This window comes from Eubalaena glacialis, chromosome 19, assembly GCF_028564815.1.
Source record: "Eubalaena glacialis isolate mEubGla1 chromosome 19, mEubGla1.1.hap2.+ XY, whole genome shotgun sequence".
In the NCBI taxonomy this organism is placed as follows: domain Eukaryota; kingdom Metazoa; phylum Chordata; class Mammalia; order Artiodactyla; family Balaenidae; genus Eubalaena; species Eubalaena glacialis.
Genome location: NC_083734.1, coordinates 10,864,788 through 11,001,527, shown reverse-complemented (window position 1 = coordinate 11,001,527; position 136,740 = coordinate 10,864,788). Strand labels below are relative to the sequence as shown.

The following is a 136,740-nucleotide window of genomic DNA, read 5'->3' as shown; positions in this document are numbered from 1 at the left end:
TCATCTGGGTCAATGATACTCTGAGGAAGTTTGCTGGGAACTTCTGGGAATAGTTCCTGCCATCCTGAGAGAACCACAGAAGAGACTTCTACATATTGTTGCGTGGAACCGCTGCTGCCACTTCACTACCAGCTGTGGATGAAGGCAGGACGAGCTGAGAAAATCGAGGGGAAATGGAGCCAGCAGGGCCACTAGATTCAGTCATTCCTGAAACCACTTCACTTCTTGTCTTCCAATTATGAGAGCTTATGCACTTTAGTATTTTTTAGGCCAGCTTGAATTGTATCCTGTGACTTATAGACAAAAGCATCTTAATTCATAAAAATACTTTCCCTTAACTTCTGAAAGGTCAGATCCTACTAAATACTGAGTATCCAGTACAAGGATCACCTCCCCCCCAAAGTCTTCACTTACACCTGCAGGAAGGAGGTTCTCTCTTGGTCCTCTGAATCAGCATTTCACTCACCTCTTTCTTTGTACTACAGTTATCATGTCGCTTCCTGTTCACTGCTCTCCAATGGCTACAGAATAAAAACTTCTTAACATGGCTCTTCATGCCTTCCTGGTCAGGCCCCTGTCTCCCTTCCCATCTCCTGTCCCATGCTCTCCAATGACGGGTGGGAGCTGCAGTCATGCTCAGGGTGCTGCAGTTCAAACACTTCTTATTCTTTAAAGCTTCTCTGCCTTTGAGAACAGGTTATTCCCACTTCCTGGAATACTACTGCCCACCTTTTACACTTAACAAACATCTACAAGACTCAGCTCAGACACAGCCAGTCCCCTCTGTCTTCTTCTCTGTCCCTAAGACTCCTTCACCTTGTTGCAGCTACCTCATTGTACTGTTACTCTATTTTCATCTCTGCTTCCTTCTTCAGACCATGAACAAGGATGATGTTCTATTCATCTTGATATTCCCAGCGCCAAGCACATTTCGGGTACCTGCTAAATATCTGTTAAATGAATCTGTGTAAATATCTTATTTACATAACTAATCTGTGACACCCTTGAGGACGAACTGGATATTTCATTCATTTTGTATCTAAAGAGCCTAGATCGGTGTCTGACACATAGCTGACATCAATAACTATTTGTAAAAATAAGTTCCTTCTCCCAATCTGGATGACATTTAATTTAAAGCACTGTTATCCTCTTTTCCTCTGTCCTCCTGGTTCCCACAATCAAGAAGGCTCTATTAACTCTGCACTGAAACCTGTCTCCTTTCCGTAACTAACCCTCTTAAACCAATATCCGGCCCTGGGCACAGTCTGCCAGGAGGCCTGAAGTTTATGACACTGCCCGCCATTCCGTCCTCGCAGTTTACTTGGGGATGGAATGTCAGAGGAAACCACAGCTCCCATCATCCCCCACGTAAGGACCGCGGAAGGGGGTGTCCCTGCTGCTCCCGTGCTCGCGGCTGACAGGCAGGGAACCAGGGCGGAGACGGGCCCTGGCCGCGTCCAGGGTATGTGCCGGTGGGGACCCGGTGGGGGGTGGGGAGACCATAAAGTCCAAGGTCACAGAGCGAACCCGGGTCAGGCACGGGCCTAAACGTCGGGTTTCCGCAGGGCTAGTGGGCCAGGGGTTCGGGAGCGCAGCACCCTCCACCCCCCGCCGAGACAGAATGAGGTCTCACCTCAGGCAGCTACCGCCCCACACGCGCTCCTCTCGGGCTCCCCGCGCTGCTCCGCCCGCTGCCTCAGAACCCACAGCTGTTGTCTGGGTTTCACTGGCTACGGGCATCGGCCACTTCCGGTACCCGGGCTGCACTCCAGCCAATCAACGCGCGCCGCACTCCCAGGAGGAACAGGTGGTCGGCAGGCCGGGGTCTCCTCACCCTTTCCAGGCTTGTTTTGCGCCGGTTCTCGCGCTCACCCGAGCCCCATCTCGCCGGTGCCTGCCACACCAGCTCTCTGAAGTGGCCCTGTGCGCCTGGCGATGCCCACTTCAGCCCCAGGATCACTGACGAGCTAGGTCCTCCGAGTTTCCTAGAAAGGCTCCAGGGATGCACTTCCGCCCTGGGATCGGCCGCTCTGCGCGCTGCTGTCGCTCCCCAAGCATTGATCTGGAGTTGAGAAATTGGAAGTTGGCTTCGCTTTCTCACCGGGCAGAGATCACGCGACCCCCTTAACGCCCCCACCGGCATCCCTTATCCCGTCACTCCCTCCCTTGAACTACACGAGTCTGGTAAACACAGACCCCTACATCCTAGGAACAGGCCAGTCAGCTGCTGGGGGCGAAGGGAGACCCGCTCTTGAAGTCAAGGAGGGATTACTGGAGGGAGTGATGTTTGGGCTGAAATCTGAAGGTTCAGCGGGAATTACCCGGGTCAAGAGTGAAGGGGACAGCGGTTCCGGCAATGGGAACAGCATTCTCCCCTAGCCTCCTTATTTCTTGAACAGCTTGACCCTTCTCAACTCAGCACCTTTGTGCTTGTTACTTCCTCTGCCTTTCTTTTGCGCAACAAGCTTCTTGTTATTCGGGCCTCACTTCAAAGGTAACTGCATAGGAGAAGCCTTCCATCCTATCTAATGTTGCCTCAAACTATGATACCCCTCCCAAATATCAGTTACAGGGAAGGACTATGATTGGCCTTGTTTAGGTCTGGTGCTCACCCCTGGACTAATCATTGTATTCAGGGGAAAGGGATAGTAGGTTTAGCCAAATCTGGGTCACCTGTCTGCCCCAATTGTGGGGGCAGGCTTCTGTGTTTGCCTCACCATAATCCTATGGAATAGGGAAGGGAGTGACTATTCACAGAAAGTGATAATATGTATATATCTAGTACACAACCTATCAGAAAAAAAAAAGAAAAAAGAAAGAAAAGGGAAAAAAAAGCTTTTGCTTGAGTTCATGGGATTAGGCCCTAGACTATAGGGTCCATCACTTTAGCCATTCTCACACCAATATCCTTAACTCCTTTGCCCTACTGTCTGCAACTGCCTTGGAAGTTTGTTAACCCTGGATCAGTTGAAATGTCCACTTTCCTTGCCCAGGCTGCTGACAGCTAGTGGGGAAAATCATACATTTTGGAGAAGAACCCCAAAATAAATTTATGGTCTCCCAGAGGTCTTTCACTTCTGCCTAGAAATCATCTTCTGTTTCCCTAGTCAGCTTGTCTACCATTTTCATGATTGCTATTTCAACCTTCTTCATTCTGCTTGAACCTCTGTCCAAGCCATGACCCACCATCACAATCACTGCCACCTGCATTCATCCCAAGGAAAGATGTCCATACTACGAGAGTATCCTGCTGCAGACCAAGAATGGGAGACATTTGGTTCTACTGTCTTTATCTAGTACACCTACATTAACAGTCTTCTGTCTCAAGAACCTAGATCAGTAATTCTCAATCTTGGCTGCACATTGGAATCACCTGGGGAGCTTTTTTTTTAAGTATATGTTTTTATTAGTGAGCTGTATTCAATTATTTGAATACACCACATTTTTTAATCTATTCACTTATTAATTGTCAGGTGGTTTCTTGTTTATGGCTATTACAAAGTTGCTAAGAACATTTGTGTACACTTCTTTATATGCACAGATACATAAGCTTTTATTTCTCCTGGATAGCTGCCTAGGAGTGGAATGGCTGTATCATATGGTAAGCACATATTTAACTCTTAAAGAATCCAGCAAACCATTTTCTAAAGTGGATGCACATTTTACATTTTCACCAGCCGCGTATGAGTCTTTTTCCTCCACATCCTCGCCAACACTTGATCTGATCAGTTCTTTTTTTCTTTTTCTTTTTATTATTATTATTATTTTTTTTAAATAAATTTATTTATTTATTTTTGGCTGTGTTGGGTCTTCGTTTCTGTGCAAGGGCTTTCTCCAGTTGTGGTGAGCGGGGGCCACTCTTCATCGCGGTGCGCGGGCCTTTTACTGTCGCGGCCTCTCTTGTTGCGGAGCACAGGCTCCAGACGCGCAGGCTCAGTAGTTGTGGCTCACGGGCGTAGCTGCTCCGCGGCATGTGGGATCTTCCCGGACCGGGGCACAAACCCGTGTCCCCTGCATTGGCAGGCGGATTCCTAACCACTGCGCCACCAGGGAAGCCCTCTTTTTCTTTTTAAATTGAGCATTACAATAGAGATCTAGTGGCCTCTTATAGTGGTTTTGCTTTGTGTTTCCTTACTGACTAATTCACCTGGGGATCTTTAAAAATATTGATGTCTGGTGCCACCCACATAGATTCTGTTGAAAATGATCTGAGATATAGTCTGGGCTTTATTGTTTTGTTTATTTTCCAAGCAATTCCAATATGCAGCCAGCAAGGTTGAAAACCAATAGCTTAGGTCAGTGATTCAAAAAGTGTGGTGTCTGAATCAGCAGCATCTGGAATGATGGTTAGAAATGCAAATTCTCAGGCCCCACCCACAGATCTCCTGAATGAGAAACTCTGGAATTAGAGCTGAACAATCTGTGTTTTAACAAGCATTTCAGGAGTTCTAATGCACTCTAAAGTTTGGCTATCACTGGTCCAGACATTAACAGTGCTTCATTTGATCAGCCACTGTACGTGGGTTAAACAGGAAAAAGATAGGCTGTATCCTCCTGGATGCTCCCCTGCCCACCATCTGCTTCATTACACTAGCCAATTTAGGGGCCATCTGGAGTAACAGGGACCTACCAAGGGAAGGAGGCCAAGGCATATGGTCCACAAATACCATTCTCATGCCCAGTGTGTATGAGGATGTGTATGACTAGGTAGGGGCTTATGTTTCACTGTCTCCTAACAGGTTCAGGACTTCCATCAAATTGAGTCTTATTACAGGTAAGTATGAGAAGTTTTGCTCCTTTTGAAAAAACTGGCAGGTAGGAACGTTGGCCACCCTCTTGAATTCACACAGAGACAGGTACATGGAAAATAAAAGCCATACTGCTCTTGCTCGACCTTGTCCCTTCTAGCTGTGGAAGATGTGGGAAGGAGGGCTACCAGTACTGGCTACTCTCCTATCTTATACTTCAAAACCGTGTCATTTCTCAGATTAGTTTACAACTCTGATTTGGACCTAGTGCTGATCATAATTATATTTTCTGTTGTCTATGGACCATATTCCAAGCTACTACCAAACTATTAGTAACAGCACTCAGTGTCCCCTGAGATTTAAATAACATTATGAATGTAAGTCATTGTTAGGATTCTGGAAGAAATGACCAAAAGCACCAACCCTGCAAACCTTCAGGTCTTTCAAAACCCTTCTCTCCCAGGTGAATAACCCTGGGCCAGGACACAAGGACACTGGCTTGGATAGCTTTCTCTTCCTGTAAACTTCTCTCCTCTTCCCAGCTCCCCACATCCACTTCTTTTATCACTATCACCTCTCTCCTTGATCCTGCCTTCCTTTCCTTTCAACTGCACCAACCTCATAGTACATCCTACAGACCAAAGTCTCACTCAGCATGACACAAATGCATCTAGCCTTATGTGACTTAACCATTTCCTACAAACATACCTTTCCCCCCATATAGACAGAGCGTTCCTTGAGAGCCAGCACTGTGTTACATGTCCCAGAGAGGTGCTGGCCGTGCTGGGCCCATGTTTAGTAGAAACAGTCTGATCTGAAATATTCATATCTCACCTCCACACACTAAAGCAACTGGCTGAAGCTGAGTCAAGGCTCAATTAAGTCTTCAGGGAATTCCCTGGCGGTCCAGCGGTTCGGACTCCACGCTTCCACTGCAGGAGGCACAGGTTAGATCCCTGGTGAGGGAACTAAGATCCCACAAGCTTTGCAGCGAGACAAAAAAAAAAAAGTCTTCAGTGTTCCCCTTGCACCTCCAGCTATGAAGATGCAAGGAAGTAAAACAAAAAGGTAACCTCCTTTTCTAGAGTTACCAATTACCCCAAGGAGCTCAGAGCAACCAGTTCTGAGCCTGATCCAGCAAGGTCATGTTACCACTGAGCCAAGATAGCAGATCCTTCTTGGGCAAGTTCTAAACCTAAGAGGTGCCTCCAGGGTCCTCGTAAGGTCCACGTCTCTCTCTCAGGTGAAACCATGGCCCCTTTCACATGGGATAAAATGCAGCAACACCTGAAAACCTTACTCTCCCAGTAACTGCTCCATGGTTCAGTGCCAGGTGGAGAGCCAGAGAAGAGAAGGCTGCCCTGGCAGAGGGGTCAGTGCTGGGCTTTGAGGAGGGCAAGCCGGAGGTGGTGGGAGGGGATGCACTGGAAATAGACAACAGCAGAATGTACAAGGGAGCAAGTGATCAGAGGACAAACCAGGAGCCCCAGGGTACAAGGCTCCGCCCCAGGGCTCTGGAGTCTTCACAAGGTCAGCAAAATAATGAGCCCACCTGCCACCAGGGCTAAGACATCACTGAGCTGTGACAGCGCCCCTGCCCACCAAGCCCTGAATCTGCCTTAGAGCCTGCTCACCACAACACTTCAGGAAACTGCTGCGAAGTAGTCTGAATTCCCATATGAGTAGAAATTATTTGCCATCCAGGCCAAGGCAGTCCCACATGAATATTTCTGAGGCTCTATTTTGAGAAACAATATGGGAGGAAAATCAAGTCCAAGTGTCTCCCACCATCACAGGGACATATAAGTTTCCAATGTGACTAGTGAACCTGAAGGAGGCCAGAATGACTCCTCACTCTGTCTTCATGGTGCTGTTTTCCCAGCTCAAGATACAACCCCTAAAAATCATGGATGATATTCGGAAAAGATGAAAACTCTAACTCGAAAAGATACATGCACCCCAACGTTCATAGCAACACTATTTGCAATAGCCAAGGCATGGAAGCAACCTAAATGTCCATCAACAGATGAATGGATAAAGAAGATGTGGTATATAAGAGACAATGGAATACTACTCAGTCATAAAAAAGAATGAAATAATGCCATTTGCAGCAACATGGATGGACCTCGAGATTATCATTCTAAGTGAAGTAAGTCAGACAGAGAAAGACAAATATCATATGATATCACTTATATGTGGAATCTAAAAAATGATATAAATGAACTTATTTACAAAACAGAAAGACTCACAGACACAGAAAACAACTTATGATTACCAAAGGGGGAAGGTGGGGGGGAGGGATAAATTAGGAGTTTAGGATTGACAGATACACACTGCTATATATAAAATAAACAAAAAGGACCTACTGTATAGCACAGGGAACTATATTTAATATCTTGTCATAACCTATAATGGAAAAGAATTTGAAAAAGAATATATATATATATATATATATATATATATATATATATATATATATCTGAATCACTTTGCTGTACACTGGAAACTAACACAACACTGTAAACCAACTATACGTCAATTTTAACAAAATCTTAGATGAACTATTCAGTCCTTCAGCAAGATCCCTTCTCTATGATGCAACCTTTCTCTCAGGCTAATGCGATCCATTTGCCATCTCCCACACTGTTTACTTGCTCTTCATAGTGTATTTTCTCTTATGCCACACGCCTGCCCACAATGCTGTCCTTGGGTCCACTGCCACTGAAATCCATAGCTGTGATGACACCTCAGGGTCCTTCTCAAGCAAAAGGATCCCTTTGTCTCTGAGGCTTAATTCTGCTGCCAACACCCACACATCTTCTCTCTAGATTTATCTTGGGCTTGTTGCCTTCCTCCCTCGTTCAAACTCTCTCTGCAGTGGTGAGTCATTCAAATGATCCTTAACCTCACTACATTAATGCCATCCATATACGATATCATGATGTATAGATCTTATTCAAGTGGGCAAAATACAAGCTTTGAGGCATGGTTTAAAAGAACAATAAATCCAAACCTTACAAATACCTAACATAGTTTACAAAGACCTCTCATATAAACTAGCCATGATCAGGGTCTCTGGAAGCTTAGGCTATCTATGGCAACTGTAGAAAAGTCTTTCACAGGTGATGGTGACCCAAGGGATTCAGCGACTTGTCCAGGTTTACTCAGGTCAGAAGAGGGGAGGGGGCTTCCCTGGTGGCACAGTGGTTATGAATCCGCCTGCCAATGCAGGGGACGCGGGTTTGAGCCCTGGTCTGGGAAGATCCCACATGCCGCGGAGCAACTAAGCCCGTGCGCCACAACTACTGAGCCTGCGCTCTAGAGCCCGTGAGCCACAACTACTGAGCCCACGTGCCTAGAGCCCCTACTCCGCAACGAGAAGCCACCGCAATGAGAAGCCCGCGCACTGCAACGAAGAGTAGCCCTGCTGGCCGCGCAACTAGAGAAAGCCCGCACGCACTCAGCAAACAAAGACCCAATGCAGCCAAAAATAAAATAAATTAAAAAAAAAAAAAAAAAAAAGACGAGGGGAGACTAGATTAGCACCCACATCTTCAGACTCTCCTCACTCCAATCTGGCTGCCTTCCTAAAGTCCCACTGAATACACATCTACCTCCATCTCTTAATGGGACTCTGTTTTGTCCAGGCCTGTTTTGCCACTATTTTGACCAAAAGTCAGCTGCAGAGAGGAAATTTCAAATGTGACATCCAGAAAAATCCACACCTGCCTTACATGTACATAAAGTATCCCCCATCTACTGGAATAAAATCCTGCACGATGAGGGTGTTCGGGTTACTTATCTGGCTTCCCTACTCAAGACCCGGTTCCAAAAAATCACATCCACAAAGACTTCCCTGATTCCTCTCTTCTCATTTCAGTCGCTCCTCCACTGTCCCCCTGACCCCTAGCATTTGGGCTAATTTGACCTTTTGTATCTTGTATTCTCTTGTAAGACTATTTGTCATCTCCCCACCTAGTGATAAAAACCCAACCTGCCCTCTGAGATTTTTCCCAGAGCACAGCGCTGACCAGAGACAGTCTGTACATGTTGACTGAGAAATGTTTACCTGGAAAAGTCTTCTGTGATTAAACTGAATTTTAACAATGGCCTCAAGGAGCAGTACCTTAACCCAGAAGAGTAATGGCAGGAATTTGGGGCACAGGATAAAGCTGGTTAAAAGAGCAAATATAGCCAGCTGGCTTTGCAAAGCTCCTTATATCCCATTAGATCAGCAGTTATCATGGGATTGGTAACTTTTTCACAGGGTGGATAAGGAACATTAGCCGACCCTAGCGTCCACAAGTTCTGCCTAACATAGGAGGGTCAGTGAACCAAAACGTAGCAACCAGATGGATCAACCATCAAGCTTGGTTAATTTCATTCTTTAATTTTGGATAGGGCCACCCCTGGATAAGCAACAATCAATCTTATAAAATTATACATTCTAGATAGTCAAACTAGACCTTTCCTTAATCATGATTGAGTATGTAATTTGACCTACCATGCTGGACCCCAAGGGAGGACACACTGATTCAGGCAGTATCTTTGGTGCCAAGATGTTGTAAGAATCTGGGACTGTTTCCAGCACTAGAGGGCAACTGTTGAAAGTCTCCAGAGCCCAGAGGGAAAAGCAGCATCCCTGGAGGAGATGGACAAACAACCTTAAATTAGGCAAATACGTCACACCTCCCATCATCCTAACAAATACTGCTTAATATGAGATGTGGGTTGTTAGGATGAGAGAAGAAAGGGGCTGAACCTGGAGGAGACTGGGATTCATGGAGAGGGACATAAATGATTATATTAGGGCTTGTCAAAATCGGGGGATTCCCTTCCCTTGACAAGGCCTAAGTGTTAAATTACGTGAGACAATGGACATTTCAACCCCCTCAGAGACCAGTCAAAGGACTATCCTGCCCCTTTAGAATAGCGCGCTCAACAACAGTGCACAATGTCCAGGTATGACTAGATTTGTTTCAGCCCTCAGCTTGTGGGACTAGCCTTCCACCCTAACACCATCCAACAGATGAATTCTGTTTTATATCCTGAGATATAGAATGTCTACCTTGTGGGGAGGAGAGCCAAAGAGCTTTGCCTAAAGCCAGGCATTTGCTTCAAAGGGGGAGGTGTTCTGACTTCTGAGATGATCAGCAGAAACCACATCCATGCAGAACTCCATGACCTCCTTTGAAGCAGGTTTAATGAGCAGATCCTTTTCTGTTCTTTGGTAGCAACATTAAACCACAAAATGTCATAATTTTAGGGGAAAAAAAAAATCCCAGGCTGCTCTGTAGACCAAGTATTTCAGAATTTCTGGAGGTGAGGTGGAAACGTCAGCAAAGCTCCCCGGGGGAATTCCAAAGTGCCCCCAGGTTAAGAATCCCTGGTTAGGCTATTGGGGAGCCACTTGGATATGGGACCCAGTTGGCTTCTCTGGAGTTCAGGTGCTCCAGGCAGGTGTAGATACCTGAGTGAAAGTGGCCTCCTGACAGGAAAGAGGAAGAGGGGCAGGCGTATCCTTTAAAGGGTTAGGTCCCAGCTCCTGCTTTGGAGAGGCGAAAAGACTGTTGGATTAAGCATCACAAGACCTGGATTCCGGTCCTGGCTCTGCCATTTAGTATTTCTGGGACCTTAATAAGTGACTTAACCTCTTGGCTTCCTTATCAGAAAAGGAATGATATGCCTGATGAGAAAACCACCAAGTACAGAGCTGACAGTTTTAGGCAAGAAATTAGTTTCTGGAGACATCACATAATTTAAGGCAATTTCCCCAAAAGGAATAAAGTGAGCTGGTGTCATCACGTAGCTCATAAACCTATAATCAATGAATATGTTTTGCTTTAAGGCTATGTTTATGATGTATACAATTTCACAAGGTACTCTCTCCTAAACGTATAGGATCAAGTGGCATAGCAGTTCTTGAAACTTTTCTAGGGAGTTTTATTACATCTCACTTTCATTTTTCAGTGCTAACATTAGCACCATTACACAAGTACAAGGGTGAGGTTATAGAATGTAAAAACATTTAAAATTATAACAGCGCATTTTTGCCACCTTTGTAATTCTTTGTTTTACCTTTTTTTTTTTTGGCCGCACCGCGTGGCTTGCGGGGATCTTACTTCCCTGACCAAGGATCGAACCCAGGCCCCCGCAGTGAAAGCACCAAGTCCTAACCACTGGACCACCAGGGAATTTCCTTGCTTTATATATTTTAAATAAACTTTTTTAATATAAATTTATTTATTTTATTTATTTATTTTTGGCTGTGTTGGATCTTTGTTGCTGTGCGCGGGTTTTCTCTAGTTGCGACGAGCGGGGGCTACTCTGTTGCAGTGCGCGGGCTTCTCATTGCGGTGGCTTCTCTTGTTGTGGAGCACGGTCTCTAGGCGCACGGGCTTCAGTAGTCGTGGCGTGTGGGCTCAGTAGTTGTGGCGCACGGGCTTAGTTGCTCCGCAGCATATGGGATATTCCCGGACCAGGGCTCCAACCGGTGTCCCCTGCATTGGCAGGCGGATTCTTTTTTTTTTTTTTTTAAAGAAACAGTTGAATTTATTTATTTATTTATTTATTTTTGGCTGTGTTGGGTCTTCGTTTCTGTGCGAGGGCTTTCTCTAGTTGTGGCGAGCGGGGGCCACTCTTCATCGCGGTGCACGGGCCTCTCACTGTTGTGGCCTCTCTTGTTGCAGAGCACAGGCTCCAGACGTGCAGGCTCAGCAGCTGTGGCGCATGGGCTTAGTTGCTCCGCGGCACGTGGGATCCTCCCAGACCAGGGCTCGAACCCGCGTCCCCTGCATTGACAGGCAGATTCTTAACCACTGCGCCACCAGGGAAGCCCTTAAATAAACTTTTAACTTTAGAACAGTTTTAGATTTATAGAAAAATTGCAGAGGTATCACAGAGAGTCCCATATACCCCACACCCTATTTCCCATATTAACATCTTTTTATGTATTATTTATTTATTTATTTATTTATTTTTGGCTGTGTTGGGTCTTCGTTGCTGCGTGCGGCCTTTCTCTAGTTGCGGCAGGCAGGGACTACTCTTCGTTGCGGTGCTCGGGCTTCTCACTGCTGTGGCTTCTCTTGTTGCGGAGCACGGGCTCTAGGCACGTGGGCTCAGTAGTTGTGGTGCACGGGCTTAGTTGCTCCACAGCATGTGGGATCTTCCTGGACCAGGGCTTGAACCCATGTCCCCGCATTGGCAGGCAGATTCTTAACCAGTGCACCACCAGGGAAGTCCTCCCACATTAACATCTTACCTGAGAATGGTACATATCTTACAATTAAGGAACCAGTTGATCCACTGTTATTAACTAACATCCACATCTTATTCAGATTTCCCTAGTTTTTACCTAACGTCCTTTTCCCATGCCAGGATCCCATCCAGAACGCCACATTGCTTTTATTTGTCATGCCTCTGTAGGCTCCTCCTGGCTGTGCAGTATATTTAAAAATAACAGCTCAATCCACATCACCACAGGAGGCGCAGAAGCAAATCAAAACAACTGCCAAGTTCTCATGATACTCACAAAGCAGGCGGTCATTTGTTTACCGGTTCATTAGCGTGAACGGTATCCAATTTCCTTCATGAGCTTTCAAATTGTGAATCTTGAAATTTTGTTTTAATTGGCGGGGATTGGCTTTATTTTGCTTTTTGTGTATTAAATGGATTTCATATCACATGCTTTCAAATTACTCAACATCTCATAAAATGCATCCAATAACACCACACAGATATAAGGCAGTTCCCTTATTGAGCAGAAGACAGATTCCAGACTGTGGGGCCCACCTCAGCAGACTGTGCTTTTGAAGGTCTAGGACAGGGTCAGAGCTATCTGTATTTTAATTCCGAGGTGGTTAAGTCTCCACGCTCCCAATGTAGGGGGCTCGGGTTCAATCCCTAGTTAGGGAACTAAGATCGCACATGCCGCATGGCCAAAAAAAAAAAAAAGAAAAAAAAAAGTCACCTTAATCCTAAGGAACAATCCTTTCGGTTTTTGTTTTTTTTTTGGCCGCATCGCGCGCTTGTGGGATCTTGGTTCCCCGACCAGGGATCAAACCCGTGCCAGGGAATTCCCAGCCTTTCAATTTAAATTCAGTATCCAAGTAACACAGCCAGCCTGGACGCTAAAATTCACACTCAAGAGAATGAATGATGAATATTTCAGTGAACATGTGCCAAGACACATAAGTATACAGGCATCCTTCAGCCTACGTGCAGGAGCTGCTCCTAAATTTCATTTTTAGATTAGTTATTGAAACCAGAAATACATTTATTTACCTTCAGAACATTGTTATGACTATTGGATAAGTTTTCCTAACAACCCACAAAACTGTATTTATCCATTAACACAATGATACATTTAAAAGTGCTCTCCAGGGACTTCCCTGGTGGCTCAGTGGATAAGACTCCACACTCCCAGTGCAGGGGGCCTGGGTTCAATTGCTGGTCAGGGAACTAGACCCCACATGCCACAACTAAGGAGCCCACATGCCGCAACTAAGGAGCCCACGAGCCACAACTAAAGAGTCAGCCTGCCGAAACTAGGACCCAGCACAACCAAATAAATTAAATAAATAAATATTAAAAGTGCTTTCCAGGGTTGAGAACGACTGGTAAAGCATGGACTTAGAGACAGCCCTGCACTCCACTTACTAGCTCTGCATACTTGGGGAAATGACCTCAGCTTTGTGCCTCAGTGTCCTCACCTGTAAAATGGGATAATATTAGTACATAGGGCTCTTGTGAGAATTAAGTGAGATAATGCACAAAAAGCACTTAGCATATGCCAGGCACTAGAATGTATGCAATGGCAGTTACCACTGCAGCAACTGCTGGTGCAAATAAGGAGAGGAGAGATTTTCGGGGATGAAGACGCAGTGTCCTCAATGGGCGTCAGGTGGCGCAACAAGCCTAAAAACCAAGTCCAGCTGTGCCTGGGAAAGTAGACGAGGAGTGAAAAAGTTGAATCTCAGAGCACTTGTCAACCTGACACAGCTGCCACTTTGAATAGATGTGGTGTCTTAAGTCAGGTGTTTACATTTTAATGGACCCATAAAATTCAATATATAGACCGTTCCCCTCATCCAGATTCTTTCTAGTTATTCCTATATCAAGGGACATGTTGAAACATGCATTACTGTATGTATGTGTATTACTTAATATAAAAATAATATCATAACCGGCATCCCAAACAAGACAAGCCATTTCTGTTGGCAAATACGGCATTGAAACAATGGCCCTGGTGGAGAAAGAAAAGAGGAAAATGTAACGAAGATTCGTGACAACTGTGGCGGAGATGGGAGGTTGCCTATCCCAATATCACCCACCCCTCCTAGAATCCCACAGATTTAGCGGGGCGCATAGCTTCTTGCAATAAAGAGTACAATTCCCAGTTCTCCTTGAGCTGGTGTGGACGTGTGGCTAAGCCCTGGCCTGTGGGACGTGAATGGAAAGGGCAGCTTGTAGGAAATTTCCTTGAGAGACAGATGGCAAGTACCTTCCTCCATTCCCTGCCTGCAACATGGTTTTGATGCCAGCAGCTCCACCTTGTACCTGAAGCCTGGGGCTGCACCCTACGGATGATCCCAAGAGACTATGAGGGCTCCATAGGAACTCTGAATTGTCTACCTCTGGCCTTTTATGTGAGAGAAAAATAAATTTAAATCACAAGTAAGCCATTTTATTTGGGGTCTTTGGTACTCATAGCCAAACACCATCCAACTGATACTCCATGTAAGAACCCTGGTTTTGTTTTTAAAGAATACTTTTTGTATTTTAAAAATATATGGATAAGGGACTTCCCTGGTGGCGCAGTGGTTAAGAATCCGCCTGCCAATGTAGCGGACACAGGTTCGATCTCTGGTCTGGGAAGATCCCACATGCCGCGGAGCAACTAAGCCCGTGTGCCACAACTACTAAGCCTGTGCTCTAGAGCCCATGAGTCACAACTACTGAAGCCCGCGTGCCCTAGAGCCCACACTCTGCAACAAGAGAAGCCACCGCAAGGAGAAGCCTGCGCACCTCAACGAAGAGTAGCCCCCACTCACCACAACTAGAGAAAAGCCTGCGCGCAGCAACGAAGACCCAACGCAGCCATAAATAAATAAATAAATAAATAAATAAACAAACAAACAAAAGATGGGGGGAAAACCTAGCATAAAAAAAAATATATGGATAAAAAGAATGGAAGATGAATAGAGAAGACGGTGACAGAGATGTGAAGACAACTCTCAAAAGACTGAGAAGAGAAGGGGAAATGTGGACAATAATACAGTAACAAATATCACTAATTTGAGCCTTCTTTCAGTGCAGTCTGAGAAGGAGAAGGGAAAATCCAGAGTGGGAAGACTAAGTGAAGACCCGCAAAGCTCCTGCTGTTGAAACAGCTGGGCTCTCCCACTAGCTGTTTGAATTAGTCACCAAACTAGTAACCAGTGGGGCTTAATCAAGGCCAAAGGTTTCTGAGATGAGAGAGTAACAAGTAGAGGTGAAGTTTAAGGTATTAATCATTCAATAAATCCTTATTGAGTCACCATGGACAGGCACTTTTCCAACAAGTAGTTCGCTTTTATATTTACAGATACTTTCTGGGATGGTAGTAAGGACTAGTAGATAATACACTGTACTTACGTATTTAGTAGTAGTCATTTCCCCTGGGAAAAGGGATGCTTTGAGAGTAAAGATCAGAGGCCCATTAAATGGGCAAGTCACAGATGGGTTCCTCCCAGACAGCCAGAAACAAACAAGGCCCTTTGCCTTGCCTCTAGTCCAGAGACGTCTTTTGTTTGATATTAGGTGGAATTCTTCTTGGGCTGCTAGATTTAGCAACATATAGACAACTATAGCTGTTCGTGCTCTTTTTTTTTTTAAACATCTTTATTGAAGTATAATTGCTTTACAATGGTGTGTCAGCTTCTGCTCCATAACAAAGTGAATCAGTTATACATATACATATGTTCCCATATCTCATCCCTCTTGCATCTCCCTCCCTCCCACCCTCCCTATCCCACCCCTCTAGGTGGTCACAAAGCACCGAGCTGATCTCCCTGTGCTATGCGGCTGCTTCCCACTAGCTATCTATTTCACATTTGGTAGTGTATATATGTCCATGACACTCTCTCACCCTGTCACATCTCACCCCTCCCCCTCCCCATATCCTCAAGTCCATTCTCTAGTAGGTCTGTGTCTTTATTCCCATCTTGCCACTAGGTTCTTCATGACCTTTTTTTTTAATTTTTTTTCCTTTAGATTCCATATATATGTGTTAGCATACTGTATTTCTTTTTCTCTTTCTGACTTACTTCACTCTGTATGACAGACTCTAACTCCATCCACCTCATTACAAATACCTCCATTTCATTTCTTTTTATGGCTGAGTAATATTCCATTGAATATGTGCCACATCTTCTTTATCCATTCATCCGATGATGGACACCTAGGTTGCTTCCATGTCCTGGCTATTGTAAACAGTCGTGCTCTTTTTGATTCGTTTTTTTTGGGGAACCTTTATCTTTGGGTACTTATAATTGGTTTAAAAATAAAGTTCTGTGACTGAGTTGTTTTTGTTTTTTTGGCAACGCCACGCGGCATGCGGGATCTTATTTCCCAGACCAGGGATCGAACCTGTGCCCCCTGCAGTGGAAGCATGGAGTCTTAACCACTGAACCACCGGGGAAGTCCTTGAGAATTTTTTTTGAAAAAATAGAACTCCTTCAAGCTGCCTTGGATCCAAAACAATCTGAAGTCTTCCTGTTCTGCTCTTCCTGGGTTCTCCTACAAGAATATCTATGTTGGGAGTCCCCAAGACCACCCTCAGATTTGATGATTTGCTAGAAGGACTCACCAAACTCAGAAAGCTGGTTTATTACAGTGAAAGGATGCAGATTAAAATTAGCAAAGAGGAAAAGGGCATAGGGTGGAGTTCAGGAGAGAGCGGACACAAACTTCTGGTTCTCCTTTTCCTGGGGAATCACATGGACAGTGCTTAATTCTCCCAGCAACAATGTGTGACAACCCATACAAAGTGTTGCCAACCAGGGAAGCTCACCCAAGCACTGGAGTTCAGGATTTCTGTTGGGGGTCAGTCATGTAAGCATGGAAAGCCTGTGTGACTGACCTTAGCTGTTCAGTCTCCAGCCCAGATGTGGCCCAAAGCCCCTAGGCATACAAAAACAGGTGTTCACCATGCATCACATTGTTAGCATAAACTATCTGGTATGGCCCAAGGCCTCAGATATACAAACATACTTTTAGCAGGCAAGATATTCCGGGCTCAAAGGTTATCCCCCCAGGAGCTGGTTAAGGGCCAGTCTTGAAAATCTTGGGAATGTGCAGAGTTTGTGCAGCCCAGACCTGCTGAGTTCTCCCTCTATTTTTACAATAAAGCCATAAAAATTAATAATAATAATAAACCTAACATCTTTATAATAAAGAACCATTACCTGAGCTAGCTTCTGAAGACCTCCTTGGAAAGAGACCAATCAAAGCATATTTCCAACAGCAATGTGTCTAGCGTGGCAGCACTCAGTAAATGAGTCAATGAATATAGGGAGGGCCAATACTGGTGCCTCTGGAGATGTGAGATCTGTGTCTTAGAGCTGCCCAGTTTTTCCAGCTATGGCTCTGTGACTAAGCCCAATCCTACAGCTCTTTCCCTTGGCTAGCTTCCTCCCAAGTGTTTCCTTCATTTTTCCTTCCATCCCTTTCTCTCTCCTCCAGCTGTTCCAAGACCCCCAAGATCCAGGTTTCCATTTAGTCCCCTCCAAGCAAGGCATTCAGGCTCTAGGGCTTCCCTCCAGGGCCAGGAGTAGGCTGAGGCAAGTGAGGCACAAGGCCACAATATTTAAGGTGGCGTCACTCTTAGGGTCATGCAAGAGAGCGAGTGCCTCTGTAAATTCTGTACCCCAGGCACTCACTCTCATCCTGGCACCACATTTTGTCTTGAAAGAGTCTCTGCACGGGAACCTGTATCCCTCAGTTTTGCGTGGGCAGGTATGAGAAGAAACACAGAGGCCAGGTCCTGGGAAAGAGTCAACCATTAATTCATATGAGCATGAATGCATCTTCATTTCCTCCTCTTTAATATACACCATCCCAATGGGTAATTCAATCAACATTAAATACCAGAAAATAACTTTAATGCCAGCATCCACTTCTCTCATTTTTACCAGGGCCCCTCTACCCTTCAACAGTTTCAAAGGCATAAGGGCTCTTTTACCACAGCACCGTGGAATCTTTCTTCCCAGTATAAACTACTTGGCAGGAGAAAATTTGCCAGGACCCTTCAATTCAAGGCCTTCTTGCATTTCCCTGATTCCAGGTAGGAAATTACTACAAGAGCTATCAGGAGCTTTGACCCTTATTGACAAGGACGTCTGAGCTACTTACATGGCATGACAAGTCAGAATGTTTCCATTAATTTCCAAGAATTGCAACCAGTGCTTATCCAACTGATGTGGCACTTCTGATGATATAGAAAGAGGAACTGTAGACAAACTTACTTCCAGGTTTACCATTTGATCCATTATTCGCATAAGAAATACATGAACCAAGGCAGTGCATACAGAAATCAGCTAGCAGCTTCGCGTCACAAAATAAATACACAGAGACATTCCAATTGCTCAAGTTTTTATCATCTTTTTTTCACAAAGCAGATTCGCAGGCACAGGTCTAGCTGAGGGTATCCTCACGTTCATTACATTCATAGGATTCTTCCCTGAAATGAATTCTTTGATGTTGCTGTAAAGCTTGACCTAGGTCAGAGAACATTTCCACATATATTACAGCCAGTTTCTCTCCCATATGAATTCTCCAGGTTTCAACTATAACCGAAGGCCTTCCAGCACTTATGATGTTATTCACAGGGTTTCTCTCCAGAATGAATTCTTTGATGTTGAATAAGACTCAAGAGCTGATTAAAGGTTTTACCACATTCAATAAATTATAGGGTTTCTCTCATGAGTAGACTCAGTGATGCAGAATGAGATGCGGGCTCTGAGGAACGGCTTTCCTGCAGTCATTACATTTACAAGGTTTCTCTCCTAACATGAAGTCTCTGAACTGGTAAGGCTGAATTATATCTAAATGTTTCCCCAAACTCCTTACATTCATAAGATTTTTTTCCAGTGTGAATTCATTGATGTTCAATGAGACCTAAGCTGTAGCTGAGGGTTCTTCCACACTCAATGTACTCATAGAGGTTTCTCTCAAATGAATTTTCTGATGTTGAACAATGTACGAACCCTTCCAGAAATTTTTCCCACACTCATTACATTCCTATGGCGTATTTCCACTGTGAATTCTCTTGATGTTGAGCAAGTCAAGATTGCCACCTAAAAAAGTTTCCCCACATTCCTTACATTCCTAAGGTTTCTTCCACTATGAATTCAATAATACCTAACAAATTCCATTTTCCCTTTGAAAACTCTGGTATTCATTAGGTTTATATGATTTTTCTCCAGTATGAATTACTCTATATGGAGTATGGTGTACATTTTTCGGCCACTCATGTCATATTTTCACCTAACTCATTGGTAAAGATTAAAAACAAAAACCTCATAAAACTTTGTTGGTGAGGCAGGGTGGGGACGTGAGCCCTTGTTCATTGCTGGAAGAATGCCAACTGGTACAAATTCCAGGGAGAGCAAATTTTCCCAAATGAAAAATGCATGCACCTTTGACTGAGCAATTCTACTTCTAAGAATGTGTTCTACAGACAGGCTTTATTGTGTGTAAAATCACAATTGTACAAAGTTATTTACTGCAACATTGTTCATAACAGCAAATGGTTTGAAACAGTCTAAATGGATCCACAGGGAAGTGGTTAGATAAATTATGATACATGCATAAAATGGGATACCTTGTAGCCATGACTAAGAATGAGGAAGCTCTTTATAAACCAATATGAAACTATCTTAAAAATAAAAATAAGGTTCAGAATAGTCTTTACTGAACACTACCATTTGTGTAACCAAAAACACACAAACAAAAACAGAGGAAGGAAAACCCCACAAATCTGATTGTATATGCACAGCCTATCTCTAAAAGGATGGAGATCCTTATTCTAGGGAGAAAAACTTCGTTCTGATGCCCTTTTGTTTTGTTTTCTGTACCACACAAATGTACTGGTTATTTTAAAAATTAAATTGAAAAAATCCTGGAATCTAGAAAAGAGACAGATGAAGAGATGTGAATTCAGGCGGGCGATAAGGTTATGATAGAGCAAGGAAGTCAAGAGAGTTCATTACTTAAAACTGTAATCTGTTGCAGTTTCTAGTTCCACGTGTACAAAGCTTGGAAATTGCCACTCCATCCTAACAAGTAAAAAGCTAAACAAGCTGAAAAATCAAAAACTCTCCTAAGATCCATAAGAGAAGTGAGGTCACAGGGCAAACGACTGCCCCCCAAAATTGGAGAGACAGGCAAATACAGAGAATCACAACATACTGGAGCAGAAACCTCCACTGGAACCAGTGCTGGGCTAGGGAAGCCTGAACTGAAATTGATGAATTACTGGAGGCAATTCTGAGAGTGTGAACAAGTCTAAGAGTTAAAAACTCTAGGGGTGGGACTTCCCTGGTGGCGCAGTGGTTAAGAATCCGCTTGCCTATGCAGGGGACACGGGTTCAAGCCCTGGTCCAGGAAGATCCCACATGCCGCGGAGCACACAGCTACTGAGCCTGCACCACAACTACTGAAGCCCACGCGTCTAGAGCCCATGCTCTGCAACAAGAGAAGCCACTGCAATGAGAAGCCCACGCACTGCAACAAAGAGTAGCCCCTGCTCACCGCAACTAGAGAAAGCCTGCATGCAGCAACGAAAACCCAACACAGCCAAAAGTAAATAAATTAAATAAATAAATTTAAAAAAAAAGAAAGAAAAAATCTCAAGAGAATTTTAAAAATATTTTGAACTGAATGAAAATTAAAACACAACTTATCAAAATTTATAGGATGCAGTGAAAGCAGTGCTTAGAGGGAAATTTATAGCATTGAACGAATATATTAGAAAAGAAGATCTAAAATCAATCATCTAAGCTTCCACCTTAGGAAACTAGAAAAAGAAGAGCAAATTAAATCTAAAGTAAGAGAAGAAATGAACTAATAAAAATTAGAGCGGAGGGACTTCCTTGGTGGTCCGGTGGTTAAGAATCTGCCTTCCAATGCAGGGGACACGGGTTCAATCCCTGGTCGGGGAACTAAGATCCCACATACCTTGGGACAACTAAGCCCGCGTGCCACAAACTACAGAGCCCACATGCTCTGGAGCCCGTGCACCACAACTAGACAGAAGCCTGCACACCACAACAAAGAGCCTGCCTGCTGAACGAAGATCCCGAGTGACGCAACTAAGACCTGACGCAGCCATAAATAAATTAATTAATTAAATATTTTTCTAAAAATTAGAGCAGAGGGACTTCCCTGGTGGTGCAGTGTTTAAGAATCCACCTGCCAGTGCAGGAGACATGGGTTCGATCCCTGATCCGGGAAGATCCCACATGCCATGGAGCAACTAAGCCTGTGCACCACAGCTACTGAGACCCATGCCTAGAGCCCATGCTCCGCAACAAGAGAAGTCACCACAATGAGAAGCCCACACACCACAACGAAGAGTAGCCCCCGCTGGCCACAACTAGAGAGAGCCCACGTGCAGCAACGAAGACCCAACACAGTCAAAAAAAAATAATAATAATTAGAGCAGAAATCAATAAAATTGAAAACAGGAAATCAATAGAGAAAATCAATGAAACAAAGGCTGATTCTTTTTTTTTTTTTAATTTAATTAATTTATTTATTTATTTATTTTGGCTGCTTTGCATCTTCATTGCTGCGCCCGGGCTTTTCTCTAGTTGTGGCAAGCGGGGGCTACTCTTCATTGTGGTGCAAAGGCTCTAGGTACGCGGGCTTCAGTAGTTGTGGCATAAGGGCTCAGTAGTTGTGGCTCACGGGCTCTAGAGCGCAGACTCAGTAGTTGTTGCACATAGGCTTAGTTGCTCCGTGGCATGTGGGATCTTCCTGGACCAGGGATCGAACCCATGTCCCCTGCATTGGCAGGTGGATTCTTAACCACTGTGCCACCAGGGAAGCCCCTGATTCTTTAAAAAGATTAATAAAGGGAAATCCCTGGTTGTCCAGTGGTTAGGGCTCTGCACTTCCACTGCAGAGGGCATAGGTTCTACCTCTGGTCAGGGTACTATGATTCTGCATGCCACGTGGCACAGCCAAAAAAAATTAAAAAGTAAAAACTAAAAAACAGTAAAAAGATCAATAAAATTGACAAGCCTCTAGCCAGGCTGACTAAGAAAATAAGAGTGTTCTGCTAATAACAGAAGTAAAAGAGGGGACATCACTACAAAGCTCATGGACATTAAAAGGATAAGAAAGGAGTACTATGTACAACCCTATTCCCACAAATTTGATAACTCAGATAAAATGAATCAATTTCTTGAAAGACACAATACGCCAAAACTCACCCAAGAAGAATAGAAATAGGCCTGTTTCTATTAAAGAAATTGAATCAATAATTAATAACCTTCCAAAACAGAAAGTAGTTTGGGTTCATTGGTGAATTCTACCAAATATTTAAGGAAGAAATTATACCAGTTCTCCACAATTTCTTTCAAAAGATAGAAGCAGAGGGAATACTTCCAATCTCATTCTATGAGGCCAGAATCACATTAACAGCAAAACCAGACAAAGAAAAGAGAACTACAGACCAATTTTTCTCATAAACATAGATGCAAAAATCCTCAACAAAATATTAGCAAATAGAATCCAACAATGTATAAAAAGAATCATATGCCATGACTAAGTGGGTTTATTCCAGGTATGCAAATCTGGTTCAACATTTGCAAATCAATTAATATAATCCATCACATGAGCAGGTTAAGGAAGAAAAATCACATGATCATATTAATATCAAATTCAGAAAAAGCATTTGACAAAATCCAACATGCATTCATGATAAAAAAAAACCCTCAGCAAACTAGAAAGAGAGGGAACTTCCTCTACTTAATAAAGAATACCTGGGACTTCCCTGGTGGTGCAGTGGTTAAGAATCCAACTGCCAGTGCAGGGGACAGGGGTTTGAGCCCTGGTCTGGGAAGATCCCACATGCCGCAGAGCAACTAAGCCCGTGCACCACAACTACTGAGCCTGCACTCTAGAGCCCGTGAGCCACAACTACTGAAGCCCACGTGCCACAACTACTGAAGCCCGCACGCCTAGAGCCCATGCTCTGCAACAAGAGAAGCCACCGCAGTGAGAAGCCCATGCACCACAACAAAGAGTAGTCCCCGTTCACCGCAACTAGAGAAAGCCCGTGCACAGCAAGGAGAACCCAGTGCAGCCAAAAATTTAATAATTAATTAATTAATTAATTAATTTAAAAAATATATATCTAAACAACAACGACAACAACAACAACCCTGCAGCTAACATCATACTTAATGGTGAGAAACTTGAAGCTTTCCCACTAAGATCGGGAACAAGGCAAAGATGTCCTCTCTCACTACTCCTTTTCAACATTGTAATGGAAATCTAATGCAATAAGACAAGAAAAGGAAATAAAAGATATACCACTTGGGAAGGAAGAAATAAAACTGTCCTTATTCACAGACGACATGATTGTTTAATGTAGAAAAATCTGAAAGAATTGACAACAAAAGCTCCTGGAACTAATAAGCTATTATTGCAAGGTTGCAAGATACAAGGTTAACATACAAAAGTCAATCACTTTCCTATATACCAGCAATGAACAAGCAGAATTTGAAATTAAAAGCACAATACCATTTACATTAGCACCTCAAAAATTAAATACTTAGATATAAATCTAAAAATATACATACAAGATCTGTATGAGGAAAACTGCATACATACTGTTCAAAGAAATCAAGGAAAAACTAAATAATCAGAGAGGTATTCCATGATCCTGGATAGGAAGACAATATAGTCAAGATGTCAGTTCTTCTCAACTTGATCTATAGATTCAATGCAAACCCAATCAAAATCCCAGCAAGTTATTATATAAAGATTGACAAGCTGATTCTAAAGAGGCAAAAGGCCCAGAAGAGCCAATAAATATTGAAGGAGAAGAAAAAAGTTGGAGGACCGACACCATGTGACTTCAAGACTTACTATAATGCTAAGTAATCAAGACATTGTGGCATTGATAAATGAATAGACAAATAGATCAATGGAACAGAATAGAGTGCCCAGATAGAACCATATAAATATAGTCAACCAATCTTTGACAAAGAAGCAAAGGAATACAATGGAGAAAATATAGTTTTTTTCAAGTGATGCTCGAACAACTGGATATTCACATGTAAAAAAAAATGAATCTAGAATCTACAAACCTTACACTCTTCACAAAAATTAACTCAAAATCGATCACAGACCTAAATATAAAATGCAAAACTATAAAATTTCTAGAAGATAACATAGGAGAAAATCTAGATGACCTTGGCTTTGGTGATGATTTTAAAGATATGACACTGAAGGCATGAGCCATGAAAGAAAGTATTGATTATCTGGACTTTACTAAAATTAAGATCTTCTGCTCTGTGAAAGGTACTGTCAAGAGAATGAAAGAACAAGTGACAGAATGTGAGAAAATCAAAAGATATATGTGATAAAGGACTGTTAAAATATACAAAGAACTCCTGGGCTTCCCTGATGGCGCAGTGGTTGAGAATCTGCCTGCCAGTGCAGGGGACACGGGTTCGAGCCCTGGTCTGGGAAGATCCCACATGCCGCAGAGCAACTGGGCCCGTGAGCCACAATTACTGAGCCTGCGCGTCTGGAGCCTGTGCTCCGTAAGAAGAGAGGCCGCGATAGTGAGAGGCCCACGCACCGCGATGAAGAGTGGCCCCCGCTTGCCACAACTAGAGAAAGCCTTCGCACAGAAACGAAGACCCAGCACAGCCATAAATAAATAAAATAAACTTAAAAAATATATATATATATACAAAGAACTCTTAAAACTCAAGAATAAGACAACAAACCACCTGATTAAAAAATGGGCTAAAGAGCTTAGCAGACACCTCACCAAAGAACATACACAAGTGACAAACATATGAAAAGATGCTCCATGTCATATGTCATCAGAGAAATGCAAATTAAAGCAACAATGAGATACCACTAACATACCTATTAGAATGTCCCAAATCCAGAACACTGACAACACCAAATGCTGGCAAGAATGTGGAGCAAAAGGAACTCTCACTCACTGTTGATAGGAATGCAAAATGGTACAGCCACTTTGGAAGACAGTTGGCAGTTGACAGTTCTTACAAAACTAAACCTACCCTTACCATATGATCCATCAATCATGTTCTCAGTATTTACCCAAAGGAGTTGAAAACTTATGTCCACATAAAAACTTGCACATGGGTGCTTAAAGCAAATTTATCAACAATTGCCAAAACTTGGAAGCAACCAAGGTGTCCTCCAGTAGGTGAATGGATAAACTGTGGCACATCCAGACAATGGAATATTATTTATTGCTCGGAAGAAACGAGCTATCAAGCCATGAAAAGACATGAGGAAAACTTAAATGCATATTATTAAGTGAAAGAAGCCAATCTGAAAAGGCTACATACCATATGACTCTAACTCTGTGACAGGCTGGAAAAGGCAAAACTATGGAGGCAGTAAAAATATCAGCGGTTGCCAGAGGTTAGGAGGAAGGGTGGGATGAATAAGCAGAGCACAGAGGATTTTTCCGGCAGTGAAAATGCTCTTGTGTGGCTGAACCACACCACACTGACTCCATTCTGTCAGCTCCATCTTAGGACCACAGTTCTATTCCCTCGCCTTTGTGTGTTCACAAAGAATGCGCCCAAGCCAGATAAGTTTCCTATCAACTTTTACCCTTACCTTCATCTGATATGAAAGCTGGAAGAATGTCTTTTGCTGGTGCAGATAGTTAATGGTCATGATACCCCCCGGGGGGGAGGAAAAACCCAGGTTCTAGTCTGTGCAGCCATGCTTCTCACTTGGTAGTCAGATTCTATTATTAGCTTTGGCCACTTTACATCCCCTTGTACCCTCTGGATTGTCCACCTGCCCAAGTCTTCCTGCCCATATGTAAGTTCCCCACAATAAACTTCATAATTGTACTTTGGAGTTGCCTGCTTCGTTTTTCTGTCTCAAAGTTCCTTCTCAGTTTGGAGGATATTATTCAATACCTCCTCCTCCCTGTATCAAGTCGGTATGATACTATGGTGGATACATGTCATCATACATTTGTCCAAATGCACAGAATGTACAACACCAAGAGTGAACCCTCATGTAAACTATGGACTTTGGAACATGTTGATGATGTGTCAATGTAGGTTCATTAATTGTAACAAACGTACCAAGCTGATGGGGGATGCTGTTAATGTGGGAGGCTTGGCATGGGATATCTCTGTACCTTCTTCTCAACTTTGCTGTTAACCTATAACTGCTCTAAAAAATTTAAAAATTGTGTACTTGCCTGGTGGCACAGTGGTTAAGAATCCACCTGCCGGGCTTCCCTGGTGGCGCAGTGGTTGAGAATCCACCTGCCAACGCAGGGGGCACGGGTTCGAGCCCTGGTCGGGGAAGATCCCACATGCCACGGAGGAACTAAGCCCGCACGCCACAACTACTGAGCCTGCACTCTACAGCCCGTGAGCCACAGCTACTGAGCCCGTGAGCCACAACTACTGAAGCCCGCGCGCCTAGAGCCCGTGCGCAGCAACAAAGACCCAACGCGGCCAAAAATAAATTAATTAATTAATTAAAAAATAAAAAAAAAAAAAAAGAATCCACCTGCCAATGCAGGGGACACGGGTTGGAGCCCTGGTCCAGGAAGATCCCACATGCTGCGGAGCAACTAAGCCTGTGTGCCATAACTACTGAGCCTGCGTGCCACAACTACTGAAGCCCGTGTGCCTAGAGCCCGTGCTCCGCAACAAGAGAAGCCACCGGAATGAGAAGCCCGTGCACCGCAACGAAGAGTAGCCCCCACTCGCCGCAACTAGAGAAAGCCCACGTGCAGCAACAAAGACCCAACGCAGCCAAAAATAAATTAATTTTAAAAAATAAAATTAAAATTAAAAAAATAAAAATTGTGATCTTTCCCACAGCTCCCTCATTCTCTTTCTTTGCTTTATTTTTCTCTATAGAATTTGTCACCATCTGACATACTATTTATTTCACTTATTTGCTTTCTTTATTGCTTTTTCCTTCCATGAGAATGTTCATTGAGGGAAAGGTTTTTTTTCTTACTGCTAAATATTTAGAGCCTAGGACAGTGCCTGGCACAGAACAAGTGTTCTATAAATAACTGTTGACTAAAAGTACAGTTACGACATACCTAATCAATATGCGTGCTCTTCTGTCTTCAGTAGCAGATCTTGCCTCTACCTCACAATGTGGACCCACAAATCCAGGCAAAGTGCTCCCCCAGGTAATTGTAGGGGTCCCCAAAGGAGGTCTTACATGTACCAACGAACAAGGCTGGTCATCCACAGGCTGACACCAGACATTTCATGCACTTCTCCTGCTCAGGACTCCTTCCACTGGGTATCAACTTGTCCTGGCTCCTAGAAACAAACAATGTCAGCTATTATTCCTCTGTTAAATGCTCCAAACCTCTGAAAGCTGTATAGAAACTGCTATTATAGAGTTATAAAATTTTTTTAAAGATTTTTTTTGATGTGGACCATTTTTAAAGTCTTTATTGAATTTGTTACAACATTGCTTCTATTTTATGTCCTGGTGTTTTGGCCACGAGGAATGTGGGATCTTAGCTCCCCAACCAGGGATCAAACCCACATCCCCTGCATTGGAAAGTGAAGTCTTAACCACTGGACTGCCAGGGAAGTCCCTAGAGTTATAAAATATTAATGCTGCAAGAGACTTTTAAAATCAGCTAGTCTGGGCTTCCCTAGTGGCGCAGTGGTTGAGAATCTGCCTGCCGATGCAGGGGACACGGGTTCGAGCCCCGGTCTGGGAAGATCCCACATGCCGCGGGGCGGCTAGGCCCGTGAGCCACAACTACTGAGCCTGCGCATCTGGAGCCTGTGCTCCGCAACAAGAGAGGCCACAATAGTGAGAGGCCCGCGCACCGCGATGAAGAGTGGCCCCCGCTTGCCGCAACTGGAGAAAGCCCTCGCACAGAAACAAAGACCCAACACAGCCAAAAATAAATAAATAATAAATAAATAAATTAATTAAAAAAAAAAAATTTAAAATCAGCTAGTCCAAGACTCTCTTTTAGTACTTGTACAAGATGAGACACAAAAAGCAGGAGTTTTGCTCACAGCTCAGTTTGGTGTCCAAGCCAAGCCCAGAACCCAGAGCCAGGGCTAGACTCCCTGAGATTCCCAAGCACTCAACGGTTTGCTTAGATATAGTCATAGTTCTGTTATACTTTTTCACTTGGTTCATAGGTTATTTTATCTTTAATTTTCAAAGCTTGGTTTTCTCCTGTACTAATGGGAGGATAAATCAGCATCATTTGGGAAAGAAAAAAGAGCCTTAAATGTGTCCATACCCTTTCACCCAATAATTGTATTTCTGGGAATTTATCCAGAAAAAAAAAAAAAAAGACCAGAATTTGAAAACTTTTGCAATGGGCCCTTGCTGTTTTTACCTACCCAGTGTTTCTTTTCCTTTTGTTGGTAACTAGATCCTTCTTTCATCTCCCAATTTATGCCAGCAGGGTTTGAGACTTTCCCTGAATTCTAACCAACCAAAAATATTGATAGAATATGTTTTCCTTTGTCTTTCTTTGATACCTATTCAGAGAAAGCACTTTTTCCATATGCTTACTGGTCACTTGTACTTCCCATTTATTTATTGAATAATCCTTCCACTCTCCCCCTTCCCACAATTTTGTAATATGACCTTCGTCATTCTCATACTACTAGGGGATATCTCTGAGGTATGCCTCTTCTCTTATTAACCTCTCTGTGCTTGCAGGCGTGGCATTCTGAGCTGAGCCTGGATGATGAGAATTTCCACGAACAGGAATGGGGCAAGGAGAGCAGTCTGTAGCAACAGGGTGGACAGGCTGTGTTGACAAAGGGGCTCACTGTATGACAACATGGTGCTTCCCAACATTTTTATTCTCAATTTTACTACCCGGGGAATCTAAACTGTGGATCCCAACATATATTTTAGAACATTTTTCTAATACAAATACTTGTCTTTTAATTTTGTCAATAAAGATATTTGGCAAGGGGAACACTATCAACATCATTTTATTTTAAAAAAAAAAGAAAGAAAGAAAAAGAAGAAAACAAGGAAGGAAATAATTTCAGAATGAAGGAAAAGCCTTCCCAACAAAGGTAACCTTCTCACACATGTTGCACACACACCGTCCGGGGTACCCAAGCACTTCCTTCGGGTCCAGGGCAAACCCCAGCGTGCAGGTTGTGTTTAGAAACTCCTGCAGTAATAGAGGAGAAGTAGGGTCTACAACACTCAGAAATGGATCGGGACTTTTCCCCACGGGTTCAAAGGTGCCTGGGCGGGGCGAACAACAAGGCTGTGGACAGTCAGACTAAGAGCGCGCAGCCTGACTCAGGTCTGACTGCCCCACGCTCCTTGATGTCTTTCCTTCTTTCTTCTCCCAGTCCTGCCTCCAGACCTGATTTCAGACCTACTGGGGACCTATGATTCTTTCATGAAAGGCAAAGGGAGAATTGTCCTTTGCCTGACTTAGAGATTTATTTTGCTGTAGGGCTGAGACTTCTCTTTGGTCATTGAAAATCACCATCTAACTTGTGGGGGGCAAGGGGGACATTTAGTGATATTTTAAAAGTGACCAGGGACTTCCCTGGCGGCCCAGTGGTGAAGATTCTGCGCTTCCACTGCAGGGGGCGCGGGTTTGATACCTGGTTGGGGAAGTTCCGCATGCCACGTGGTGCAGCCAAAAAAAAAAAAAAAATGTGACCATTAAGTTTCCTTTAAGATAAACTAAGTGAAAAAAAAGCAAGGTGCAAAAGAATACACACACACACACACACACACACACACACAGATGTACCTCATTTTATTGTGCTTCTCTTTATTGTGCTTGCATTTTTTACAAATTGAAGACTTGCAGCAACCCTGCTTCGAGCAAGTTTATTGGCACCATTTTCCAAGAGCATTTGCTTGCTTTGTGTCTCCGAGCTACATTTTGGTAATTCTCCCTATATTTTAAACCTTCCACCAGCAAAATGATTATGACTCACTGAAAGTTCAGATGATGGTTACTATTTTTTAGCAATAAAGTATTTTTTAATTAAGATATGCATATTCTCTTTTTTTAGTCATAATGCTATTGCACATTAAATAAACTACAGTATAGTGTAAACACAACTTTTATATGCACTGGGAAATCAAAAAATTCATGTGACTCGCTTTATTGTGATATTCGCTTTACTGCTGTGTTCTGGAACTGAACGCTCAGTATCTCCGAGGTATGCCTTATATATACATATACTCATATATATAAGAAAAAAGGTAAGTGTGTATGTGTATACCTGTATGCGCATGTGCACAAGCGCACACACAAACACACACATTCTGCATTTATAAGAACTGCTGGTAGTTTTGGCGATTGTCTCTGGGGAATAAAACTTGAGGCCCTACATCAACTATACTTCAATAAAAAAAGATTGAAAAACAAAAACAAAAACTTGAGGTCCACCATAGGAAGGAGACCTACTTTTCCTTATACATATCCTTTCATATTCACATGAATTTTTTTTTTTTTTTACCATGCTGTTTTCAGAGTGATTGTTTTAAAATCTTTATTTCGTCTCAAAAAAGGTAACAGATTATTTTCGCTTTGGCATTCTCTTGTCCAGCCATTCTCTCGCCCATTTTTTGGTATCTATAAAATAAAACTTGAATAAAGATAAGAAAAACTAGTGACGATGCAAATTACCAGCTATGGACCTTCTAGATTTCTTTGTTGGTCGGCCAGATTCTCAATGCCTACAACAGAACCTGCTCTCTTCACGTTTCCCTGACACGTGAGATAACCCTTCTTTAGGTGGTAACTGCAGGATTCAGCTTTTACCATCGCCCATTTTCTGTCCTTTCATTTCTCACAGCATTTTAGGTGGTCTGTGTGTGTTTTAGTTTTTAAAAATTCATTTGACTCGTTACTATTGAAATTTTCAAACACATACCAAAGTCGAGAGAATAACACAAGGAACCTCCAAGTACTCATCACCCTCATTCAGCAACTATCAGCTCACAGTCAATCTTATTTCATCTATAACCCCATCCTCAGTGGGGACATTTGCCTCCTTAACTACAGTTAGATTTGGAATTTGCTTTTCTTGGGGGACAGGGTAGGGGAAGCTTTTATTTAATAGCTTTATTGAGATATAATTCACATACCGTAAATTTCACTCCTTAAAGTGTACAATTCACTGGTTTTACAGAGTTGTGCAATCACCACCATAACCTGATTTTGGAACATTTTTGTCATCCCCAAAAGAAACTCTGTATGTACCCATTAGCAGTCACTCTCCATCCTAGACCTCACCCCAGCCCTAGGCATCCACTGGTCTACTTTGTCTCTAGAAATTTACCTCTCCTGAATAGTCCATACAAATGGGACCAGAGAGGGCTTCCCTGGTGGCGCAGTGGTTAAGAGTCTGCCTGCCGATGCAGGGGACACGGGTTCGAGCCCTGGTCTGGGAAGATCCCACATGCCACAGAGCAACTAGGCCCGTGAGCCACAACTACTGAGCCTGCGCGTCTGGAGCCTGTGCTCCGCAACAAGAGAGGCCGCGACAGTGAGAGGCCCGCGCACCGCGATGAAGAGTGGTCCCCGCTCGCCGCAACTGGAGAAAGCCCTCGCACAGAAACGAAGGCCCAACACAGCCATAAATAAATAAATACATTTTAAAAAATGGGATCAGAGAATATGTTGGGATTGCTTCTTTATGTCTCTCATAACCTCAGTGACTCAACGATTTAGTCCAGTGTCTAAAGCTCAAAGAAGTCTAACCTCCGAACCTCCTCAGGCTGTTAGTCTTCTTCAATCTGGATGCAGCATTCCAACACCAGAACGCTGCTTTTGGGAGTGCCATGTCTCCATGGTTACTGTCCTGAACTCCCTCTCAGCTGCAGTGGAGCACTCAGTGCGTGATGATGGTAAACTGCAGTGTTCTTTTAATGGAAACATAAAACCTGCTCAGGATGCACAGTTAAGCTTTCTAAGGTCTCTTCCCCCTTCTCCTTCCGTTCCCCCTTGCAAAGCTGTACAGAAGCAGGAACAGGCCCCCTGCCTCGAAGTTCCTCTGATTGTCCAGTCCTCCATGGAAAATCTTATTATTTGTTTGTCAGAACAGAGACAAAATAAATGTCCTTAAAAGGAAACAAGCAACTGCAGAGGATGACGATGCTCGCCCAGGCAGCCTCCTCCTTAGCCCACTCCAGCCTGTACGGAGCAGGGGACAGGCAGACAAGCTTGGGTCCGTGTCGGGGAAGATCCCAAAGAAGGGTGTCTGTAGTCTGTCCCCTCCTTGAAAGAAAGCAGGGCTTGAAAAGGCTCCCTTTCCCTGCAGGCCTCCCCCTGGTGCCAGATGCAGGTACTGTGAAAAGCACCGCTCCAACCCAGGCCTTACAACAGGAAAAGCTTCTGAAACAAGTTGTTTGTGGTGGAGGGCAGCAAAACAGGCCGAGGGCCAGCAGAACCCAACTTCGCCGTGCTTAACAGCAGAGAATCACAATCAGAGCAGCATGTTTCTTTTCCCTTTCACTCCACTAGTTACGTTATCTCACCTCTTCTCCCTGTAGCATCTCAACCTCTTTCATCTGATAATCCAACCTTAGCAGGTGGAATTTAAAAACCTATAACACCAAATACTTTTGGTGTAGATAGAAGTGCTTAAGAAAGGCAAGCCCTGGGCTAGCCATTAACCTTGGTTTTCCAGAAAGATAAGAAATAGGTGAGGAAATATTTACACATACTAGGGACCACAAAATGTAAGTTAAATCTTTACTTGTTCTGTATCCTGTCCTGCAAAAACCGGGGTTCAGGATCTTTTAGTTTTCTTTTTCTTTTTAACCTTCCCATTTTATTTATTTACTTATTTTTTAAATTGAAGTACAGTTGATTTACAACGTTTCAGGTGTACAGCAAAGTGACTCAGTTATCAGGACTTCCCTGGTAGGACAGTGGTTAAGACTCTGCGCTCCCAATGCAGGGGGCCTGGGTTCGATCCCTGGTCAGGGAACTAGATCCCACATGCATGCTGCAACTAAGGAGCCCGCCTGCCACAACTAAGACCAGGCACAACCTAATTATTTTTTTAAAAAGTGATTCAGTTATTTTTATATATATATATATATATATATATATATATATATATTCTTTTTCAGATTCTTTTCCCTTATATGTTATTACAAAATACTGAGTATAGTTCCCTGTACTATACAGTAGGTCCTTCCTTTAGTTTTTCTAAAGGGTCGAAGAGCTTTTTCCATCAATATTAGAAGGGCTGTTTTCATGATTCTAAGAATCATTTGTCTGTAGCCTCGAGCCTGTGAATGTTACAGGTATCTTCATTTGTTTGAGTGTTTGGTATAGAAAGCTGTCTTTGTTCACTTAAGTTGTAAACTGTGTTAATCATCACAAGACATTGACTTTACTGGGGGACCTGGTCACTATTAACCCTCTGGGACATCACTGCTCTATCTCTAATTAACTCCACTAATAGAAAAACCTCTGTGTTCTCAGGAACCTATCTAAAGGCATTCCTTCTTATAAAAACAAAACAAATGCAAATTAACAAATAAATCTATAAGATTAACTGGAAAACACAATGCAGAATCTTACTTTTCCAAACTCACTTGTATACCCAAACCAAGGAATCCATACAAATATCTAGAACAATGTAAAGCCGTCTGGGAGGATTTTACAGCTCACCAGTGGTTCGGTCACAGCAGATTTGGGGATGGGGGAAGAAGTCACTAAGTCAGGGAGGGAAAAATTCGAATTACCTGTTGGTGTTTCCATACTAATGACAGCATTTCCTGCTGACACTCTTCGAAGGAGGACTGGACTAATGGTTAACACAGTATTCCAGGCTAAGTGCTCACTGACTCCTTAACGCAGCCTTGTGAAGTAGGTACTACTATTCCCATTTACTGTCGGGGAAGCTGATGCACAGAAAGCTTAAGTAACTTGCTCAGAGTCACACAGCTTGTGAGTGGCTCAGAGTCCATGCCACTGGCCATGACTCTTTACTGAATAAAAGAGAATCTTTCTCTCAGTCGACAAAGATTTGAGCATCTACCATAAATTAGGTAATAAAATAAGGGAGCTCCACAAATATGATCTTTGCTCTCAAGGAGGGGAAAATTAATGGGGGTAATTTAGTAGGAGAAACAAGAGAAGTTCATAAGTAAATAGTGAAGCAGAACAAGATTAAGTTTCCTAAAAGAGGTATATACATTTTTCCGTAGGGGTTCAGAGCAAAGAGGAGACACCCTTACCTCATATCTGGTTTGGAAGATGAAGGCTTCACTCAGGAGATGGGATTTGAGCTGGATCTTAAAGGAGAGCAGTATTCTGACCAGAAGACAGTTGGGGAAGGACAGAAGTTGTTCTAGGCCGAGGAAAAGATATGACATGTTGGGGAGTCCCATTTGGCCAATGGGTTCTCATGTGGACCAAAGTGGACCAGATGGAAAAAGTATGAACTAGAACCAGGTCTCCTGACACCCCGTCTTGGGCTCCTTCCCCTACTCTTCACCGCCTTGTCAATCAGAACATTCACCTGTTGATGACTCGGGCTTCTACGCTTGATAGAACCTCCCCAGGACTCAAGGTCTTTAGTTTAGAAGGAAGTGACTGCTTCCCGGGCTACTTCCTTCAGCTGGAGGTGGACTTCTAGCTCTAGCCTACTGCCAAGAAGCCGAGAGTGACTTAATGCTACTCTTTTACTGTTCTCGTGATATCTGCCATGCCTACCTTGATATACTCCTTTTATAAGCCTCATGATGGCTTCTCTCTCCTGCTAGTCTTTGCTCGAGGAGAATCTCGGTCTGACTCAAAGATAAACAGGTTCAGTCCCCTAACCTCAAAGAGTCCACAGTCAAGGGGAGATGACAAAATTCACAATTGCATCATCACATGGTACATGTAGTGACAGAGATGTGTCCAGGATAAGCTGGAAAGGAAAAGGGTCCCCAACCCAGACTGAGGGAATTGAGGTTTCCTGAGATGACAGCAGCTAAGCTGAGACTCCTGGGTGACAGGAGGAAGCCAGTCGAAGGGGGCTGTCAGGTGTGGAGGACCTTCTAGGAAAAACACAGAGGCAGAAAAGTGTGGGGTCTGTAAAGAACTATTTGGTGGGAGGCAGAGAGCTCTCCAGAAAGAAGGCAGGAGAGGAAGATAGAGATATTTAATATGACTTTTGTGTCATCCAAAACACATAGGAGAATGCGTCCTAAGCAGTAGACCCTCCATAGATTTTTTAAAAAAATAAATACAATAAGATGACGGATTAAATGTTCTCTAAAGTTCCTTGCAGTCCCCCAAAGTCAGTGCTGCTGCTCAAGGCCTCTTTGAGATTTAAGTTCCAAAGATTGCGAGTTTCTAATGGGAGATATCAAACCTCATCTATGGGCTTATTTTCCAGAAAGTGTGCTCCATAGAAGTATCTATTTGGGTGAGGGGGAAGATGTTAAACCTACCTTAAAGGTAAACTATACTGTTTGCTGGGTTTGCTCTGCCCTTGGGTGAGTTGTCAAAACAAGGCCCTGGGCTGGGGACAATCACACGGGAGGGGTAAGAACTGTGACCCTTTAAAACCAACACGTTGGGCTTCCCTGGTGGCACAGTGGTTGAGAATCTGCCTGCCAATGCAGGGGACATGGGTTCGAGCCCTGGTCTGGGAAGATCCCACATGCCGCAGAGCAGCTGGGCCCGTGAGCCACAACTACTGAACTTGCGCGTCTGGAGCCTGTGCTCCGCAACAATAGAGGCCGTGATAGTGAGAGGCCTGCACACCGCGATGAAGAGTGGCCTCCGCTTGCCACAACTAGAGAAAGCCCTCGCACAGAAACGAAGACCCAACACAGCCATAAATAAATAAATTAAAAAAAAAAAATCTTCCAACAAATAAAAGCCCAGGACCAGATGGCTTCACAGGCGAATTCTATCAAACATTAAAAAAAAAACAAAAACCAACACGTTGAAGCAGAGATAATAAGCAAGATAAGGATCAGGCTGATTTGGGCTTATCTCCTCTGACCTCTGAGGCCAGTGCTCCTGAGATAGAGGGGAGGGGACAGGGGCGCTGTGCTGTCGGAGCAGAAGGCAAACAGCAGGAAGGTGGCAGCACTCACCTGTGATCTCCTTCTTAGGCGACTCAGACGTGGGATAAGTCACTAAAATCAGTACGAAGGGTTTACCTCACGCACAATGGTTCACGAATTAAGGGCCCCTTCACAGTGCCCACCCCAAGGCCAGTTTTCACAAGGCGATGAGGATTTTGTGTCCACCCTTCCTACCCACCCACAATATTAGAATGTTAAATGCTGCTGTGAGGTCTTCACAATAGAAACCCTAGCAATTGTCTAGGATTCCAGGTACAGTAAGTCCCCTACATACGAACCTTCAAGTTGTGAACTTTCAAAGATGCGAACGTGCGTTCAGGTATGAGTGAAACTGCAGCTTGCCCTCCATCTCCTATTGCTGACGATTCTTCAGCTCTACCATCTCCCACCTCCTCTCCCTCCTCCAGTCAGTAACTCTTCTTGCCTGTTCACTCGATGCCAGCCCCTGTATGCCAGCTCTTGTACTGTACTACTGTACTTTTCAAGGTACTGCACTGTAAGATTAAAAATGCTTTATTTTTGGGGGACTTCCCTGGTGGCGCAGTAGTTAAGAATCCACCTGCCAATGCAGGGGACACGGGTTCGAGCGCTGGTCCGGGAAGATCCCACATGCCATGGAGCTACTGAGCCTGCGCTCTAGAGCCCGCAAGCGACAACTACTGAAGCCCATGCGCCTAGAGCCCGTGCTCCACGACAAGCGAGGCCACTGCAATGAGAAGCCCGCACACCGCAACAAAGAGTAGCCCCTGATCTCTGCAACTAGAGAAAGCCCGCGAGCAGCAACGAAGACCCAACACAGCCAAAAATAAATAAATTAAATAAATAAATAAATAAAAAAGAAATAGCACATTGTAACTACCACCCACATTCCACTGTCGAAAGCAAGTCACATAGCTAAGATTAAAATGAGTAAGGTGGGGAAATAGCTTAGCTACTTTCAACTTAAATCTAAAAAAAAAAAAAAAAAAAGTTTTATTTTTTGTGTTTGTTTTTTATGTATTATTTGTGTGAAAAGTATTATAAACCTATTACAGTACAGTCCTAGATAGCCGATTGTGTTAGCTGGGTACCTAGGCTAACTTTGTTGGACTTACGAATAAATTGGACTTACAAACACACTCTTGGAACGGAACTCGTTTGTATGTAGGGGACTTACTGTACTTTGTGGCTAATAGGTAAGGAAATTACAGGAAGGGAAAAGGCAGGGGATGGAGAATCCTTACCACTTGCCCCTCCCAGCCATCTGGACTGGATATTATGAGGGACCACGAGGAACCATCATCTTTCTTGGTTGCAGAATGAAAACAGTGTTAGGTCCCCCTAACTCACTGACTCCCTAAGAAGTGTAATTCAAAAAAAAAAAAAAAAAAATCTTTCAAACTAGAAAAAAAAGAAAGAAGAAGTGCTATTCCCCCTGGCAGGTAAGAGCCTTAGGGCTGTTTAGGCACCGTGAGGCCGTCCACCAAGAAGAACAGGGATTCTCCAGGTGAGATGGGCATGTTAGACCCCTGCTCCCCTTGGTCATTCCCCCGCCCCCATCCCGTCCCCAGGGCCACCACTCCTATGCCTTGTCCTCCAGCTTCTACTCTTTTGTGAAAATTCATGGTGAATCCCAGGTTTGAGGCACTTCCCACTGAGACCTACGGTGACCTTCCTTCCATTTACGTCCACTCTCTCACCCGAGACGTGAACAAGTGAAACCGAGGGTGGTTTTCAGTCAGATCCATGAAACTCTAACTTCCTTAATAAATAATACACTGTAACCTACCTTCACTGATCAGGCTCACCTTAATTGTTTTTACAAAACTTGCATGTCCTCTAAGCTTCACGAAGCCTAAACGATAAGAAGTTTGGGGGCTTCCCTGGTGGCGCAGTGGTTGAGAATCTGCCTGCCAATGCAGGGGACACGGGTTCGAGCCCTGGTCTGGGAAGATCCCACATGCCGGGGAGCAGCTGGGCCCGTGAGCCACAACTACTGAGCCTGCGCGTCTGGAGCCTGTGCTCCGCAACAAGAGAGGCCGCGATAGTGAGAGGCCCGCGCACCGCGATGAAGAGTGGCCCCCGCTCGCCGCAACTAGAGAAAGCCCTCGCACAGAAACGAAGACCCAACACAGCCATAAATAAATAAATAAATAAATAAAAATTTAAAACTCCTCACCGCATCTCAGTGTTCACAGGATAAAATCCAAACACTTAGAATAACATTCAAAACAATTTACAGACTCACAGGCCCCCAACTTGCTTTAAAAAAAAAAAAAAAAAGAAGTTTGCCTGAGTTGTCGTCCAGTCAGCTGTGTCCAGTTTGAGCTCTAGCCGGTTAAGACTGGTTGAGACCGCGGGCCTTCCATCTGGGCATGCGCAAGTGTCCCCGCGGTGACCTTTTGACGTCAGCGGGCCCCGAACTCCACCCTCAGAAGGTGCTAATGGCGCCATTTTCTCAACACCCGGCCCATGAAGAACCCTGTAGCTTAGTTGCACCTGCGCAGAACAGAACGTGGATTACCTCGCCTTTTCTTATTCCCATCACCTTTCCCCACGCTCCCCAGGCCTCAGACGGCCTTGCTTCTTCATCCCATAAACACCCCAACCCCTCTCATTCCTGGAGGCGGATCTGAGATTTGTTCCCCTGTCTCCTCGCCTGCCTCGTGAATAAACACTTTGCTGTAAACCTCGGGGTCTCAGCGTTTGGCTCACTGCAGGTGCCCACTGATATTCCTCCTTAAGGAATATTCCACTTCCTACTTCAAGTATCCATTCCTCCCTGGGCCCCAAACAAGAGGTGCTCTTACAATCCTACAAGCCATGAGCACCCCAGGCACACTTAATTTCTTTTTTTTCTTTCTTTTATTTTTTTGGCTGCATTGGGTCTTCGTTGCTGACCACGGGCTTTCTCTCTAGTTGCGGCGAGCGGGGCAACTCTTCGTTGTGGTGCCCAGGCTTATTGCAGTGACTTCTCTTGTTGCGGAGCACAGGCTCTAGGCGCGTGAGCTTCAGTAGTTGCAGCACATGGGCTCAGTAGTTGTGGCTCACGGGCTTAGTTGCTCCATGGCATGTGGGATCTTCCTGGACCAGGGGTCGAACCCATGTCCCCTGCATTGGCAGGCGGATTCTTAACCACTGCGCCACAAGGGAAGTCCCCAGGCACACTTATTTCTGATGATACCTGTTCAAAGCCCACTCCTTGACCCCCGTCTTGTGGGTCTTGCCTCTCCTGTAGTCTTTCTAGCATCTGCTTCTCTTCAGTTACAGAGCTTCATTTCTAAGACACAGAGGTTTCTTTAGTCTCAAACTCATTCCCAGAAAAGCATCTGCACTTAATTATTTTCATTTCCCCGCTCTGCAAGGCCCCTATCACATAGGCGACTTTGTCTATACATTGTCGTGATTCTTCTCATTTTTTCCAGCCATTTAAAAATGTAAAAACTGCCCTTAGCTCTCAGGCCATACAAAAACAGGCGGCGGGGACTTCCCTGGTGGCGCAGTGGTTAAGAATGCGCCTGCCAATGCAGGGGACACGGGTTCGAGCCCTGGTCCAGGAAGATCCCACAACTAAGCCCATGCACCTCAACTACTGAGCCTGCGCTCTAGAGCGCATGAGCCACAACTACTGGGCCCACCTGCCGCAACTACTGAAGCCCGCGTGCCGCAACTACTGAAGCCCGTGTGCTGCAACTACTGAAGCCCGTGTGCCTAGAGCCCGCGCTCCGCAACAAGAGAAGCCACCGCAATAAGAAGCCTGCGCACCGCAACGAAGAGTAGCCCCCGCTCACAGCAGCTAGAGATAGCCCGCGCGCAGCAAGGAAGACCCAATGCAGCCAAAAATTAAATAAATTAAAAAAAAAAAAAAGGCGGCAGGCCAGAGAGATCCCTGAGATGGACAATAAACAAGTGAAGAAGTACAAAGTAGCCTTTCAAAGAGAGAGGAAGGCTATGTGGAAAATAAAACAGGGTGAAATACGCTAGAGAGTGTGGGTGTCTCTGGGTAACATGATGGGAAATCAAAGAAGGTTCTCTGAGGAAACACGATTCAGTTGAGACATAAATGATACACAAAGATGGGGAAAGAAAGTGCTTAGACACTCAGAGATAAAGTGAGAAAGGTGGGTGAAGACCAGATCCTCTGGGCCTCGTGAGCCATGGTAAGGAGACTGGCTCTCAATCTACGTGTCCTGGGAACCACAGATTTGAAAGAGGAGAGAGGCTGTGAGGTTGGGCCCTGGAAGCTTTATTTCTAAGAAGCTTCATATGTGATTCTGATGTACAACCAAATTAAGAACTCTATAGCATCCTAATCATTTCCCCTCAAAGGTCTGACTCTGGATCTTCTGTCTAGAATCTTCTCAAAAGGATATTTCCAAAGGCCTTCTTTCCCCTACCATGTAGTGTGCAGTAAGGGCTTCTAGCTGGGTCCTGGTCTCACAGTCCCACATCCTGCCCATTTCATGACTGAAGAATGATCAAGACGTTCTGAATCATAGAGAAAGCAAGCTGGGTGGTTCCTCCATCACGGGAGTGACAGCCACCCGCCCGGTTCTGCATAAACTTTCACAGGAGCTAATTCAAGTGTGGATGCCCTGGAATTTAACAAGGATAAGAATCCATCTGACTTTTTACCATATTTATTAAATGTATTTAGTTACTCTCCAATATAGCTCCTGCTGTCTACTACAAGTTATGATATAGCCAAAAGCTATTCATTATGTTTACAGACTATCTCCTTAGTAAGAATTATCCAAGAACTAATTATTATCTGAGAACTCAAGTTTTGATTAAATTTGTAGACTTTTTCCCTCCAGGATGAATTCTCTGAAACTCAATAATGTGAGAAATTCATTTAAAGCCTGAACCACATTTGCCTATTATGATACAACAGAAACAGTACCAGCCTGGAAATCTGAGATCTGGTCCCAGACTTAACTGGATTCTAAGCAAGTTACTTAGCATTTCTGGGCCTCATTTTCCTCATGAGTATTAAAATTCTGATAGTGTTTACAATTTTGTATACAATTAACATGCATTATTTTGTGACTTAAAGTCAAATAAAAAACGTACAAGAAAAAAATCAGAGAATTCGGCTAAATAATTTTCCCATATATATTCTCTCATGTGCAATTCAATTCAAATACAGGTAATGCCTTTATCATTTTCACAGCTTCTCTCTTCTGTGGGTTTTCTTGTGTGTGTGTGTGTGTGTGTGTGTGGTTTGGTTTTGTTTGTTTTGTTGCTGTTTTGTTTTGGTTTTGTCCCCCCCTCCCCCGCCCCTCCCTTCAGGGCTTGCAGAATCTCAGTTCCCAGATCGGTGGATAGAACCCGTGCCCTCAGCAGTTAAAGCAGGTAGTCCTAACCACTGGACCACCAGGGAATTCCCTCTGTGGGTTTTCTTCTCTGAAATCTTCCTAAGGTGATTGTCTCGCTTTTGCTATGGGAATTTCCCTTTAAGACACTAACATGCACTCATTTGCAGATTTCTGAAAATCCTGTTTCCTGGTCATCATTCTTTTTCCTCTGCAGTCCCACACAACCTAACATGCTAAGCACATAGTTGGTGGGTGTTCAATAAATACTTGTTGAACAAACATTTTAGGGTACCTTTATAGGAGACAACAAGAGATCCTTTGTGGTGAGGAAATGTGGATTATTTCCATTTTCTCCCTTCTACTTTTCTGTATTTACCAAATTTCGAACAAAGCAAACCCCAATCCAAAAGCTCCTCTAGTATAGGGGCATCGTTGCCCCTAAGGTTGGTCCACTTCCCCTTGCACCGTCCCTATGTCAGAGGGTGCCCAGTGAATGTCCCTTCTCTTCCCTTTCTCTGGAATTCCTGATCATGCATGATGGGGAAGAAAATACTAACTCTGAAGGGAGTCAGGTCGTTCCCTCTGGAAAACGAAGATGATAGCTGGTCTCGGAAGAAGAAATGCCCGCAGAGCTCCAGGCCCTACACTCCACACCCGTGCCGCTCTCCTCGGGCCCCCGAGTCCCCCAGCCTCAACCTTGGGCAGCTCCAAGCACGCGGGAAAGGGAAGCCCAGCCTACCGCCGCGTCACGCCCAGCCTCCTGCGCGTGCACGCCCCCCGGAGACTCAGGAGCGCGCAAGGCCGCGCTCTCTCAAGGCTCTGTGAACGCGCTAGCGAAAGCTACCCGCAAGCGAACGCGCGCCCTTTCTCCCCCTCGCGGACAACAGTGGAACAACAGGGCTTGGGGGCGACGCTTTGGTGGATACGCGGTACCAGGCATCGTGGAGGGTTGAGCTGAAGAACACCTTTGACATTTTGGGGGACCCGATCTCATTTTGCGACACCTCCCGTCTTTTTCCAGTCTTCATTTCCAGTTCATAACAAGGGAAAAGGGAAGGCACCAACCTTGAGCTCCCAATATGTGCCAGGCCCTTTTCATATATTATCTCATTAAATCTTCCCATTGGATTATTAGTCCTATTTACAAAGAAGGAAACTGAGGCCCAGAGGGGGTGACTTACCCAGACTAACACAGCTAACTAGTGATGAGTCTGGAACCCAGGTCTGTGTGCTCCAAAGTTTGACTGCAGCCCTAACCTTTTGGAGATGGGGCCCTGGGCTTAAAGAACGAGACCCTGCTTCTCCTCTCTGGCTGAGAAGTCTCTGTAAGAACAGCCAGAACCGTTTCCATGGTCATTTTAAAGAAGCTTAGCTCATTAGGCATGAGAACTTTTCAGGCTGGTCCATGTGCCTGGGGCATCAGGCAGGACCCCAGCTGCAGCCTAAGAGCTACGGGAGCTCAGGGCAAGAACTTCCCAGGTATCGGAACACACAGTCCTTCTCCAGGTTTGGGGGCAGAGGGAGCATAAGAAAGGACCTGGAGGAGTCGAGATGGAAATCCTCATTGATGAGGCTATCGGGGCACTGCAGGTTAATGTCAGCTCCTATAACTGTGGGATTGTTTAGGGATGAGAGAAGCAGCTTCTACAACATCCATCTGGTGACCAGATCTTTAGGAGAGACATACTATCCAGATGATGCCACAGTCTCCTCTTGCCTTTCAAGAGAGACAGAAGTGGGTGGGAGGAGTGAGAATGTGTATAATGAGGCAGAGGCTGCTGGCCTGAATTTCCAAGGAAACCAAGGGTAAAATTGAGGGAGCTAGAAAGCTGGCAGGTTGTCTGCGTGACTTTTGTCCATGATCCTGGAGGAGGCTTACAAATAGTGGTTCTCATTTCTTCTCAGGGCAGCTTTGGAAGAGACCAGAAACTAGAGGCAGACTCATGTGAGGAGAAGGCAATGTGGTTTCTAGAAGGAAAGATGATCGTCCTAGAGGCATGAAACAGTCTGAGCTTCAGTCAAGTTGACCTGAGCTGGAATCCTAACTTTGCCTCTTAGGAACTGTATCACATTGGGCAACTCATTAATCTATTCAAACCTCAGTCTTCCCATCTGAAAAATGGAGACAAAAAGAGTCCTTTACAGTTTTAAGGCTGATATGCATAAGGGATGCTAGCATGTGTAGAACAGGTAAGAGATTAGTGGGCAATTCTCTGAATAAAATCTAAAATTCATCACATTTTAAAAGACTGAGCTGAGGGCTTCCCTGGTAGCAGAGTGGTTGAGAATCCGCCTGCCAATGCAGGGGACATGGGTTCGATCCCTGGTCCGGGAAGATCCCACATGCCGCGGAGCAACTAAGCCCGTGCGCCACAACTACTGAGCCTGCGCTCTAGAGCTCGCGAGCCACAACTACTGAGCCTGCATGCCACAATTACTGAAGCCTGCACGCCTAGAGCCCGTGCTCTGCAATAAGAGAAGCCACCACAATGAGAAGCCCGCGCACCACAACGAAGAGTAGTTAGTCCCCGCTTGCCACAACTAGAGAAAGCCCACGCACAGCAACGAAGACCCAATGCAGCCAAAAAAAAAGATTGAGCTGGAAGAGAGAAATGGATAAAAATGGTAGAAAACATTTATACAAGGTATTTTTTTTTTACAAGGTAGTCTTGAGGTGAAAATAATCCCACTGTATTTTAAATTAGTGAGCTATCTTTCCCATCTCAAATCCCACAAACTGCCTGTACCACTCAGCTTGCTCTGACGTGCAGAGAACTTTGTAGTCTATCATTTTCTTGCTCACATTTAGTCTCCTTGACCAGATTATAAACTGCTCAAATAAACACAGTCGACAAACCATCCATTACATTCCAAATCTTGGGTCACTGTCAACAGATCCCTGAAGACCTGGCATTCAAAGTTGCCAAAATAAACGTAGCCAGCATCAGGGTGCAGAAACCAAGAGTAAACAATTGTAGCCTTGCCCAGGGCTGCGGTTTGGCTGCAACTGGGATAATGTCTATGGTTTTGGCTGCTTGCACCTCAAGACTGACATCAGGAAGCTGTGGGCAAGCAGCTCAAATTTTCAAATGGGTGGAAGTGTTTTCCTGAGGTTGAAACCATGGGGATTCTGGGGTTTGGCCTGGTGCAGGCAGAGCAGGGTTGCAATTTAACCTGCAAAACACGTACAATACGGCACTGCCACAGACATGCTCCTCCAAGCCAGAACGTTAAAACAAGCAGGCAGCATCCTCCTTGAAAGCAATCTTAAGACAAAATACTATTTGGAATACTGAATGCGCCCTGATAAAAGGCAGGAAACACGAACGGGATGAAATAATCAGGCGGGTGCAGTAAGCTTGATCAACACGTTCATGTAAAACACGCCCAAGACAGAACAGAACCTGGGGAAGTTGTGGCTGCTTGGGAGACCTTTCAAATAGCTAAGTGATTCAAAGAGGCAGAACCCCCTCCCTCCCGCCCTGTCCCCCAAATCCCTCTATTTCCTGTTAGGAACGGCCAGTTGGGCGTTGCCAGGCTGAGACTCCCTCTTCCTCCCCTCTCATCCCTCCCTCACCTCCCTCCAGGACGATGACAGCAGTTTTGGGGGCAGAGATGGAGACACTGGGTAAGCAAAAATGAAAGGGATATAAGGAATGGGTTACACACTCAAGAGGAGAAGTGATGCTGAACATTCCAGAAACCATGATGGAAACATTCTTCTACCTTAACCTGAGTGGTGACCTACGCAAAAATTCACTGAGCCGCACTTAAGATCTGCGCACTTTACTTTTATATAATCTAAACCTCCATTGAAAACCAAAACCAAATGACCACCAGCCACAAGCTCCCTCTGTTTTCCATCCTTTATTGAAAGGTCCCACATCCTCAGGGACCCCAGGCAAACCAGACGCCAGACAGGTCCCCCAAATATAGCAGGAGGCCTGAAAGGGGAGAGGAATGACTTATGATCCCACAACACCTCCCTGGAAACAGAAACCCACCACAGACGGACAGACAGACAGGGCCAGGAGCGGGGGAGAACTTACCTCCCTCTAGGTTCTCTCCCCTTTGCCCCCACTTGAAAAGAAAGTCAAACACCGACTACGCGGCACCCCAGCCCCCCACCCACCCTAGCAGCGTTTGTGGGACCCCCTCCCCCGCAAGGGGCAGCCCCGAGACAGCTTCCCGTCGCTCTCCTTCACTTTGGTTCGGTCCTGGCAGCTCCGTGCCCTCTTCCTCCCTCAGCCTCCGGCCCAGTTACCCCTACATCTTCTATCACCTACTCGGACCTTCTCTCTGGTCTCTAGGGCCTCCTGCCCCAGGGCTTCTGGGGAAGCAGCATCTCCTCCCAGCGAGGGGCTCCGCCAGGCCCTCTCTGCCCAAGACGCGGGGCTCACACAGCCGCCCCTCTCCCCTTGAGGTCAGGGGCTGAGCGCTGCCGTCTCATCCGCGGGGGCGTAGTGTATGGGGGATAGCGGGGCCCTGGGGGCCTCTGGGCTGGGTATGGTTGGGGCTGCTGGGGATAATAGTTGTGCTTTTTGGGCTGGAAGTGCTGGGGTTCGGGCTGTGCAGAACCCCCTCCCCGGGATCGGCCCCCTCCGTCCAGGGAATTCCTGCGGGGACGGTGGGACCTGCGGGGACTTGGGGGCCTGCGGGCAGGGGTGACCAGAGAGGGGGTGAGCTCCTCGGGGGGCTGCGGAGGCGCTGGGGACTCCCCGGCCCCCGCCCCCGGCCAGGACTCGCGGTGCTGGGGGTTGCTCTTGAAGGGGAAGCGCAGCTTGCAGTCGTGAGGGGGCACGAAGCGGGCGGGGGGTCTGCGCAGCCCCCCACCCCGGCCCCCGGAGCCCTGCAGTCCCTGCAGCCGCAGCTGCTCCTGCTTGAGCCAGCGAAGGCGCCCCCGACGGAAGGCGGGGTCCTCCTCCATCAGCCTCGACACCCGCTCCCAGCTCGACAGGGGCGGCGAGGAGGGCCGCGCGGGAGGTGCTTGGTCACTGGGGGCTTCCTGCTCCGCGACCTCAGACCCTTGGGGCTGGGCCCACGTGGCCTCACCGGCTTCTTCATTCTCATCCTCGTGATCCTGGGAGGGAGAGGGGGTGAGAGAAGAGGCGGCACATGAGGAGAGTGGAGTCCTGAGGACGTGCAGCTTCGGGAGGACAAGCTGGAAGGCCCTGGAGCAGCTGGACGTCCAGGGGTCCTGAGAGAGAGGGGCATGGGGACGAGGAAGCTGGAGGGACACTGGTTTAGGAGCCCGGACCCAGAGTCAGGTGGCCGACTCAGTCCAGGTCTGCCACCTCCTAGCTGTGGGTCTGGGTCTCCGGCTTGTAGCCTCTGTGCCTCAGTGTCCTCACATGTAAGATGACATCAACAGTGACAGTACCTATCACATAGGGCTGTTGTAAGATTACCTGAGAAATTCAACCATGCATCACCTAGTGGGCACTCAGCAAATACTGCTGAATAAACAACATGCCCTGGGGATACAGCAGTCAACAAAGAGGAAAGAAAAATACCTGCCATCATTTTAGTGGACGGACACAGTTGATAAATAAATAAGAAAAATATATAGTATGGTACATATGCTGTACTTCCATAACAAGTTAAATATAAATATATGTATTTAAGTTATTTAATATATATTATTTACATTATATATAAGTACCATGTTATATATTTTATCTATATTTTATATAAATGTATATATATATATATTTTTTATACACATGTAAAAATATATATTCACATGGAAAAGACCAGAGCAAGGAAAAGGACAGGAGGCCAGGGTGGGGGTAGATGCAGTGAAAGGACAGGAAGAGATTCACGGAGAAGTTCCCATTTTAGGGAACACCCGAAGGAACTGAGGGACGAGCTCTATGGCTCTCAGGGGGAAGGGCGTTCTGGGCAGAGGGAACAGCAGGTGCAAAGGCCTTGAAGCAGGAGTGCACCCAGCAAGTTCAAGGAACAGCAAGGAAGCCCAAGGGTCTGGAGAGGGGAGAGTGAGGAGAGGGGTAAGAGCTGCATTTGGAGCCGTAAGCCTTCAACAACCATGACTGCTGTTATGACTGGCTGCCTGTCATCCCCCTTTAGAAGGCAAGCGGGAACACGGCAGAAATTCCGTCTGTTGTGAGTAACCCCAGTAGCTAGCACGATGCCTGGCACACAGTAAACACTCAACTATTTACTTGTTGGGTGAATACATGGAAAACGGGTAGGTGAGAACACTCCCACTCGCAGGGCCATTGTGAAGATTTACACGGTGACACAGGAGAAGTGCTCAGCACAGCGGCTACCAGAGTAAAGAAAGGGTCACCCAGGAGAGGGGTGGTTCTAAGAGTGGACACCTATGGGAACACTCATTAAGTGGTAACTTAAGGACTGTACCCTTTATATCAGTGGTTCTCAAACTTCATTGTATTTCAGAACCACCCGGGGTACTTATTATAAATGCAGATTTGTCCCCAAAGATGCTGATTCAGTAGGTCTGGGGCAGAACCCAGGAATCTGCATTTTCAGTTAGTGCCCTGGTGATTGTGAGGCAGGTGATTCACAAACTATGCTGTGTTAAACTTCGATAAGATTTTTTAAAGGAAGAGGAGGAAGGAGGCTGGACTCTGAGGTGGGAGGTTCAGGTTCCTACAGGGGAGAGATGCAGGCGGGGAAAAGCCGGGCAGGGCCCGTCCTACCTGGGTCAGGGGGATGACCCTCTCCATGCGAAGCATGCGGTCCCTCAGGGCCTGCAGCTCGCGGTCCTTGCTGCTGTTCTGCAGCTTCACCTCCTGCAAGATCCCCGTCAGCTTGTCGATGTGAGCCCGGAGGTCCTCCACCTCTGCGCCACGGGCTCCCTCCTCACTGCCGCCACCTCCACCTCCGCTGCCTTCCTCCTCGCCCACCGTGTCCCAGACATCCCGGGCCACGGCCCTCCAGGCGTCCCCGGGCCCCTCAGGCTTGCCGTAGGTGCGGCACAGCTCCCGCATCTTGAGGGCAGCCAGGGCCTCGATCTCGGCCCGCCCGTGGCGGAAGTCGGCCAGGGCCACCTCGTAGCAGATCTCCTTCACTGCCTGCATCTTCAGGTCGGCCATGGTGGCCCAGCGGGGGTCTTTGCCCTGCAGCCGCCGTCGCTGGGGGATCTGGTACACCCTGCGGGGGGCCCTGCGCTTGCCGCTGCTGGGCAGGCCGCAGCGCTTGACGATGGTCTGGACCGTGGTGGGCGGCAGCTGCTCGCGCAAGGACGAGATGAGCCGCCAGCTCTCTTCGCAGGAGCGCTTGTCGGAGTCGTCCCCGCTGTCAGAGTCCGCGTACTGGGGCCACAGAGAGGGAAGACAGACGGGGAGAGGGCTAAGGGCACCCCAGAGCCATGTGCCCCAGCGACATGGAAACACCGTGGTCAGAGCGGCTCGGTGCTGGGTGCACGGCTTAACCTCTGCTCGTCTGCACAGCGGAGGTAATGACGGCACCTCCTCACAGATACGTTTTGAGGATTAACATGCTCGGAGCGTGTGGCACAGAGAAAGTGAGTATTAGCTGTAGCCGTACCAAGTATGGGTTTCGTGTGTATATATCGCTCAGGATGCGGTTAAAGATTTAAAAGTAAGTCCATTCAAAGAACAATCTTTTTTTTTTTTTAAATATTTATTTATTGATTTATTTGGCTGCGCCGGGTCTTAGTTGCGGCATGCGGGATCTAGTTCCCTGATCAGGGATCGAACCCAGGCCCCCTGCATTGGGAGCATGGAGTCTTAACCACTGGACCACCAGGGAAGTCCCCAAAGAACAATCTTAAGTAAATAACAACACGGGCGGTACTTGGATTTGGTAAAAATCATAAAGGTGGCACAGGATCAGCTAGAGTCCAGGAAGCCCCAGTCACCTGGGAGGAACCCTAGTTCCCTGCATGGGTTCCTCCCTGGGTCACATTTCTCTCCTGTCTCCTCCTAGATGCCACCTCTACCCCCGAGCCCCGGGCCCACTCCCCACTCTGGCTCAGGCAGTGTGACCAAAATCAGAGTCAGGCTGAAGCTCTGCCAGGCCGGCTGCTCCAGTGCCCACCAGCCCACCTCCTGCCTCTGCCTGCCCCACCGCACCCCTGGCCAGCCCCTCACCAGCCGTTGCTGCTCCAACAGAAGATCAGCCTCCTCCTTTTCTTTTCGGTACTGGTTCTCCAGATCCTGCAGCCTGGGATTGGGTGAGGAGGGGAGGAAGAGCTGTGAGGCTCTGGAGCCACCTCAGTAGGGCGCCTGACAACAGGAGGGCGCTGGGGGCTGGGCACCTGGGGGGGGACGGTCAGCAGGGCCCTGGGGCGCAAGCACCCTCCCCACGCACCTCTTCTCCATCTCCAGCTTGATGTCAATGCCTTGCTGCTCCAGCAGTTCCTTCTGGGCAAAGTTCCAGTCGACGGGCTCGAAGGGCGGTCCTGGGGGTGGGGGGACCCCTCGCTCCCGCTCTAGCCGCGCCTGCTCCGGGTGGTTGAAGCGGAAAACGTGGTTCTTGCCCATCACAATCCTATTCCCTGGAGATAGGAGGATGGAGAAGTGGACTCACTCGCCCACGGCAGCACACCCCTCCCCATGCCCGAGGTGCACAGGGGCTTGCCCACAAATCCCAGGAGCCCCCACACAATCTCTTCCATCACCCCAAATCCAAGAGCGGTTGGAGCCGAGGCTCCCCTAGCTGACCCCAGGAACCGCCCTATCCCTGACAGCCAAAGGAAATCAGGAGCTTGGCATCCTCTTCCTGTTGCCCTGAGGCAGTGAGACAAACCAAAACCTGACTCCCTCTCTCTTCCCTTCCCAGTTCCGTCTTCACATTCCCACGCAGTTTCCTATTTGTTTCTGGGTCTTGCCCAGGAGTCACCCAAGAAGCTCTTTCTTGCACAGCCAGGGCCCAGGACCCTCACTGCCCCCTCCTCTACCTGACTTCAGCACCACGGGCTCAGTCACAAGCTTCCCGTTGACGTAGGTCTCGGCTCCTTCACAAGGCTCCAGGGTGACCACCACTGAGGCAGGGAGAGAGAAGAGGGAGCGATCAGACCCTGGGGGAGGAGGGGTATGGTCACAGATTCCCACCCTGCATTCCCCCCAAAACACACATACACCCCCAGTCCCACCACCCAGTACCTGTCAGGGGTGCCATGGCCCCTCTGGTGGCAGGCAGCACGGGAAAGGAAGAGCAGAAGGAGGGTTAGAGCCCCAGCTACAGTTCCCAGGAGCCTCTGCGGGGGCTCCCTTCTCACCCTCTGCCATCCTCCCCAGCAGCGGCTTAGCAAGCCCGGAATTCTCAGAGGGCGTGGTCTCTCAGGTCCAGCTGGTCGGCAAGCCCTGTCATTTCTGCCTTCCAGATGACCACTCCTTCCTTCCCAAACAACACTGCTACTGGCCAGGTCTGGATTCCTCCAGCAGGCTCCTAGCCCCACTTCTGTCTGATGCATCTTGCACACTGCTACCTAACGGATCTTCTTAAGCCACAGTCAACTATCTTCAGTCAAGATCACTATCTTCACGGGAGAAGATAAAGTCAACCCAACCCAAACATCTCTCAAGGTGCTCCTTGTACAAATCACCAAGCCTGCTGCTTGCTGGGACACGAGGATGCCTGAGGCACTTCCCTGTCCTTGAGGACCAGTGCCCCGTTGTCACAGAGGGGCCCCCGTATTCCAAAGACCCAAACTCTATGACTCCTTAGCTGAGGGACATTAAGCAAGTCACCCGATTTCTGTGAGCTATAAAATGGGATAACAAAATCTTTCTTTACAGAGTGGCTGAAAGGCTCAAATAAAGTGATGTAGGAAAGAGAGTTCTTATTTACCTTACAAGGAACAGAGAAACCAGAATGAATGGTAACGTAAGGCAGAGACGAGCCTACGGACGCTGTAGGAGTACAAAAATAGCAAAGAGTAACTCGGCTTAGGGGCAGAGGACTGGAAATGATTATGGGAAAGTGGTAACTCCTGAGCTGATGCTCAAAGGGAAACTTGGATGAAGGGGCAGAAACGATGGAGAAGAAGATGTCAGAAAGAGCTAAAGCATCACCACGTCGGTGACCAGCAATGGAAGAAGGTGGCAGAGAAGAGGATGAGGTGGCTATAAGGGTACCAGTCTATCCCTGCCCCTATTTCCCACCACGCCCCAAATTCATCCATCCATTCCACAAATATATTGCACCCCTATAATATGCCAGGCACTATTTTAGGTCCTGGAAATACAGGAGAGATAAAAACCAAAATGCCTGCTCTTACAGAGATCACTTCCACTTGATAAGAAAGATGATAAACAAGTAATTGAGCAAGTAATCTAAAGTCAGGGTTGGGCGGGGATAGTTGTTATGGAGGGAAATGGGGCCAGGTGAGAACCCACACGAACCCACAGCGATCTGAACCGAGGCAGCCCAGGACTCACAGCACAGGCCCTAGAGCCTGCCATGCTGCGTCCCAATCCAGTTCTGCTATCTTCTAGCTGTGTAGTCTCGGGCAAATTCCCTAACCCCTGGGAACCTCAGCTCCCTCACCTGTGAGCTGCGTGCGAAAATGCAAAGGCACAAAGTAGCTGGTAAGTAATAACTATTCTTCTGTGTTCACACCTCTATCCGTGCTGCCTGCTCTTCTAGGCGTCTTTGGTCAAGTATTAAATCTTAAAGGCCCAAATGGACTAACCCTTTATAGAGCCCCCATCATTTGGGGCACAGACCCATCTGCTGCTTTCACTGTGACGTAACCTATTGGGGCCTGTCACCTCCCCAAACACACCCTGAGCTCCCGAGGGTGGGCTGCCTCCACAGGCCTTGTGTGGTTTTGGTATCACCCCAGCACGTGGCTTGAGGGAACCGCAGAACAGGAACTCGGCAATAACTCACTGGGCTGAACAGATTCAATAGCTCGCAGCCCACAGGGCCGGAAGCATTTGCTGCCACTAAGGACTTGAACGAGACCAGAACAACTGTGTTAATCCACTGACCAGAAACTGGAAATGAAGTCCACTGGGCAGGTCTTCAACCTGAGCTGCAGGCCACACGAGAGCATCTTTTCTTATTTTAAAACACACGCTGACCACGGGTGCCCTGTCTCCTGTCCCCCAGAAGCATCAGACCTGAGGCACATAGCACGGGCTCCAGGTGAGGGAGACCTCAGGTGTGACACGGCCAGCCTCCCTGCCCGACTCACTTCCCAGAGCTTGACTTCACTTGGGCACAACTGAACCCAAATCAGTCCATTAAAAAAAAAAATGACCTGGACTTCCCTGGTGGCGCAGTGGTTAAGACTCCACGCTCCCAATGCAGTGGACCCGGGTTCGATCCCTGGTCCAGGAACTAGATCCCACATGCCGCAACTAAGAGTTCGCATGCCACAACTAAGGAGCTGGCGAGCCACAACTAAAGGAGCGCTTGAGCCACAACTAAGAAGCTTGCCTGCCACAACTAAGGAGCCCATGTGCCGCAACTAAGGAGCCGGCGAGCCACAACTAAAGGAGCCCTCGAGCCGCAACTAAGGAGCCCACCTGCCACAACTAAGACCTGACGCAACCAAATAAATAAATAAATATTAAAAAAAAAAAAAAAGACTGAACCAGAACAAAACAGTGACCTCAGAATATGCCCTAAGTGGTACTTAACCACGGGCATTGTTTTGTTACCTGTCAGACAGACTACTACCTACACCCTGAGGGCTTGTGATTCCTAAAAGCTTTTGCTGCTGTGGCCAAAAACAGCTAAAAACCTCTGAAAGTCCTGGAACCAAAGGGAGACATGGGCTGACTAACTGCCTGAAACTTTTGTAGTCATAGCTACGTAGATAATCAGGTTTTCAGAGATAAATTCAGATATCCCACTGAAAAACCTACAGGTTTTCATAAAAAATGACCAGGGTGCTATTTGAGGCTAAAAAATTAAGGAAGAGGGCAGGATCTCCTCTTCCCAAAACCTCACCCTCTGAAGCCACAGTCTTCTGTTTCTGCCTTGGGGACCCTCACCACTCCCAGCTCATAATAAGTGTCTGCGCCCTGAGGGCAGGTGCAGATAGCAGGGCCCGCACTGCTGACCAGGAGTTCAAAGCCCCTCTCAGGGTGAGGACACATCCTCTCACGCGGCGGCTGCACTCCCAGCGCCCGAGCCAGGGCTCTGTATTCAGTGAGGGACCTGTCTCTCTCCTTGTCGAGTCACCCCAGTCTCGCCCCCTTAGCCATTACCTTCTCCGTCCGGCTGAGGGATGCTCCGGAACAGACAGTGTTGCTCCCTAATGAACTGCCCGGTCAGCTTGATGTCCACATCGACCTGGCCGACCCTGGGGACGCAACAGCCAACATGTTCTGAGCATGTGCCAGTCATACATACACCAAGCCCCTTCTGAACACAAGTTCAACCAACTCAGTAAGCTGAGTATACTTATTCCCATTTCACACATGAGGAAGCTGAGGCTCAGAGAGGCAAGTAATTTGCCCAAGGTCATGCAGCCCGGCAGTGGTGAAGCTGGGATGTGAGCCCAGATCTGCCTGGCTCCAAAGCCCACATCCTCACTGCAAAGGGGAAAGGGAACCTGGAGTGGGGTGGGTGCCCTCAGCCTGGGTTCCTGCATCCTTCCCGTGATGATCACCAAGGACAGCTGAACAGCCTGTGCCGGGAGAGGAAGGAGCACCCTCACCCCTTTAACTCCAGGAGGTGACCTTGGAGGCGCTGAGCCCCAGGGGTTCATTAGCATTAGCCAGTGAAGTTACCTGTCACGTGGGCACTGCCCTCAACAGCATGGGGCCAGGGTTATGTTTCCCTTCTCTCTCCCACCCCAAGGGAAGGTCCCACTAAGCGATGCCCAGGCAGTGGTGCTGGGGGCCAAGAACGCAGCAGTCCAAGCTCCCACCCACTCTCTGCCCCAGTAGATCAGGACCTATCCCTGCCAGCGCTGGGTTGGTTTGGTCCCAGGAGGGGTGTCACCCACACCAAAGCGGTGGGTGGAGGCAGGCTCAGCAAGTTCTCAGGAAGCCTGGAGCTAACAGGGCTGCAGTGGAGCTGTCCTGAGACCTGGGGCGTCCCCAGGAGATCACTAGAGAAGGGAGTCGCCAGCGTGGCCCTCCCTCTGCAACCACACCCTAAAAGGAGAGGCTGCCCCAGGGGCCCCGAGCAAACGCTACCTGGTGACACCATCTTTGATGTGGTAGAGCAGACATTCAGACATCAGGGGGTCTTCGTTCAGGTTCACCAGGTGTGGAGTCTGGTGGGGAGGGGGCGGCAGTCAGGGGAGAGCCGCCAGGGGTGCAGCCAAGAGGGAGGGAAGGCGCTTCGCAGACATCCCTGCAGGCTCCCCGCTGCGCCCCTCCCCCTCCCTCGGAGGGCGAGCTCTCCCACCTCCTGCTCCCACTTACCCCAATGCCTTCGGGGCAGCCTGACCCACCCTCTCCTCGCACACAAGATGCCCTCACCCTTCTAGCCCCTCCCCAGGCCCCATTTCTTCAGAGGTACCTGGACACACCAGTCTCCCTGACCCGAAACCTTAGAAGCTTCCTGCCCTCTCTCTGCTTTCCCTGTACTCCCTCTGGCCCCAGGCCTCATCACTTCTTCCCTCAAAATGTATCTTGCCACTTTGGGAGGGTACGAGAGGGGACTGCTCAGACCTCTCGAGCCCATGCACCGCATGCCTGCCTGACCTGAGTCTGCTTTTTATGCCGGTACTCCTGGGCCTCCTCCACAGCAGGGCCCCAGCCCACTTATCCAAGCCCCTTTCCGGGGCCCCCTCTCCCCTTCTGTGCTCGCACCCAGTGTACTCTGAGCACTCACTCCAAAAAGCCGGGCTCATCCCTGCCCATCCTCTCGCCTGGAACAGCCTCCCTCCTGGCCCCACCCCCATCCCCACCTGTCAAAATCATTCACTTCCCGTCCCTCACGGTGCGTCTCAAATGCCACTTCTTCCACAAAGCTTTCCCAAGCCTTCCACCCGAACACAAGATCCCCTGCCTCTGTTCTGCAAGGATATACCGTGGCCTTTCTATGTGCAAGACCCCACTGAGGTGCCCGGCAGGACACAGAGATGAGTCACACCCAGAGGCTGCTGCCCCATCAGTCAGGAAATCAGAGTCAACTTGGGGAGATAAGACTTGGCATGGAAACACCATTGCAGGTGAGAGACACATGCCTCATAACAGACTTCCTGAACTTTTCACGCCCTCACTTAGCTCATTCATTCATTCATTCATTCATCCCACTGTATCCTGGGAGGGGCTCATACACAAAAATGAATAAAATGAAGACCAATGGGAGCTCATGGGGGTCAGGGGAGCTTCATGGAAAAGGCAGTGTGGGAGCTGGTCTCTGATGATGAGGAGGACGTGGACATGAAGAAGGAAGAGGGTTCCAGGTGAAAGAGGAGTCTGAGCAAAGGCATGGAGGCAGGGGAGCACAGGGTGTAGGGGAAGACAGCCAGCAGTCAAGGCCCCATAGTTCTCTGGGAGCCCCCTGAACAGGAAGCCCAAGGCTATGTCCACGGTGGATGCGTGGTATATCTGTGTCGGCCCCTCCAACGACGACTCTGCAACACTTCCTCTTCTCCTGAGGGATGACCACGCCCCTCCCGACACTGCAGTGTCAGGCCTGCTTGGGAATGGCAAACATGGATGGGTCCTGGAAGCAGAAAGCGATCTATCCCTCGGGAGAGGGGACATGATTTAGGGCAGTGCTTTTCAATCTTTATTCAGCCCTGGAACCCTTTGTTCACAGGAAACCTTACCTAGAAGCCTTAGAAGCCTAACACGTCAAGCAGATAAGCAGAGAGCCGCTCAGGCCGAGGTGGGGGCAGGGGACCCGTAGTCCAGTCCTGCTCCCCCCTCCCCATTCCCTGTGAAGGAAGCTCCGGGCCAGGTTTGAAAATTACTGACTTAGGAAGTCCTTAGGCCTGGTGGTGAGGTCTCAGAAAAGAAGGGGCTTTCCCTAAGGCCCTTGGCTCTCTCTGGGACAAACTGGAGCTTTTGCCCCAAGGACCCAATTCTCCACTCGACCTTTCCTAGGTTGGAGTCACCCCCACCAAACCCGCTTCTCCTGTGAGTCTAACAGCTTTCTCTCTGAAATCCACATGACTTTTAAACTTATCAGAATGGGTTCATTCTCGCCATCTGGAGAAAATGCAGAAGTTACCTCCCCTAAGACACTTTTTTTTTACCAATCAGATGGGCAAAGATGAAAAAGTTGAAGAGGATGAGGGAACACGGGCTCTCTTGTATGCTGCTCTTGGGAGTATAAGTGGGCATGGTTACAATCTCTGGAGGCACGCTGGCAAAAGAGATCAAAGTTTCACCTGGCTACTGGTGGACCCCAAATCTCCACTTCTAGGAATCTGTTCTACAGACAGCAGACTATTAGTAAGACTATCTTCTGTAACATTGTTTATAGTATCAAAGAATGGGAAACGACCTAAATGTCCATCAGTTAGAAGCTGGTTAAAAAAAATTATCCTACGTCTATACAATAGAATATTCTGACACTGTGGGGAAAAAAAAAAACGGACAGAACTGCGATACACTGTTATGTGAAAAAGTAACATGTCAAGTATGGAACCAGCACCATGGCAAAGAGGGGCGATGTGTGCGTGCGTACATGGATGATTATAACACACGCCTGTATGTGCAGAGACTACCTCTAGAAGAACACATCAGGAGCCAGCAACAGGACTCGCTTCTGGGAGGGGAACCCAAGGGTGGGAAGGAAAGAGATTTCCTTTTCACCTCACTGTAAGAAGTAAACGTTCCCTGTGGGGCGTGCCACCTTTACAAGAACAACTAAGAACAAAACAAAACAAAAGCCCCTCCTGTTGGTCCCAAGCTCTAGCAGGTGGCACCCTGCACAGTGTGAACCTCTCCAGGAAAGAAAAACCCATCCATCAGTCTGTCCATCCCTTTCTACCTTTCCCTAGCCCTGCAGCTGTGGCAGAAGCTCCACAGGTACCTGGCACCCCCAGGTGGCTGGCAAGCCACGCTGAGAGCCCCCTGCAGTCCCTCCTCCCAGATGTGCGCCTCTGGGGGATCCCAAAGCCCTGGGTGCCCAGCCCCGGACCTGACCCCTCAGCCCTGCCTGCCACCCTCAATCACCCACCGACAGCTCTCTCGCCCCTGGCTGTGCCTCAGGCCAGGCAAACCCCTCTCCTCTGTCTGGATCCCTGTTCAATGGTCCCTGCTTGCTCAGTCACCCAGACGCCTTGTCCGTATGAAAATCGGAGGGGTCTCCTTCCAGTAACCCACTGCCTGGAAGAGGTGTATCTCACTTAGAGCCTGATCCTATGATGCTTCGTACCACGGCCCTGACAGGCGTGGCTGGCTCCATTCCAGGGCTGGGACTGGAAGTTCCTGCTTTGCCCAAACTGGCCTCTGCATCACCGCTTCACCAGTGTGCACCGCTACAGCTGTGCTGGCCGTCGGAAGCCAGCGTCCACTCTGACTGGTTGGTCCCTGTGCTGTGCTGGTTGCTAAAGGTTTTGAATACCATTCCTGCCTCCAACTGAGCCTGATCATTCCTGCCCTGCTTCTTTCCTTCCTTCCTCTCCACAAAGCCTTACTGAGCACCTACTACACAGCGGGCACATGACAGGTGCTGGTGCGCCCCACTCAGCCGACAATACCCCACATTTGCTCGGCCCGATGTTCTCTCTGCTCCTCTCTACCACCCCCACCCCCCTGTCCATCTTTTAGGCTCCACTTTCCAAACCACCTTCTCCAGGAAACCAGTTTCCATACATCTCCAGGCTGCACTGACGCTTCCATCTTTAAACCTCTCGCTGGGGCTTCCCTGGTGGCGCAGTGGTTGAGAATCTGCCTGCCAATGCAGGGAACACGGGTTCGAGCCCTGGTCTGGGAAGATCACACATGCCGCGGAGCAACTAGGCCCGTGAGCCACAACTACTGAGCCTGCGCGTCTGGAGCCTGTGCTCCGCAACAAGAGAGGCCGCGATAATGAGAGGCCCGCGCACCGCGATGAAGAGTGGCCCCCACTTGCCGCAACTGGAGAAAGCCCTCGCACAGAAACAAAGACCCAACACAGCCAAAAATAATAAATAAAATAAATAAACAGATAGTCACTCACCAATTAAAAAAAAAAAAAAAAGAATTCTGAAGAGCTTAACAGTTTAAAAAAAAAAAAAAAAAAAAAAAACCTCTCACTGCGTTTACAATCAACATCCTACAGGTTAGTGCTTACTCTTCTCCTATTCCTTTTACAGTCTTGTCTTCCCAAGTTATCCTTTCGAAACGTACTTTTCAGGTTTTTTTGTTTTTGTTTGTTTTTGAATAGCTAACACATACACAGGTTACAAAATCCAAAGGATACAAAAGAGCACACGGTGGACAAGTCGCTATCCCAACCAACCTGCCATCTCCCAGGTCCTCTCCCTTCCCCCTGGGGTAACCGCCATAACCAGTTTCTTATGAATCCAGAGATACATTCTACGCATGAACTCATACACACACGTGTGTGGGCTTCTGTTTATAAATACCTAGATTCTAAGCAGCTCTTGAAATCCCCCTAAGGGCAGGGACCCTGGCATCCTGTGGTCCCTAGATGGAGGGAGAAGACAGAGATGGCCGGACAACACAGAGAAGAGGGAGCAGGAGTGGGGACAGAGATGATGGAGGGACAATTCAGAGACCCGAGATCAGAGTTAGAACTCATGACCCTGCTACCCCAACCCTCTTCTTTCAGCATCCAGAGTCTCCGAGGCCTCCTCACTCACCTTCTTCGGAGAGAAGACGCCCACGGTTCCCCCATCTTCCCGGACAGCCACCCCCATCTCAGCCAGCAACGCTTCTCTGTAGGCAAAGGAGAGGCAAATATTGGTCTTGTCATCGGTACCCATGAACCCATTCCCTGCAGGGCCTGACCTTTCCTCCCCACCCCGCTCCCTCCAGGGCTCCAGCTGTCGGCCCCATCCTCACACCTCTCCATCCTCAAGGCCTCCGTCTTACGTAGCTTCTCCTCCCAGGTCTCATTCAGCTCAGCTATAATCTTCTCTGTCTCCTGGGGGCACAAGACAGGCAGGGATCAGGACAGTCTGGGACAAGCACCTCCCAAGGGGTGCTTCCCAGCAGCCCCCAGAGTCCCACCCCTTGCCAGCTCCAGCTTCCCACCTGCAGTCTCTCCATGGCCTCCTCAGGCCCAATCTGGGGCTCAGCATTGGGGGAGAACGATGGCTCCAGCTCCCCGTTGTGTGCTGCAGGGGACGAGGGCGAAGCTGGGGCAGAGGGAGACGATACAGCTGGCAGAGCACCTCCGGGACTCCCCTCATCCACCTTCAGGCCTAGGAGGGAGAAGAAGGTAAAAGAAGGAGGCCAAGGAAAGATGGAACTGATCGGAAACAGGGAAGGTCTCACAGGGGACCAGCCTGGAAGGACTGCAGAAGACCCATGGTCCACCTCCACAAAGTAGAGAGCCCTTCTACTGCAGCCTTGACAAATGGACACCAAGTCTCTGCTTGTTCCCCTCCAGGGATGGAAAGCTCACTACTGAAAAAGGTAGCCAGTTCCTTCCATTGTAGGATGACTCGTACCATCAGAAAGTTCTTAGCTGTGTTGAACTGAAATCTGCCCCATGTTACATGTAGCTCTGTTTCTAGTTCTGCCCTCTGGGATGAGAAAGACTACACTGCTTTTTCTTTTGCAAGACTACCCTTCAAATGTGCAGAGGCAAACATCGTGTCTACCTTCTCTTCCCAAGAACTCTTATTCTCCCCACCGTGCCCCTTAGCACCCTAACTCCTCAATGGGATGGACCCCAAGACTGAATGCAGAGTCCACACCAGACACAGGCAACACGGATCAGAGATTCTCTAATACAGACGCCATTTCACAGTAAGGAGGCTGAGCCTTACGTTTCAGAAATTAGTCTGCTGTTGACTATTATTAAGCTTACGGTCAATTTAATTCCCAGCGTTTCACAAGAACTTCTGTCAAGGCAGGTGCCCAGCAGCCTATTCTTAATGACTTACTGTTTAAACCATAAACGCATGACTTGCCATTTACTCCTGCTCCTGTCGTTTCAGTAGTTCCAGGAGCCTGTCAAGGTCCCTCTGAATCCTGCCTGCCTCTCCCCAGGAGGATCAGTCCCTCCCAGCTCTGTAACACCTAAAGGCGTGACCTGTCCCCTCTCCACATCTGCATCTAAGTCAAGGGGCACTTGCTGGGCTTTCTTGGCAGTGGTCCCTCCCTGGTCCCAGGCCTGGGCAAAGGCAAATGAGGAGGGATGAGCTGGGCCAAGGAGCCTCCCTGAGCTGCCCCTCCCGGAGTCCCACCTCCCAGGGCAGAGGTGGAGAGCCCCTGGGCCATCAGCAGTTCCCGCAGCCGGGCCACCTCCTCCTGCAGCTCCCGGATCAGCCGGGCATTAGGGTCCTCGTTGATGATGGCATTGCAGCGAATCTGCTTGGTGCGGTCAGCGTACCTGGATGAGGAGGGAGGAGCGGGACCGGTGAGGCCTAGACACGGGTGACATTGGTCTGCTGCCCGATTCCCTCTCCCTCCCAGGTTTCATCATAGTGCAGTAGAGCTGAGGGTCAACCCTAACTCATGGGGAGGGTCCTGAGCTACCAGCCGCTGAGCTCCTGGCACTTTTCATGTCCCGCCCCACCCCTACTAGAGCCCCACCTGAGGGTGCTAAGAGTCTCCTCGTAATTGATATCCGCGGGGCTCAGGGCCGCAATCATTGCTGTGCGTGAATTCCCACCTATGAATGGAAAGGAGGAGAAAGCTTGAGCTGGGCAGGGTCCTAAGAAAAGTCAGACTGGGTCACAGGGTCAGGGGGGCCTCATTGCTCAGGCAGGGGTCCAATAAGGTCACTGTCCAAGGTAGGGTAAAGCTAAGAGTTGTGGAGCTAATCGTGAAATCTGGTGGTCAGAGGAAGTGGGCGTGAGGTCAGGGAGACATCAGACATCTGTGGGACAGTCAGAGATCAGTGGGAGGAGGATGAAGTCAAAGGTGGGTGTGAGTCAGAGAGCAGTCATGGGTAGCCAAGTCAGTGAGGCCCTTGGCTTGGCAGGGAGGGTGTGGCCTTGATCTCAGCATAGGACACCTTCAAAGGATGCCCCTTGGGATCAGAGGGAGAGTCAATGGACCACTGGAGGATTTGAGGTTCCAGGGGTGTCAATGGGACTGGTATCAAAAGGAGGTTGGCAGGACTGGTGGCAGGGTCGGCAGAGAGAGACAGAGAGGAGAAGCCCCTCACCCAGATTCTCCTTGAGCAGCCAGGTGAGCACAGAGTCCCTGTAAGGGATAAAATCCGACTTCCGCTTCTTTGATTGCTGAGGGACGGAAGGGGGAAGGGGGTTACGGTGGGCCACCCGCTTTGTCCGCTTTCCCAGAGCCCCTTCTCTTCCCACGCCCAGGTCTTACCATATCCGCAAGGGCCGAGATCACCTTCCCTAGAGTAGTCAGGGACTTATTGATGTTGGCGCCTTCCTGGCAAGAGGAACGTGGGGAATGAGGCCTTCTTCTCCCACTCCGACCCCCTTCCCCCGCTCCCCCCACAGCCAGAGTCCCAGGTTATGATTTGAGACCACTGCACACAGCCCCCAACACTGCCCTGTCCGACCCTCCCAAGTGCCTCACCTTCAGGCGCATGCCCCGGGCCCCTGAGGAGTCAGCCCGCTCACTGCCAGCAAGGTCCACCAAGCTGATCTTACTGACCTGGGTCAGAGGAAAGAGACAGGAGGTGACTGGGTCAGTGCGGGGCAGGCATATCAAGGGAACACCCAGCAAGGGGGCTAGGCAGTTGGCAAGGGATGGAGAAAGCCAGGAGTGGGGGACAGAAGGGGGATACATAAAATGACAATGAGGGTTTGGTTACTTGTCCGTTTCTTCATTTATTCAATCACGGATATTCACATGCCCACTGTGTGCCGGGACAAGGCACAGAGTGGGCTCCAAGACCTGCCCCAAGGAGCCTAGCTAGAAGAACAAACATGCAAAAGGAGACTATCCCACTGATCTGATAGGGGAAGCACTGGGGGCTGTGGAAGCTCAGAGGAGGCACTCAACCAAGCCTGGACAGGGAGGGAGGATGCAAGGCCCGCGGATCACATCTCTGTCTCTGTTACCAGGTGGGATGGGGTTGCAGCGGCAGGGGCGGGGGGGGGGTCCTACTTTCTCTGAGTCCAGTCCAGTGAGCTGATCGTGGCAGCGCTGTGTGAAGACAATGGTGAAGACGGCGTGGGAACGGCTGCTGGTCTCATTCATGTTGGTGGCGGCCACAGTCCTGGGGGTGGGGCGGGGGGGGAAGGAATGGTCAGTGGGTCCGGCCCCTCATCTTCCTAACCCCGGCTCCCTTGCTCTCCGCCCCATCAGCCTGCCTCACCGCGCTTTATTTCCACAGTCCATGAGGTCAGCAATGTCTGCGTAAGAAGTCACAGCCAATTTAGACAGGTCCTGCACGTAGGGGCCCAGGATGGGGTGCTCTCGGACCCTCAGAGAGCCCCGACTCTTGGGGTTCAAGAGGTCTCGTACCCTCTCACAGTAGATTTCCATGTAGCTCACCTGAGTGGGAGAAGCAAATAAAAAGTAATAAAGCTGGGCTTCCCTGGCGGCGCAGTGGTTAAGAATCCGCCTGCCAATGCAGGGGACACAGGTTCTAAGCCCGGGTCCAGGAAGATCCCACATGCCGCGGAGCAACTAAGCCCGTGTGCCACAACTACTGAGCCTGCGCTCTGGAGCCCATGAGCCACAACTACTGAAGCCCGCATGCCTAGAGCCCGAGCTCCTCAACAAGAGAAGCCACCGCAACGAGAAGCCCGTGCACCGCAACGAAGAATAGCTCCCGCTCGATGCAACTAGAGAAAGCCACGCTCAGCAACAAAGACCCAATACAGCCAAAGATAAATAATAAATAAATAAATTTTTTTAAAAAGTAAAAAAGCTAACAACCATACCCAATGTGAAACTTAACCTGGACTCCACTGGATACAATACAGGTAACCTCCACTGAGTGTTTACTATGTGTTGCTAAGCATTTTACACGTGCAAGCTCACTGAGCCTTCCAACAACCCTAGGAGGGGACCCCTGATCATTATCATTTCAGATAAACACACTCAGGAGCCGAGAGAGAAATCGTTTGCCCAAAGCCACAGTTACTAACTGGTAAAGCCTAGAGTAGATCCCAGGCTGCCTGACTCCAGAGACTGCACTTGTCTTAATCGCCCTGCTCACCTCCTCCCTACCCAGGGGACACTGTGGCTCCCCTCCCAGCCCCCTCCCAAGACCTGGGCTTACCTCCACAGAATAGGATAGCTGAGCGCTCTGGTTCTTACTAACACGAGAGAAGAGGTCCTCACAGAGCTGGAGGGGGACACAGAGAAGCACAAAGATGCTGCTGTTCATGGCACACCTGTGGCGCCCAGCACCCAGGCCAGGCCAGGTCTCAAGTGACCCTGTTTAACCCTTACCACAGCCTCAAGGGAGGGATGGGATCGTTCCCATTTTACAGATGGGAAAGCAACCTCTGAGAGGTTCACACTTGCCCAGGGTCACAGGCTAGTATTCAGTGAGCCAAAACGCAAACCCGGAGCCTGTATGCAAGGTCACTATGCTGCAGTCAGGGAGATTGTGGTCAACTCTCAGTTATCCACAACTGGCTTTTCCTACAGTAAACACCTTGACTACGGTACACAAGCCTACATGGGAACTACACTCACAAGTAATTACGAGACAAGGTAAGATAGCAGTAAGTGGTAGAAACAAGGTTCCAACCCTGGGCGCTCTGCCGCCAAAGGTGTGGCTGTTCTCACTGAGCCTTCTTGGCCCTGATGTCCAGGTTGGACCCAACCTCATCCCCCATCACCTTCCCTACTACTAACAACCTCAGAGAGCCAGGTCTCTGCTCCACAACGCTTAGAACCCAGCCTACTCCCCTAGGGTCAGCTGAAGATGCTTCAGCCCTGGCCACCCTGCCAGGCCCCGAGTGTACCTGGGGCACAATGCCCTGCTGCCCTGGCTCCTGCCGCCCCATCATAGTGTAGGATTTCCCAGCTCCCGTCTGCCCATAGGCAAAGATGCACACGTTGTAGCCTTCAAAGGCATGGAGCAGCATCTCTTCTCCAATATCCCGATACACCTGTTGCTGAGATGCAAACTGGGGGTCCTCGGCCTAGGTGGAAGGGGGGCAAGAAAGACAGCAGGAACCCTAGATGACTTTGTCCTTGGTATCTAGGTGCCCAAAGATCTTGTGTGCCCCCACCCCCATCACGGTCCTAATCATCCCTGAGGATCCTATCTAGTCTCCTGCCAGCCCTAAATTATCCCAGCGATTCTGCCTCCCCCATCTTGGTCCTAGTCACAAGTTCAGGGTCCTACCCACCCCCACCCAAGTGTCCTGGTCCTCCCAACCAATTCCCTGGAAGTCCTATTTCCCAGCAATGCCCCCTCCCCAGAACCTGAATCCCCCATCCCTCTTTGCTTAGCTCTTCCCCCAACCTAACAACCTCACCGAAGTGTGTGACCAGTAGGAGTAATCGAAAGTGAAGCTTTTGGGGGCATCCTTGCTCTGTTTGGGATTGATGATGGCTGAGAAAGCAAAGGGACGAAGGCCAAGGTCAGGTACTCCCAACCGCTGCCAACTCCCCACAAGCCCTCAGAAGCCGGGCATCCCACTCCCCACCTCTATCCTAGTTCATCTCTCCCCTTTAATACTCCCCACCCCCTCCAGCCACCAAGGCTAATTTTGGCTTCCCAGGACCCGCCCCCCTCCCGGCTGCCTCCCTGGATTGGGCAATGGAGGGCTCCAGGCCAACATTCCCCCTCCCAGGGACTGGGAGCACGGAAAGGCCAGCCTGTCCCAGCCTCCTTCCTTACAATTAGCACCTGCTCCGTGCCCGGCACAGCCCTCCTCCTGGTTCGGCCCGGCAGGACTGGCCCGTACAGTGGGCCCGGGCTGCCCTGCCTGTGCCCAGACGGGCCCCTGGGACTCACTCACAGGTGGTGCTGCCCTGCATGCTGACTACACACTTGGCATCCTGGCTGGTCTCACGGGCGTTGAAGGGCCGAACCCTCACTGCCACTTTCACCGAGGCGCCAGCCATGGCTCCAGATACTACCACCCTCCTCAGCTGGAGGACAGAGACAGAAGAGGAGGTCAGAGCTATTGGGAGGCAATGTCTGGGGGACCCAGACATTGCCTCCCAACTTCTCCCAGGAACCAGTCTCTCCACACCCCCTTCCCCGGCTACCCAGCCCCTCAAGGACCCAGTTTCTGTTTCCTTGGCCTTCCTCCCCAATGTCACTCTCCTCAGGGACTCCCGGAGGTGTTCCTGCCTCTCTCCCCAGCCTTTTCCCAGCAGGCAGGGACCTGGGATGTCACCCCAGAGTTACCTGGTGTCCTGGCCCCAGACCAGGGGGGCTGTATCAGTTCTGGCTGTCACCGGCCCTCGTAGGAGGAGCCCCATCCTACACTGGGGGCCTGGCCACGCCAGCTGGGGCTGTAGGGGAAACCCTGGTTGCGGGGGAAGAGTGGTTAGGAGGCACCCGTGGCTCCAGAGCTGTGTCTGGGGTTCCAGGGTTGGAGGACAAGGGGTGGGAGTAATGTTAGGAAAGGTGAGGATGGCTGTTCCTCTGGAATGGTCGAATGCAATGTGAATCCAAGGGCAGGGACGGTGATATTTTTATTCCTCGTCACTCACAAGTGCACTAAACGTTCAGAGAGAGAAGAGAGGAAGAAGCTGGACAGAGAGCAATTCAGAGAGAGGGACACATGGGCAGAGACACTGAGAGTGGTGGGAAGCGGGGAGAGGAGAGGCAGAAAGTCCCAAACACCAAAAAAAATGAGAGAGACAAGAAGACTGAGCTCATGCTACTTAGGAAATAATGGAAGAAAAGGAAGGGGACACACAAGAGGACAGCAAACACAGAAATGTTGAACAGGTAGGGGAAGAGCACAAATTGGAAGCCCAGAAGAGAAACAAGATGCGAGAAAATCCCAAACATAAGACCTGCCCTAAAATTCCCCCACAGGGTCAGCCAGGGACAAGTAGAAACCAGCTCCCACCTAGGGTCCATAACCTCCACACAGAGGGAGGGACTGCTGATGGGCAAAGTCCAATGGCTGGAGATACAGCCCAGAACTGGGATCCACAGGGCCTGCCTATAAGCCCCGAACCCCTTGACCAGCCCCCAGCACTTCCTCCTTAGGATCCAGGACAATGGGCAGGAGAGGGTGGGGTCATCCTGTAACCATCCTACCAACCACCAGGGTCCTCTGTTGGAGGATCTAGAATACCTGTGTTTATGGGAAGGGAGGATAGCAGTAGGGTCTCCCTGAAGAGGGAGAGAAGGGAAAGGAAGCCGGTAGGTCCCAGCTCCAGCCTGGGGCTAGTGCTATGGCATCCACTGCCCTGGGGAAAGTGCCAGGCTGGAGCCCAGGAATGTGGGTGATCCGGTGCCCACACCCTTGGAGGAGAGGCTGAGCAGCCCACACCCACGGACAACAGGGTGGGAGGGTTGTGAAGAGAGATCAGAGATGTTGAGCCCCCTTCTGTGGCCCCAAAGGGCCTCAAACCCCTGTCCTGCTGGGCCTCACCTCACCAGCCTTTCTGGCCAGGGCATGGGAGGGGTGAGAGGGCTGGTCTGTCCCAGGACAGGAAGGGAGTAGCTGAAACCACAGAGGCTGTCTCAGGAAGAACAGCCCTGACCCCCAGACCCTGACCACGGGAGGGAAAGGACACTGATGGAGACACGCAATTGTAACGCCGTTGTGGCTAACGGGGCAGGGAATGAGGTGGCACTGCTGGTGGATGGCGGGGTAATGGACCAGGAGAGAGGTACAGGGGTCGGCTGATGCAGCGTAATGGGTCAGTGGGGTACAGGGAGGAGCCGCGGCTGGGGCGAGGCCGAGCGACCCGAAAGGGGGCCTAGGGCCACCTGCACCTTGCTCACCCAGCAGTTTTCACACAGGCCCCCGTCCCGGCCTTTCTGGGCGGCCATGCGGACAGTGTCCTCCGGTCCAGCCAACCGACGGCCGCCCCGGGCCTGGCACCTCTCTGCGCCTCCGCGGGACAAATAGCACATGATCCCGGCTCCCGCGGCCAGCCGGCCCCCGCCGGGTGGTGCAAACCGGGACCCCGGCTCCCCGCCCCCCAGCCCGGCACATTCCTCCGCGGGCGTCCCCTCCCTCACCCCCCCTCTCCCACAGCTCTCACCTCGTCGCGGCGGGGCTCCCGGAGCGGCGGGGCAGAGTGCAAAGGGACAAACTTTCCGGGAAGCGTGAGACGGGAGCGGGGGCGATCCGGGGCCGGTTCGGGGCTGCCCCCGCCCCTCGCCGGGTCCCCGGGCGGCGGGCGGCGGACTCGCGCCCCGGGGGCGGCAGCAGTAGCGGCGCCAGCGGCCGGCGCCCGCCCGGGCAGCACGAGCTGGGGCGGGAGCGAGGGGCGGGGGAATCGGCGGGCGCGCGCGCGCGGATGGGCGGGCGGGCGCGCGCCGTCCCGAGAAGGGCTAGGCAGCGACCCGGACAGCTGTTAAAGGGGCAATGTCCCCAGGACTGCGGGGCCCACCGGGCGGAGACGGGAGAACCGAGCTGCGGACACGGGAGGGCGAGCAGGACGCAGGCACTCGGGAGAGTGGCCAGCGCCCAAAGAGCCGGGAAAAGCGGAGGCCAACCCCGCTAGGGGACCCAGGACCCGGACCCGCGCACGTCACCGCCGTCGGAGGCGCGCTTAGGGGGCGGACCCGCCTGCAGGGCCCCGCCCAGGAGGTGGCTCGGCGCAGGCCCCGCCCCCAGGCGCGCGGCGCCGGCCGGCTCCACCCTCAGCTCCCGACGCCGCCTCACTCCTCCTCCGCGCCCGGCGTATAGTTCTAGAACTCGCCGCGCAGCTGCCTCAGGTGCCGTGGCCAAGGGCAGTGGGCGGCGGCACGGCCACCCGAGCGCTGGGTCCCTGCCTGGCCCTCACGTTCGACAGGCCCCGCAGGCCCGGGTCGTCCCCTCAGGCTTGGGTGCCTTCTCAGGCCCAGGCCACCCCTGCCTACCCAGCCTGGCCCCCCGCGGGCCTCAGGCAGTCCTTCAGGCGCGGGCCCACCACCTGGGGGCCACATCGACTCCTCAGGCCCCCAATTGTGCCTTCAGGCTTCGCTGTTCCCCACGCCCCAGTCCACCTGCCAAGGGTCCCCTGATCCCACTAAGGCCTGGCCTTCCCTCTGGGCAGGGACCCACCCCCCCCAAGACCCCCAGGCTCTGGCCAACTCCTCAGACCAGCCGGACCCCTCAGGTCCTCAGCTGCCTTGTCAGGCTCAGGTTGCCCTCCCAGCCTTGGCTGCCCCCGGGCCAAGTGTCCAGTCCTCTGTCTAGCTTCCTTAGGCCCATTCTCCTCATAGATATGGGTCACCCACCTAGACCCAATTACCTGAGGTCTGAATGCCCCTCAGCTCCCACCTGCCCCCTAGTCCAGCTTCCCCTGCTCTGGCCCAAGACATCCAATTTGACCCCATCTGCCCTTTCAGCCAGATTTTAACTACGGCATTTGCCACCTCTGCTCTAAATACTCCTCTCTCCATTCTTCACTTTGCCTAACTCCTTTCTCAGCCCATCCTTAGTTGCTTTTGGATAAATACTTATTCACCTGCAACAGTTTCCAATTTTCTGATATTTATGCTGCCTACAGTCACTCTCCTAACTCATCAAACATTCTTATCTGCCTTTTCTGCCAACCCCCCAGTGGCTGTCAGGTCACCTTTGGCTGTCCCGAATTCTGGCTCTGTGTAACTGACCTCTCTGCTCACCTTCTTCACCTATAGACTTTCCCAACTGCCGCCTCCTTCCTTGTCACCAACTGACCACTCTGTCCACACTTAACCTTTTATTAACCCCTCATACCTGGTTTATTTACCAACCCTGAATTCTCTAACTGACCCCAGCCACCAGTTCTGTACCAACTATCCCCAAATGCCTCTGCCCTATCTAGTCCCCCTGTCACCCTTTTTCGTTTCATTATCCCATGTTGCCAGTTAATTCACTCCACTGCCATCTGTAAATTTCACTTACTCTGTATGTTTGGCTTCAGAACATTTATTTTCTCTTTTCTCTTTTACCACATCCACATTTCCTGTGTCTGCCATCTTGAACTTGTATATTCAGCTAATAGAAATGTTCAGTACTTGAAATACCTTTTCAGCTCTCTTTCTTTTTTTCTGGCCCCATACATCCTCTTTCCAATTTCTAGACCTGCTACAGGTTCATTCCTACAGCCATTATATGAGTGAATGATTCATTTTCCATTATCCCCCCAGCACCAGTGAGGAGACTCAGTCCAGCCGCCCAGCCCAGTCCAGTCCAGTCATGCAAGCGCAGGAAGATGGAGACAACCTTATCCCTTTTGCCAAGTGAGTCCTCCCCCCCAGTGGGGAGGAGGAAGATTGCATGCCTGGGTTCTTCTCTAAGAGGAGTAGGAAATAAGGAACAAGAAGCTCGGTGCCTGGTCTCAGGGGATTGGTGATTTATTAATTTATTCAGCAAATTGATTTTGAACACTACAATGTTTTAGGCACTGTATATTAGGCATTGGGAATTCAGCAATTAGAACATAGGGGTCCTGCTCATAGAGCTTACATTCTAGGGGGAGGAGATAGAATGTGCATACAAATAAATATAATTTCAAATAGTAATAAGTACACAAGAAAAATAAAATAGACGTACAACATAATGTAAAACAGACTGTCTTGGAGACACAAGTTTATATAGGGTGATTGTGGAAGAGGAGGAGGAAGTGAGTTTGAATTGAGATCTGAAAAATGAGAAGGAGCCAGTCTGATAAGAACCAGGGAGCAAAAGAAGGAATAGTAGGTTTAAAAAAAAAAAAAAGCCCAAGAAAGAAACTAGCTTGCTACCTTCTAGGACCAGGAAGCAGGTTAGCGTAACTGAAACTTAATGATTAAGGGAAAAGTGGAGTAAAGTCAGACAGGCAGAGGCCAGATCATATAGGATCTATAGGATCTTATAGGCCATTGAAAAGAGTTTGAATTTTATTCTAAGGACAGTAGAAAGGTTCTAAGCAAGGTAATGACATAAGCAGACTTTTTTTTTTTTCTTCAACTTTTTTATTATGGAAAATTTCAAACAACTGCGGAAGTAGAGAAAATAGTAATCATGAACCTGGAGTATCCTTTTTAGTCAGCTGCAGTAATTATCATTACATAGATAATCTTTTTATTGATACACCCATTCAGCCTCCTGCTACTCAGACTATATTGAAGCAAATCTTAAACCATGTATCATTTCACATAAGCATTTTAAAGATTATTCTTGGGACTTCCCTGGTGGTCCAGTGGGTAAGACTCCGTGCTCCCAATGCAGGGGGCCCGGTTTCGATCCCTGGTGGGGGAACTAGATCCTGCATGCATGCCGCAACTAAAGATCCCACATGCTGCAACTAAGACCTGGTGCAGCCAATATAAATAAATTTTTAAAAAAAAGATTATTCTGTGCAGAATAGATTATTGAGGGATTCAGATGGAAGGAGGGAATGGAGGAGGAGGCTATCTCTGTAGTCCAGAGAGGAGAAGATGAGCTGGAATATGATGGTGGGAGTGGAAATAGTGAGGAGTAGTCTAATTTGAGTGTATTTTATGGGGGAATTCCTGGGCAGTCCAGTGGTTAGGACTCCGTGCTTTCACTGCCAAGGGCCTGGGTTTGATCCCTGGTTGGGCAACTGAGATCCCACAAGCTGTGTGGGGCAGCCAAAAGAAAAAATGATTTTTTTTTAAATTTATTTTTGGCTGTGTTGGGTCTTCGTTGCTGTGCACGGGCTTTCTCTAGTTGTGGCGAGCGGGGGCTACTCTTCGTTGCGGTACGCAGGCTTCTCATTGCAGTGGCTTCTCTCATTGTGGAGCACGGGCTCTAGGCACGGGCTCTAGGCTCACGAGCTTAGTTTCTCCGGGGCATGTGGGATCTTCCCGGACCAGGGATCGAACCCGTGTCCCCTGCATTGGCAGGCGGATTCTCAACCACTGCGCCATCGGGTTTTTTTTCTTTTTTTTAGTGTATTTTAGATGTAGAACTCACAGAACTTGCTGATAGATTGGATATGGGAGGTGAGGGAAGTAAGGCATACCAGATTTTTGGCTCTAGCAACTGGGCATTTGGGGTGCCTTTCAGCGAGATGGGGAAGGCGAGGGAGGAGATGTTGAGTAGGCAGTTGAACCTGCAAGTCTGGAGTCCAGGGGAGGAGCCAGAGCAAGAAATACAGATTTGGGAGTCATCAGCACATTGGTGGTTTAAAATCATGGCCTGAAACAACAAGGTCCTACTGTGTAGCACAGAGAACTATATTCAATATCCTGTGATAAACCATAATGGAAAAGAATATTTAAAAAAGAGAATGTGTATAACTGAGTCACTTTGCTGTGCAGCAGAGATTGGCACAGCATTGTAAATCAATTATACTTCAATTAAAAAAGATGATAATAAATAAAGTCATGGCCTGGGTGAGATCACCTAAGGAGGAATGGAGATAAAGAAGATAAAGTGCCGAAGACGAAGCCCTAGGACACTCTTCTAGAGAGCAGGAGAGCAGACATCAGTCAGTCTGGGGGCTTTAGGAGTGATGAGAACTGTTCTCAAACAGCTTTGCACACCCCTCCCTACCTAAAGGATATTAGTATTTCTGAGATGGGGAGATAAAGCAGGGGTGAACAGAGGCCCTGCTCTCCTGGATACTTGCATTGACTAAAAGGAACCTGTCGCATCACTTGAGTAGTGGGGGCCTTCGTCTTTGACAGCCCTGCTTGCTCAATATGATGTTCCCTGGTTGTGAGGTGTACTCGTTTGAGATTCAGCGAGATCTGAAGCTCAAACAGTTGCTCATCTCCATGCTCACTCCAGCTCCAATCTCCTTTCAAATCAAAGGCCTCACCACCTTCCTCAGCTAAAATGGATAAGGGAGGACAAGGCCTGAGGGAGCCTGGACAGCTGTATGGTCCCGTAGTAAGATAAGACTCCTAAATTCCTGGAGTGAGTAGATGCTGTAAGGGAAGAGCCAGACCTGAGCCTACCTTGTCCTCACCTCAGGTGTTCCAGGGTGGTCAGCCGATCTCCACCACCCAGCTTGCCTTCCTGGAGCCTCAGACTGACGCCCCAGCGCTATGGAGACACCTTCTGGGAGAACCTTAGTCAAAGGCCCAGGTGGGTAGAAATGGAGAAAATGGGGATTAACTGGAGGTAGGGAGGGGAAGCTCTACAATTTTAAACCACCATAAAGCCTTATGGTAGCAATAAGCTTTAGTCTGGGGATAATTGCCCCACCAGCTGATGGACATTTTAGCTCCTAATGCCAAATAGGTGGTTGGGAGAGGTTGTTAGAGAAACAGTATGGATGGGGGTGTTCTCTCTGTACTTAGCCCCCTTTTTGTGCTTCACAGCCCCACTTGGATGGAGGAACAGTACATCCCACCCCTGCTGGTATGACAGACTTTCTGCCCTTTGACACCTCTCGGTTAAGATTGCACCCACTGCTATCCTATCCCCAGCTCTCCTTATTACCCCTTCCCTCTGGTGTCCCCCAGCCAGTGCACTGACCAGGCCCTCCCTCCTATGAATCAGTCACCATGTTTTCCAGATCACAGCTATGTTTTTGTGATCTGGGCTTCCCAAGACCCCTGACTCCCTATTTCAGTCCCAGCTCCCCTGAGAGACTCAGTTCTGCCTTCTAGCTCCTTTTCCCCATTCTCTGGCACAGAGAGCCACTGGTTGCTCCCAGCCTGGCCTGTACCCCCCCGAGGGGCTCCCACCCCCTGAGGTGCTCTGCAGAAGAAAGAGAAGGAGGCCACATTTGGCGGGAATGCAGCAGGGATCTGGGGGCATCCCAGCCCGGGTAAGGGCTGTCACGTATCACCTGGAGGATCTAAGGAGGCGACAGAGAATCATCAATGAGTAAGGAGAGACATTTGGGCTCCGGGAGCCAAACAGGGTATGGGGGACAGGACGGTTTGAACTAAAGAAGAGGTGGAGAGCTTTGAAGGAATTGGAGGTTGTTTGGGAATGTGCCACGGTGTTGGTGAGATTGAAGCAAAATTTCTATAGTATGGGAATGAGGAGGGAACTAAGGGATGGGGGATGAGCCACATGAGCCGAAAGGAGTGGAAACCAGGTCACTGAAGACAGGAAAGCACTCCATACAACTGGAGGATAGTGCAGAGCTAGAGGTCACCTCTTGAGCCCCTGGACTGAAAATACTTCAGTCTGAGGGGAGCAGAAAGTTGGGAGTGGAGAGTTGGAAGTCAGATGACAACACTCCTGGGTCCCAGCAGGAAGTATTTCAGGGCAGAAAGGTGAAGAATGGAGAGACAGGAAGCCTGGCCTCCAGGCACCTCTTTCCTAAGTCTGAAGTCTCCACAGACTGAAGAAGGCCCAGTGGGGCAGCTCTAGGGCTGCGTCTGAGCCCCTGGTGCTTGACGACGACGGCTGTGGACTCCCCAACACCACCGAACACCCTGGTCTGGAAGAGGAGAGGGCAAACTCTCCACAGGAAGAGGACCACTTCCTCGCTCCTGGCAGGGCCCAGGTACGGTTGAACAGGAACTTGGTGGGGTGGTGGAGGGTGATGTGGATGCCTGGTCTTGCATGGAGAGACAGCGGGAGCCAAGAGGCACGTTGGATAGCTGGATTTGAGAGGAACAAAAATAAAGTAGACGAGAGCCAGAGACTTGGGAGTGCCTGGGTTTGGGAACTAGGAAATCTGGAGAGAGACCTATTTTTTGATTCTTCCTTTTTTTTCCTTCAATTTCTCATCCTTACAGCTGCTTTGGTCTCCCTGGAGTCCCCTGGGCCAGGAGGGGTCTTGTCTCTCCGGGCGGCCGAGCTCTCTGGCCTCCTTCACCACTGTCACAGCCAGTAGGGACCCCCTTTACAATCCCTGGGGGGTGGAGTTGCTGTCGGAGGAGTAAGGAGAAACCGCCCACGCCCAAGATGCTAGCGTGCTCCAGGGCCCACGACTAGTTCTGGGCGCTGGAATCTCCAGCATTTCTGACATCAAGGCATTCCCCCTTTGCCTGACCTTTCTCACTTTCTTCTCCCATCCTCTGAACTAGGCACGAACGGGGCTCCCTTGGCCTCCCATCTCTACCCGCCCCTCTCACAGGAGCTCCCCAAGGCCTGTCGTCCCGCAGGCCGGCTCCCTGCCACTGTGTTCTCTTCTTGTTCTGTTATTAAAAAGCAAGCAAGTTGAGCCCGGAGTTGTCTTTCTCTCCGCGAAGTAGTGATGGAGAGGCTTGTGGGGCGGGAGGGCTCCTTTCACCTTCGTGAGGACCCCGCTAAAATGAAGTCGGGCTGTGTCCCCCAAATTCAAGGAGTTGTGCCCGAAAAAAGTCCTGCCGGCTCCAGCGTCCCCCGCCCAGCGCTGCCGGCCGCCCGCGCCCCACTCCCCCGGCCGAGGTCACGTCAATCGGCCCAGCTTCCGCCTCCGGGACCCCGCATCCTGCCCCTCAGCGCTGCTGCTCCTTCCGGGACTTCCCGGCAGTCCGTCCCTCCGCCTGGCTCGGGGCCCTGGAAGCCGAGTCCCTCCAGCCAGCGCCCCACCCAGAGCCCCACGTGTGCTGACCCCAGGTTCTCGTCCCGACCCCCATCCCCTTAATTGGGAGGCCCCGCCCCGTGCGCAGTGACGTCGGACGCCGCTGTCAGCCGGCGCTGGGGGGGGGGTTCGGTGTGGGGTAGAATGGCCGCTGCCGCCGTCACCCGCGGGACCCCGGGAGGTAAGAGCCGGGGCCTCTCGCCCGCCTCTCCGCCCCCGCGCCAGGGGGCGCAGCTCCACCGGCCCGGACGTTGCGCGCCGCGCCGGGGACCACCGGCCCTCTCCCGGTTCGCCCCCACTCCCCGCTTCCGTCCTCCTTCCCCGCGCCAGGGGGCGCAGCTCGGCAGGCCCCACGGCGGACCTGCCGGGCCGGACCGTCCCGGGGACCCCCGCGCCCCGGCACCCGCACTGCCCCTTGCCCGCCACACGCCCGCGGACTTTGCTCCGCATCTCCTGCAGGACATCCCTCCGTGCGGGAGGGAGGCGGGACCCTCCCACCTCGGAGCGTCTCCGGGGACCACCGCCCCGCCGTGGGGGGGGCCGCCCCCGGGCCCGCTTCGCACCCTGGCCGGCTCCCCATCCCGGACTGCGCACCTGCGCCCTAGGGCGGAGTCCTTACCCCAACCCAGGCTCCAGTGCTCACAGCCGAGCTCGGACGGGCCTCTTCCCCCTCCCCATCCCCGGACACCTGGTGGAGCCCGCGCTGAGAGCATCCTCCAGCCTCCATCGGTTCCCCCAGGAGGGTGGGGGCTCAGGCTGGAGCCAGAGTAGTAGATGGGGTAGAGTAGGCCTGGAGGCCGAGGGAGGCAGAGGCTTTGGGGAGAGAGGTGCGGCGGGGTGCACAGGGCGGTCAGCCTCAGGATGGAGGATGGGTTGTCCTGAGGGTGGGTAGCTGGGTCCTGGTGTCTAGCCCAGATTCTACCAGGCCCTGACCAATCTGGAGGGAAGGGTGTAGGTTAAGATCAATTGTCAGATATGCCCTTCCCCTTCGAAAAAATCAAATAGAGAAGTAACTCAGGGTGTGTCTTCTGAGGCCTAGCTCTCCACCTGGACTTAGATCTCCTGCCCTCCCCCCAGCATCCAGGCTCTCATTTGCCAAAGCATCCTCCAAGAACCGGATGTTCTGAGTCCCAGCCCCAGGACCTGACCCCACCATAGCCCCAGACTCGCAAGAGCCCAACGCCAGCCCCGCCGGCCTTCGCCCCTCCCCCACCCTGCCGGTCTCTTCCTGATTACTCTGTTCTGTTGTGTCTCCCACTCGTGTTGGTTCCTGGCACCATGTCTGGGTTCTCCCTCTCCTCCATTTCCTGGCTGTACTCTGACATCATAGCCCAGCCCCTTCCTCTCGCTTCCTCATCTTTCTTAGATATCACGACCCAGTTCTGTACCTGGTCTCCCACCTCATCCTCCTCATCCTGGATAGTGTGGAGGCTTCTGCCATGACCTTGTTCTCTCCCTTCCCAGCACAGACTCCCCCTCCCCCCGGCCCCTCAGGCCGGGGGTGACCTTGCCCCCTGGAGCCCTCACCATGAATACCAAGGACACCACCGAGGTTGCTGGTGAGTTCACAATCCAGGTTCCCAGTTTGGGCACAGCCTTTTTTTCTCCCCAAGTGGTGGTGACCTTCTAATTCTTGGATCCTTGCTCTCCTTGTCATCATTTCATCCCACCCTCCCACCCCGCCCCACCCCACCCCGCCCCACCCCACCCCGCCCCACGCTCTGGATTTGGCCCTTTTCCCCTGGATTATCACAGGGATATCAAGAGCAGCACACTAAGTCCTCCCTTTCATCCCTTCTAGAGAACAGCCACCACCTGAAGATCTTTCTACCCAAGAAGCTGCTGGAGTGTCTTCCTCGCTGTGCGCTGCTGCCTCCAGAGCGGCTACGGTGGAATACAAATGAGGTTTTCTAGGGAGCCTGGGGGATTAGGGTGTAGCAGGGCCTGGTGGGCTGGAGGAGAGTGAATGGGGGTCTTGCTGTGCCTGTCGACATTCTCTAGGCTCTTTGAGGATCATAGGAGAGGTATAAAGCCCTGCATCTTGTAGTAGCTCGCTTCTCCTTGGCATATCCACCTGTGTAAAGATACTATCTACCACTTACAAAGTATTTCCTACAAACCAAGCACTCTGCTCCGTACTCGTCCTGCATTATCTCCTTCAGTCCTCCAAGGACGCTGTAGAGCAGACGCTGTTGTTATCCCCGAGGTATAGATGAGAATGACCAGGAGGCCAGCCTGAGACTTTGGAAAGGGGACACCCACCTGAGTGCCTCTTCTCCTGCAGGAGATTGCATCCTACTTGATCACCTTCGAGAAGCATGATGAGTGGCTATCCTGTGCACCCAAGACAAGGTGAGAAATTTTGTGAAGGTGGGGAGTGGCAGGGATCCTGGGTTCTGTACACAGAACTCGAGGCCAATCCTTCCCTCCTCAGGCCTCAGAATGGCTCTATTATCCTCTACAACCGCAAGAAGGTGAAATACCGGAAGGATGGTTACCTCTGGAAGAAGCGGAAGGACGGGAAGACCACCCGAGAGGACCACATGAAGCTGAAGGTCCAGGGCATGGAGGTAAGCGAGGCCTCCAGCTCACCTGCCCTGGCCCTCCTTCTCCCCACTAGCTGGGTTCCAGCCCTGCCAGGGCTTAGTGACATTCTCTGTCTACCACCCTCCCAGTCACTCTTCCCTTCTCACTCACTTTGGATCCACTAGGTGGTTGCTTAGCCCACTCTCTGCTTCCCATTTCCCTCCATGACCCAATTCTCCAGGACTTAGGCCACACCTCCCTCTGGAGGACACAGATGCCCAATCCCCTTAACTTCTCTTGCATTTCCCGCAGGGGTCTGAGTACTGACCCTGTAAGCACAGGTTTCTCTTCCCTCAAATCATTGCTCCTCATCTTGGATGCGTTGTTGCCATGCCCTCTGATTTTTGGATAGTCCCATATGGCAAATCTGGTCCTTGTTGTAAGGCCTTGGCCCCACTGTTCCCTCCTCTCCGTCCCAGGGTGACCTGGGGTGCTGGGATTTGAAAGGTGTGGGGAATAGGTTGGGGTGGGTGAGGGTTAAAGAGGAACTGGTGGAAAGATTGGGATTCCTGCAAAGGGACTGAACAGAGGAAGAGTTGGGGAGCAGACTAGCCCTCCCCCCACCCCAGCCTGTCTCCTGGCAGTGTCTCTATGGCTGCTACGTTCACTCTTCCATCGTCCCCACATTCCATCGGCGCTGCTACTGGCTGCTCCAGGTGAGGATGGAAGAGCTCAGGGAGATAGAGTCTACCTGGCTCTTTGAGGGAGGTGGGGGTCTGCAAGAATGAAGTGGAAGGATGACTAGATTCTGAGTCGGAAAAGGCAACTGGGAAGAAGAGAAAGGGGTTTGGGGATGGAGAGAGCCAGAACTTGGGGGGTGAGGTTGGGGGTGCCTGGGAAGAAAGTGAGGACTAGGAGGCTGAACCCCTGGGCGGCAGGACCCCATAGCACTCTGCGTGTACCCTTGTGCTCTCAGAACCCTGACATCGTCCTTGTGCACTACCTGAACGTCCCAGCCCTGGAGGATTGTGGAAAGGGCTGCAGCCCCATCTTTTGTTCCATCAGCAGCGACCGTCGAGAGTGGCTCAGGTGGTCCCGGGAGGAGCTGTTGGGACAGCTGAAGCCCATGTGTAAGGCAGCAGGGCTAGGACGGCTCTCAATGGGGAGAGTGGACATAGGGAGCTCCCAAAGGGGCCAGGGTTCTATACTCAGGAGTCTGTGGGGTGACCATTTCCCCCCAAGCCAGGAGGGGTCTTTCCTGGGTGGGTGGGTGGGTACCAGGGTCCCTGGTGTGATCTAAGGTGTTGGAATATGGAGGGCAGCTGTGAGCTACACGTCGGAGCCGTCTTGAGGCTGCTGGCCTCTGCTCACCCGGCCAGAAGTCTTAGAGCATCTCAGGTGTTTGGAAGAGCCATCAAGGTTCCCTGGTGACTATTTTGTGGGGGTCCCACAGCACTTCCCCCCAACTCTCCTCTAGTTCATGGCATCAAGTGGAGCTGTGGGAACGGGACAGAGGAGTTCTCTGTAGAGCAGCTGGTGCAGCAGATCCTGGACACCCACCCGACCAAGCCTGCACCCCGAACTCACGCCTGTCTCTGCAGTGGGGGCCTTGGTTAGTGACCCCTGACCTTGGAACCCTCCTCCCTTCTAGTGTGCTGCCCTTACTCACACCAGGGGGGGATAGCTGGGATTTGCATGCTTATTTGCATGTCTTTTGCATGTTCCAGAAAGATGGGCCAGATGAGCAGAGGCCTTCCCATCTGCACACTGCCCAGTTCCTTTTACTTGATTCCTGGCAGCCCAGGTTCTCTATTTGCTTGCTTCATATAGCAGCTCCTGGCCACCCCAGCACTACCACTTACACACAGGCTTAGCTTTATTCTTAGTTGGTACCCACTTGGTTCTGTTCTTTTGTCCTTTTTCTATGCCTTTACCTATTTCTCTTAGCTATTCCCCCAAGCCCTCAATCCTCTCCTGCAGTGCTCCTCCAGGGGGAGGGAGGGGGAGGAGAAATATTTCTGCCGCCTCCCAGTGGCCATAATCAGTATGGCACCTCTGGTATTTAGTGACATCTCAGGAAATGCATGAAAGCTTTCCAGTAAGGGAAGGCTGGAGAAAGATGTGTCGTATCCCTTCTCTCCCCACCACCCCTTCCACTGCAGGTTCTGGGAGCCTTACCCACAAATGCAGCAGCACGAAACACCGCATCATCTCTCCCAAAGTGGAGCCCCGAGCTTTAACCCTGACCTCTGTCCCCCATCCCCATCCCCCTGAACCCCCTCCACTGATAGCCCCACTTCCCCCAGAGCTCCCCAAGGCACATACCTCCCCATCTTCTTCTTCCTCTTCCTCCTCTTCCTCCGGCTTTGCGGAACCCCTAGAGATCAGACCTAGCCCTCCCACCTCCCGAGGGGGTTCTTCGACAGGAGGCACCGCTATCCTCCTCCTGACGGGACTGGAGCAGCGAACTGGGGGCTTGACGCCCACCAGGCACTTGGCTCCCCAGGCTGATCCTAGGCCTTCCATGAGCTTGGCTGTAGTCGTAGGCTCTGAGCCCTCTGCCCCACCAGCTCCTCCCAGCCCTGCCTTTGACCCGGATCGTTTTCTCAACAGCCCACAGAGGGGCCAGACATATGGAGGAGGGCAGGGGGTAAGCCCAGACTTCCCTGAGACAGAGGCTGCGCATACCCCCTGTCCTGCCCTAGAGCCCGCTGCTGCCCTGGAGCCCCAGGCAGCTGCTCGGGGTCCCCCTCCACAGCCCAGAGCAGGCGGGAGAAGAGGAAACTGCTTCTTCATTCAAGATGATGACAGTGGGGAGGAGCTCAAGGCCCAGGGGGCTGCCCCACCTGTACCTTCACCCCCTCCTTCACCCGCACCCTCACCTGCCCCCTTGGAGCCATCGGGCAGAGTAGGAAGAGGGGAGGCCTTGTTTGGAGGAGCTGGTGGGGCCAGTGAACTGGAGCCCTTCAGTCTTTCATCATTCCCTGACCTCATGGGAGAACTCATCAGTGACGAAGCTCCGAGTGGCCCTGCCCCAGCCCCCCAGCTGTCTCCTGCTCTTAGCACCATCACAGACTTCTCCCCAGAGTGGTCCTACCCTGAGGTGAGTCTCAGGCTTCTCTCCTCCCTCCTGCATCCCTCTTACCCCATGGCCTGTGACCTAGTTTCCCTCAGTTCCCACGGCTGCTTAGTTCTCTTCCCAACCTCTATTTTTCGTAGAGTGTAGCTCCTTTCCTGTTTTCATAGGCCCTCTGACTAACCCTTTCTCCCTCCCTCCTCCTTCCACCTGTGAATTGTGATTGCGTGAGTCCCTCAAGTGCCCCAGGGGACTTCATTCTTTGGTGACTGTTTCATGGGGTGGGGTGGGGTGGGGCCGGGGAGGGACTGGGACAACTCAGCCTGGAGAAGAGAAAATACAACTGGGACGTGATTGCAGACTTTGGGAAGCTGAAAGACTGTGTTCAGCAGTGGAGAAGTTCTGCTTTTTGCTGCTCCAGGGAGGGAAAGCAGGAACTTCAGTGGGGGTCCAGATGGGGCCTGAGAAAAGGACTTCCTTCCAGTGACAGCTATCTGCAAATGGGTTGGTAGCCTTGGGGGAGGCAATGAGTTCCCCATTTCTGGCAGATTCAGGTAGAGAACAGGAGTGTGGGGAGAAGGGACAGTGGGTTGAGTTCACTCCACTGGGTCCTGTCCAATCCCTGCACCCCAGACTCAGGGGTGTACAGAGGACAGTAGATACTCTCTCAGGGTCTGAATGAATGAATGAGTGAGTGAGTGAAGGGCTAATCAACAGAGAGAGCCCCAGTCACACAGTTCTCTGACTTCCATCTGCAGGGTGGGGTCAAGGTGCTCATCACAGGACCTTGGACAGAGGCTGCCGAGCATTACTCCTGCGTCTTCGATCACATCGCAGTGCCAGCCTCCCTTGTCCAGCCTGGTGTCTTACGCTGCTACTGTCCCGGTATGGGGGCTGGGATTGGTAGGGGAAGGGACTAAGATAGGACAGTTAGGACTTCCAGGAAGCACTGGGAACAAACGTGTTGGGTTGTTGCTGAGAGTGGAAGGACCTCATCCAGTCCTGGGGCTGAGCCCTGTGGTCCGCCAGCAGGCAGATGACTCTGAGCTTAGGTGTCAGAAGGTCTAGTTCTGGTGACCTTGGGTAAGTCTGTTCCTTTTTTAGGTCCTTGGCCTCCCCTCCTGTAAGGTCAGGCATTTGACCCAAGGAGTCTCTAATGTCTGTCCAGGCCCTCTGGCTCCAATCCAGGGAGTTCTTGGGAGAATGAGAAGGGAGAGATGTTGGTCTTCTCCAACCAGTCTTGGGACTAAAGGACATTGGCTTCTAGACCTGTGCTGTCCAGTATGGTGGCCATTAGCCACATGTGCCTATTGAAATGAATTAAAATTAAATAAAATTTAAAATTCACTTCTCTTTTTTTCTTTTAATTAATTTTTTTTTTTCCTTTGGCTGTGTTGGGTCTTTGTTGCTGTGCACGGGCTTTCTCTAGTTGCGGTGAGGGGGGCTACTCTTCGTTGTGTTGCGCGGGCTTCTCATTGTCATGGCTTTCTCTTGTTGCGGAGCACGGGCTCTAGGTGCACAGGCTTCAGTAGTTGTGGCATGTGGGCTCAGTAGTTGTGGCTTGCGGGCTCTAGAGCTCAGGCTCAGTAGTTGTGGCGCACGGGCTTAGTTGCTCCGTGGCATGTGGGATGCCCTTCCCAGCCAGGGCTCGAACCTGTGTCCCTTGCATTGGTAGGTAGATTCTTAACCACTGTGCCACGAGGGAAGCCCTAAAATTCACTTCTTCCATCACACTAACCACATTTTGGGTGCTCAGTGGCCACAGGTGCTAGTGCTACCCTATTGGACAGTGCAGATGCAGAATGTTTCTATCACTGAGGGAAAGTTCTTTTGGACAGCCCTGGTCTAGATGTCATTGCCAAGGCTCATCTCTGCCCTTTTGCCGCCAACTTTGCCCCTTACCCGGCACTCAGCAATGTTGCTGTGGGACCCTAAGGACCACTAGAGTGACGGGTTGACAGCTTTGCTGTCTATGAGTGTGTCCTCCCCCAGTCTCAACAGCCCTGGATTGCAGGAGAGGGGCTGAGACCAGAGAAGCTAGGAATTGGGAGTTTCAGCTTCTGGTCTTGGGGCCAGGGCCTGGTGGTTTCATTCTCAAGGCGATAGACATTGAGACCCTGGGAAAGAGCTCTTATTAGACCCTGTTGGTGAGCAGCTAATTCCTTTCCCGCATCTTAGTAACAGGGTTATGACCTCTGGACCTTGATCTTGGGGAATCAAGAGATTTCACCATCATCAAATTGTTTATAAGTATAGGTGTTTTTTGATCCTCTGCTTCTATACCTTGGTGCTGAACAACAACATCCTTAAGTACAGGGTCTAGAATCCAAGGGGTCTCTGGCCTATAGTAGGTATTAAGTTCTCAAATGAAGGGAATCCCTCCTCAGTTAGTGCCAAGGCCACTGAAGCCAGGAGCCTCTGGGGCCCACAGCAGGGGGAGTAGGGGAGGTAGATGTGAAATGATCACCTGTGACCCTGACACAGGGGTCAGAGAAAGAGCCCAGGAAAGAGAGCCCCCTCGCTGATCCTTGCCCTCCCCAGCCCATGAGGTTGGGCTGGTGTCTTTGCAGGTGGCAGGGCGGGAGGGACCCCTTTCTGCTTCTGTGCTCTTTGAGTATCGAGCCCGCCGATTCCTGTCACTGCCTAGTACTCAGCTTGACTGGTTGTCACTGGACGGTGAGTACCTAGCCCTCTGACCCCACAACCTTTGAGCATGTCATGTTCCTAGACCCCTCAGGACTCAGGCAGCCACTGCCTTGCCCCTGCTTTACCACTCTTCCCAGCTCCCGCTTCACTGGTCATTTCTGGGTGAGGCAGCAAACTTCCTTCATCTCCTCTTCCCTGTAAATCTTGGAGCCAGCTTTGCCCCAGTGCTTGTCCTGTCCTCTGCATCTCAAAGGATGGGAGGGGCAGTGACAGGGTCTAGAGCAACATACACGGGATACACATGAGTGTATATGTTACCTAAACACATATTTAAACTTTCTTATCATTTTTCCTTCTGATTATAAAGATAGGCATTTATTATAGGAAATTTTGAAATTATAGAAAAGTAGAAAATGAAAATTGGCTATAACATTGCTCAGTAACATACACCACCTTTAATATATTTTCTTACAGAGGTGCACATACATACACATGTGTGTACGTGTGTGTATTTGTTTAAATCCAGAATTGTGTTTGTCCCTTTCACTGGTTATCCCTCCTATGGCTTTCAGAATTGTTTCTCTCCGCAGCTGCTTCTTTCTCAAGGTTTGCTTGTCTCCGTCTCCTCCTGTCCCTATCTAATTTGTGCTTTACCGTCTCTCCTGTGGGTCTCCTGCCTCCCTCTTCTTTCCATTTCTCCTTGGACCCTTGTCTTAACTTCCCCTCTTCCTTATCGCCTGTTTGGTACATCCCCCAGCTCTCCTTTGCCCTTTCTCTCCTCTCCTTGTTTACCTCTTCCACACTGTCCTGTCACACCTGAGTCTCTGCTCATCCCTCTCCACCTCCTCCCCACTGTCCTCTCTTTACCTTCATGCCCTTCTGTCCTGGCTTCTCAGAACATCCCCAGCCTGCACCGGTTTCTCTGTTTCCCCATGGCTCTGATCCCCTCCTGCCTCCCCTCCTTGTCCTTGTGTGATCTCAGGAGGGAACAGATATAGCTTGGGATGTGTGCATGTGCGCGTGTGCATTTGTGCATGGGGTGGGGGAGGAGGAGGAGGAATGGACGTGGCCATCCATCTCTGTCACCTCCCCTCCCCGCCATCCTCTTTGTGGACAGCTGCGGGGGGCCAGGAGGAGGGGGTGGTGCTTTTCAAATCACAGTCTCTGAGCTCTTTGGGGCAGTGGTTAACAGAGAGGAGGGACCCTGGAGTCCTTGAGCCCCAGCCCACTACAGAGGTAGTGTCTGGGGCAAGAAGGGACAGAACCGTCCACCTGGGAGAAGGCTGGGAGCGTGTGTGTGTGTGTGTGTGTGTGTGAGATCTGGGGCAGCTAGGGCTGGATTCCCTGTGGGGAGTCCTACTGTCTGTGTGTCTTGAAGGACAGTCTTGGTTCTGGATTCAGGTCCTAGGTCAATGGATAGTATGAAGACCCCTAGTTTGAGGACTGGTCCTGGGGGGCTGTATTCAGGAGGTGGGTGGGTAAAGGGCCGTTGTTTGGAGAAGAGGAAAGGATATGATTGTGTCTTCACCACCCAGACTCTGGAACAGGGTCCAGTTTTGGTGTCCAGGGCATCCCCTGGACTCTGCCCACTGAGCCCCCCATGTCCACTCCCTCTCAGACAACCAGTTCCGGATGTCCATCCTGGAGCGACTGGAGCAGATGGAGAAGCGGATGGCAGAGATTGCAGCAGCTGGGCAGGCCCCCTACCAGGGTCCTGATGCCCCTCCAATTCAGGTACCTCCATGAGGGGGGCACTCTACGGTAGGGAGCAGGGGGAGGGTCTTCCTGTAGAAATAGGCTCTAGTGTGTGACTCCCCTCGCTCTCCGGTCCCCAGCCAGTCCTCCTCCCTGCTCCCTGACGTCATCCTGCTCCCACCCCCGCCCCGCGGCAAGAGTGGCTATTCTGGGCACCCTCTTGGCATGACAGGCTTCAGACTATTTCTGGCCTGACGGAGGGTGGAGGTGAGGGAGAGGGTGGGGGAGGGGATCCAGGGAGTTGGGGCTCAGTGCTCTGGGGGTCCCCGGTCTCGGAGGGAAGAAGGCTGGGAGAGGACTCTGAGTTCTGAGGGGGAGAAGTCATCTGTGGATATGGCACTGATCTGAGCCAAAGTGAAGGCACAACATGGGCAAGTGGGTGTGAGGTCTGGCACCTGGAGGAAGCTGCCTGTGTGGGGGAGGGGACACCCAGGAACTTGAACTGGGAGGACTGATGGGCCATCAGAGATCCTAGTGGTGGGAACCTAGACTGGGACGTGTGGGGAGAGGGCAGAACTGGAAGCTGAGAGGACAGGCGCAGGGTGGCTAAGGCCATCCCAGGCTGGGGATGCTCAGGTCTCTACCTAAGGGTGTGTGCACCACAGGATGAAGGCCAGGGGCCCGGGTTCGAGGCACGGGTGGTAGTCTTGGTAGAGAGCATGATCCCACGCTCCACCTGGAGGGGTCCTGAACGTCTGGCCCATGGAAGCCCCTTCCGGGGCATGAGCCTGCTGCACCTGGCCGCTGCCCAGGGCTACGCCCGCCTCATCGAGACCCTGAGCCAGTGGCGGTGAGCCGGGGCCAGTGGGTGCAGGGAGGGGGTGCCCAGGGACTGAGGAGGAACTGGAGCCCTGCCATGGGAGCTGGGGTCACTGTGGAAAGGAAGAGGGGCTGGAAGAGGGTTTGCACTTGGGGGAGTTTTAATGTCCCCAGACTTACAACGCTGACCTCTTGACCTCCTTACATTCATTAATCTCTTTGACTGCTTATCCCACTGACCTTAGTGCTTCCCAGTCCCTTTGATTCTGAAGTTCCTACTGGGCACCCTTTCTCCCTAACTGGACCCTGTTGTCCCTTTCCCAAACCCTCCAGGAGTGTGGAGACCGGAAGCTTGGACTTAGAGCAAGAAGTTGACCCACTCAACGTGGACCATTTCTCTTGCACTCCTCTGGTGAGGATGCTGGGTTCCTGAGTGCACGTGGGCAATGGGAAACGGGAACGGTTCTTCAAAGGGAAGATCCTCTGAGGGATACAGGGAAGGAGTGAGGACGGGCCCCAGGCCTCACCTCCACCTCCACCTCTACCCTCTTCTCCTCAGATGTGGGCTTGTGCCCTGGGCCACCTGGAGGCTGCCGTGCTCCTTTTCCGTTGGAACAGACAGGCACTGAGCATTCCCGACTCTCTGGGCCGCCTGCCCCTGTCCGTGGCTCATTCCCGGGGTCACGTGCGCCTCGCCCGCTGCCTTGAGGAACTGCAGAGACAGGAAGCTTCAGCTGAGCCCCCGCTTGCCCTGTCGCCGCCCTCCTCCAGCCCAGACACTGGTGAGGGTTTAAGAGGGGACTGTGGGTGGGAGGACAGGCCAGGGGAAAGCCAGAGGGTGGGAGACAGAGTGCGAGAGGAGGCAGCGGGGATGGGGAGGTAAGAGCAGCAAGGCCAGGGAGGTTGAGAGCAGCAAGGGGGCAGGTGGCGCCTTCTGCCCTCACCCCCTTCCCTCACCTCGCAGGTCTGAGCAGCGTCTCCTCGCCTTCGGAGCTATCGGATGGCACTTTCTCCGTCACATCAGCCTATTCTAGTGCCCTGGATGGGAGTCCTCCCCCTGCTCCTCTGCCGACCTCTGAGATTACTATGGAGATGGTCCCAGGCCGGCTCTCCTCTGGTGCCCCAGAGGCCCCCCTACTCCTCATGGACTATGAAGCCACCAACCCCAAAGGGCCCCCACCCTCACCGCCTCCTCTCCCACCGGCCCCAGATGGTGGGGCTGCTCCAGAGGAAACTGACAGCCCACCAGCTGTGGATGTGATCCCGGTACCGCTTATGTTGATGGAATTATGAGGGCTAGAAGTAGAGTGGGGCGCGGGGTGGGGTGATGCCGACCATTCCATGAAACAGAATCAGAGTCTGGCTGCAGTTTGGGAAGAAAGGGCCATTTACCTTCATTTAGGGACAGGCAAGTTTACCCTCTGCTTAGCTCCTGTCAGAGCTTGTGACTCAGAAGTCATGAGGCATCCGAGGTTAAAAATTCTGGGGAATATCTTCAGTTAGAGCTGGGCTGTAGGGGTTACTTGTTGATCCACGAACGGACAAGGTTCTTGGGGAACGAGAGCAATGGCAGGAAGTTAGGAGGAGTGAGGAGCAGAGAGGTTGGCAAGATGGAAGCATCTGGCAATGACCTGGGGCAAGGGGGCGGGGGGGGGTGGGGAGGCTTGCACAGGGTAAGAGCTAAGAGAGTCTTGTGGAATGAATGAACACACGAGAGAGTGAATCTTCAAGTGCAGCAGCACACTCCTCCGCTAGGACTGGGGACATATCTGCTTAAGAGAGGCTAATGGATTAACTGGGTAGCACTGGAGTACAAAAAATGTAGACAGCTCCACAAGGTAGGCTGCTTTATGTGTGGCCAGCAGGAGGTGCTGCAGGCTTCAGGCCTGGAGCAAAGGCAAGGCTGGAGCCATTCAATAGGGTGTCATGTGACTGGCAGGCTCTGAGCTGATTCTTGGAGCATGGGACGGGGTGGCGGGCATGGCCAAGTCTGTGGGAGCTGGCATGGGGCAGGCCGGGTGGGACAGTGGGCAGTCAGCCTGGAAGGGTAAGCCCTTCATTTGCCCAGCTCCTGAATCCCCATGTGGTATATGTCCTTCCTAGCCTATGTTTTCCATGCTTCAACACAGAGGGCTGTACTCCTGAGTGGGACCTCAAGAAGTATAAATGAATCTGGAACACTGGCGGAGAAAGACAGGGTTAGCAGGGACAGCCATCCCTGAGGCCTCATCGTCTGGTGCTGAGAGGAGGAACAAGATAGAAAGTGGACTGACGCTATGGCCTTGGCCGGAACAGGCCGGAACAGCTGGCAGTCGGGGCTCCTTGAGGCTCACCCAGCTTCTCCTCCATCCAGGTGGACATGATCTCACTGGCCAAGCAGATCATCGAAGCCACACCAGAGCGGATTAAACGGGAGGACTTTGTCGGGCTGCCTGAGGCCGGAGCCCCAATGCGGGAGCGGACAGGGGCCGTGGGGCTCAGCGAGACCATGTCCTGGTTGGCCAGCTACCTGGAGAATGTGGACCATTTCCCCAGCTCAGCCCCTCCCAGGTGACCAGCTCAGGACAAAGCCTCCACATCCTTCTTCAGAAGAACATGGGAGGGAGGGAGGAAGCTTCCTCATGGCCAGAGCTCCATCCTGGCTCAGGCCCCAGGGGCCTTTGAAAAGGGGATTGGCACTGGCTGCTGAGTTCTGAAGTCACTCTGCAGGCTCTGTTGCTGGGGCTGTGCCTTCACAGCAGTCTCCAGGTGGGAGAAGAGGGACTTCAGATGCCCCACGGCCTCCCTTCTCCCTGTCCCTGCAGCGAACTGCCCTTTGAGCGGGGTCGCCTGGCTATCCCTCCGGCACCTTCCTGGGCAGAGTTTCTCTCTGCGTCCGCCAGTGGCAAGATGGAGAGTGATTTTGCCCTGCTCACCCTATCGGATCACGAGCAGCGGGAACTGTACGAGGCAGCCCGAGTCATCCAGACGGCCTTCCGAAAGTACAAGGTCGGGGGCTGGGCGTTTCAGGGGATGAATTACACAATCTTGAGTGGGGAGATTACGGGTTCCCAGGACTTTGGGAGGGACAACAGTCATCCACACAGGCCTGGGATGGGGTGAAGGGTCAGGGGACCCCAGACAAGTTGGAAGGGCAGGTCAGATGTCCGTTAGGTGGGCGGTTAAGTGCTGAGACCTCCTTCTCTCCCCTTAGGGCCGGCGGCTGAAGGAGCAGCAGGAGGTAGCAGCAGCTGTGATCCAGCGCTGTTACCGGAAGTACAGGCAGGTGAGACCGTCTTCTCTTGAAAGCATACCCACCAACCCACACCCACACACACCCATTCCAGCCCAGAGCATCCAGAATGCTGCCGGAGCCCTAACTCCCCTTCTCTCTCCACAAGCTGACCTGGATTGCACTCAAGGTATTAGGCGTGAGACCTGGGTGTGAGGTTGTCTGTGATGATTCAGCCTTTCCATGAGCGTGTGGATTAGAGAAATAGACTTGCATCAACTGAACTTGGGGGTGACCCTCAGGGGTTTGGGTCTCTGTCCATTTCAGCCCCTGCCCCCCCTCCCCACTCCTGCAGTTTGCACTCTATAAGAAGATGACCCAGGCGGCCATCCTGATCCAGAGCAAGTTCCGAAGCTACTATGAACAGAAGCGGTTTCAGCAGAGCCGCCGGGCGGCGGTGCTCATCCAGCAGCACTACCGTTCCTACCGCCGCCGGCCCGGGCCTCCCCACCGGCCCACGGGCACCCTGCCTGCTCGCAACAAGTACGGCGCTAGCCCTCCGGCCTTTCGGCCCTCTCTGCCCACCCACTGTGTCCATGCCCACTGCCCGTGGACTCCCAACTCATCATCCTGCCTTTCCTTGCCAGGGTCCCTAAGGGGCGGAGGGCAGGGGATGCCTGAGTGTCGTGGGAGGTCTCATCTTTTCTTTCTTCCACCAGAGGCTCCTTTCTCACCAAGAAGCAGGACCAGGCAGCCCGGAAGATCATGAGATTCCTGCGGCGCTGCCGGCACAGGTGCTGCCCTTTCCCTCACTGGATTTGGGCCTGCCACCTCCCCCACCCCACCTCCCCGATCTGCGGGTCTCCTCTGACTCCTTCCTTGTTTCTCCACAGGATGAGGGAATTGAAGCAGAACCAGGAGCTGGAAGGGCTTCCCCAACCCGGACTGGCCACCTGACCTCTCCACTGCCTTTCTCATCACCCTGGGGGCCGCTTCTTGCAGTCTTAACAGGGACAGGGCTCTCTGGGGGAGGGGGAGCCCCCTGTCGGCAGCTTTCCCGTCACTTCTCTTGGAGCCCGTCCTCGGTCTCCACCCCCTCCCCCTCCGAAGTGCTTAACTCCCTTTCCCACCCCCGGCTCCTTCTCCTCTTCCCTCCGGGTCGTGCCCCCCCTCTTTTAGTCCCTGGCTCCAGAAGACCCACGCCCCACACACCTGCATCTTCCAGCTGTGACCTCCGGAGCCCTGCCTGCCCCTTCTCCACAGCTCCCTCCCTGCCTGTACCCACCTCAGCCCCTTCCTGACTTGCCTTATTTATTTGTTCGACGCGTCTCTGAATGTATCCGCCTCGGTCCCAACTCTGCCTTCGCTACGCGCACGCCCCTCGTGTTTCAGGGCTGACCGTGCCCCCCACCCCGACTCCGCATGTCTGCGTCTGTTTCCTCCCTTTCTTGCTCTGTCTTCCCCCGTCACCCCGACAGACTCTGGCCACCAACCTCCGGGCCAAAGGGGGGTGTATATAGCAACGCGTTGCGGAGTCCCGCCCCGTCCCCGAGGGGAGGGGGCTTGTACATAATGTAACATACAGAGTATAGTGAAGAATCTATTTAAGGCGCCGCAGGGAGGGCTGCACGGCCGGGCTTGTGGCTCCAGGCGCGGCGGGGGTCTCCTGCCGGCTCCACGAGCACTTTCTACTTGTGCATGGGCTTGGTTTCTACGAATTGCCATTAAACATCGCTGCACCAGCCAGCCTCCGGCCTCTGTCTGCGGGGGGCGGGGCCTCGGCCGGCGGGAGGCTGTAGGCGCGCGGGGCAGGGATCTAAGCCGCGCCGGGGCGGGTGCGTGGTTTTCCGCCTCCGACGTGTTTCCGGCCTTAAAGGCATTTTGCCCTTCCCTTTAAGACGCGCCGCCCCCTCTCAGTCACTCCCAAGATGGCGGACCTACTGGGCTCCATCCTGAGCTCCATGGAGAAGCCACCCAGCCTCGGTGACCAGGAGACTCGGCGCAAGGCCCGAGGTGAGGATCCCAAATTCACAACCGGCTTTCTTCGCCCGGTTCTCAGGACCGCACTCCTACCCCTTTGGACGACCCCACCTTCTCAACCTTGAAAGACCCCTGACGGGCCCCTTCCGAGACCCCCCGACTCCCTAAAAGGGGTGCCGACCCGCCCGCCGTTCTTAGCGGACGATGATTGGCTACCTGAAGCCCAGCGCCAGGCCCCTGGCTCTTTCTACCCTAGCCTTCCGCAGTTCTTGTTTTCAATTCGCTGATGCGCCCGCCTGTCCGCCGGTGGCGTGCTCTGATTGGTAGGCTGCCTTCAACCCCACCCAACCCCTTGGTGTTTCTCGGCCCGCCTTCGGATCGGAGGGGGGGGTGAGTTCGACCGTTCGGCCCCGCCCACCTCCCGTCGCTCGGGGGGGGGGGGGTCCCTGCGCCTTGCCCCCTTCCGATTGGATCCAGGACACGCCCATCCGCAGTCCTTTTTCCCCTATTGGCCACCTCAACTTAAAGGTCTACCTATTAAGTTTTGTTCGACCTTCCTCTAACCCACCCTACCCTCAGCACCTCTAACTGGCTGCTGGGTCCTTTCGGCGCTCTTATGCCCCTCCTACTTGGGGCCGCCCTCCAACCTTTCTCTCATCTGTACCCTTAAATTCCCGAGCTCCCCGGGCGGGTCGTGAATGTTGATTGGAGGGATGAGAATGCCCCTACCCGGTCCGATTGGCCATGGTGTCCTCGCCTGTATTCTCCGAGTAATTTCCCAGCAGGCGGGTCAAGTTGGGCTGCAAGCTTAGGGCGGGGCCCGCCGGTCGGTGCAGGCCTCTCTTGCTCGCTTTGCGGAGTGTGAATGAGTCTGACAGAATGACTGACTACCTTGGGGAGGACACCGGCTCCCCACCCGTCCGAGGGAGGCCAGGGCAGCCTGGGTGCCTTCAAAGGGCTCAAATGCTGCTTAATATCGAACTAACATCCATATTTACTGAATGGTTGCTAGGGGCCAGGGTACCCTCAAGGAGCCCACAGTCTGGAGCATCGATGAAATGCGCATTGATGAAACGATCACACAGGAGTTTAATAACCAACTTTATAAGTGCTCTGAATGAAAAATAACTTATGAGAGGGGCTACCTAGGGGTCCTAACTTAGTCTGCAGTGAGCTGAGATGCGAAGAACGGGTAAGTCAGTGAGTGAGAGGGGAGCGCAGTGCTCCAGGCAGAGCTCTGAAAGCTCTGAGGAAGGAGGGAGCATAATGGGACCTGGGAACTGGGATTATTTAACACCATGACTGACTAGGTGGGTTCACCAGCGGCCGTTGACAGACTAGGAAGCTGAAGTTCAGAGTTTAGTCAGTTGCCTGCCGTTACACGGTTACTAAGTGGTGGGGTTTCAAACCCATGTGTGACTTTTAAGGCTATGTTTTTAACCATAATCTTATGCCACCTCCTCAGATGCAGAGAGATGACTCATAAGCCAGTTCGAGAACAGTCAGTGACCAATATGGGGTGTGCTGATGGTCAGAGCCCTTGAGGTGGGAGAGAGGAGAGCTCCTGAGCTGTCGGGGCCCTGGGGCCACAGAGAGTAACTGGATAGGAGATGAACAGGGTCTGTAGCTTCTAGGAGCTCAGAGTGGGGTAGGGAGGACAAAAGTTACACTCTGTTAGCTCTCAGCACATGCTGTAGTGCGTGTCTGAACCGAATGTGCTTGGGCCCCAGAGGAAGAAGTGAGTAACTCTGACTCATGGTGGATCTCAAAGTTTGCAAGAGGAGGAAGAGCATTTCAAGCAGTAGGAACAACATGTGCAAAGACATGAAGTGATTAAGAAAATGGGAAGAGGTTCAGTGCAGCTGAAGGAATTCCAATCCTGTGGAAGAAGTGGGCCTTAAGGTTATAAAGAATTTGAAATGGCGGAAGAGAGAAGAGGGGACAGTGAGACCCAAGGGTAAGGAGTTCCCTTTATAGCTCACCTCAGACACCTACACTCCCAAAGGAGAAGAGTGTCAGAGTGGCCATTTCAGCTTCATCTTGGCTGTAGAAGTAAAAAGTGGGGGTGTTACACAATATAGGAAGTTAAATAATTTCCCCTTCCCTATGTAGACAATGAGATGATAAGCTCCTTGAGACCAGGGCTCGGTTTGTTCTCGTTACCTCCCCAAGTGCTTTATAGTTCTTGGTATGTCGCAGGCATTAAATAAATGTTTGTTAGTTGGTTTCCCCAGTGGGTTGGGAAATGGGGTTGAGCATGATTCTAATCTTTGTTACTCCCACTAAACTGTGAGCTCCTAAAGGGCAAAGCTATGTCTTAATCCTCTTTGTGCTCCAGGTCCTAGCACAGTGCCAGGTATAGAGGAACTATCAATAAATGCTTGGCAAATAAACAGTCATCCTACCTTCCTAGCCTGATACCCTCCCAGTGGACATGAGATCCCTTTTAAAGCCTTACAAACTCTCCCCACCCATGCTTCCACCCCTGGCCTCATGCTGCCATTCTCACCCCCAGAGCAGGCAGCCCGCCTGAAGAAACTACAGGAACAAGAGAAACAGCAGAAAGTGGAGTTTCGTAAAAGGGTGAGAACAACTGGAGAGATCAAAGGCAGCCTCAGAAAGGACTTCCAATAAGTTAGAATTGGAAGGTTGAAGAGTCAGTTTGTTTGGAAACTGTCTTGAGAGAGGTGAAACCCAGAAGCCAGTGGCACGGCGGCTGGGAAAGGCGTGGGAGGCCAAGGCCTGTTGGCCCGGCGGGGGAGAGGGATATTGGGGTGGGGCCATCATCTCATATCTTCTTCCCTTTTCCCTTTACCAAGATGGAGAAAGAGGTGTCAGATTTCATCCAAGACAGTGGGCAGATCAAGAAAAAGTTTCAGCCGATGAACAAGATAGAGAGGAGCATACTGTGAGTGTCTCTGGGCTGGGGAGGCAAGAAATGGGTGGCCAAGGAGGCATGAAAGGGCCAGAGGGGAGAACCCTCCAGAGGAGGGCGCTGGGCCCCCTCGTGGCTCTACATAGCCTTTCCCCTTCGCTCCCCCTTCCCAGACACGATGTGGTGGAAGTGGCTGGCCTGACATCCTTCTCCTTTGGGGAAGATGATGAATGTCGATATGTCATGATCTTCAAAAAGGTAAAAGGGGGACCTCCCTGGTGGTCCAGTGGTTAGGACTCTGAGCTTCCACTGCAGGGGGCACAGGTTCGACCCTGGTCGGGGAACTAAGATCCTGCGTGCCGCGCCGCACTGCCAAAAAAAAAGGTAAAAGGCCTGAGTTCCCCGCTGTCTCCTCCTTTTCAGCCTGTGCCCCACGCTGGGGGAGAGGAATGAGATAAAACATGTATGTGGAACCTTGACCCCATCATCTCCTTCTTTCCCAGGAGTTTGCACCCTCAGATGAAGAGCTGGACTCCTACCGTCGTGGCGAGGAGTGGGACCCCCAGAAGGCTGAGGAGAAACGGAGGCTGAAGGTGAGTTATGCCTGGCAGTCCCTGGGGCCCTGCAGCCCCCCACCTGGGAGGGGTTGGGGTCAGGCCCTGAGCTCTGGTGCCCCACCTTGGCACCCCTAGGAGCTGGCCCAGCGGCAGGAGGAGGAGGCAGCCCAGCAGGGACCAGTGGTGGTGAGCCCTGCCAGCGACTACAAGGACAAGTACAGCCACCTCATTGGGAAGGGGGCAGCCAAGGATGCGGCCCACATGCTACAGGCCAACAAGACCTACGGCTGTGGTGAGGCCACAGTGGGGGCTGGGAGGGCAGGGGAGAGGAGCACAGGATGGGGGGAGGGGAGGGAGGCTGAGGCACAGGGCTCCTAGGCCCTCCCACCCTCCCCTCTGCCCCCAGTGCCTGTGGCCAACAAGAGGGACACACGCTCCATTGAAGAGGCCATGAATGAGATCCGGGCCAAGAAGCGTCTGCGGCAGAGCGGGGAAGAGTTGCCACCTACCTCCTAGACACCCCAGCTCCCTGGGGCAGGGCAGAGGGCAGGGAGGGACGAGGCTGCTGCTATTAGAACCCATCCTGGAGCCCCACCTCTGAAGCACCTCCTAACAGCTGTCACTCAGGCTGGGGGAAGCAGGTGTTTGATTTGTCACTGTTGGAGCTTGGATGTCTGTGTGTGTGTGTATGTGTGTGTGTGAATGTACAGGTGGGTATTTAATCTGTATTATTCTCTGTTCTCCCTGGAAATTTCTTCCCCATGGGGCTGGGGTTACTTTACATTCAATAAACACTGTTTGACCCAATGTCTTGGTTTGTTTGAACAGAGAAAGGTGGGTGGGTCCTGGAGAGGAAGAGAAACAATTACAGACTGAACAGTATAAGATTGTTTTTGTGGGCCAAAGATGGCCAAATATTGGCACTTTTGTAGAAATTAATAAGAGAGTATTTTAAGAGCACAGTCACTACAGCCAAATGGGCCTCGGTTTGGATCCTGGCTCTGCCACTTACTGTTACCTTGGTTAAAGTATTTTACCTTTTCGTGCCTCAGTTTCCTCACCAGTAAAATGGGGATAATAAATGGTAACTATCTGATAGGACTGTTTCAGAGATTACACAGGCCAGTATATGTCAAATATTTAGAATAGTTTCACATCCTCCAAGCTCCATGGAAATGGTAGCTGCTCTGGTTACACTCTCATCCTCACCAAGCACTTCGATTTCATAAGGACGAGAACTCAGACTTCACACTGCAGTGCCCTCTGCAGACCGTGCACTTCAACTTATGGGCAGGTCTGATCCAGCTTCCCCTTCATGGTGATGTCAGGCCTTGGCCCCCCCCACCCTGCTCCCCTTCTCCGGAGCTGGTTCGTGTTCTGTCAGTTCCTCTTCAGCTTCATTTCACATAATACACCTGCTTCCCTCAGCCTCCTTCCATAATGTGAGCTTTGTGGTTCTAGATCCAGCCCAACTTTCTCTCTGGCCAGTCCCTCACTTCCTCCTTGTCCCAGCAGGTTCCATGTCCGTTTTCCCTTCCTGCTCCTACTTTTCCACCTCCTGTCTCATCCAGCCCAGAGACCAGCATCTCCTCCCTCCCTCCCACAAACAAGCAAGCCACTGCCTTGGTTGGCACCAGTGTTTATTTCAGGGGGAAGGGCTTGAAGGCCTAGATCTGTCCTGTGGGATCCTGGGGCCTCCAGCTTCTCACTTGGCCTTTGGGTTACGGAACTTGTGTCCAGCAAAAACAGCCTTGTCCCCGAGAGCCTCCTCAATCCTGGAAGGCAGACAAAGGCAGGGCTGTGATATTCCAACCCAAGAGCCCTCAGCTCCTTACACCCAGGCCTACTGCACCCACTGTACCTCATAAGCTGATTGTATTTGGCCAGACGCTCTGAGCGGCAGGGGGCACCAGTCTTGATCTGAAGAGGGAAGAGGAATTCCAGGAGTTGCATGAGACCAGGGATGAAGAATTGGGCCTGGCCCTGAGGAAGCAGCCTGTGGTGGCATTCAACTCCAGGGCAGGAGGCCAGGGATCCCAAGAAAACTCAGTCAGACAGTCGGCAGAGGGGGGCCACGAGTACCTGTCCCGTGCAGAGCCCAACCACGAGGTCAGCGATGAACGTGTCCTCGGTTTCCCCGGAGCGGTGGCTCACCATCACCCCCCAGCCGTTAGACTGAGCCAGTTTGCAGCTAGGTGGAGAGGACACTCAATAAGGTCCGGCAGGACCTCCTCAGTGGGAAAGCCAGGGGCTAGGTGGGGCTTTTCCCTTCTGTTTTGGGGAGTGGGAGATTTGAGGGGAGGGTGATGACTAAGTTCTTTGGGAAGCAGGAGAGAAAGGGAGATTCTTGATCTTGAATTTGGGCTCCTGAGATGCTGGTGGGAAGAAGCAGAATCTGGGAGACAGGGATGGCATAGGGTCGGGGTGGGGATGAGGCATGGCAAGGCAACAATGGCAAAGCACTTGGGGTGAGGTCAAGAGTTAATCAAAGCCTTGAGGTCGAAAGGGTGGGGCGGGTCAGGAGCCAAGGGAAAGTCACACTTGGAGTTAGTGGGCAATACTGTAGCTGGACTGGGTATGGGTGGAGGGAGGCCATGACGCCCCAGGGCCAGAGGCACTCACGCCTGGATGGATTCAGTCACTGAGCCGATCTGGTTGACCTTCAGCAGCAGGCAGTTGCAGGCCTTCTTCTCAATGGCCTGGGTAATCCTCTTGGGGTTGGTGACTGTGAGGTCATCCCCCACAATCTGGATGTTGACCCCCGAGAGGAATGAGGTCCAGGTAGCCCAGTCATCCTGGTCAAAAGGGTCCTCGATGGAGACCACTGGTGGGAAAGGGGAGCAGATTCGGGTTAAAAGTCAGAAGGGCCTCACAGAGGAGTGACAGGTCAGAAGAGTTTGGGTGGAGATTGCAATGGCGCTAAGGATTGGAAGGACTGAGGTGGTGGCAGTGGAGATGCCGAAGCCAGTGTGTAGGGCAGCTGCTAGAGACTCAAGCAGGAGCGATGGAACACCCAGGGTCTCACCAGGATAGTTCTTGATGAAGCTCTTATACAGCTCCCCCAGCTTCTCCCCAGTGATGTGCCGTGTGGGGTCATCAGGTGACTTGAAGTCGAGATCATACTTCCCGTGGCGATAGAACTCAGATGCCGCCACGTCCATGCCAATCACCACCTTGTCGGGGTAACCAGCCGCCTGGATGGCGGTCTTCAGCAGCTCCAGGGCTGGGGGAGGGAAAGAGAGGACCTGAGGCTCTGGTGCACCCCGTCTCCATGGGGACCCAGGGGTTCTGCCCCTCCGAGTGCTCACACTGACCTTCATTGTTCTCCAGGATGTTGGGTGCAAAGCCGCCCTCATCACCCACATTAGTGGCGTCCTTCCCATACTTGGCCTTGATGACCCCCTTGAGGTGGTGGTAGACCTCGGCACCGATGCGCATGGCTTCCCTGAAGGATCTGGCTCCCACGGGCAGGATCATGAACTCCTGCATGGCCAGCTTGTTTCCAGCATGGGAGCCCCCGTTGATCACATTGAAGGCCTGAGATGGGGAGAGGGTGCTTAGACCTGGGCATCGATGTGGAATCCTGGATCCCCTACTTACTGAATGGTCTAGGATGAATAATTTTACTCCTCAGAGACTCCTTCCTCATTTCCATAACATGGGGACACCACCTGCTTACCTGCAGGATCTTATGTGGAAAATTAGAGCAACTGGATGTAAAGTTCTTAGCCTGTGCCTGGTGTAGCAAACACTGATATGGCACTTACTACAAGCCAGGCACTGCTCTAAGTGCTTTACATATATTTTATTGGCTCATTTCATTCTCAATACTACCCTGTAACTAGGTACAATTTATTATCCCTCACTTTACAGATAAGGAAACGGAGGCATAGAGAGATTAAATAAACTTGCCTAAAATCACACAACTAGTAAAAGGACAAAACCAGCATTCGAACCCAGCAGCTTGTCTCCAGAGCTCAGGCTCTTATACAATCTAGCTAGTAAGTAACAATAAATGGTAACATTATTATTGCAATGAAATTCAAAAGATTTCCATAAAGAGCAAATTTGGTTTGATAAGTATTAAAGAAGATACAAAAATAAAATGCCAAGATCTTTGCCATGAAGAAGTTTTCAATCTGATTTGGGGTTGGGGCATAGAGCAGAATGAGAAATTGGAGTTACTGAGCCTGGGAGTGGAATGTGAAGGAACCCGGTTACATCAAGGGAAAGAAGCAGAGATAGGTTAAAGGGAAGGTTTGGATTGTGGGAAAGGGGGAGGGCTGGACCGCAGCCGGAGAGGTTCCATTTCAGGAAACCATTTCTTTGGAGCTGGGTCTGAAAGGTGGACTTTCCAGGGGCTGCTTACGCCCTCCCTGCTGGGTGGGGTCACTGCGGGATGCGGCGGGGCAGCTGCACTCACAGGGACTGGGAGGATCAGGTCTGGGTTCCCGGCGAGATCTGCAACATGTCGGTAGAGCGGGACCCCCTTCTCAGCTGCTCCGGCCTTGCACACGGCCAGGGACACGCCCAGGATGGCATTGGCCCCAAACTTGGCTGGAGGAAGCAAGTACAAAGAAAGTGTGAGAGCCCCTCGCACAGGGTTTAGGGTCAGCTCCTAGAACGTCCCTTCTGGTCACCCCAGAAAGAATCCAGAACTCCAAACCACTGGGCACCGAGTTTGTTAACAGATCTCTCCCCAGCAGCCTGAGGTGCTCTGGGAACACCCAGCCCAGGGGAATGTGTCGGCTTCATGGCTGTGTCCACAGCCCGGCCCAAGCCTGGCACAGGGCAGGCATCAGGAAATGCCTGTGCGATGAATACAAATCCAGCCAGTTACGGTGTGCCCCAAAATGCGAGACACAGAAATAATCCTAACCAGACCTCAGTCCGCGGTCTCTCCCCCGCCCCTCCCACAGCCCATCCCGTCCCCTGTCCCTAGCCCTTCACTCACACTTATTCTCTGTCCCATCCAGCTCAATCATAAATTTGTCAACTTTTTCTTGATCCACCACGCTTAGTTTCTGGAAGGGCAGGTTTGAGGAGGGGAGAACAGAGGTTAGATTTCTCAGGAGTCAGGGCATGTGCTGGAGGAAAGAGAAGTGCAGGTATTTGGGGCGGATGGGATGGTTGGCCAAGCCTGAGCTGCTTGGGACCAGGTAGCAGGTGAGGGGGAGAGAGGGTCCTCCCTCCACTTGCCTTTTCCAGCAGTGCGGGGCCTAGAGTCTTATTGATGTGTTCCACGGCCTTCAGGACCCCTAGAGGCCGAAGCAGGGGGTTCAGATCTTCTATTAAATTAGGTCTCTTCCCGTGGCCCCCAGCTCCTCAAGAGCTTTGGGTTCCCGTCCTCTACCCTGTGCAGACATTGCATACCACGTCCTGAAACCACCCCCTTGGTCTTTCCTCACCTTTCCCCAGGTAGCGAGATTTGTCTCCATCTCTTAGTTCCAGAGCTTCATAGATACCTGTGGAAGCTCCACTGGGCACAGCTGCTCGGAATCGGCCTGAGGTGGGAGGAATTGGAAGATCACAGAGAGTCAGTCCCATTCACCCCCAAAGGGCTGATGTCTCCTCTCTGAGCCCAGGGACAGGAGGCAGTGTAGAGAGACTTGTGCTGCTCCCTGCTGGGGAGCAGGCTGGAAGAGCAAGGCCTGGGAAGAAGGCTGGGAGAGGGGATCCCAGAGAAAGGAGTGGATGTGGCATAGAGTTGGGGGGCAAAGGCAGATGGAGTTGGGGTCTTCCCCGGTAAACCCATTCAATGGGCCTGTGTTACCCTTGGCCGTGTGCAGGTCCACCTCCACTGTGGGGTTGCCCCTGGAGTCCAGGATTTCTCGGGCAAAGATTTTCTGCATGGCCATGGCTGCAGGGCGAGAGGTGTGAGTGAGTGTGGACAGTTGACCCCTTAAGGAACCCCAAATCCCTTGCCCTTTAAGAGTCTTCCCGCCCCAAGAAGGCAGGTGCTGGAGCTAAAAATATCCCACAAAAAGGTCACAGACCAAAGTGGCAGGCGCAGCCCCTCCCCCACTCAGAACAGCTCCTATTCCACTCTCCCATCTTAAGAATCTGGAGGCCTCTCTTAAAACTCCACTACTTGCTCAACCCCACCTCCTGCAAAGCTGCACTTCTGCCTTCTCCCTCCACCCTCTGGCCAAGTACTCTGTTCTCCCCGGATTCCTAGCCCTCGGATCCTCTCCTGTTAGTCTACCTCATTTTCCTGCTCCTCAGCCTTCTCCAAATCCTCAGGGGCCCCAGATTCCCCCACCTGGCTCCAACTCTAACCACGCTTCTCCATCGTCTCTGCCTGCCTCTCTTCACAGTCTCGTTTGTTTCCCTGTCCTTGGGCACCCCCATCCTGCTTGCTCCAACCCCTCCAGGCTTCTCAAGCACCCCCAGTCCCAGAAGGAAAAGAATGCTGACATTTCCCCCCCTTCTCCAAGTGGCACCACCCTCACCTTTTACCACCCCTACCCCCCGGGGCTGAAAGATTCACCAGACCTGGGATTTCTTCGCTGGGCTCCGAGTCTAGGTGGCAGCTGGGACAGTGTCAGCTCACCCCCTCTCAGGCTGGGCATTTATCCTCCAGCCACCCTGTACCCCAGCCAGCCCCGCCTCTCACCCTCTCCATCATCCCCCTTCAGCCCGGCTGGCAGCCAAGTGCCCACTATAGCCTAAAACAGAAGCCTTTGGCCCTAGACACCTGCCCCCTTCCCAAAAGATCAATGACTACCCCCTCCTTTCTCTCTGTTCCCCAATAAAATCCTTATTTTTAATTCCACTCCTGGGGAGAAACGGGAGGGGCTTCAGAATTGGGGGGGTGTTTCTCCCCTCCCCAGGATTCTATTCCTGTTTTGCAAAGGTTAAGGAGGAACTAGTGCCCTTTAGGAAAGGCCAGGGGTAACCTGAGTCCTGCAGGGCTGGGGAGGTGGCCTGGAAGAGGGGCTGCAGGAACGACATCCACACGTGCTCAGCACACTTAGAGGGCGGGGGACTGCCTCTGTCCTCAACGGGGGCAGGGGCAGGGGGTTCTGGGCAAGCTCTGAGCTCTAAAATTGAACTGCCCACTCAGAAGGTGAGAGAGCCTCACCTCTCAGGGTCCCCATTGCGGCCTCCCTCGGCTCCACCCCATCCTACCCTCTCTCGGCCAGCAAGGGCAGTGGGGGAGGGGACGGGCTGACGAATTTAGACAGGCCCTCAGAGTTGGCGCAGCGCCCTACTGATAGCGCTAGGACAGCACTTATCGCCCTGCGTGGAGACAGTCAGGAGCCGTTTCCCCACCGACCGCAGGCGCTTCAGGTCGTGATCCCAGCCCATCAGTGAATGATGCTGAATCAAAAGTGAAAAAAATGAATGGACGGGAGGAGGGGGTGGCCCTTTCTGAGCGTCTGACCGCCGGGGGCCAGTCGGGTGGCCGGCTAGCAGCATTGCAGGGAAGTGGGTCTCTGCACTCGGTGACTCTCTCCGCCTCGGCGGGCCTGGCGGGAGTGAGGTCTGCCCCGACTTTGGCTGCAGCCCCTGCCGGGAGCTGAGGGCACGCCCGGGCTCCGGCCGGCCGGCCGGCGCGCGAACGAGGGTCATCGGCTTCCCTGCTCGTCGCCCCCGACTTGGAAGCCCTTCCCGCCGGCGCCGCAGCGGCCGGCGCCCGGTGACTCACCCCCGGGCTCTCTCCCGAGCTCCCCTTCCCGCCCTGCCTGCCCCGCGGTGTGTCTCCCAGCCCCCACCTCAGGATCCCTACCCCCGGTCTTCCGTCTCGCCCTCCCCCCCTTATCTCTGGCCGCTCCCTCTCGGGAGATTTCCACCCTGGGGTAGGGGGTGCGGCAGGCCAAGGGTCAGGAGACGGCGGGCGGGGAGCGCCGCCACGTGCCCGCATGCGGCCCCGCCCGAGCCGCCCAGTGACTCAGCCACCGCGGCTGTCGAGGAACAGGGGTTCGGGGAGCGTCGGATGCCCCTGGGGTTCGGAGTGGCAGCGAGGGCACCGCGCTCGCTGCCGAGGACCGGAGAGGAGCGGAGCCCCTTCCCGCCCGGGAGGCGCCCCTCCCCCAAGGGACCGGAAGTGGCCAAGCCCCTTAGCTGCCCAGGCGGCCAGCAAGGGCTAGTTCACCTAAGCAGGTCTCCGGGTCCTGCCCCACCCTCTTCCCGGTGGGCGGTGAGTGAACTAATCGCACACAAGTTCTTACCATAAGTTTTACTGAAAAAGAAGAAAAAACCTAATGGGCCGAAGTAGAAGGGACTTTCCCCTTCTTGAAAAAGTTGCAATCTTGAAACCACTTAGTATTCTTCCGCCTTGAAAAATAGGCCCGCCCGTCTCGCCCCACGGTCGCTCAGTGACCTCTGCAGAGACGGGCCAAGGGGCACGGCCGGTGACCCAAACTGCTGACCGGGGGACGGGCGGAGCTGGGACGTGGGGGTGAGGCCTGAGGCTGGAGTTGATCCAGCGCGAGGGATAATCCCCTGGAGTCGAGGTGGGCTCCAGCCAGTGGCACTTGTGCCGCCCGGGTAGATGCTGGGGACATAAGTGTCCCTGGTGGATGCCTTCAACTCTGAAAACGGCCGGGGTATTTTGTCAAATTTCCCTTTACTCCCTTATTTCTTGAATAAATAAAATCAAGGGGGGGCAGAAGCGGCAATGCGCACGCCTCGCCCCCGCCCCTTCCGCCCCACGGGAGACACGTCCCCGGCCGGCCTTCCTTCGCAGGGGGTCCAAATCTGTCCCACCCGGTGCGCCCGGGCGTGCGCCCGCGAAGCCAGCTGCCAACCCCAACCGCGCCACGCGCTTTCCCTCCCGGCCCGGGCGCAGGCGCGGGCGCAGGCGCCGCCGCCGCCCGCCGTTCCTTTCCCCCAACCCCCCCCGCCCCGGCAGAGGTGGGGGAAGGGGGAGTCATTCCGTTTAACTCTGAGTTACCCGAACCCTCTTTAATTTGCTAAATTTGCAGTTTGCTAATTCTTTCTCTTTTCACTTTCCTTCCTCCCTCTGGCTCACTCCCTTTCCGTACACCAAAGTCTGAATGATATTATATGCGAAGCGGAGGGAGCCCTAACCCTAACCCACCCCCGCCCCCCATCCTTTTTGCGTCGCTTTCCATCGAACTCTGCAAATTTTGCAGTAGGGGGAGGGATTTTTTAAATTGCATTTGCAAAGTTCGCTATCTGGGCAGGCGAGGAGAGGGAGGGAGGGAATGGGGAGCAGGCCCCGCCCCCACCTCCCTTTGCAAATAAAAATCTAGGGGGGTGGGGAGGAGCAGGAAGTGGCGGTGCGAGGGCTGCTGCACTGCTAGCAGAGCCGCGGTCCGGACAGCAGCGCGTGCCCCAAGCTCTCCGCCTTCCCCCGCCCGCCAGCCCGAGGCAGCCCGAGCCCAGCCCGTGGCCCCAGCAGCAGCCCCGAGAGCACCCCAGTAGCAGCGCCATGGCCGGCTGGAACGCCTACATCGAAAACCTCATGGCGGACGGGATGTGTCAGGACGCGGCCATCGTGGGCTATAAGGACTCGCCCTCCGTCTGGGCCGCCGTCCCCGGGAAGACCTTCGTCAACATCACGGTACTGCGAGGCCTGCGCGGAGACTGGCCGGGCTTGCACCCTGAGGGAGGGACTTGGGTGGTGGCGGGCGCGCTCTGGGGAGGGCAGCGAAAGGCCGTGACCCGGTCCTTGTCCTGGAAGTGGCGCGAATGGCGGCTGCACGTGAGCGAGTCCCTCCGTGGCCCCCTGAGTCCTACGCCCCGGGCGGCGGCGCCTAGCCAGCCCGCCGCCCCGCTTTCCGCGACGGGGCGTTACATCCGGGACACAGGGCGGGGAGGGGCGCACCGCCCGGTGCGGCGGCCCACTTCCGCCTCTTCTAGGGTGGGTCGGGCACGCACCGCAATTTCCGCTCGGGATTGTGATTGAGAAGGGACTTGGGGACCCCTGGACCCCTAGCTCCACTTCCGGCCGCCAGCTCGCGCCCCCTCCACCATTGTTCCTCTTTATGGGGGAGGGAGCCCCAGTCGCATGGCCTGGGTCCCATGCCCGTCCTCCGTGGGCTCCCTGCCCCTCCCAACTCCGTAAGAGAGGGCTAGGCCGCCACACGACCTCCCCCCACCCCAAGTCGGCACGTTGGACTCAACATTCCTGTGAGGCCAGCCCCGGAAGTCCCCTCGCCCTCCCTTCCCGCCATCCGGCGGGGCCTGGAGCAGGGGAACTTTGTGAGAAGTTCTAGGACAGTATAAGTGAAGGAACAAGGGACGACTACTGCTGTCCCCATCACCACCTCCTCTGTCCACACTGCCCGGAAGTGGGGAGGGGGAGCGGAAGTTCGAAATGGGGGGGAAGGGGATTTCCGGGCGGGAGGGGACCGGATGTGGGGATTTGGGGTGTTAAGGGGGAGGGGGAGATACGTTCCCTGGGGTATCTAGACCCGAGAGCTGGCTTGCCGGGTCTAGACCCAGGTCCCCTCCAAAAGTTTTTCAACTTTCCCGGAAAGCCCCCAGGCATCTGCTTCATCTTAGAGCAGAAATACCTGGACCTAAACTCTAGGTTACTTGGAGACCCAGGCGTCCGGGCCCCTAACAACTCCTGCAGAACCTTTGACCAAATAAGGGCAAAGTTGCTTCGCCTGCTTTGCCCGCCCCCTCCCTTCCCCTCTTCGCTTCTGCTTTTCCTGAAGGAGTTCTGAGCATCCAAAGGCTCCCCACTCCATTCCACTCTATTCCACTCCATTCTTTTAACTGGTTTTTGGCCCCCTTTATTTCCTGGGTTTGCTTTCCCTATTAAACGACATATAAGTTTCCAGAGGAATATGTTGTCCCTTATTACCGTTCTCTAGGTTTGAAGATCATGATCTTTTTGTGTACTAACTTCCAACAGTCCTGAGTCTCTCAAATTCCACGGATGTGTACAAAGCACATAACATACACATCTCCCCCCCCCCAGGGGGTTTAGCTTCCCGGAGAAATGGAAGGCAGGTGGGTCCTTGGAGAAGAAGAAGGTGGGAACCTTGGTGTACTGACTAACTTGATGGGTGCTTGATTCCCCTTCCAGCCAGCTGAGGTTGGTACCCTGGTTGGCAAAGACCGGTCAAGTTTTTACGTGAATGGGCTAACGCTTGGGGGCCAGAAATGTTCTGTGATCCGGGACTCACTGATGCAGGAAGGGGAATTTACCATGGATCTTCGTACCAAGAGCACCTCCGGAGCCCCCACCTTCAATATCACTGTCACCCTGACTACCAAGAGTGAGTTTGAGTCTTACCCTTTCTCTAGCTCCAAAATCTCTAATGTACTTCCTTCTATTAATCTTTTGGGTTCTTCTGTGTGGATCACCCAGTATGAAGTGATCAGACCAGGTTTCTACTCCCGGCCTGCTGGATGCTGGGACATTGGATTGTCCCTTCAGTTCTCAGTTCCTCATCTTACAGTGTAAAGAAGTTGAACTGTATTACCTCAAGTTCCTTCTTGCCTTGAGCCTTTTCAGATGAGAAACTTCCTATTTTCTTGGAGGAGGTAGACTGTTGGTCATAAGCCAGCACTTAGCTCTTGTGTTTTGAGCTCTTTTCTTAGAAATTGGAGGTGGCAGGCTCATCCACAGCCGTTTCTAGCCTGAACACAAGTCAACTGTCCACAAGCCTTTGACCCCTAAAATTTACTGTGTTCCTTTCCAGCCTTTAAGCTTGATTTTCCTCTTTTGAAAAGCCCTATTGTTTCAGGGTGACTGACAGCCTGCCTGTGTGTGGGGGGTTGGGAGAGATGAGGTTGGGTTACAGCCCCCAGGGCTGGACAGCTGCTGAACAGCTGGCCGGGGGTGGGATTGTGACACCTGGGTCCTAGCCTCCTTTCTCTTTCCTCCAGCGCTAGTCCTGCTGATGGGCAAAGAAGGTATCCACGGTGGTACGATCAACAAGAAATGTCATGAAATGGCCTGCCACCTGCGGCGTTCCCAGTACTGACCTCGTCTGTCACTCCCCACTGCTTTTGCACCCCTCTCCTTCCCACACATACATACACCATTTTTATTTTTTGGGCCATTACCCCACACCCCTTATTGCTGCCAAAACCACATGGGCTGGGGGCCTGGGCTGGATGGACAGACACCCTTCCCCCAACCCATACCCCTCCTGTGTGTGGTTGGAAAACTTTTTTTTTTTGGTTTTTTTTCCTGAATAAAAAAGATTATACTGACAAGGTGCTGTGTGGTTTTAGCCTGGGTGTCAGGATGGAGGACAGCCACTGTGATCTGCCTCCTTCATCCTGGCTTGGGGTTAGAAGCAGCAGAAGGGTTGAGGCACTACAAAGTCTAGGGTTTTGAGCTTGCTTTCATGTCCAGGATTAAACACCTGCTTCAGGCCTACCTGGCCAGGTGGGCCAGCCCTACCTAGGTTCTCAGTGTGCTAACTGAATTGGTGGATAATGGAATAGAGCCATCCAGACCAAGAGAATGGGTCCAGGCCTGCGTGCAAGGCAGGGCCAGTTGAGTCATCCTCAAGTGTGGGTGGGGCTCCCCCTCTCGGAGTCACAACAGATGCCTACTGGGGCTGCCCTTAAGACTACAGGTTAGCCTTCCCGCTCTCCCTTGCCCATGTATGGCAGAAAGGGGCAATTCCCCAAAAGGATAAGTTTACCTGTGTGAGAATGATCTCACCCTTAGTCCACAAAAACAATTTTATTAACCCAACAAATGAAAACCCCATCCCTTTGTACCCCCAACCCCTTCAAGAGGATGGAGTTGGGTAAGGGAGAAACCTGGGGTGGAAACGTCTCCTATTCCTCATCTCCTATCCCTCAACGTAGAAGACTGTAGAGAGGAGGAGGAGCTGTGCAAATAGGTCATCAGAGGTGGAGGGGAGAGGGGAGAGGGGACTACTAGGCCAGGATGGCAGCTGCAGAGGTAGAGGGTGAGGGATCAGTGGAAGACCCAGGAAGGACTAGGGGAGCTGGGGCTAGAGAGCCAAAGGAGGTGGGAGGTGTGGGGGTGGAGCCCAGAAGTGGGGTCCGTTCTGAAGCCAGATGGTCCCTTGGCTCCCCTTCCTCATCACCCTCTTGCCCCTGGGTTTCTTCCTCCTGCTCCTCATCCCCAGGACCCCGATGAACAGGCTGCTTGCAGATGGGGCAGGTCTTCCGGGTCTGAGTGAGCCAGGGGTCCACACAGCGGATGTGATAAGCTGCCAAGAGGAATGAGGTGAAGCGTGTGGTGCCTGCTGGTGGAGTGGGGGGGGGGCACGGGCACAGGAAGTGAGGGCCTCACCATGAGCGCAGGGGAGCACCCTCAGCTTGTCCCCATCCTCATATTCATCCAGGCAGATGGCACACACATCATACTGGTCTCCTGGTGGAAGAAGAAAGGAGTTCTTTTACTGAGCCATTCTGGACCAGGGCCCACAAGAACTCACTCTGGGAGGCCTGTGGTGGAGCTAAACCCTGCAAAAGTTATCTTCTCTGGTTCTACAGAGCCAGTGGAAGAGCTGAGACTGAAGCAGGGTAGAACATGAGGAATCCGGGGTTAGAACAAATAAAGAGAAACAGAGGTAAGAAGGGAAGTGGGTTTTTGGGGGGAGGTGTGAGGGTGGAGAGAGAGGAAGTGGGAGGAGCAGAAATGGGGCAGGGCTTCTGCCATAGCCTTATATGGGCACTGGAGGCTCCAGTGCCTAAGACCCAGCCCCTCCTTACCTGTGTCTTGCTTCTCTGGCGGAATCTTCCCCACTCCTTCCATTTTTCTGCTTTCTCCACCTTCTCTCTTATGAGCAAGGTCCTCCATCTCCACCCCCCCCCCCGACCCCAACTATTACATTTAATCATTTTTGCTTTCCATTTCCTGCTCTAATCCTGTCCTGTCCTCATTGTATGTATGCGTAAAAAGAGGAGGAAAGGTGGCATCTCAAGCTGACACCTCCCTGCCATCTCTGCCTCTTTTCTCCTGGGTTCCAACTCCTTCAGAACCAGGGAAATAGTGGGAAAGGCCTGCTCTCCTCCACCCTCCTCACCCTTCTGATAGTCATGTGTAGGAATCTGTTTCAGTTGCTCTTTGGTCAGTCGATTCCTCTGGAGCCGTTTCCTGTGCTGGATACAACGAACTATCTGGTGAAAGGGGGAGTGGATGATCAGTCTTAGAGAAAAATCTGGACAATCCCGTACAAACCAGCCCTATCTTGCAACCCCAGAGCCAGTCTGGCTCTAAAGGCCTCAGCTCTTCCCATCTTGGTCCCTGAGCTACTCACCATCACTGCTCCCATGGCCAAAACCAGCAGTCCCACAATCCCTGTGAAAGGGATGAGGTAATAGCCCAAGGGGAAGCTATTGTCTGGAACCAGAAGCACCCGAGCCCTGGGAAAAGGAAGATGAATATCAGAGGGGCAGGAAAGGCAAAGGGACAAAGGAAGAGGGACAAAGTAACTGGCTCTGGACAGGGCCCATGGAGGCGGAAGGGGATGGGAAGAAAGTACCAAGAGGCAGAGCATGATGGGCCTGAGGCTGAATGGTTGGGGCACGGGCTTGGACTCCAGGTTGGCATGGAAGTGCTGAAGTAAGAGTGGGAAGGAGGGACACGTCCTACCCCTTCTCGTAGACAAAGAGGGCACGCAGGTACTCGGAGCTTCTCTCTCCAATAAACACAGACGGGATCCAGATCTGCTGCTGGATTTCCTCTGCAGGGATTAGAGCATTACACTTGGGACCCAAACTTCCATACGAATCCTTTGGTAACCCTGGCATTTGGCGCTCTTGCCCCATTCCACCTAAAGGACTGATTTCTTTTCCCTAAGGCTTCAGCCCTCCCGCCATCTCTCAGTCTAAGCTCTACTGAAAACCCAGCTGTCCAGATCCTCCAACCTTACCACTATTCCACACCATATTCAGAAGTTCATTGGAATTCACATTGTGTACCACAGCTGCACCATACCCAGCCCTCTGAGCATTTAGGACCTAGGGAGACAAGGCAGATAAGGAGCCATCATGGGCCTTGCCACCTTTCATTCCTGGTGCCTTTTTTACCCTCAGCCTCCCAGCTCCCACTCCACATTCAGCAACCTTGAGGTCAAAGTTGCAGTCGAATCTTCGAAGCAGTGCAATAAAGACTGACCCGTTGACCGGGGCTGGGGGTGGTGGGGCAATGGGGCTGCAGGCATTGTCTGGGTGAGCCTCCACAAGGAAGCCCTGGAGAAGAGAAGCAAACAACAGCTGGATTTCATCTCCCTAGGTGCTGCTCCCCACAGGTCCCACCAAGCACACTGGCCCCCACAGGTCAGTGGGGTCTGAGCTCATTCCTGGGGTCTGAGCATCCCACCAAAGTCAGACATCTACCTCTTCTCTTAGCCTCCTCAAGATGCAATCACATCAAACAACATCCCTCTACCACACCCTCCATCATCCCTCTCCCTTTCCCAGATGAGCTAATATATACTCCACACTCCTAGCTAATTCTTTTGCCTTCCAGTTTCCCACTGATTGTAATTCAATTCTCCATTCATCCACATCACTTTCTCAAGTTGTTTCACATTCCCTGCTCTAATACATACTCTTAGGGAACATATTCTCCTGTTTAAAAAAAACACAAGACCAAACCCAAATGGAGTTATTTGTGCTGACCCCCATGTCACCAAACTCAATACTTAATTATAACTTTAGCCTCCCCCAGGAATAGAATCTTAAACCACTCTATCTGGAGTTACTTGGTCAGCACTAGTGAGGTAATCTGCCTCGTAGACCCCCTGCAGTCCCCTAAAGAAAGGAGATCTTGCCACAGACAATCAAATCTTTGCTAGTATAACTTCCTTGCCCCACCCCCTTCTGGCTGTAAGTCTTTCATTTTGTATAGTTCTTCAAAGATCCTTTCTGCTCGGTGGAATGCTGCCTGATTCATGGGTCATTAAATAAAAGCCAGTAAGAGCTTTAAAATCTACTCAGTTGAATTTTTTAAACACCTCCCTTTAATTTTCCAATTACCCATCTTACAAACAACTATACTGATATCTATGGCCCAACTGAATTCTTGCTATGTGGCAGTCTTTGTGAAAAACTACTACAAAATTGCTTATCTAATTTAATTCTTACAATAATACATGTGATAACTTCTATTATTATCCCATTTTACAGTAAAACAAACTAAGGCTCAGAGAGAGAATTAATTTGTCCAAGGTCATAAAACCAGTAACTGGCTCTAGAGACCCTACTGATATGCACCACTCGTCCTGCCTTTTATCTTAGTCCACTTTCAGTCTCCCTTCTAAGGCTCAGAGTTCTAGGAGTAGACTTTGTATTCTCCCTCCAGATTCTGGATTCCACCACACTAGATGTGCTCTTGCACTTAGTTCCTAACTTGACTCTTTTCCTACCTCCAGCTTCACCCAAGAAAGGCTCCTCAACCCCTACCCAGCAGGGAGAATTCAGAAAAACAGGAAAGAGGGAAGAAAATCACCTGAAGTCCCTCCTGGCTCAAGGCAGCCCCAAAGAGAGCTGGGAGGTCTGCAAAGTCCATGCTGGCATTGTGGTCCGAGATCTGCGGACAGAAGAGTCCATGTTTGCCCTTCAACCTGCAACCTATCCCTTCAGCGCCCTTCCCCTAACGGTCCCTCAGACTCACCGCTCGAATGAGCCCCCGGGTGGGGGCCGCTCCCCACAGCACAGTGGCCACAACCACAGGAAGCGGGAAGGCCGCAGGGTGCATGGTAGCGGGAGGGGAGAGGCGGAGGAGGCCGCGTCCCGATAACAGGAGCAGAAACGGAGTTCTGCGCCCTCTCTTGCCCTCCTTCAGGATCCCAGGGGTCCAACCACCCCCAGGTCCCACTTCCCAGCTACATGGGGGCGCGGGGAAGGACCCCCGATTCGGGGAGTGAGACAGCCAACCCGTTTAATGGAGCTGGGAGACACCAAAAATACCCCTTTCTGGTACAGGAATAAAACCGGGAAAAAGAACGGAGGCAAGCACAGGTGACAGAAAAACTTCTGGAAGGGTGGGGGAGCTCAAGGAGGTGGGACTTCCGGCCAGGTGGGCCGTCTTTCCATCCCCTGGAAAAGGGTTTCCGGCAAAGTAAGTCAGGCCGCTTCCAGCAATGGACGCTCAAGACGAAGGACTTCCGGTCCTAAAAGGCAGATTAAAAGAAAGGTTAGACGGGCAGGGAGTGCCTGTGGAGATGAAAGGAGCACCGAGGTCCCAGAAGACGACTTAGTCGCTTCTCCGCTAGTGCCCGGGATCCCTCAGGAGCCCGGTTTACAAACCTCTCCTGCTCCCTCTGGCCGCAGCCGCCGTACCTTCAAGTCTCGCGAGAGTCGTCACCACACTCCCGCCCACCTGCTGACGGCTTCCTGTATTATCGCAAGAGACCGCCTAATTCTGGCTAGTCTAGCTCACTCGATCTCGCGAGATCTTCAAATACCCTCCTCTCTATTTTCCCGCGACTCCAATTCGATGAAAATTGTGCCTGTGCTCTGGCTGCCTAAATAGCTGCACCCCGTCCCCTCACCCATTCTTGAAGTTCCTCCTTCAGCTCCGCCTTACTCCCGGACGCCTTTGCGCTCGCGCCTGCGCCAACTTCCAGCTGGCGCCGGACCTGAGCTCCGGGGCGTGCGCGCGCGCCCTCGCCCCTGTTGCGCGCGCGGTGTCACCTTGGGCGCGAGCGGGGCCGCGCGCGCACGGGTCCGGGAGCCGAGGGCCATTGAGTGGCGATGGCGGCGACGGCGAGTCCCGGGGCTTCTGGGGTGAACGGGAAGCCCCGTACCTCCCCTAAGTCCGTCAAGTTCCTGTTTGGGGGCCTGGCCGGGTAAGCTCAGGCCCCAGGGATGGGATAGGAGGAGGCAGGGACGGGTGCCAGGAACCGGGCCCTGTTCTTTGGGTGTGTTGCAGTGAACCGAGGTGACACGGGGTCATTGCTGTTCCCATCATATTACGAGGTCCTTGATGGGCTGCTAGGATCTTTTCACCCATCGCAGGGCCCCTTCTGGGCTGCATACACGACCCCCACCGGGCCACCTGAGTTTCCCAACCCATTGCTTGGCTCTGCGGGGCTGTTTGGGGTTTCAGGTCATTGCATGGCTCCTGCTGGACTACGTGGAGTCCCAGGTCATGAATGCCCACCTCTCCTTCTTGGGTCGGACTGGTTGCAGTCTCTGGGTCACTGCTTGACACCCTGGGAGCGGCATGGAACACTTTCATTGCATGGCCCCTACTGGACCGCTGGACTTTTCAGACCCCTTGCTCTTGGTACACGCAGAGACTCTTGTACACATGCCCACCAGCCTCCTGAATATGTAGTCAATCGCATGGCAGGCCCTGCCCTTTGTGATCTCTTGTTGCCGAGCTCCAGGGGGCCTTGGTAGATCTGGGACACCTAGCCCTTGACTCCACCCCTGTCTTCCCCCAGGATGGGAGCTACAGTTTTTGTGCAGCCCCTGGACCTGGTGAAGAACCGGATGCAGCTGAGTGGGGAAGGAGCCAAGACACGAGAGTACAAAACCAGCTTCCATGCCCTCACCAGCATTCTGAGGGCAGAAGGGCTGAGGGGCATTTACACCGGGTACTGGGGCCAAAGGATGGGGGTAGGGTGTGGGTTGACAGCTCTAGACTTTGGCTTGATGCACTGACTCCTTCGCTCCCCAGGCTGTCAGCTGGCCTGCTGCGCCAGGCCACCTATACCACTACTCGCCTTGGTATCTATACCGTGCTGTTTGAGCGTCTGACTGGGGCTGATGGTACACCCCCTGGCTTTCTGCTGAAGGCCCTGATTGGCATGACTGCAGGTGCCACTGGTGCCTTTGTGGGAACACCAGCTGAGGTGGCTCTTATCCGCATGACCGCTGATGGCCGGTGAGTTCCAGGTCTGAGCCTGCCCCCAGCCCCATTCCCTGGAATCTAGAATGAAAGAACTGATTTCTTATTCTAGATCTAGAGCACAGCATTCACCTGTTCACAGCATTCTGGCTTCCCTTTCTTTGTTCCTGTGGGGGCAGGGTGGTCTATCCCAAACTTGGCCTCTCCCTACCTTCCCACCAGGCTTCCAGCTGACCAGCGCCGTGGCTACAAAAACGTGTTTAATGCCCTGATTCGAATTGCCCGGGAAGAGGGCGTCCCCACACTATGGAGGGTGAGTGAGGGGGCTGGAGACTGGGGATGTGGGGTCAGGTCTTGGACATTTCTGACTTCTCCCCCATCCCACCCACCCCAGGGCTGCATCCCTACCATGGCTCGGGCCGTCGTCGTCAATGCCGCCCAGCTCGCCTCCTATTCCCAGTCCAAGCAGTTTTTACTGGACTCAGGTGAGACCCAGAGCTGGGCCCTCAGCTCCCAGCCTAGCCTGGGCCAGCTCTGAGCTGACTGCCACCCCCTGCTCCGCCTCCTCCAGGCTACTTCTCTGACAACATCCTGTGCCACTTCTGTGCCAGCATGATCAGTGGCCTGGTCACCACTGCTGCCTCTATGCCTGTGGATATTGTCAAGACCCGGTGAGTATGCAGACCTGGGCCTGGAGACGGACGGGAGAGCCCCCTTTATGTCTCTCATGCCCCTGCCTCCTCTCCTTCAGGATCCAGAACATGCGAATGATTGACGGGAAGCCGGAATACAAGAACGGGCTGGTGAGGAAGCAGGGCTAGGGGCTTGGGCTGCAGGATTGGATGCCCTGGGAGTGGGGGTGGGGGATAGCTGGGTAAGAGGAAGAGAGTCCCAGAGGCCAGGTCCCAGCCTCAGTGCCGTGCCTGCCTGGCTGTCTAGGATGTGCTGGTGAAGGTCGTCCGCTACGAGGGCTTCTTCAGTCTGTGGAAGGGCTTTACACCATACTATGCCCGCCTGGGTCCCCACACTGTCCTCACTTTCATCTTCTTGGAGCAGATGAACAAGGCCTACAAGCGTCTCTTCCTCAGTGGCTGAGGCGAGCGAGGGGCCTGGAGCCGCTGTGCCGGGGCTCCCACTCGCCCGCTGCTCCTACAGTCAGTGTGCCCCCCAGGGGACCTAGACTCTGCTGCCCTGGGCCCCTCTATTTATTTTCCCTCCACAGTATGGTTCCCTCCTCTGTGATAAAGGACTTTTGGTCTGTCCTGCCCCTGCTCCAGCTCACCCTCCTTGTCCTAATCATCATGATCTCTCTGTCCCTGCCTATGCCTTGCACGGAGGTGGGAAGCTCCCTGCAGATTTCTGGCCTCCTCTTGGGTATTAGTTTCAGGGCACATAGTACAACAGAAGGCCCCCCTTCTCAGTGGGGAAACCAAGGCAGAGCTGAGGGGACAGGAGAAAGCCGAAGCTGTCAAGATGATCAAAGGTCTGCAGTGGGAGGACATGGCCCTTCCTTTCTCCCCCTCACTGAGGACATAATCAATAAATTGGATTGATGACACCACCCCCAAATCTGGAGAGTTGTGGGCGCAGGAGGGGGAGGAGACTGGACAAAGAAGCGGATGCCCCTGGAGAACAGGAACTGGAGTTTTTAAGAAAAATTATTAAAGAAAAAGTACCCGCTGTTTTTATGCAAATGTTATGTAAATCAGTCATGTCGCAGCAACTGAAGGGTGAGAAAAACCCAAACTCCAGGCCCTGTGTGTTGCTTCCCAGCCCCTCGCTCAAGAATGCAACAGACGCCCAGGTCATCTCATGTAATCCCCAGGAAAAACCTCTGGGGTCTGGTGACTGTTTCCGCAGCCTGAAGAGGGAGGGAATAGAGTCTGAGAGGGGAAGGCTGACCTGTCGGGGGCAGAGTGGGCACGGAGCCGGGCCCCCAGAGCCTGGAGGCTTGATGTGGGCTGTAGGCTGGGGAGAGTGACTGCCTTCTCCATTTCTTTAGGAGATGTGTGACTCCCAGGCCCTGCCCTCAAGGAGCTTAGGAACCTCTTGGGGCATAAAAGGGCATAGGAAGGTCAATTGGAAGGAGGACTGGGCTGCACGAGGCCCGAAGGCTTCTCCAGAGCCAGGCCAGGGGACAGGCAGGCCAAGGGACAGGCAGAAGGCAGGTGGGAACTGTCGCCTTGGCAGAACCTCGTCAGTAGAAGAAGTTGAGCTCAGCAGCCTGGCGGTGCAGTCGGGCCCTCCCACCTCTGCCTCTTTTCTTACCCTCTCCATGCACATGCTGGCCTGGGCCGCAGGGGCCGCTTTGAGACACTTGAAGCCTGGACCTTGTCCTTAAGGAGTGCTAAGTCCAGAGGGGAGGATGACACAGGGAAACTGGGAGTCAGCAACAGACCGTTGCAGGGTGATGTGGGGCACCCGCGCCAGCCTGGGCGAGGGGAGACGGTGCACAGTACCCGACTGGCCAGGGAAGTGGGGCGGGGCAGCACCCCTGGCCCACTGAGAGCAAAGGCTTAGAGGAGAAACGCGGGGGAGCAGGTGATCTCTGCAAAGTTTGTAGTAACTGGAGCACAGGCTGTGAAGTGTCTGCTGTGGGAGGGGAAGCCTCACTGTTAGATGGGTTGGTGCACGGAAGTCCTCGATCACCAAGCTCAGGAGTTGTTCTCTATATCGGAAAGAGTTCAGAGCAGGAGAAAGATGCGGTCAGGGTTTCAGGTTAGGAGGATTCTTCCTGCACCATCTGGAGGAAGGGGTCTCCGTGGAGCCAGAAAGGCTCAGCCCTCACTCGCATTCTCTGGGCCCTAAGTGTTGGCTTGGGCTGGAGGCAGGAGAGAAAGCCCTACCCAACATGGTCAGGTGAATGGCAGAATCCATGGCACCAGGGGAGAGAACTGGGCTCCATCTGCCGACCTCCTGGCTTGACAGCAGGAAACCGAGAGTAGTTCAGTAAAACCCACCAAGATGGCACTCACTGCCAGGCCCTCCCCTCCCCAGTCCTGCTGCCCAGGGCAGAGCAGGAGAGCTGCATTTCTGAGGCCACAGGTGCCAGGAGGCACCCACCGGTCCTCCTAGTACTGCAGGTTGCAGGCAGATAGCCTCAGTAGTACCACTGAGCTCCCAGGAAACTTCTGGATCTTGAGCTGGAACTTGCTTGTGGTTGGCCTGGTGGGTGGTTGCCCTTGGAGGAGGGAAAAGGCACCCCAGGCAGGGGAAGTGCAGGCCAAGACTAGAGCTTTTGGGGGTGAGCAGTGCAACTAGGGTGGGGCAGCTGGGGCCTTGGGAATACTGGTGACGGTGCCCCAGCCTCGTTTCCCTCTCCAAAAGAACGAACATTCTATTTTTAAATTATTTTTATGATACAAATAATATATGATGGTGGAAAACCAGAAAATGCTAAGCAGAGAAATAGAAAATAAAACCACCTGTATTTATACCACCCAGAGACAATCAGGGCTCACATCTTGACATCTCTTCCCAAGTTTCTTTCAATACACGGATACATGTGGGAACCGTGCTATATTCTGTTTGTTGTTTGCTTTTTCTTAAAACTTCCCCAAACTGATGGTAATAACCTAGTGGTCTGGGAACCCCGCCGTCCATGCAGCATCAGGAGCTCTCTTTGTTCTGTGACCCACCCAACTCCTCCATCTCACTACCTCTCCAGATATGCTGGGTCTGGGATTGTGTGCCCGGGGTGTGCAGAGGAGGCTCCTGACAAAGAAGCAGTAATGAAGCCCTCCCCCGACCCTGTACTCTGTACCCACCCTCCCCCAGCTAGATCCCAATAGGAAAGCCCATCAGAGTCTCTCTCGAGGTCCCCAAACCACCCCCCCTCAGAGGCTGTGGCCAGAGTACCTAACGCCCACTGTCCCCATCAGGTCCTGACCACGACCCATGCTCAGGGCTGAGGGCCGCCGTCCTGCCAGCAGAGGCCCCACACGGCCATTAGGCCGCACCCACAGGAAGAGGCTAGAGCGGAAAGTGGGGAGCGAGCCTCGGAGGAAAAGCAGCCAGGCCCGGGCCACTGTCACTTGCCTTCCCCTCTGCAGCTCTAGATGTGAGGTGTGCGTGACTGTGGCCAGGGCCTGTGGTTTCACGTGCTGGACCCAGAACAGCAGCAGGATGAGGACCACAGAGGCAAAGAGGAGCCAGAGGAGACCCAAGATATAGAAGCCCAGGAAGAGGCAGCAGAAGTCAGAGTTGAGGATAGGGTTGTTTCTGGAACTCTCCGCATTCCACTGAGCCACCCCCTGGGCCTTCAGGAGGTTGACAAATTCAGAGATGGTGGCTGTGGTGGATTCTAAGATAGTGGGAAGTGAAGTGGGTTCTGTGGAGGTTAAGGATATGGTGGGTTCTGAGGTCTCGCTTGTGGGCTCTGAGGTGCTCAGGGCTGTGGGGTCTGAGGTGCTCGGTGCTGTGGGCTCTGGGGTGCTCGGGGCTGTGGGCTCGGGGGTGCTCGGGGCTGTGGGCTCTGGGGTGCTTGGGGCTGTGGGCTCTGGGGTGCTCGGGGCTGTGGGCTCTGGGGTGCTCGGGGCTGTGGGCTCTGGGGTGGGTTTTAGAGTTTTGGAGAATGTGATGGGTCCTGTAGAAATTCGGAACGTGGTCTGTTCCTTAGTTGGAGGCAAGGAGGACACTTGGGGGCCTAGCGGAGCAGTCGGCACTGAGTAAAGTAGGCCCCAGTGGGTGGTGTGGGCGCTGGTGTGGGTAGAGAAGCTGCCCGCAGCCCTTGTGGTAGGCACCTTGTCATCCTCTTCGTAGACATCGTAGTCTATGCTGTCCCTGTCGCCAGGGGTGTGGCAGCCCTCCCCTGAGTAGGTGTAGACAAACGTGTTGGGCAAATTGACACACCCCACGCTCGTCACGTTGGGGGTCATGGCCTTGGCGTCCACACCCTCCTTCCATATGTACACGTTGTTGGCATTGTCCTGCAGCCAGCGGCTGAAATAGAGGATCCCGCAGTCACAGAACCAGGTGTTGTCGTGGAAAAAAGAAAAAGGCAGGAGGAGGTCCCCAAAGAAGCCCTTTGGTATTGTGCGCAGCAAGTTCCGCTGGAGGTAGAGGGTGTCAAGTTCTTCCAACCCATCCAGGAACCCAGGGGGCAGCTCACTCAACCCGTTTTCAGCCAGGTTGAGCTTCTTCAGCTTGGGCGTGGGCTGCAGGAGCCGGGGGGGCAGAGTCTTCAGCTTGTTGCCACGCAAGTAGAGCTCATGGAGGTGGCTCAGGCCATCCAGGGCATCAGGAGACAATGAGGCCAGCTCGTTGAAGGAGACGTCCAGGGTATAGAGTGCCGGCAGCGCCCGTCCCAACAAGGGCAGGCTTCTCAGCGTATTGTGGGATATAATCAGGGTCTCCAGCCGGGGCAGCGTCGCGTCAGTCTGCAGGCTGGTCAGCTGGCTCTTCTCCAGGTGCAGCTGAGTGAGGTGAGTCAGATTCACCATGGACACCATGGAGAAGGTGCCCAGAGGGTTCCCACCCAGGCGGAGGATGTTGGTTTCTGCTTGCAGATCTGGAGGCGGTGCCTTCAGACCCTTATTTTCACAGTTCATTTCCACCTCGCTGACCACTTTGCTGATGCCACAGATGGGGTGGGAGTGTGAAGGGCTTGGCAGCAGGAGCAGCAAGAGGAAGAGAGGCATGGGGACCTGTGGGCAAGGGGGGCTTGAGTGGGCACCCCTCCACCACCCGGCAGTATTCCTCCAGGCCCTAGCCTGCACTGCAGCTTCCAGGATCCCTTCCAGAAACTCAGCTCCCACACCTCCCCGCCTCCACTCCCCTCTCCTCCCCTTGCCCGCCAAAGCCTAAACTGCTAGCTCCAGGTTCTTGGCTGGTATCCGTCCCTCAGGCCCCCTCCTCCCCCGACCCCAGCTTACAGGCCAGCAGAAAGACCTCCGGAGCCACAGAGCTTCTTCCAGGGTGTGACTTGGTCCTTCTCTCTTCCAGCTCCAGGGAGGGCCTGGTCAGCGGCAGGAAGGGGGTGGAGATGGGGAGGAAATGCCAGCCTGATATGGGCTCCGGGGACCCGGGGAACGGTCTCCCTCCCGGACACAGGCCTTTATCACCTCCTTCCACAACCTTCCCCAAGCCCTCCTTTTGGTCCCGCTCTTGCCTACTGTCCTTCTATACCAGGAGATTGGGAGTGGACTCCAGCCACCACTCTCTTCCAGCTTTAAAAAAACCTCTCCAGCTGCCCCTCTCATTTCCCCTTCACAGCTGCATTCTTTCTTCTTTTTTTTCTTTTTTTTGGCCACACCACGCGGCATGCGGGATCTTCCCCGAACTCGTGCCCTCTGCATTGGGAGTGCAGTCTTAACCACTGGACCGCCAGGGAAGTCCCACAGCTTCGTTCTTTGAATTGCCTAACTTTAACCCTCGCCTCCCTCTCCCTCCTCATCCCACTCTAGGCTGTTTCTCCCCCACCCGCACTCCATGGACTCAGTTCTTACCATGGTCACCATTGACCCCCAACCCTCTCCATCCACTGGACACTCCTCCACATGATCTTACTTGTTTTCCGAAGCCTGAACACCTGTGGCCACTCCCACTTTGGGACTCATGACAGTAATTTTTTCTTTTTAAATTTATTTTTAAGCTTATTTTTTATTGAAGTATAGTTGATTTACAATGTTGTGTTAATTTCTGCTGTTACAGCAAAGTGACTCAGTTATACACATATACACATTCTTTTTCATATTCTTTTCCATTATGGTTTATCCCAGGATGTTGAATACAGTTCCTTGTGCTACACATTAGGACCCTGTTGTTTATCTGAGAGTAATTTTTTCTTGGTTTTCCTCTTGTCTCTCTGGCTGACCCTTCTCAATGTCCTTTGTGGATTCTTCTTCCCCTGCCCTTCATGAAAAATTAACATGCCCCCAGAATTCAGTCTTTGGCCCTCCTCTTCTCTTACGCTACACAAACACCTGAGAGTCTCCTCATCCATTCCCTTGCCTTCGACCACCACCTGTCCCCCAGTGACTCTCAGATTTTTGTCTCTAGCCCAGACCCCTCTCCTGAGACCCAAACACATATGTCCCACTGCCTTTTGGATTTCTTGGCTCTCCCAAAGGCCCTGAAGCAATATGTTCAAAACTGAGCTCATCATCTGTCTCCAAACAGCTAATCCTCCTGTATTGTCCAACCTGGTGAGTGGTTCTGTCATCCACTCATTTATGTAGCCCTTCAACCAGTACAAACAAAATCCCTGATAGTCATCCTTAACTACCCACCTCCATTCCCACATGCAACCTGCTACCAAGTCCAGCTGATTTTACCTCCTTTTTTTTTCAAGAATTCTTTTTTTTTAAATTAATTAATTAGTTTATTTATTTGGCTACGCCGGGTCTTAGTTGCAGCACATGGGATCTTCGTTGCCTCATGTGGGATCTTCATTACGGCATGCAGGATCTAGTTCTGTCCAGGAATTGAACCCTGGCCCCCTGCATTGGGAGCGTGGAGTCTTAACCACTGGACCGCCAGGGAAGTCCCTGATTTTACTTCCTAATGCCCCTCAAACCCACCCCTTCCCATCCCCCCTGCCACCATTCCTTGTCCAGGGTGCCATGTTCTCTCCACTGCTTCACTGCAGCAGCCTCCCCGATGCTTTCCCAACTTTCTAACTCCCCTCCTTCTCTCCACCCAAGTGGTCTTTCAGAAATGCAGATTTTCTCATATCCTTCCACTGCCTGAAAGTCACCAATGGCTCCTTGTAGCCCTCAGGAGGGAGTCTAACATCCCTAACGTGGCCTACAGGGTCCTGCGTGATCTGACCCTTGCTCACCTGTCCAGCCCCATCTCTTAACACTCCACCCTTCACTCTAGGTTATTTTCTTTCTTGTGCCTGGACCCTTCTTCTCACCCCTTATCCCCTTCTGCCTAACTCTTACTTATCTGGAAAGTTCAAGCCCAGAATTTCTTCCTCTGGAAAGCCTTTTAGGATTTCCCAAGACCAGGTTAGGTGCCTGTTTCAGAAAGTCAGCCATCATATCTGTTGGTCCATGGCCCCTTCCAATGATGAAAATGTCCTATCAACTGTCCCTAGAAGGGGCACCATGCAGCTGCGTGAGCCTGCCCCTATCTGCTGACTGGTGACTGGACAAGGGGTGGACACTTGAGCCAGATGCAGTTAATCCATAGACTTGCCATTTATATAATTTGCCGGCTGCAAAAAGTACTTGAAAACATGGAGGAAACGAGGCACTAAGCAGCAAGAAGTGAGGGGGAGAGCTGCATAGACAGAGGCCCTGACGTGGAGTAAGGCCCCTAAGGCGGTTGGGTTTTTTTGCCACTTTGGCACCAATTAGGATTTTTAGTTGTAAGTAACAGGAAATGTTCTGCCTAATTTAGGCTGAAAAGGAATTTATTAAAAATACATTTTGGACTTCCCTGGCAGTCCAGTGGTTAAGACTCCACGCTTCCACTGCAGGGGACATTGGTCGGGGAACTAAGATCCTGCATGCTGCGTGGTGCGGCCAAAATAATACAAATAAAAATACGTTGGCTATTTCACAGACTTCTCAGTGAGGGCTGCAGAACCAGACGTGGGACTGCGTAGCTAGGAGCAGTGCCCAGAGCCAGGCTGCAGAACCAGTCTGGTGAGCGAACCTCTGCGCCTGCTGCAAGACCAGGTCCCTGAAGCTTGCTCCGCTGCAGCTGCTGAGCCAGCAACTCAGCGTTACCACAACCTCCCGGCTGCAGAGAGAGAATCCTGCATCATCCCTACCCCTTTGTGATACTAGCTCCTGATTCAGAGTCTGTGTGTGAGTCTGATTCATCTTGTACCTGTGACCCAGCTGCAAGGGAGTCTGGGAAAGCAAGTATCTGGCATTTTCAGCTTCTGTAATAGGCAGGTTCTGCTTCTCCAAAGATTTCTAAGTTGAAGGATTTTGCAGACATAGAGAAGAGATTCATATACTTTGGCACCGACTGAAATGGTCCTAATGTTTTTTTTTTTTAATTAATTAATTAATTTATTTATTTTTGGCTGTGTTGGGTCTTCGTTTCTGTGCGAGGGCTTTCTCCAGTTGTGGCGAGCGGGGGCCACTCTTCATCGCGGTGCGCGGGCCTCTCACTGTCGCGGTCTCTCCCGTTGCGGAGCACAAGCTCCAGACGCGCAGGCTCAGTAGTTGTGGCTCACGGGCTTAGTTGCTCCGCGGCATGTGGGATCCTCCCAGACCAGGGCTCGAACCCGTGTCCCCTGCATTGGCAGGCAGGCTCCCAACCACTGTGCCACCAGGGAAACCCAGCCCTAATGTTTTATTTTCTTCACATGTCGACGTCCTGAATTGTTTCTAATTTTGCATCTTTGAATGTTTGGGATTAACCCTACTTGGCCATTATGAATTATTCTTTAAATATAATTATAGGTTGGTTTGCTCACATTTTATTTAGAACTTTTACATCGAAGTTAGAAAATAGGAGTGGCCCATAGATTTCTTTTGAGGGGCCTTTGTCTTGTTCTGTTCTTTTGTTTTGTTGTCAGAGTTATACTGGCCTTGTAAAATAAGTTGGAAATTTTTAGAGCCTCTGGAAAAGTTAGAGATCATAGGGATTTTCCTTGCAGTTTTGGTGGAATTCACCTATAAAACCATCTGGACCTGATGACATTTGGGGGAAAGCTCCTTGAATACCTTTCCAATTCCTACTCTGTTTGTCTATTGAAGTTTCTACATCTTGAGTCAATTTTGGTAACTGATATTTTTCTAATAAAATATCTATTTCATGTGGCAGTTCAATTTATTATTGCAAGTTTGAGCATTTTATACTTTTATCATTTATTAAAATCTCCATATGTGTAGTTATGACCCCTAATGTTGTTTGTTTGTATTTTTGCTCTTCCTCTTTTCTGTCTTCCTCCCTGCCCTTCTTTCTTTATTCACCAGACTTGCCAAAGATTGGTCTATTTTATTGGACTAAAGAACAAGATTTATTATTTTTACTAGTCAATTGTTGGGTTTTTTTATTTGATGACAGATGTCTACTTTTATCTTTAATAATTTCTCATACTTTGAGCTTATTTTCTTTTTTTTAACTAATTTATTTTTAAAGGATTGTCTTTTTAAAAAATATTTTTGTTTATTTATTTATTTACTTGGCCATGCCGGGTCTTAGCTGCGGCACACGGGATCTTTGTTGTGGCATGCGGGAATGTGGGACCTTTTTTTTTTTTTTAGTTGCAGCATGCGGGCTCTTAGTTGCGGCATCTGGGATATAGTTCCCCGACCAGGGATGGAACCCGGGCCCCCTGCATTGGGAGGGAGCCCTAACCACTGGACTACCAGGGAAGTCCCTAAAATTTATTTTATTGAAGTATAGTTGATTTACAACATTTTGTTAGTTTCTGATGAGCTTATTTTCATGTTCTCTTTCTACCTTCTTGAGTTGAAATCTTCGTTGACTTATTTTCAATCTTTCTTGCTTTGCAGTTAAATTCACTTAATTTACACTTTTCATTTGAGTGCTGCTTTGTGCCATCTCACATTTTTTATCATCTAATACCTAAGATGAATATTTGTAATTTTTATATCCAGCATCTATTCCTCTATAATAAGAGGACCCCCATTTCCTTTTAAGAGATTACACCTCCCCAGATTAGTGTATACTTGATGGGAGCAGGTATTCTGGCCTCTTGCTTTGGAAACCAAAATGTCTTTGGAAGTTCCTTCCACTAGATCCTTCCTGTTACCACCTGAGTTCAGCCCAGAGATGTGACCTAATCATGGACAACCATACTCCCTCTCCTAGGATTTCAAATGGTGAATGAGGTGACAAAAGAAGAGAAAATAGAACTGGACTTGATTCATTTCAACAAAGTGCTCAGGAAAAGCTGTAGAATAGTTCCTGCTACTAACTCCTCAGGCTCACCTAATCCCTGAGCAGTCCTGGATTTCCAGTGTTCACTTGTACCCCGTGAGCTTCTGCCTCTTTCCAAGAAGTCTGTGTTGGATTAAGTTAGGTAGAGTTGATTTCTGTTGCATGTATCCAAAGAAATGCAATTCAGGGCTCTGGCTGTGGTTCATTTTTAAAGAGTTTGAGCAGAAGTCGTTAGTTGGAGGTCTACTCAAGACCCATTCAGCTTTTCCTCTTTTTTTTCTTTTGAGAAATTACTCCTACCCCATCCTTAGAATTTTTCGTGCGAATGACTCTATCCCAGCTGCATGAGTGAACCTAAGTCAGTCACTAGACTTCCTCCCCTTTGACAAGTACCCTGATACAAGCTGGCCAGGGTATTCCATGGTCAGAGTGATTGGTCCAAGCACAAACACAGGAAGTAAGTTGGTCCTTTCATAATGAAGCCCAAGACTTCTGTTGGATGCTTGAGGTATACATACTTCCTCTGGCTGTAGACAAGGGAATATGTAACCCCAGGTGAGCTGTTGGCACCCATCTTGTGATCACAAGGGGATCTGGCCTTAGGATGAAGCTAATGTCAGGAGAGGTATAATGAAAAAAAAAAATCTCCTTGGGATCATTGAAATGCTGTATCAAACCAATTTTGAAGTTCAGTGAGCCAAAAATCCTCTTATTTATTTCTTAAACTGATTGGTATTGGAATTGTTACTTGCAACATAATGGGCTTAAAGATTGTATTTTCTATTTTTTCTTTTCTTTTTTTAAAAGTAGAATTATTTACAAAGATATTTTTTAAATTTCAGGTAGACTTTTAAACATTAAACTTTTTATTTTGAGATAATTATCGATTCACATGCAGTTGTAAGAAATAAGACAGAGATTCCGTGTACTCGTTACCCAATTTTCCCCAATGGTAATATCTTGCAAAACTGTAGTACAGGGACTTCCCTGGTGGTCCAGTGGCTAATACTCTGTGCTCCCAAGGGAGGGGGCCCCGGTTTGATCCCCCTTCAGGGAACTAGATCCCACATGCCCCAACTAAAGATCTTGCATGCCGCGTCTAAGACCGGACACAGCCAAATAAATAAATATTTTTTTAAAACTGTAGTACATACAATATCAAAACGATGATACTGACATTGTTCTGTCAGAACATTTCCGTCACCATAAGCCTCCCTCATGTTGCCCTTTGATAGCCTCACCCTCTTCCTTCCTACCTCCCCACCCCTCCTTACCCCCTGACAACTACTGATCTGTTCTTCATTGCTATAATCTTGTCGTTTCAAGAATGTTATATAAATGGGATCATACAGTATATAACCTTTTGGAACTTTTTTTTTCCACTCAGCATAATTCTCTGGAGATTCGTACAGGTTGTTGTGTGCGTCAGGAGTTCATTTCTTTTTATTTCTGAGTAGTCTTCCCTAGTATGTATGTTCTGCAGTTTATCTGTTTACCAACGGAAGGACGTGTGGACTGATTCCAGCTGTTGGCTTATTACAAATAGATCTGCTATAAACATTAATGTGCAGATTTGGGTGTGAACATAAGTCTTCATTTCCCTGGGAAAAATTGCTCAGGAGTGGAATTTCTGGGTCATATGGTAGTTGCATGTTTATTTTGGGGGGCTTTATCTTTGGGTTATTCTTTGACTTTATCCTGTTTGGGGTTTGCTCAGCTTCTTACATGTGTAAGTTTATGTCTCTGGCCAAATTTGGGTAGTTTTCAGCTATTATTTCCTTAAGAACTGTTTCAGCCTCATCCTCCTTCTCCTCTGTTTCTGGGGCTCTGTTGACACAATAGTAGATCTTTTGTTATAGTCCCACAGCTCCCATGGGAGACTATGTTTTTTTAGTCTTCTTTCTCTCTGTTATTCAGAATGGGTGATTTCTATTATTAAATCTTTCAGCTCACTGATTCTTTTCTCTGTCCCCTTCATTCTGTTGTTGAGCCTGTTCCCTGACCTTTCATTTCAGTTATTATATTTTTCAGCTCTAAAATTTCCATTTGGTTCTTCTCTAGATCTTCTATTTCTTTGCTGAAGCTTTCTATTTTTTCATTTGTTTCAAGCATATGCATAATTTCTTGTTAAAGCATTTTATCGTGGCTGCTTTAAAATATTTTTCAGATAGTTCTAACATCTCTGTCCTTTGTGTGGTGGCAGCTACGGATTGGCTTTTTTCATTCAGTTTGAGCTCTTCCCAGTTTTTGGTATGACTAAATTTTTTTAAAATAAATTTTTATGTATTTATTTTTGGCTGCGTTGGGTCTTCGTTGCTGCATGCAGGCCTTCTCTAGTTGCGGCGAGTGGGGACTACTCTTCGTTGCAGTGCGCGGGATTCTCATTGCGGTGGCTTCTCTTGTTGCGGAGCACGGGCTCTAGGCACGCAGGCTTAAGTAGTTGTGGCTCACGGGCTCTAGAGCGCAGGCTCAGTAGTTGTGGCGCACAGGCTTAGTTGTTCCGCAGCATGTGGGATCTTCCTGGACCAGGGCTCGAACCCGTGTCCCCTGCATTGGCAGGCGGACTCCTAACCACTGCGCCACCAGGGAAGCCCCATGATGACTAATTTTTAATGAAGCATGGACATCTTAAAGTTATTTTATGAGACTCTGGATCTTATTTAACCCTTCTGTTTCAGCTGGCTTTTTCTGCCACTGCTCTGGCAGGGAAAAGGGTGTTGCTGCCTTTTTACTTTTACTGCCAGGTGGAGGCAGAGGTTCAAGTTTCCCATTCAGCCTCTGTTGACATCTCATGGATGAGGGTGGGAGTTCTAGTTCCCCATGTGGTCTCCACTGCCCCTTGGGTGAGAATGGCCTCAGTACTGCAGAAATGAGTGAATGAAGAAATGAGCCCAGGAGGGCTCCTCGGACACCACCCCAGCAGGGATGCCTCACGACTGCCAGGCTGGATGAAGTCCAGGCTCCCACGTAGTCTCCATGGACCCTGAGTGTGAGAGGCCTCATTACCAGCGGGCTGGGGTGAAAGTCCCCTCACCCTCCTTGGCCTTCTTAGAAACCACCCTGGCAGAGATGTTGGGGTGCCTCGTGGCAAGCCTGGGGAGGGTGGAAATCTATGCTCATCACTTGGTCTTTGCTGGTATGGGTGTGGGTGGGGCTGAAGTTTTTCTGTAATATTTGGCTGGAATCGAGTGGTTATTTTCGAAGTTTTCTGTCTCATTAGGCTGTCCCTTTCCTGCCCCTTTGGCTAGAGAGAGCAGGCTTTTGTTGGGGCTGTGTCTGTGGTGTTTCCAGGTTGCTGATTTCTTTACCTCCAAGTCTGGGACATTTGAGGCAAAAAGAAAACCCAGGGAACTCACCATCTTCGTGCTATTCCTTGGATCCCGAGGTCCCTAGCCTTTCTGCCTTCTTCTCTCCATCTTCGTCTCTTGATGTTTGCTTTATATATAATGTCTAGTTGTACTTAGCAGGTGGAATAGGAAAAAGTAAATCTATTCCATCATCCCAGGAGCAGAAAGCTCTCAGGTGGATTTGGCTAACTTTTTATTGCAAACTTCTAAATTTATTGCAGTTGACAATAAACATCACATGTATATTGTGATGGTTAATTTTATGTATCAACTTGGCTGGGACTCACCATTTGTTAACATTTTGTCTCGTTCGCTTTATCACTTTTTCTCTCTTATGTGTTTTTTCCTGAACCATTTGAGAGTAAGTTGGAGACATCATGTCCTTTACCACTAATATTTTAACATATTTCCTAAAAACAAGGACATTTTCTTACATAACTGCAGTATAGTTATTAATTTCAAGAAATTTAATATTGATACAATACTATTATCCAATACATAGTTCATTTTCCCATCTTGCCAATTGTCTGAAATATGTCCTTTATAGCTTTTATCCCCAGTCCAGAATCCAATCCAGGACCATATCTCTTAGTTGCCTTTAGTTCCTTAACCTGTTTTTATTTTTCATGACTTTGGCATTTTTGAAAACTATCATCCAGTACTTACAAAGAATATCCCTCAATTATGTAGAGTTTCCCTCAATTTATCTGACGTTTCTCACGATTGGATTTGGTTTGTTTTTCTGGCAGGAATATTACAAGAGTGGTGTGTCTTTCTCAGTGCATTATTTCAGGAGATATGTTATATCAATTTGACCCATTACTGGTGATGTTAAAACCTTGAGAGTTTGGTTAAGGGGAATCCACCCAGTCTCCATTATCAAGATACTATTTTTCCTTTTGTAACTAAGAAGCACTTTTGTGGGGAGATGCTTTGATAGCATGTAAATATCGGGTTCCTAATGAAACTTTAGCCAGGGTCACCCATTGCACGAGTCAATTATGGCTGTGAAGGTTGAGAAACTTTTTTTAGGTGATTTAACTTCATTCCTTTTCCTTGTAACCAAAAGAACCCAACTAAAACAAAAATTAGAATCAGAAGTGTGGTTTCGGGACTTCCCTGGTGGTCCAGTGGGTAAGACTCTGCACTCCCAATTCATGGGGCCCGGTTCGATCCCTGGTTGGGGAACTAGATCCCGCATGCATGCTGCAAGTTAAGAGTTTGCATGCTGCAACTAAGGAGTCCACATGCCGCAACTAAGAAGTCCACATGCCGCAACGAAGATCCCGTGTGCCACAACTAAGACCTGGCTCAGCCAAAAGAAAGGAAGGAAGGAAGGAAGGAGGGAGGGAGGGAGGGAAGGAAGGAAGGAAGGAAGGAGGGAAGGAAGGAAGAAAGAAGTGGGGTTTCATGGAACTGAACCTGAGTGTCAGCAGGTGGAATGGAATATTTCTATCCAGTGTTTGTAGGGTAAAGCCACTAGCTGGGCCAGCCCCTGGGGCCTCTCGGACTCTAAGCGTGAGTGCTCCATCGGGGGGGCTATGATGGTTTGGTGGCTCTAGCTCTGGATCATTTCTGGGAGGGGTGGGTAGTTGTTCTTTGAGCTCCCTAGACTGGATTTGTTACTGCATGTAAGTCCCCTACAGCCCTGCCAAAGCTATGATACTTTGTTTTAATGTCTGTCTACCCCTCCAGACGGCAAGCTTTGGGACAGCAGGCAGTCAGAAACATGGCCCGTGCTCTAGGGGTAGAAAGTGCTGCATGGATGGAAGGGAATGACCACATCAAATAAGACACCTCCTTGGCTTGTCTCTCTGTGTCTCATACCTCACTTTTATATGCTTCCTCTAGTGTCTTTTTATTATAGTCTTAACAACGATCCTGCCAAAATACTACCTGCACATTTTGCTGAAAAGAGGCCATTTTGGGAGAATGTACTCGCCCTGCTCTGTCACTCAACAACGCCAGTCCAGCCACATTTCTGCAGGGATCATGTTCACTGTTGTGTATTTTGTTCACTGTTGTAGCTCCAGTGCCTGGCATAGTGTTTAATAAATATTTATCGAATAAGTGAATGAATGTAAGCAGAAGAGGCAGACAACAGTGGGTAGGGTCTGTGATGTCCTTTGTTGAACAGAAACTCTTTTCTTATTTATTTATTTAAAAAATTTATTTTATTGAAGTATAGTTGATATAGGATGTTGTGTTAATTTCTGTACAGCAAAGTGATTCAGTTTTGTATCTATATATATGCATTCTTTTTCGTATTCTTTTCCATTATGGTTTATCACAGGGTATTGAATATAGTTCCCTGTGCTATACAGTAGGACCTCTTTATTTATTTATTTGGCTGTGTCGGGTCTTAGTTGCATCATGAAGGATCTTTTGTTGTGTCCATTGGGCTCTTTGTTGCGGCGTGTGGACTTCTCTCCAGTTGTGGCGCCTGGGCTCCAGATTGCACGGGCTCAGTAGTTGCGGCACGTGGGCTTAGTTGTCCCGAGGCATGCGGGATCTTAGTTCTTCCACCAGGGATTGAACCTGTGTCCCCTGCAGTAGAAGGCGGATTCTTAACAACTGAACCTCCAGGAAAGTCCCCAGTAGGACCTTGTTGTTCATCCATTCTCTATACAACAGTTTGTGTCTGCTAATCCCAAACTCCCAATCCATCCATTCCCCCCACCACCTGCAACCACAAGTCTGTTCTCTATGTCTGTGTGTCTGAACAGAAATTCTTTTTTGTGGAGCAGAGAAAGGTTTATTGCAGGACCATGCAAGGAGATGGGTGGCTCAGGCCCAAAGAAACCCCAAGCTCCTGAACAGAGATTCTTAATTTTAATGTATTCAAATCCATCAATGTTTCCCTTTATGGTTTGTGGGTTTGGTATCTTGTTTAAGAAGATTCCACCTCAGGCTTCCCTGGTGGCGCCGTGGTTAAGAATCCGCCTGCCAGTGCAGGGGACATGGGTTCGATCCCTGGTCCGGGAGGATCCCACATGCTGCAGAGCAACTAAGCCCGTGCACCACAACTACTGAGCCTGCGCTCTAGAGCCCACGAGCCACACCTACTGAGCCCACGCGCCACAACTACTGAAGCCCGCATGCCTAGAGCCCGTGCTCTGCAGCAAGAGAAGCCACTGCAGTGAGGAGCCCGTGCACCGCAACGGAGAGTAGCCCCCGCTCACCGCAACTAGAGAAAGCCCACATGCAGCAACGAAGATCCAACTCAGCCAAAAATAAATAAATAAATAAATAAAAATAATAATTAAAAAAAAAAAAAGATTCCACCTCAAGGTCACAAAAATACTCTCCTACATTTTCCTTTGTTAGCTTTGTAGTTTTACCATATGTTTTAAAGTCCTTAATCTCTCTGGAGTTTACTTTTGTATATGGTATGAGGTAGGGATACAGCTTTTTTTTTTCTTTTTTCCTCCATAGCATGAGGTGGCTACGTACCCTATCTGCTAATCTGCTAATCTACCTTGATCCCACTGACATCATCCGACCTTTATCCTATATCAAGCTTCCATAGGCACATGGGCTGTTTCTGCACTCTCTGGTCAGTTTCCTCCTCTTGTCAGTTACTGAGCAATACCAACTGTGTGTGTGTGTGTGTTTGCTGTTGTTTGTTTGTTTGCTATGGCTTTCATGATATGTTTTACTCTTTGGCAGGGTGATTCCCTCATCTTTTCTCTTCTTTTTCAAAACCGATATGGCTATTCATATACCTCTATACTGGCATATACATTTTGGAATAAGTTTGTCAAGTTCCTGAAAATTTAACTTATATATTATTTTAGGGAGAATTAACATCTTTATGATATTGAGTTGACCCATCCAAACAAATAGTTGATCTATTTATACCAAAACTTTATGTCCTTTAACATTTTCAATTTTTTTCCAGAAACTCTTTATGTAAATGTAAAGAACATTCTTAATTAAGTTCTGAATACTTTATATATCTTATTACTATTGTGAATGCTATTTTGTTTTCTATAATTCCTAGTTGATTAAAATTGTAATGGAGAGCTATTAGTATTAAATTTTTCCTGTAGCCATCAAAGTCCCTGACTCTCCTATTGGTTCTAATAGTTTGCTTATTGTTTCTGATAGATTTTCTACATAGGTGAAAATCATATCATCACAGGTAACAACAGGTTTACCTTTACCTTTCCTGTCTCTATACTGCTTATTTCTTTTTCTTATCTTAGCACATTGGTCAGGACCCCCAATGTTGCAGTAGTGGCAATCCCATCTTATACCCAGGTTTACAGGGAGGGCATCGTTAAATATGTTAATTATAGGGCTGTTTTGTTTTGTTTGGCCATGCCACAAGGCATGTGAGGGGTCTTAGTTCCCCAACCAAGGATTGAACCCGTGCCCCCTGCATTGGAAGCATGGCATTTTAACCACTGGACCACCAGGGAAGTCCCCTCTAGGTTTGGTTTTTTAAAATTAATTGATTAGTTTATTTTTGGCTGCGTTGGGTCTTTATTGCTGTGCACGGGCTTTCTCTAGTTGCGGAGAGCAGGGGCTGCTCTTCGTTGTGGTGCGTGGGCTTCTCATTGCAGTGCCTTCTCTTGTTGCGGAGCACGGGCTCTAGGCGCATGGGCTTCAGTAGTTGCAGCATGTGGGCTCTGTAGTTGTGGCTTGCAGGCTCTAGAGCACAGCCTCAGTAGTTGTGGTGCACGGGCTTAGTTGCTCTGCGGCATATGGGATCTTCCCGGACCAGGGCTTAAACCCGTGTCCCCTTCATTGGCAGGCAGATTCTTTTTTTTTTTTTTAAGTTTATTTATCTTATTCATTTATCTCTGGCTGCGTTGGGTCCTTGCCGCTGCACGCGGGCTCCCTCCAGTTGCGACGAGCGGGGGCTACTCTTTGCTGTGGTGCACAGGCCTCTCATTGCGGTGGCCTCTCCTGTTGCGGAGCACGACCTCCAGGCGCTAGGGCTTCAGTAGTTGCGGCACACGGGCTTCAGTAGTTGTGGCCTGTGGGCTGTAGAGCACAGGCTCGGCAGTTGTGGCACACAGGCTCAGCTGTTCCGCAGCATGTGGGATCTTCCCGGACCAGGGCTCGAACCCGTGTACCCTGCATTGGCAAGTAGACTCTCAACCACTGCGCCATCAGGGAAGCCCGGCAAGCAGATTCTTAACCACTGCACCACCAGGGAAGTCCCCCTACAAGTTTTTAATATATGGTCTTTCAACTTAGATAAGTTGTTTCTATTCCTAGTTTTCTGAAGTTTTAAAGATTAAAATTAGGCATTGCACTCTGAGCTTTTCCTATTTCAAATTATGCAATCATGTGCTCTTTCTCCTTTATTCCACTAATGTAATTAATAATAGTGGTAGATTTTCTGATGATAAACCATTTGAATTGGTAGAAATGGTCTCAGCTGCATGTAACAGAATACCAGCAATTGTATCTTAAAACCTAAGGGCAGTAACTTCTTCTTCTTTTTTTTTTTAAATTTTATTTCTTTATTTTGGCCACTCATTGTGGCTTGAGTGTTCTTAATTCCCGACCAGGGATTGAACCCGGGCCCTCGGCGTTGAAAGTGCGGAGTCCTAACCTCTAGACTGCCAGGGAATTCCCAAAGGGCAGTAACTTCTTAACAAGCAGCCTGGAGATGGACCATCTCAGGTTGGTCCAGCAGCTTGATGGTGTCCTCCAGTAGAAGGAGTCCATCTTTCTATTTTGCCATCCTCAGCACACTGGCTTTTTGTCCTCATGCTAGTCACCTCATGAGTGCAAGCTGGCTACCACATTCAAAGGCATAAATCTGGTGGTGAAAGGGAAAGAGCAGGAAAAGAAGCACAAAACTGCTTAACCATAAGTGACTCTCCTTTCACCAGAAAGGTTAAATTTTCACAGACGCCTCCTCCCCCAGCTGACTTGTCCTGGTGTCATTAGTCAGAAACGGATCACGGTGCTTCTGGCTGCAAGAGAGGTTTGCATTCTGAGTGTCTGGCAGGGGAGCAGGGAATGGCTGTGACTAATGGTGACTCAGCCCTTGGGTCTGGGGCACACACGCTGTTCCCAGCAAGATGGGGTTCTGTCAGGGAGGAAGAATGTGGGGTGGCACATCATCCTGGCATTCCCAGGGCAAACTTGACTCAATCAGATTGGATAATTTCTTTTCCAATAAACTTTGGATTTGGTTGGCCCGTATTTTATATAGGATTTTCACGTGTATGTTCATAAGTGAGTGAAGCCTATATTTTTATTTTCTGGTCTGTCCTTAGCTGGAGTAAAAATTTCATAAAACTGGTTGGCTTGCCTTCTTTTTCTATTTTCCGGAACAAATTATATAAAATACAGATGATCTGTTCCTTGAAAGTTTGGTAGAACTCATCCATAAAGCTACCTGGGTGTGGGTTCTCTGGGAGGAGAGATCTTTCACCATTTCATCACTAGCTATTCTTTATCACTGCTTCGTTCTGCTTCAGTTTACTGATATTTCCCCTTTTTTTGGGTATATACAGTCGGCCCTCTGTATCCACAGGTTCTGTGTCCACGTATACAGAGGGCTGACTGTATTTAAAATGGCCTTTTAGAATTATAATACTGAGGTCTATGCTCTATAAATGCTCTGTTAGTAGTCCTCTATTGTGCATTTAAACAATGTCTTACTTTAATTTTTTAAACTAATAACCTTTTTAATTTTTTTTGGCCACACCACGTGGCTTGTGGGATCTTAGTTCCCCAGGCCCTTGGTGGTGAAGGCACGGAGTCCTAACCACTGGACCGCTAGGGAATTCCCTAATAACCTTTTAAAATTGAGAAATAATTTATATATGCAGAGAAATACACAGATCTGAGGTGTACAGTTCCATGAGTTTTGACAAATGTGTCCATCCGTGTAATCACCACCCCATCAAGATAGACATTTTCATCTATTCCCTTGTGCCCCTTCCTATCGGTCCTCGCAGCCAAGCAACGCTTGATCTGGTTTGTGTGCAAATCTCTGGCAGACATAAGCTTTTCTCTCTCTCAGATAAAGTCCTAGGAATGGAATTCCTGGGTCAGGTAGGAAATGCATGCTTTTATAAATTTATTTATTTTTGGCAGCGTTGGGTCTTGTTGCTGCGCGCAGGCTTTCTCTAGTTGCCGCGATTTGAGGCTACTCTTTGTTGTGGTGCACAGGCTTCTCACTGCGGTGGCTTCTCTTGCTGTGGAGCACCGGCTCTAGGCACGCAGGCTCAATAGTTGTGGCACATGGGCTTAGTTGCTCCGTGGCACGTGGGATCTTCCCCGACCAAGGCTCGAACCCATGTTCCCTGCATTGGCAGGAGGATTCTTAATCACTGCGCCACCAGGGAAGTCCCGCCACTACTTGTAATATTAATAGTATAAATACTAAGAGTGTTAATAGTGAGAGTTTAGGAGTATGAACCACTGGATCTAACACACTTCATTTATAATTGCCTTTTGCATCCTCTTGGCTTGAGGAGTCCCATTTCTTCAGGCTGTCAGGAAATGGGAGTTCTTAGTGGTTTTTCTCTGACTTTGAATCATTTTCTCCTGGGCCTTCAAAATTGGTGGAATCCCGGTGGCGCATCTACACATCTACGGTGGCATCACCTCTGAAGCCAGGCCCACGAGGTGTAGAAACTTCCCGTGAAGGTACTCTCGGTTCTTGGCTGATACTGAGACTTTCCATCCTGATTCATTTTCTTGTCTTCTGTCCTGAAGTGAAAAGTTGATTGGAGGGACTTCCCTGGTCGTGCAGTGGTTAGGAATCCACCTGCCAATACAGGGGACACGGGTTTGAGCCCTGGTCTGGGAAGATCCCACATGCCACGGAGCAACTAAGCCCGTGCGCCACAACTACTGAGCCTGCGCTCTAGAGCCCATGAGCCACAACTACTGAAGCCTGTGCGCCTAGAGCCCGTGCTCCACAAGAGAAGCCACCGCAATGGGAAGCCCGCGCACCGCAATGAAGAGTCCCCAGCTCAATGCAACTAGAGAAAGCCCGCGCGCAGCAACGAAGACCCAATGCAGCCAAACATTAATTAATTAATTAATTAATTATTAAAAAGTTGATTGGAGATCTAATTTAACAAGATGACGAGTATGAACTTTCTTTCCTGTACCAAGTCCCAAGGACTTTTTTCGTCTTTACCCAAGTCGGTACAGAGAGCGCTGCCCTGGGAGAGTGAACCCTTCACCCCGGGCCTCCGGGCGCCCTGGATGCGCTCAGCGTCCCCGGATTCTCAAGGGTCCCCCAAGGGGACAGCTGTGCTGCCTCCCTCCTCTTCCTCTCTCTCTCCCTATCTTTCCCCTACCCCTTCATTTCCGCCCTCCCTTTTTGAAGGTATTTATTATGACTCTTTACCCTTTTCATCTCTTTCCAATGGAGCCAGCCACCCTTCCGCTCTGGCTGCCAGTTCCCTCTGACACCAGGACCAACCACCTCCTCTCTCCCCAGGGGTTTCTCACAGTTTTATAGCAGAGCTTCTACATTTGAAGACAGAGCCAACAGCCCAAGTGAGTTCACCACCTTGTCAGCTTTTTAGGGCTTCTATGAGCACTTTATTAATAAAGGAGATGTCACTGGTTGCAGGTATTTTCTCCCACTTTGTTATTTGCTTGCCTTTGATTTTTTGACCCTACAGAAGTTTTCTGCATTTTTTTTTCTTTTTCTTTATGGCCTCTGATTTTGGGCTCCAGGGAAGGGAAGAAAGACCTTCTCTCCAGGATGATGAATACATCAATCCTTGTTTCATTCTAGGACTTTCTTGGCTTCAATTTACATTCAAATATCTTATCCACCTGGTGGAAGAGATGAGGGTCTGGTGGCTATTTTGATGACTGGTTCTCCAGTTGTCCCAAAGCATTTATTTGATTAACCTAGTTTTCAAAAAAAAAAAATTTTTTTTTGGCCACACTGTAGCATGTGGGATCTTAGTTCCCCAACCAGGGATTGAACCCGTGCTCCCTGCGGTGGACGCATGGATTCTTAACCACTGGACCTCCAGGGAAGTCCCCTAGTTTTCAACATTGGTGTAATATTTTATCTTCATTATATTGCAGATTCTCATATATTAGAATAAATATTATTTTGTTCATTGATATGAATGAGCAGGTTTTTTTTTTTTAATATATACATATAGATGGCCAAGATAACTGCTGAAAAAAAACTCAGTTTTCTTCATCAAGACTTGTAAATCAAAATAATGAGACAGTAATGTTCACCTGTTGGTTTGGCAAAAAATTTTAAGTTTGGTAATAGGCTGTCCTGGGGAGGGTATGAGGAAACAGGTATCCTCATGTTGTGTCGGTGTGAATGTAAGTGCGTGCATGCTTTTTGGAGAACAACATGGGAAAAGGCATCAGTAGTTGCTTTTTTCTAATGCATGAACCCTTTGCCCTAGCAATTTCACTGCTAGAAATTTACCCTATGGATAAAGGTCTGCCAAAGATAAATGCATGCATATGGTTGCATAGTATGTGATTGCAAAACCCAAAATGGTTAGCTTCTTAAATGTCTATCCATTGGGAACTGCATAAATTATCTATGGTACATGCATGCAGTAGAACACCGCAGCGGTTAAGGAGAATGGGGAAGACTTGTGTGTGATGATACAAGCCAATCTCTACAATACGCTGAGTGAGAAAAAGT

At 50.5% G+C, this 136,740-nt stretch overlaps 10 protein-coding genes across 25 annotated transcripts in view; 5 read left to right on the top strand and 5 right to left on the bottom strand.

The window, feature by feature from the left end:
- The window catches only part of ZFP3 (ZFP3 zinc finger protein), a 17,045-nt gene extending 15,309 nt beyond the window's left edge, over positions 1-1,736 (bottom strand). For all 3 annotated transcript variants that reach the window (XR_009698212.1, XR_009698211.1, XM_061174962.1), the window contains exon 1: positions 1,634-1,736. The gene's annotated coding sequence lies outside the window, so the exon portion shown is untranslated. The remainder of the gene's footprint in view (positions 1-1,633) is intronic.
- A 43,768-nt stretch (positions 1,737-45,504) lies between these two features.
- KIF1C (kinesin family member 1C) lies at positions 45,505-67,707 on the bottom strand. 2 transcript variants are annotated; one of them, XM_061176291.1, is made up of 24 exons: positions 67,501-67,707; positions 67,238-67,341; positions 65,678-65,798; positions 65,283-65,415; positions 64,797-64,873; positions 64,278-64,457; positions 63,584-63,649; positions 62,672-62,850; positions 62,461-62,572; positions 61,927-62,004; positions 61,711-61,776; positions 61,544-61,619; positions 60,967-61,045; positions 60,618-60,763; positions 59,458-59,627; positions 59,268-59,347; positions 59,064-59,139; positions 54,487-54,566; positions 53,551-53,645; positions 50,286-50,369; positions 49,697-49,883; positions 49,477-49,549; positions 48,061-48,675; positions 45,505-46,457 (listed from the first exon to the last, which is right to left on the bottom strand). In XM_061176291.1, the coding sequence occupies exons 4-24, from the start codon at positions 65,386-65,388 to the stop codon at positions 45,774-45,776; spliced, it is 3,309 nt and encodes a 1,102-aa protein (XP_061032274.1). In that variant the 5' UTR covers positions 65,389-65,415; positions 65,678-65,798; positions 67,238-67,341; positions 67,501-67,707; the 3' UTR covers positions 45,505-45,773. The 2 variants fall into 2 exon arrangements, with proteins under 2 accessions (XP_061032274.1, XP_061032273.1); XM_061176290.1 differs by lacking the exon at positions 67,238-67,341.
- On the top strand, positions 67,016-74,471 carry INCA1 (inhibitor of CDK, cyclin A1 interacting protein 1). 3 transcript variants are annotated; one of them, XM_061176293.1, is made up of 7 exons: positions 67,016-67,122; positions 69,581-69,673; positions 72,357-72,470; positions 72,707-72,746; positions 73,024-73,217; positions 73,683-73,848; positions 74,084-74,471. In XM_061176293.1, the coding sequence occupies exons 2-7, from the start codon at positions 69,630-69,632 to the stop codon at positions 74,228-74,230; spliced, it is 705 nt and encodes a 234-aa protein (XP_061032276.1). In that variant the 5' UTR covers positions 67,016-67,122; positions 69,581-69,629; the 3' UTR covers positions 74,231-74,471. The 3 variants fall into 3 exon arrangements, with proteins under 3 accessions (XP_061032276.1, XP_061032275.1, XP_061032277.1); XM_061176292.1 differs by having other exon boundaries at positions 67,020-67,103; XM_061176294.1 differs by lacking the exon at positions 67,016-67,122 and adding an exon at positions 67,821-68,179.
- A 333-nt stretch (positions 74,472-74,804) lies between these two features.
- Positions 74,805-89,951, top strand: CAMTA2 (calmodulin binding transcription activator 2). Of its 7 annotated transcripts, none has more exons than XM_061176218.1 (22): positions 74,805-75,034; positions 76,318-76,412; positions 76,655-76,758; positions 77,138-77,205; positions 77,288-77,423; positions 78,024-78,095; positions 78,356-78,509; positions 78,857-78,991; positions 79,542-80,482; positions 81,214-81,340; positions 82,997-83,131; positions 84,720-84,835; positions 85,462-85,646; positions 85,949-86,027; positions 86,175-86,397; positions 86,580-86,881; positions 87,969-88,165; positions 88,420-88,603; positions 88,809-88,880; positions 89,182-89,369; positions 89,546-89,620; positions 89,720-89,951. In XM_061176218.1, the coding sequence occupies exons 2-22, from the start codon at positions 76,382-76,384 to the stop codon at positions 89,781-89,783; spliced, it is 3,588 nt and encodes a 1,195-aa protein (XP_061032201.1). In that variant the 5' UTR covers positions 74,805-75,034; positions 76,318-76,381; the 3' UTR covers positions 89,784-89,951. The 7 variants fall into 7 exon arrangements, with proteins under 7 accessions (XP_061032201.1, XP_061032200.1, XP_061032202.1 ...); XM_061176217.1 differs by having other exon boundaries at positions 78,009-78,095; XM_061176219.1 differs by lacking the exon at positions 78,024-78,095.
- A 281-nt stretch (positions 89,952-90,232) lies between these two features.
- On the top strand, positions 90,233-95,045 carry SPAG7 (sperm associated antigen 7). Its single transcript, XM_061176224.1, has 7 exons — positions 90,233-90,839; positions 93,322-93,389; positions 93,626-93,714; positions 93,855-93,939; positions 94,185-94,274; positions 94,374-94,530; positions 94,645-95,045. Exons 1-7 carry the CDS (start codon positions 90,755-90,757, stop codon positions 94,752-94,754), a joined length of 684 nt encoding a protein of 227 aa, XP_061032207.1. The 5' UTR covers positions 90,233-90,754; the 3' UTR covers positions 94,755-95,045.
- Positions 95,046-95,860: 815 nt separating this feature from the next.
- On the bottom strand, positions 95,861-103,015 carry ENO3 (enolase 3). Of its 2 annotated transcripts, none has more exons than XM_061176745.1 (12): positions 102,413-103,015; positions 100,012-100,098; positions 99,647-99,742; positions 99,438-99,496; positions 99,193-99,262; positions 98,662-98,795; positions 97,553-97,775; positions 97,264-97,461; positions 96,861-97,062; positions 96,321-96,429; positions 96,100-96,158; positions 95,861-96,013 (listed from the first exon to the last, which is right to left on the bottom strand). In XM_061176745.1, exons 2-12 carry the CDS (start codon positions 100,094-100,096, stop codon positions 95,944-95,946), a joined length of 1,305 nt encoding a protein of 434 aa, XP_061032728.1. In that variant the 5' UTR covers positions 100,097-100,098; positions 102,413-103,015; the 3' UTR covers positions 95,861-95,943. The 2 variants fall into 2 exon arrangements, with proteins under 2 accessions (XP_061032728.1, XP_061032729.1); XM_061176746.1 differs by lacking the exon at positions 102,413-103,015 and adding an exon at positions 100,734-100,816.
- A 446-nt stretch (positions 103,016-103,461) lies between these two features.
- On the top strand, positions 103,462-106,205 carry PFN1 (profilin 1). Its single transcript, XM_061176747.1, has 3 exons — positions 103,462-103,770; positions 105,247-105,439; positions 106,053-106,205. Exons 1-3 carry the CDS (start codon positions 103,639-103,641, stop codon positions 106,148-106,150), a joined length of 423 nt encoding a protein of 140 aa, XP_061032730.1. The 5' UTR covers positions 103,462-103,638; the 3' UTR covers positions 106,151-106,205.
- Positions 106,206-106,848: 643 nt separating this feature from the next.
- On the bottom strand, positions 106,849-111,729 carry RNF167 (ring finger protein 167). 4 transcript variants are annotated; one of them, XM_061177100.1, is made up of 10 exons: positions 111,656-111,729; positions 110,776-111,274; positions 110,611-110,691; positions 109,224-109,349; positions 109,031-109,118; positions 108,751-108,841; positions 108,416-108,521; positions 108,182-108,275; positions 107,446-107,526; positions 106,849-107,362 (listed from the first exon to the last, which is right to left on the bottom strand). In XM_061177100.1, the coding sequence occupies exons 2-10, from the start codon at positions 110,857-110,859 to the stop codon at positions 107,064-107,066; spliced, it is 1,050 nt and encodes a 349-aa protein (XP_061033083.1). In that variant the 5' UTR covers positions 110,860-111,274; positions 111,656-111,729; the 3' UTR covers positions 106,849-107,063. The 4 variants fall into 4 exon arrangements, with proteins under 4 accessions (XP_061033083.1, XP_061033081.1, XP_061033082.1 ...); XM_061177098.1 differs by lacking the exon at positions 111,656-111,729 and adding an exon at positions 111,411-111,595; XM_061177099.1 differs by lacking the exon at positions 111,656-111,729 and adding an exon at positions 111,444-111,595.
- Positions 111,681-114,653, top strand: SLC25A11 (solute carrier family 25 member 11). The gene is made up of 8 exons (XM_061177102.1): positions 111,681-111,952; positions 112,553-112,705; positions 112,789-112,995; positions 113,182-113,272; positions 113,354-113,444; positions 113,531-113,630; positions 113,711-113,762; positions 113,899-114,653. Exons 1-8 carry the CDS (start codon positions 111,858-111,860, stop codon positions 114,052-114,054), a joined length of 945 nt encoding a protein of 314 aa, XP_061033085.1. The 5' UTR covers positions 111,681-111,857; the 3' UTR covers positions 114,055-114,653.
- A 2,142-nt stretch (positions 114,654-116,795) lies between these two features.
- GP1BA (glycoprotein Ib platelet subunit alpha) lies at positions 116,796-118,598 on the bottom strand. Its single transcript, XM_061176135.1, has one exon. The coding sequence runs from the start codon at positions 118,596-118,598 to the stop codon at positions 116,796-116,798; it is 1,803 nt and encodes a 600-aa protein (XP_061032118.1).
- Between the last annotated feature and the right edge of the window lie 18,142 nt (positions 118,599-136,740).

Bases quoted from the DNA above. Each gene is read 5' to 3' on its own strand.
- CAMTA2 (XM_061176217.1), top strand. From the start codon at position 76,382: ATGAATACCAAGGACACCACCGAGGTTGCTG. The intron at 78,096-78,355 runs GTGAGGATGGAA...TTGTGCTCTCAG, and splicing joins GCTGCTACTGGCTGCTCCAG to AACCCTGACATCGTCCTTGT. The intron at 85,647-85,948 runs GTGAGCCGGGGC...CAAACCCTCCAG, and splicing joins GAGACCCTGAGCCAGTGGCG to GAGTGTGGAGACCGGAAGCT.
- SLC25A11 (XM_061177102.1), top strand. From the start codon at position 111,858: ATGGCGGCGACGGCGAGTCCCGGGGCTTCTGGGGTGAACGGGAAGCCC. The intron at 112,996-113,181 runs GTGAGTTCCAGG...CCTTCCCACCAG, and splicing joins CGCATGACCGCTGATGGCCG to GCTTCCAGCTGACCAGCGCC. The intron at 113,445-113,530 runs GTGAGACCCAGA...CGCCTCCTCCAG, and splicing joins GCAGTTTTTACTGGACTCAG to GCTACTTCTCTGACAACATC.
- GP1BA (XM_061176135.1), bottom strand. From the start codon at position 118,598: ATGCCTCTCTTCCTCTTGCTGCTCCTGCTGCCAAGCCCTTCACACTCC.
- RNF167 (XM_061177100.1), bottom strand. From the start codon at position 110,859: ATGCACCCTGCGGCCTTCCCGCTTCCTGTGGTTGTGGCCACTGTGCTG. The intron at 108,276-108,415 runs GTGAGTAGCTCA...CCCTTTCACCAG, and splicing joins TGGCCATGGGAGCAGTGATG to ATAGTTCGTTGTATCCAGCA. The intron at 107,527-108,181 runs GTGAGGAGGGTG...TTCTTCCACCAG, and splicing joins TACACATGACTATCAGAAGG to GAGACCAGTATGATGTGTGT.
- SPAG7 (XM_061176224.1), top strand. From the start codon at position 90,755: ATGGCGGACCTACTGGGCTCCATCCTGAGCTCCATGGAGAAGCCACCC. The intron at 90,840-93,321 runs GTGAGGATCCCA...TCTCACCCCCAG, and splicing joins GACTCGGCGCAAGGCCCGAG to AGCAGGCAGCCCGCCTGAAG. The intron at 93,390-93,625 runs GTGAGAACAACT...CCCTTTACCAAG, and splicing joins AAGTGGAGTTTCGTAAAAGG to ATGGAGAAAGAGGTGTCAGA.
- PFN1 (XM_061176747.1), top strand. From the start codon at position 103,639: ATGGCCGGCTGGAACGCCTACATCGAAAACCTCATGGCGGACGGGATG. The intron at 103,771-105,246 runs GTACTGCGAGGC...TTCCCCTTCCAG, and splicing joins AGACCTTCGTCAACATCACG to CCAGCTGAGGTTGGTACCCT. The intron at 105,440-106,052 runs GTGAGTTTGAGT...TCTTTCCTCCAG, and splicing joins TGTCACCCTGACTACCAAGA to CGCTAGTCCTGCTGATGGGC.
- ENO3 (XM_061176745.1), bottom strand. From the start codon at position 100,096: ATGGCCATGCAGAAAATCTTTGCCCGAGAAATCCTGGACTCCAGGGGC. The intron at 99,497-99,646 runs GTGAGGAAAGAC...TTCGGCCTCTAG, and splicing joins ATCTCGCTACCTGGGGAAAG to GGGTCCTGAAGGCCGTGGAA. The intron at 98,796-99,192 runs GTGAGTGAAGGG...TGCTTCCTCCAG, and splicing joins GGATGGGACAGAGAATAAGT to CCAAGTTTGGGGCCAATGCC.
- KIF1C (XM_061176291.1), bottom strand. From the start codon at position 65,388: ATGGCTGGCGCCTCGGTGAAAGTGGCAGTGAGGGTTCGGCCCTTCAAC. The intron at 62,851-63,583 runs GTAAGCCCAGGT...TCTCCCACTCAG, and splicing joins AGCTATCCTATTCTGTGGAG to GTGAGCTACATGGAAATCTA. The intron at 49,884-50,285 runs GTAGAGGAGGGG...TCCTATCTCCAG, and splicing joins GCCCGTGGTGCTGAAGTCAG to GGAATAGGATTGTGATGGGC.
- INCA1 (XM_061176292.1), top strand. From the start codon at position 67,075: ATGAGGTGGCACTGCTGGTGGATGGCGGG. The intron at 72,471-72,706 runs GTGGGTAGAAAT...TGTGCTTCACAG, and splicing joins AACCTTAGTCAAAGGCCCAG to CCCCACTTGGATGGAGGAAC. The intron at 73,218-73,682 runs GTAAGGAGAGAC...AAGTCTCCACAG, and splicing joins CGACAGAGAATCATCAATGA to ACTGAAGAAGGCCCAGTGGG.